At 47.7% G+C, this 142,804-nt stretch overlaps 2 protein-coding genes and 3 non-coding genes across 8 annotated transcripts; 4 read left to right on the top strand and 1 right to left on the bottom strand.

The window, feature by feature from the left end:
• Window positions 1-9,616: 9,616 nt before the first annotated feature.
• On the top strand, window positions 9,617-9,723 carry LOC114901162. The gene has a single exon (XR_003795044.1). It is a non-coding gene; the product is annotated as a U6 spliceosomal RNA (small nuclear RNA).
• A 24,640-nt stretch (window positions 9,724-34,363) lies between these two features.
• Window positions 34,364-110,075, bottom strand: POLR1A (RNA polymerase I subunit A). Its single transcript, XM_029232224.1, has 34 exons — window positions 109,901-110,075; window positions 102,989-103,193; window positions 101,500-101,649; window positions 99,973-100,080; window positions 98,344-98,429; window positions 97,864-97,967; window positions 92,554-92,640; window positions 91,164-91,269; window positions 90,717-90,879; window positions 87,956-88,126; window positions 87,695-87,817; window positions 84,838-85,068; window positions 78,036-78,290; window positions 73,222-73,413; window positions 61,242-61,391; window positions 60,015-60,198; window positions 57,592-57,674; window positions 57,329-57,487; window positions 55,409-55,507; window positions 54,247-54,399; window positions 52,882-52,964; window positions 50,891-51,056; window positions 49,828-50,049; window positions 48,699-48,913; window positions 47,453-47,620; window positions 46,447-46,582; window positions 45,786-45,943; window positions 40,985-41,111; window positions 39,594-39,704; window positions 38,730-39,023; window positions 37,781-37,981; window positions 36,439-36,556; window positions 35,787-35,951; window positions 34,364-35,403 (listed from the first exon to the last, which is right to left on the bottom strand). Exons 1-34 carry the CDS (start codon window positions 109,975-109,977, stop codon window positions 35,303-35,305), a joined length of 5,151 nt encoding a protein of 1,716 aa, XP_029088057.1. The 5' UTR covers window positions 109,978-110,075; the 3' UTR covers window positions 34,364-35,302.
• Window positions 93,918-93,990, top strand: TRNAE-CUC. Its single transcript has one exon. It is a non-coding gene; the product is annotated as a tRNA-Glu (tRNA).
• Window positions 110,076-110,441: 366 nt separating the features above from the next.
• PTCD3 (pentatricopeptide repeat domain 3) lies at window positions 110,442-140,401 on the top strand. 4 transcript variants are annotated; one of them, XM_029231573.1, is made up of 25 exons: window positions 110,450-110,550; window positions 112,358-112,410; window positions 112,520-112,556; window positions 113,845-113,896; window positions 116,325-116,370; window positions 121,499-121,567; window positions 122,049-122,153; window positions 123,692-123,815; window positions 125,646-125,761; window positions 126,277-126,347; window positions 127,456-127,543; window positions 128,151-128,211; window positions 128,453-128,538; window positions 129,568-129,712; window positions 130,382-130,432; window positions 132,533-132,622; window positions 132,877-132,905; window positions 133,837-133,943; window positions 134,856-134,934; window positions 135,033-135,123; window positions 136,672-136,757; window positions 137,232-137,380; window positions 138,874-138,915; window positions 139,323-139,481; window positions 139,774-140,401. In XM_029231573.1, exons 6-25 carry the CDS (start codon window positions 121,559-121,561, stop codon window positions 139,868-139,870), a joined length of 1,785 nt encoding a protein of 594 aa, XP_029087406.1. In that variant the 5' UTR covers window positions 110,450-110,550; window positions 112,358-112,410; window positions 112,520-112,556; window positions 113,845-113,896; window positions 116,325-116,370; window positions 121,499-121,558; the 3' UTR covers window positions 139,871-140,401. The 4 variants fall into 4 exon arrangements, with proteins under 4 accessions (XP_029087404.1, XP_029087406.1, XP_029087405.1 ...); XM_029231571.1 differs by lacking the exon at window positions 113,845-113,896 and having other exon boundaries at window positions 110,442-110,550; XM_029231572.1 differs by lacking the exons at window positions 112,358-112,410; window positions 113,845-113,896 and having other exon boundaries at window positions 110,482-110,550.
• On the top strand, window positions 138,297-138,432 carry LOC114901152. The gene has a single exon (XR_003795034.1). It is a non-coding gene; the product is annotated as a small nucleolar RNA SNORD94 (small nucleolar RNA).
• Window positions 140,402-142,804: the final 2,403 nt, after the last annotated feature.

Raw genomic sequence — 142,804 nt, 5'->3', positions numbered from 1 at the left:
ACACACATCTAGCCTCTTTCCTCTCTGGACTCTCCCCATGCCCCACCCTGCCTTTAGTCTCATTCTCTCCTCACAGAGTTACCTCTTGCTGCAATTCAGCTCCTCACCTCTCAAGGTTTATAAAGAAAAGGGTGACTTGCTACTTGTATAATCACCTCAAGGGGCCCAGTCTCACCCCTTTCCCAGACTTGGATTTCCTTTCCTAGGCCTTTTGCCATCACCACCATCATAGTCTCACAGCTGTTGCTTCCCTGATTAGCAGCTATCAGGGTCATCCTGTCTGCGGTCCCAGACTACAACCAGTTTCCTGCATCAGTTGGCCTGAGTCAACCCACTTTCTGAGTCATTTCCCACAGTTCCTGTTCCCTGACCTGTGCTCCAGCCAGACCTCACCTTTGCAGTCCCCTGGGCAGACCCTGAGTTCCCACCTCTGTTCCTTTTCTCGAAGTGCGCCTTGCCTCAGCCCTGCAGGTCTTAATCCCATCTGACTCCCAAAGCAGGGGCTCCATCTACCGCGGCGCTTCCCTGGAGCCTCCGGCCACCAGGAAACGTCCTCCAGTGCCCCCTGGAAACTACCTGCACAGCCCCAGTGAGACTTCCCAGGTGCTGCTTTGGGTCAGGAGCGGCTACTTCATTTGTGAGCTCAGTACAAAAGGAAAATACAGGGGCCTCTGTTCAAAAAAAAAGAAAAGGTACCATTAAAGGTACTAAAATATAAAGCTTTTTCCTTTCTTCCGAAAGCTCTCTCTTGACCTGTCATGGTGTTTTTGTTTTCTATTTAGTGTTGGTGGTCCCTCAGGCATGGCGATACTGATGGCAGACTCTCACAGGCATCCAGCCACCTCTGCTCTCCGCAACTGGGTGCTCACCCATCACTGGTTGACTGATTCCCCTCCCACCACAGCTGCTGGATCAGCGTGCAGAGCCAGGCATCTCCCTTCCCGTGGGCCTGTGCCCCAACCCATGGCAGACGGGCATTCCCCAAGGGGGATGCACTAGGTACCTGGATCAGGGGAGACCAAGAGGTCTGCCCCTGCTGAGTACCAGCCCAGGGCAGAGACGGCTGCCACCATACCCTGTCCCAAGACACAGCAGGGCCCGTGTGCCCAGGCCCCTCCAGCCAGGGCTAAGAGGGGCAGTGGTTTCTGGGCAGCAGCAAGGAGGGGAGCTGGGAGACCTTGGGACACTGTGGGTCAGGGGAGTGGGCGGCCAAGACCACATCCCAGGGAAGTGAAGGAAGACAGCATGGTGTGTGAAGCAAGGCTCCAAGCCACCAGGACATGCTTCACTGTCCCATCGGACTTCACTTACGAAATACAAACTCAAAGGGATTTCCCTGGCCGTCCAGCGGTTAAGACTCTGTGAGCTTCAAGAGCAGGGGACTGGACTTCCCTGGTGGTGCAGTGGTTGAGAGTCCGCCTGCCGATGCAGGGGACACGGGTTCGTGCCCCGGTCCGGGAAGATCCCACATGCCGCAGAGCAGCTGGGCCCGTGAGCCATGGCCGCCGAGCCTGCGCGTCCGGAGCCTGTGCTCCGCAGCGGGAGAGGCCACGACAGTGAGAGGCCCGCATACCGCAAAATAAAAAAAAAAAAAAAAAAAAAAAAAAAGCAGGGGGCTCAGACCCGACGCCTGGTCAGGGAACTAAGATCCCATTTTTAAAAATTAAAAATTAAAAAAATAAAAGAAAATACAAACTCAAAGATAAGATTATTAAAAGCTTCATGCACCCTCATGTTCATTGCAGCATTATTCACAATAGCCAAGAAATGAAAACAAGCTAAGTGTCCATCAACAGATGAATAGATAAAGAAAATATGGTATCTATCTATCTATCCATCTATCCAACCAGATATATACACAATGGAATATTATTAAGCCATAAAATAGAATGAAATCTTGCCATTTACAACAACATGGATGGACCTTGAGGGCATTTGGCCAAGTGAAATGAGTCGGATGGAGAAAGACAAACACTATATGATCTTACTTACATGTGGCATCTAAACCAAAAAACAAAAACCCGACAAAACTGAGTTCATAGATACAGAGAACAGACTGGAAGTAGCCAGAGGTAGGGTGGTGAAGGGGTGGATTGGGGATGTGGATGGGAGGAATGGGTAAAGGTGGTCAAAAGTTATAAACTTCCAGTTATAAAATAAATATGTCATGGGGAGGTAATATACAGCATAGTGACTATAGTTAATAATACTGTATTGCATATTTGGAAGTTGTTAAGTGAGTAGATCTTAAGATTCTCATCACAAGAAAAAAAACTTTGTAACTATGAATGGTGACTGATGTTAACTAGACTTATTGTGGTGATCATTCTGCAATATATACAAATATAGAATCATTATGAAACTAACGTGAATCACCTGAAACTAATATAATGTTATATGTCAATTATATCTCAATTTAAAAAGTAATCAAAAACTTGATGACAGGGCTTCCCTGGTGGTGCAGTGGTTAAGAATCCACCTGCCAATGCAGGGGACATGGATTCAAGCCCTGTTCCGGGAAGATCCCACATGCCGCGGAGCAACTAAGCCTGCGTGCTACAGCAACTGAGCCTGCGAGCCACAACTACTGAAGCCCATGCACCTAGAGCCCGTGCTCTGCAACAAGAGAAGCCACCACAATGAGAAGCCCACGCACCACAATGAAGACCCAACGCAGCCAAAAATAAATAAATAAAATAAATTTATTTTTAAAAAACTAACAAAACTTCAAGACAATGCCCACAGAGCGTTAAACCCCCAATGCAGGGCCTTTCTGACCATGGGGCCTGTGTGACTGCCCTGGTCTCACACCCATGAATTGGGCCCTGTTTTAGGTTATGATTATTAATGCCTATTGTGTATGTCCAATCTCCTCTACAAAGTCAATGTTTCCCTGACTGCTGCTCACTCTGTGGGTGAAAATCAAGACGTCTTTAGGTGATATGTGAGCAGGTATTTAAAACATTTTAGGGACTTCCCTGGTGGTCTAGTGGCTAAGACTCTGCAGTTCCACTGCAAGGGGTGTAGGTTCAGTCCCTTGTTGAGGAACTAAGATCCCACATGCTGTCCTGCCATTTTAATAGTTTATATTTATTTTAATGTACATTAGAAAAATTATGACTATCACATTCAATCTATATTTCACAGTGGTACTCTCTTAGTTCAGGCTGCTATAACAAAACACCATAAACTGGGTGGCTTACCAACAACAGAAATTTATTACTCACAGTTCTGGAAGCTGGAAGTGTGAGATCAGGGTTCTGGTGAGAGCCCTCTTCCAGGTTGCCAATGGCCACCTTCTCAGTATATCCTCACTTGGTGAGAAACAGAGTTCTCTGGGGTCCCTTTTATGAGGGCACTAATCCCATCCATGAGGGCTCCACCCTCATGACCTAATTATCTCCCAAAAGTCCCACCTCCTAATACCATCACATGGGGGTTAGGTTTTTAACATAAGAATTTTGGAGGGACACAAAGAGTCCATAATAGATACATAGACTCCCTTAGAAACAAATTTACTAAAGGAAAAAGTATCAGTTGCTCTAAAGAAAAATCTTAAGTAAACGATAGTACATGTGGTACTCAGATACAGCAAAAAATGCAACCATGGTGCTCAGAGTTTGGGAAATACCAGACTGTGAGTTCTTTACCATCATATATGGCTTGTCTACATGTTCACTCTACTTGCTGCATCAGCCTCCCTCAGCCCTTCCTTTAGGGGCAGCCAATGCTGAATGAATGAATAAGCAAATCAACCAATGGAAACTTGGACACCCAGAGCTGGAGCCTCTCCTTTGAAATTTTCATTTGCAGGACTTATTCTGATTAGTCAACTTGCACAGTATTCATTTCTACACATTTCAGAAAAAATTGCTAAAGAAATTAATTCCTTTAAAATATACAGAGCTTGTTTTGGGATAACCTGCCTGCCTTCCTTTTTTGGGTCTTCTCCATGACCACCAAGTTCAGAAACTTGGTGACATTCACAGCATGATGCAAAGTGCCATGGGCTCCCAGTTACCCTGGAAGCTGTGTCCTGTGTGTGATCTGAGATGACACTTTGTGACATGTATTTCCCCGGGAGTTTACCTTGTAGGGATATCAGGACAGAAAATGTCAGTTGATACCCTTGGGAGATCCTCGATGAACAAGTGGCGAAAACGTTATCACCAAAAAGTTCTCAGCCCTTAGAGAAATGGTCTCCAGCTTCACCTTGCAACCAAATTTCACCTTATCAAACAGCTACACAATTTTTTAAAGGACAAAGACTGAAATGTCACTCACAGCAAACATTTTGGAAGCAAGTTTTTCAAAAACAGAGAAAAAGGAGAAACACATTCTTAATGGTTATAGGCCAAAGCCACCACCAGCAGCCTCACTGCTGCAGGTGCCCTCTTTGCCAGGTGACCTTTTTTTTTCTTGAATAATCATTAATATATGTTTATTTGGGTAATCTTCTGCCTATGTTTAATGAATGACAAGAAACGACACTCCTGGCATGCTGTTTTCAACCTACTGGAATATATCACTAGTGTTCTTGATTTTTTTATTTTAAAGTTTTGAGGTAAGCATCTTGAGTGAACTGACATATTTCAGGACTTATCACATAAATCAAGAGATGGATTTACATGTTCATTGTGAAAATTCAAACATCACAGATATGGGTGACTTAGAAAGTGAAAGTTCCCCCATAATTATGCTTTCTAGATATAATCAGTTTTTCTAGTCCTTGGTGGTTGGGACGCTGCACTTCCACAGCAGGGGGCGAGGGTTCGATCCCTGGTCAGGGAACTAGGACCCCGCATGCCGCAAGCCTCGGTTATATAAATAAATAAATAATAAATAAAATGATTCATCAGACTCATATTTCTGGTCAGACTCAATAGAACGCCATGATTCCGAGGATCTGCTAAGTCTGACTTTCTCCCCATCACCACAGGACAGAAAAGACGACTTTCACCAACTCTTAGGAAATGGCCGACTCTTCTCTGAGACCATCCCATGCTCACTGCCCACAACCCACAACCTGTCTGCCCACCCCAGCTGTGGGGTCTGCTGTTGATCTCCATGCGCCTGACCAGGCCCACCCAGCTGGCCCAAAAGGTAAGCCCAGGCAGACCCAGTTTATCCACTGACCGCTATCCACACAGGAAAAGTTTGAGTTCCAGGGAAAAAATTAATTTGCTCCAAAATATACAAAGAAAAACTGCATAATCAAAATGAATACATGTTTAATTAAATGTCTACAAAGTGGACCATTATGTCAGCTACATTAATTGGTAAATTTAGTATTTATAATAATTTTGTTACATTTGAAAAATGAATTGAAAGTAACATTTTCTCTGCAAGAGTGCGTGGAGATCGCCTAGAAATAACATGTGTTGTTTGTTCATATCCTATTATTTCAAAAAGCAAAATTATTAAAGCCAGTTAAAAATATTTGGCAATAAAAAAAATATACACACACATATATGTGATTATGTTATATGTATATATACATACATCTATCATAGTGCAGGTTGTGTTTAAAGTGTTTGATATGTTGTTGGAATAGAGTCTTTAAAAGTAAGCAGAGGGCCCAGGGGCCACCCAGTTTTTCAGGAGGCCCAGACCACCCCAAGGAGCCCTGCACTCAGCCAGCATGCCCTTCTGCAGGCATGAGATAGGAGTCGTGCTGAGTCCAGAGGAAGTTTTTCTTGAATCATCTCTAAAAATAGTCACTATCCTGTGGGGCAGGATATTAGTGGCCTGGGAACCAGGAGATTCTGAGGCAGAATTTAGAGAGCTGATGAAAATGGAATCCCACAGCCTAGAAGGTATCTTCAAGGTTCCATTGGCCCTCTAGAAAAATGTAACGTTCTATCATTAGAGCCAATGTCTTTTTTGGCCTAGATCCCCACTGAACTTCAGTGCAAATAACTTCATGAGAAAATTGCTCTTTTATTTATTTTATTTTTATTTTTTAAAATTTTTATTGGAGTATAGTTGCTTTACAATGTTATGTTAGTTTCTACGGTACAGCAAAGTGAATCAGTTATATATATACATATACGTACTCCTTTTTAGATTTCCTTTCCCTTTAGGTCACCACAAATCATTGAGTAGGGTTCCCTGTGCTAAACAGTAGGTTCTCATTAGTTATCCATTTTATGCACAGTAGTTTATACAAGTCAGTCCCAATCACCCAATTCATCCCACCCTCCCTTCCCCCCTTGGTAGCCATAAGTCTGTTCTCTACATCTGTGACTCTATTTCTGCTTTGCCAATAAGTTCATCTGTACCATTTTTCTAGATTCCACATATGTGATATTATACGATATTTTTCTCTTTCTGACTTACTTCACTCTGTATGACAATCTCTAGGTCCATCCACGTCTCTGCAAATGGCACTATTTTGTTTCTTTTTATGGCTGAGTAGAAAATTGCTCTTTTATTGCTTGTTCAAAAAATTCCAATGTAACGTGTGTAATAAAGAGCACACATCTTAAGAGTATGGCCTAATGACTTATTACATAGATAGATGATGTTAGATAGATAGATAGATAGACAGATCTCCCCAGGTTAACACCGTCCAGATCACCACAGACTACTTCTGTCTCCCCAGAAGTCTCCCTCTGTTCCCTCCCAGGTCAAATCCTCCCCTCCAAGGTAAGCACCATTCTGCTTTCTGTCACCATAGATTAGTTTTGCCTGCTTTTGAATTTCATATAAATGGAATCATGCAGGATGTACTCTTTGGGCATCTCTTGCTCAACATAGCATCTGCAAGATTCCTCTCTCTGGTTGAGACTGAGCATAGGGTTTCTGGGTGTTCATAGTCATAGGTTTCCATGTGGCCACGCAAGCCTATTCCAGCTTGTCCCTTCCTAGACCGTGCAGTTATCTCACCTTCCTCCCTCACAGCACACAGCTGCATAAATGCACAAATAAAAGTCCTTTTTTTTTTTTTTTTTGTGGTACACGGGCCTCTCACTGTTGTGGCCTCTCCCGTTGCGGAGCACAGGCTCCGGACGCGCAGGCTCAGCGGGCCCAGCTGCTCCGCGGCATGTGGGATCTTCTCGGACCGGGGCACGAACCCGCGTCCCCCGCATCGGCAGGCGGACTCTCAACCACTGCACCACCAGGGAAGCCCCCCAAAAGTCCATTTTTTACAACGTAAATGTATTTTTTTTTCCTGACTACAAAACTTACACAGACTCATTTCTTTTTAACAGATCTTAATTGGAGTATAATTGCTTCACAATATTGTTAGTTCCTGTTGTACATACTTGTTTTTAAAAAAAGAAAGAAAGGAATTCTAGTTCTGAGAAGCTTGCATGGCTTACCCAAACACAGCCAGTCCATGGGCTGGTCAGTGGCCTTTGACCTGTGTATCCTGGCTCCGAAAAACAAACTGGGTCAGTCACATTCTCTGTCTCAGGAATGTGACCTCTCGAACTCAGAGGGAAGTTGCATTTGCTGGAGACATTGGTCCCACTTGGACTGTGTGTAGTGCTCCTCAGACCCTCCTCCAGGACCGAGGGGGCTATTTCCCCAGCTGCCAGCCTTCTTGTTCCACCTCAGGACAGCTCTCAGAGGCCATCCCAGCTCCAGAGCGCCTTGTGGCTTGGGCTGAGGCCCTTGCTGAGAACTCTTGGCCGCCCAGTTTCTCCTATTGCTTGCTTCTGCTTCTCCCCACCATGCCTCCACCTCCCCATCCCAGGGGCATTAACCCCAGGGAACAGCACAATAAACTTCCTGCCCACTAATCTCCACCTCAGAGTCTGTTTCCTGGGGGACCACTCTGCCACCGGTGGAAAGAAAGGATGATGCAGAAGAATCAAGCGTGCCCCCCAGGTCTTTCCCTTCTGACCCTGCTGAGCCCTGTATCTTCTTCAGTGGGGTTGGGGTGGGGGGAAAAGAAGCTCGCCCACCTCTCATACATGCCCCCCACCGCCATGCTCCTGCACATCTGTCCTCCTGGAGAATTGCTCACCTGACACTCAGGGTCTCCAAAGGAAAAAGACAAGTTTTGCAGAGAGGCAAGGCCAGATCTAGTATTACCTATCTGAGCTTTAGTTTCTTCATTTGTAAAATAGGCCTTTGCCAAGGTCACTGCACCCCCTGTGTCTTTCCTATCACCCTCCATTTCCTTCCAAGGTCCCTGCTTCCACCGTCCCTTATTTGGTCTCCCCTCCCCAATCTGTTACCGAGTCCAAGCTCACTCTGCTCGCCACACGACAGGACAATAAATCAGATGAGGTGTTGAGACAAGGAATAGTGACTTTATTCAGAAAGCCAGCAGACCGATAAGACGGCGGACTAAGGTCCCCAAATAACTGTCTTATGGGGTCTAGATGCCAGATTCTTTTATAGAACCGGGGGAGGGGGAGGTGAGGAAGTAAAGTCTTACAAAGCATCTCGCATGGCCTGCATGGGGGAGGGGATGTGTTAATTTCTTCTTTCCTGCAGCCATTCACACGTGGGCAGGGTCAGAATGCCTTCCTGTGAGCTGAACAAAGGCCCTTTAGTTTAACATTCAGGCAGAGGGGCAGGGTTCTTTGTGGCAGGCCATTATGTATGATTATAATAAGAAAAGCAACGAAAAGCAAATGTTAACCTATAAGAAACAGATCCAATATGGGGTCAGATTTGTCTCTTCCCTGTTACAAATCCACCCTCTACACTTCACCCAACAGCACTCACCAGTGCTGTGGAGGTGGTACAGCAGGGCATGGGTTCATATGGGATGGACATTTTACTGGGGAAAATGGGATTGATGACTGCTTTCACAATTAGCCATTTCATGGCAGTTATGTGAGAGCATTGTTCCTGATCAGAGCTCTTTAGCAGAGTGGGCTTTCAGAAGCCCCATTTAAAAAAATTTTTTTAATTTTATATTGGAGCATAGTTGATTAGAAATGTTGTGTTAGGGGACTTCCCTGACGGTCAGTCCAGTGGTTAAGACTCCATGCTTCCACTGCAGGGGACGTGGTTTCAATCCCTGGTCAGGAAACTAAGATCCTGCATGCCACGTAGCCAAAAAAGATAAAAAAGAAATATGTTAGCTTCAGGTGTACAGAAAACTGATTCAGTTATACATATACAGATATCTGTTCTTTTTCAAACTCTTTTCCCATTTAGGTTATTACAGAGTATTGAGTAGAGTTCCCTGTGCTATACAGTCGGTCCTTGTTGGTTCCCTATTTTAAATATAGCCGTGTGTACATGTCAATGCCAAACTCCCAATCTATCCCTCCCCGCCACACACACCCTTCCCTGCCCTGGTAATCATAAGTTTGTAACCAAGCTGGACCTTATGGGGTCTTCCAGTGACAGGCCTTCCCCCATATCCTCTGCTTTAGCTCCTCTCTGAAGAACATAGATGACAGTATTTGATGCACATTTCCTGAGTTGTTTTACAGATGTGAAAACCCCTTACCAAATGGAAGATGTTAACTACTTGTTGGCCGTGAGCTCGGAGCCCCAGGCCTCCTGGAGCCTATAGGTTGATAATGTTAACCCCTGTGACACCACCCTGTTACCTCACCATCAGCCAATCAGAGAATTGTGCACGAGCTGATCACATACCCTGCAACCTGCCGCCCCAAACCTGGCTTTTAAAAATGCTTTGCCAGTGCTCACTTCAGCAGCACATATACTAAAATCGGAATGATACAGAGAAGGTTAGCATGGCCCCTGCACAAGGATGACACGCAAATTCGTGAAGCGTTCCATATTTTTTGAAAAAAAAAAAAGAATATCAATGCTTATACAATCAGAATAAAAGTAAATATCAAGTACAAAAAAAAAATACTAAATGCTTTGCCAAAACCCTTCAGGGAGCTCGGGGATTTTAGAGCATGAGCTACCCATCTCCTTGCATGGCCCTGCAATAAACCTTTCTCTGTTCCAGACTCCGATGTTTTGGCTTGTTTGGCCTCACTGTGTATCAGGCACGTGAATTTGTGCTAACAAGTTCATTCTCTAAGTTTGTGAGTCTGTTTCTGTTTTGTAAATAAGTTAATTTATATCATTTTTTTAGGTTCCACGTATAAGCAATATCGTATGACATTTGTCATTCTCTGTCTGACTTACTTCACTTAGTATGCTAATCTCCAGGTCCATCCATGTTGCTGCAAATGGCATTATTTCATTCTTTTTAATGGCTGAGTAATATTCCACTGTAAATATGTACGACGTGTTCTTTATCCGTTCATCTGTCAATGGACATTTAGGTTGCTTCTATGTCTTGGCTATTGTAAACAGTGCTGCAATGAACATTGGATTGCACGTATCCTTTCGAACAATGGTTTTCTCCCGATATATGACCAGGAGTGGGATTGCTGGATCATATGATAGCTCTATTTTTAGTTTTTGGTTTTTTTAAATATTTATTTACTTATTATTTATTTTGGCTGAGCCGGGTCTTAGTTGTGGCATGCAGGATCTTCACTGCGGCATGCGGACTTCTGAGCTGCGCATGTGGACTCTTAGTTGTGGCATGCACGTGCGATCTAGTTCCCCGACCAGGGATCGAACCTGGGTCCCGTGAATTGGGAGTGTGAAGTATTACTCACCAACAGGGAAGTCCCTCTGTTTTTAGATTTTAACGAACCTCCATACTGTTCTCCATAGTGGCTGCACCAATTTACATTCCCACCAACAGTGCAAGAGGGTTCCCTTTTCTCCACATCTTCTCCAGCATTTATTGTTTGTAGATTTTTTGATGATGGCCTTTCTGACCAGTGTGAAGTGATACCTCACTGTAGTTTTAATTTGTATTTCTCTAGTAATTAGTTATGTTGAGCATCCTTTCATGTGCCTCTTGGCCATCTGTATGTCTTCTTTGGAGAAATGTCTGTTTAGGTCTTCTGCCCATTTTTTGATTGGGTTGTTTGGGGTTTTTTTGATATTGAGCCGCATGAGCTGTTTGTAAATTTTGGAGACTAATCTCTTGTCAGTCACATCGTTTGCAAATATTTTCTCCCATTTTGTGGGTTGTCTTTTCATTTTGTTGCTGGTTTCCTTTGCTGTGCAAAAGCTTTTGAGTTTAATTAGGTCCCATTTGTTTATTTTTGTTTTTATTTCCATTATGCTAGAAGACAGCTCAAAAAAGATACTGCTGCGATTTATGTCAAAGTGTGCTCTGCCTATGATTTCCTCTAAGAGTTTTATAGTATCTGGTCTTACATTTAGGTCTTTAATCCATTTTGAGTTTATTTTTATGTATGATGTTAAAAATGTTCTAATTTCATTTTTTTACATGTAGCTGTCCAGTTTTCCCAGCACCATTTATTGAAGAGACTGTCTTTCCTCCATTGTATAGTTTTGCCTCCTTTGTCGTAGATTAATTGACCACAGGTGCATGGGTTTATTTCTGTGAAGACTCATTTTAATTAAATAGTGTCTCCCCAACCTGCCCAACAAAGTCTAGATTCGTGAGCCCAATCCAGGGTCATGTGATCTGTGGGAACCTCATCTCCCATTACCTGGTACCACGTGCCTGTCGACTAAAAAAATATATGCACAACCTAAAAGTTGAGAGTTCTGTTTTATTTGGTGGGAATTTTTTAGGACTTCAAGCCCGGGAGGCAGTATCTCAAGTAACCCTGATAGAACTGCTCTGAGGAGACTAGGTGGGGAGCTAGGATATATAGCAGTTCTGCAACAAAGGGCAGGTAGTAGGAAGAAAAGATTACTGTTAAGAAAACTAAATATCTCAGTTAAGGAATTTCCTGCTTTTCTATGTATGGAAAGATGCAAGAATCTGGGCTCACCTAAATCATTCTTTTGATTTGCACCTCAGCTATCTGTGGCCAGTATTCTGTGTTTTTGCACCCTGAGTTTCCTCAGGGCTCGCAGTGGGGAGTGGCTGCAGTCTGATGGCTGCTACACGGCAGGTACTTTTTTCTTTCCTGAGTTCCCTCAGGGCTCACCAGCTCACCAGTGGTGGCTGCAATGGCTGATGACTGCGACATCCCTTGTTTACTGAAACGGCAGGCCATATTCCATTACTCACTCCCATGCCCCGAGATTCCCTAAACATTCCCACCTCTTCACCTTTGCTCCTACTGACTGTACCTGCTGAGGCCCGGCTCCTATACCAGCTCTTCTACAAACCCTTCCTAGAACCCCCAGGCCACTGTCACAGCATTTTGTTTGTACATTAATGATAGCATTTGCCATTAGCTGCCTTGTACTAAGGCTTAACTAGGTTAACTAGCTACAATGCTTCTTTCTTTAAAAAAAAAAAAAAAAGTGAGTGGCATGTCCTCATGGCTTGGTAATTTGTAAAATGCCTCCCGTTTTTCCAAACTTGGCACCAAAATTTATCATTCCTACAGATGAGTCAGTAGAAGGGAGAGTTCATTTATTAGCTTAGGTTTAGGAAAAATGCACAAGAAGGATATGTGTCACCTGGCTGCCCCCCTCCCGGGATGAGCAGGCCTCAATGGAGACCTCACACAGGCCCCTCCCAGGAAAACCCCCAACATCTTCCCCATTTTCCTGGGTGGGAGAGACTGTCCCTCCGCATGGCGCTAGGGGCCATTTGCAGGCCTAGGGCGGGTTCTCCCCACCATTCCCACCCCCCAGAGAGGGGCTGGGCGTCAAGGACTCCCACACAATGTCTCCATTGACACTTGTGTCCAAGTCGGGTCTGGGTGCCATGGAAACCTCTCTTGGGAGCAGAGAGGGAAAGCAACAGCCTAGGCCTCCCACACTAAGCCCATTGTCCCCTGAGCCGGCCGCCCTCAGAAGGCTCTTATCACTGTCCGCCTGTCAGGCCTCAGCTCCAGGCTCCCCAACCCACCAGAGGCACCCGCTTTCCCCCTGCTGGCCTAGCTGCAGGAATGTGTTTGCCTGGCAAACAGAGGCCTGAGACATCTGAGCCCCGTGCCCATCCCCCTCTCCATCCCCAATTACCATTTTACAGAGAGGAAGCTGAGGCTGGAGAGAGGCCGGGCCCTGCCCATGCCCGTTTCACCACGTGGGCCTCTTAGCCCTGCTGGGAGCCAGGGGTTCAACAGATCCCGGAAGCAGCAAAACCCCCAGGGGCTGAAAGGCCCCAAGCCAACCCAATCCAAAGTGAGGGTGTCAAAACCAGAAGGCGGGGCATGTGACTACACACCGCCTCTCACCAGCTGTCACCCAGGTGTCCCCAGGGCACTCCCTTCACAACAATATAACCAACAAGGACACCGCCTTTAAGCCGAGCCCCTGAAGCCCCCCAGGCTGGGGGAGGGGTGGGATGACCAGATGGGCAGTAAGAGGAACCTGGGCTTCGGACCAGCGCTGGGGGGGGCTTCGGACCAGCTGGGTGACCTGGGAGAAGTTAGGTAACCTCCTCGAGCCTCAGCTTTACCATCTGTAAAATGGGAGCAGTAAACACTTTCGACACACCTTCCTGGGATGTGGTTAAGGACTGGACACTTTAGCAGAGCACGGAGAGAGCACTGGATGAACGGACCAGGTGCTACTATTACCCATTTGACGACCTCTCCCCACAGCTCTGGGCACCAAGTCAGGCTCTCGGGGATAAAGGAGCCACAGGGAGCAAAGGGAGAGCCCTCAAGTGACCCCCAAAGAGGCCCGACCCCTCCTGAGGCAGGAGTCCCTGGCCTGAGGGAGAACGAGGCAGCAAATGTTTGAGTTGCAAGGGGCCCCCCTAACATTCCTGTTGGGGTTTTACACGGGGTGGCCAGTTAGTTCCTGGAATGTCCAAGAAAAACAAACTGGTTATTCTGAGTGAAAATGCAGCCTGGCTAAGGCAGGTGGGTCTGCTTTAAATTTAACACAGTGTTTCTGAGATTCTTTTCATCTCCTGGCCACCGCTGGTCTGTGGAGACATTACCTCACTTCACCTTCCGGCTCTGAGGCAGGGCAGCTGACAGGGAGTAGGCCTGGGGGTGGGATGAGATGGGGGGCTGAGAGAGCCCCACCCCAGGCTCCTGGGGGCCGGAGTGAGCAGGCCGCCTTCCTCCAACAACTCGGTCTACCTCTGGGGCTGGGGGGTCTGGAATTGGGGGATGCGGGGATGTTCCCACATGCGGTCAACCCCATCCTTGGTATTTAGCTGAGGAATTACGGCATTTGCAAATACACTGCTTTCCCAGGAGTACTTGAAAAAAAACTCAGCGGCAGTTTTCCAAGTCCAAGGTTGGTCCCTTTCAAACATTTAAGAGCTGGGTGGCCGTGCCTGCTGGCTCCTCCCAGCATTCCAGTTGCTTTAGCTGGCAAACTGACAGGAGAGGCTAGCGTCCCCACGGGGTGCCTTGGGCAAACGTGGAGTTCCCTTCTGGTTTTGGAAATTGCTTTTGGCCCGGCTTGCCAGCTTGCGGAGTCCTTGAAAATTCCAGAGCGTTGGAGGCAGACCCGAGTGTGTGAGTCCCAGACACCTAGACAAAGATTGCCTGATCTGACTCAGACCTTGAATAGCCTCATCTTTAAAATGGGGATAAGGGAGGACTTCCCTGGCGGTCCAGTGGTTAGGACTCCGCGCTTTCACTGCCGGGGGCCTGGGTTCAGTCCCTGGTCTGGGAACTAAGATCCCGCAAGCCGCGTGGCCAAAAAAGTAGTAATAATAAAAATAAAATAAAATAGAATGGAGATAAGGGGACCTACCTCCCATCAGGGCTGTTACGTGGATTAAATGAAGTCGTGTGCTCAAGGTTCCTTTGTTTCAGATGAAGCGGACCTCAAGTTCTTTGGTTGTAACACACAGAAACTTCCTCAAGCTGTTCTTTGTAAAAGGGGAATTTTTTCTACGGAATTAAGGGACTTTCATGAAAACAGGCCACCAGTCCTCTCAGAAAACTGAAACCAGGACCCTGAAAAGGGATTTGCAGTGTCCCTCATTCCGTCCTGTCTCCATGTGCTCTTGGGTGCCTGCTTCTTGGGGCCTCAGCTCATCTCTCCCTGCAGACCAGCTTCCAAAGAGAAAGACCCCTTCACTCACCAAGTAAAGCCTTGGCTTTCCATCATTTCCTCAAGCTGGGTCCATAGTTTGTGCTCCGTAAAAGATAGGCCAGTTTCTACTGTGTTGCTTTGTTTTGTATGTCAGTATTAACTTGCTGAATATTCCGTTCGTCCCTCCGGATCTGCACCCCTTTCTCCTCCACCTTGCTCTGTCCCCAGGCGCCGAACTGTGTGAATTGTTCCTGGAGCTCCCTCCCCTTCTGGGTTCTGGCTGACTTCAGCCCATAGTAGACACCAGCAGGAAATAGGAGGGCAGGAGGAAAGAGCCTGCAGGGCGTTGATTGTTCTAGCGCCTTGCCAGTGGGGTTGGGCTGGCAGCTGTGTGTCTGGTTCCTACACTGAAGGCCACAGCAGCTTTCCAGCGACCCCATCCTTCAGCTACGGGCCTCTCTGGGTTCTCGTAACCACTTCCTCTCCCGGTCCCTTCAAGCTGACCGTGCTGATGGCTCTCCACGTTACTATCCCGGAGGTGCTCTACCATCTTGGTTGGTTTCCTTTCATCTTGTCCACATCTCTGTAAAAGTCTCTACACATCGTGCATTTATTATGTTCTCTCTGGGAACGAGGCTGTAACTTTGTTGCCATCTCTCTCCTGCTGGGACTCTGGTGATTCAATGAGATCAAGGGAGAAGTTTGTCTCCCTGCTCCACTTCCCACTCTGGCTCCCGCAGGAAGTGGATAAAGAGCTAGAAGGCCTTTGAGATAAAAATTATAAATAAGATAACCAGAACCAAGAAGATAGCCGGGATTCTTTTGGCAGGAAAAAATAATACATGTGCACTGGTGGGGGGGAGTTACTTCTTTTGAAAGAAACTCTCCATTTTCCTGGGAGAGTGTGACCCACATAAAAGAGTTGGAAAGCCCTCTCTCTTTCCTAGGGCACAGCTGTCTGTAAACGAGCATAATACAGGTTTTGAACCGAGGGTCTTTTTAAATTGTCAACTTCTCTGTATTTTTCACTCCCAAGTTCATTGGATTGGTCACCAGAATCTCTGTCTTTTCCTTTCCTTTTTCAGCTTGGCCCATGCACATCTCACTTTGGGCTTTGACCATGACCGTAGCCTAGGTCAGACCTCCCTGTCTCCAGTCTCTCTTGCCCAGTCTGTTCCACAGCTCACTGTCAGATTTGTCTTGGCTTCATACAGGCCTGTGCATGTCGAGTCCCACATCAGAAGCATTCCACGGCTTCCTGGTGAAACATCTGAAAGCTTCAGCCCGACGACATTCAAGGCCTCTGCTGTTGGTCCCCAACTCAACTTTCTGGCCTAATTCCCTTTCCAGGAACTTCCCTCTCCTGATGAATCGGGTTCCACACTGACCTGCCAATCCTCGTTCCCTACCCGCTCCATCTTTTCATCAATGTGCAGTCCAGGGACTTCCCTGCTGGTCCGGTGGTAAAGAATCCGCTTTACAGTGCAGGGGACGCCAATTTGATCCCTGGTCAGGGAACTAAGATCCCACATGCCGCGGGGCAACTAAGCCCGTGCGTGCCACCAACTACAGAGCCCACGCACTCTGGAGACTGCGCGCCACAACTAGAGAGAGAATAAAAAAAAAAACCTGCACGCCACAATTAGAGAGACGCCCGTGCTCCACAAAGAAGGGCCCGTGCGCCACAACTAAAGACCCGATGCAGCCAAAGATAATAATAATAAACGTGCAGTCCAAATCCCACTTCCAGGTAAGGCCTGCCCTGCCCTCTCAGCCACAGGTGGCTGCTCACGTTAAACTTTTACTGTTCCGAAGAGGACTGCTGAGAGTCCAGGAGGAAGTGTTGAGGGGAGGATAGCTGAGTTCAGGCCAGTTAAAGAGCCTGTGCTTGCCCCCTTGGATATCACTCGTGGTCACTCAGGGGACCTTGTGTGTGCCTCCCCTTGAGCTAACTCCATCCCAGAGGAGCTGAGGGGATGACCCTTTGGTGTCATCTCCTCTTCAGGCCTCTCCATTCTCTGATTTCACTCTCTGGTTTCATCACGTGGCGGTGCTAGTTGCCTTTCTCTTCACAGACAGTCCTGGGACCCCTGGTTGTCTCATTTAAATGCTTGGGTCAAAGGTTACGTCAGAGTCTTGTGGATTCCTGGACACCGGGCTGCTCTTAGCTCACTGGGAATCTTAAGCAAGTACCAGGAAGGGCTTCCCCGGGAGGTGCATTCATGGCACATTCTACTTATCTTCAGATGGGGTGTCCCAGCCTGGCCTGTCAATGCCAGGGCACGCCATGTCTTCTTAGAAAACCCAAGTCTTCCGTTGCATTTGAGGTTAAGCCTCAGTTGGTTTCAACCATCTTTGGTTACACACACACAGAGCTTCGAGTATCCATAATACTTTTGATCATTCATTCCAGACTTTGTAATTGCCTTGACTATATAAAAAAAGGCCTTTACAACACTGTAACAATGAATAGCATGCAATTACTTTTTCGGCAATTGATTATGCATGACTTAAGAAACCATAGATTTGTAAGTTTCGTTTATCCCTGAGAGAATGCCAGAACAATTAGCTACACATTAGATTGTCATCACTTAGAACAGGGTCTGCAGCCTGTTCCTAACCGGGCCGCACGGCAGGAGGTGAGTGGCAGGAGAGCGAGCGAAGCTTCAGCTGCCGCTCCCCATAGCTCCCGGTCGCTCGCATTACTGCCTGAACCAACTTCCACCACCCCATCCGTGGAAAAATTGTCTTCCACGCAACCGGTCCCTGGTGCCAGAAAAGCTGGGGATGGCTGACTTAGAATGTAGATTGGAAACAAAAAGAATTTAAATATCACCACTACTCACCTATTAGAATGGCCAAAATACAGAACAAGACAATGCCAAATGCTGGTGAGGATGTGTAGCACCAGAAGTTCGCATTCATCGCTGGGGGGAATGCAAAATGTACAACACTTGGAAGACAAGTTGACAGTTTCTGGATTTTCGTTACAGGGAATTGCTCCATGTGTAGCTGTATATTTGGCGTGTCCATGAGAGGAGGGAAATCCAGGAGCCTTCTATGTCCTTATCTTGGTGACATTGTGCATTAGCTTTTTTTAAGAGCATTATGCTCATTCATTAGTGGTCTCGTGTCATCACCAGGCATTACCAATCCTAGATCTGTGATCTTCAAAATAACATATTCAGGATAAAGATAAAAATTAAGCAGGACTAAATAATTTATATCATCCAAAAAAAAAAGAATTTAAATTGGAATATTTTTTAAGTTTAAAAAAAAAGAGAAAATACTGGTCCTTGGAGCCAGTGTGAGCTTTTCTTCTTTTTTATTTTTTGGCCACACACCATGTGGGATCTTTGTTCCCCAACCGGGGCTTGAACCTGCACCCCCTGCATTGGAAGCACAGCATCTTAACTACTGGACCACCAGGGAAGTCCCATAAGCCAGTGTAAATTTACTAGGAATAAGTCGTGCCAAACTAATTTCATATTCTTTCTTTGTAGAGTCACCAGGCTGATAGATGAGAGAACTCCTAAAGAGATGAGTCAAAGAATGCTAGGTGAACTGCATTGGTTTCCACTGGCGAATAATGAAGCCCCTCATAGCAGCTGGGATAGTCATTAGCGCTGTGCACAAAGATTCTATCTATGTCTCCTCCTCTCACTCACATAGTGGAGCCGAATCCGGCCTCTGTATCCCGACACCGAATTAAATCTTGGAGACAGAGTTTTGGGTGAAGTAGAAAAGAATAGCTTTATTGCTTTGCCAGGCAAAGGGGGCCACAGAGGGCTAAGGCCCCATTCTTCTGATTGGCTGGTGGTGAGGTAAGTGGGAGTCAGCATCATCAACCTTCTGGTTCCAACTGGTCTGGTGTCTAGTGCTTGTGGGCGGTGTACCATCATTAACCTTTAACTTCTCCCACCTGGGGAGGTTCAGCATCTGCAAAACAGCTCAAAGATATTGTTGTCTGTATCCCTTGATGGGGAACCAGGATGTTGCCCCAAGGCTGCACTATTGTTCCTCCCCTGTCTCCCGCATCCCCTCCCTTCCCTAATTAGCAACTATTTGAACCTGCTCAAGAAACTCAGGGAAGGTATGGAGGCTGAATGAAGCCTATTTCCTGTAATCAAGAAATGGTGAGGGGGGCAGGGCGGGCTTCCCTGGTGGCGCAGTGGTTGAGAGTCCGCCTGCCAATACAGGGGACACGGGTTCGTGCCCCGGTCCGGGAGGATTCCCACATGCTGCGGAGCAGCTAGGCCTGTGAGCCATGGCCACTGAGCCTGCGCGTCTGGAGCCTGTGCTCCACAGCAGTGAGAGGGAGGCCTGCGTACCACAAAAAAAAAAAAAGAAAAAGAAAATATTTAAATACCTATTACCATACAATGTAAGTATGGTAAGTTAAAACTATACTTTTTTGGTATAGTTTCATCATAAAATTCAGTTTCTGCCTATTCACTTCTTAATAAAAAGGACAAAGAGTTTTCCTGAAATAGTGAAAGTTTGCTATCATAGTTCTAAGAGTCATTGACTTACAAAACCTTGAGACCCGGGACTTCCCTGGTGGTCCAGTGGTTAAGAATCCGCTTTCCAACGCAGGGGACGCAGGTTCAATCCCTGGTAGGGGAACTAAGATCTCACATGCCGCGGGGCAACTATGCCCATGTGCTGCAACTACTGAGCCCACTCGGGCCACAAGTTGAGAGCCCATGCTCCGCAACAAAAGCTCCCGTGTGCTGCAACTAAGACCCGACCAGGCAAATTAATTAATTAAAATTAAAAAACAAAAAAACCTTGAGACCACAATATGTCTGTTCCAGTAACATTTACCAGGATGTTTGTTGTAGAAAACTGAGTTTGTTCACATATAGTTGCAAATTCTATTTGAATAGGCCTTTGATCTTATCCACTGGTCCAGGTGACAGTGAGCTTCCCTTGACCTCATTGATCTCATTCTCATTTATTCAACTTACATAGGAAGACTGTTCAGATTTTCTTAAAATTAGGAAAACAGTGAAAGGCATGGTCCTTTTTGTAAAATGTAAGACTGATGACAATAGATGAAATTTAAAATACAATGCAGAACTGAAATTGGTCACAGTGTTACTGAACCAAACTTGGGTCCACTCGCCCTCATGTAGTAAAGTCAATCTACTGACACCAGGTTGTGGTGAAGGAAAGTGTAGCGTTTATTGTAAGGTGTCAAGCAAGGAGAATGGGTGGCTCATGCTCAAACCCCCTAAACTCCCTGAAGGGTTTCAGCAAAGCATTTTTAAAGGCCAGGTGAGGGAGGGGTCTCCCAGGGTCTGTGATCAGCTTGTGCACAATTGTCTGATTGGCTGATGGTGAGGTAACAGGGTGGTATCACAGGGGTTAACATTATCAACCCTTAGGCACCAGTAGGTCCAGGCCTAAGTGCTCATGGTCATCAATTAGTTAATTTCTTCCATCTGATTGGGGTTTTAGCATCTGTAAAGCAACTCTGAAAATGTGCATCAGATACTATTATCTAGGAACTTCAGAGAGGAGCTACAGTAGAGGATATGGGGGAGGGGTCTGTCCCAGGAAGGCCCAATAGGGTCCTGCTTGGTTACAACAACAGGCTCTGCCATGTCAGACGGAAGTGGCCCTCTGGCCACTTCCCAGGGGTTCCCTGGTCTTCCCAGTGGCAGCAGGACGTCTGCCTCAGCTCTGCACCCTCGCAGGACCATGCACAGCAGGAAGGGAAGGACGAGGACAGCCCTCCTCCGTATATGGAAAACATGGATCTTCCCAGAAGCCACTTACTTATCATTGTCCGCCAGGGTCAAGAGCAAAGGGAGTGGGGTTACTCTTGGCTTAGACTAATCAGAGGCTGGGTGTACTGCAGCCTGGTTGAAAGTGGGGCTCTCTTAGTAAGGGAAGCAGGGGCCGAGGGTACACAGCCCTGGCCCCCTTCTGGGGGCCCACAGTAGAAGACACAAAATGCGCAGAAAGTGGCTGTGAAAAGATTCCATTTTTACAATGCAATAAATATCAAACAACTTTGCTGGGGAGTAAGGAGCCTCGTAGAGATGGAGCCACCCAGGATTCTTATCATGGGACTTGGGTTTGTCCACAGGCGGGCTTCGAACAGAGACCTTCTCAAAGCGCTTCTGAGGGCGCCTAGCAGGGAGGTAGCTCCCCCAGAGCACAGATGCCTCACCTTCTCCCTGTGACTCCACCCCCAGGGACTCGACTGCCTTCTTGGCTGGACTCATGGGACCTCCAGGAAGATGCTGAGGAAGTGGAAAGGCCAGCGCCCTCTGGGTGGGTCTCCTGGGAAGGCCTGTGAGGGGCCTGGGAAATGATCACAGGCTTTATCCAGCCTTGGGAAACTCACTGGAGGCCAGGTCCTGGTTGAGAGCTGGGTCCTGGGCCCCCCTTGGGCCCTAAGAAGAGCTGGGCTCAGCTTCCTTCTCTCCCAGCAGTAACTACATGAGACAGTGGCCACAGTGAGGAGACAGAACCCGGAGTGAACCAGCTGCAGGAAGTCCTGGCTTTGTTCTCGAGGCTGTGAGGCCCAGAGAGCAGGCACTGGTGCTAGCTCTTTGCTGTCCAGTGTGGCTCCAGCAGTCCCTCCTGATATGATCTCCTCTCCTCAGCCCTGTGCTCCCCACTTCGACTGCAGGCAAACAGGGGGATGCACTGGCCTAAACACGCCCACCCAGCCCTGCACCTGCTCACCTGCCTTCCCCAGCCAACGAGATGGGGGCACAGCCTCTGGCCTTCCCAACACACGGTCCAGGGTGGTCCTGCTGCTGACACACGCCACGAGCTCCTCACGGGCTGGAGCACGTTTCACAAGGCTAAGCACGGTGCTAGCTGAGAACTAATGCTCAGTGGGGAGAGGCCACAGCAGACAGAGCAGGAGCAGGGCCAGGGCAGCGGGTCCATCTGCAGCCCTCAAGGGGCTCAAGCACAGAGCACATGGCAGGGGCAGCACAGCTGAGCCTGGGAACAGGGGTGACAGGCAGGGGAGAGGCAGCCCTCCAACACACACACACTGACACATGCTCACAATTACATGAGCTGCGTTCTAACAGGTATACTGGAGACTTGAATCCATTTCCCCTTTAACCATGGCACCCTCTCCCCATCACATACACCCTTACCTGCTCTCGATTTCCTGTGACACAGCAATGGCTAACACATGCCCCTTGTCTCCCATCAGAAGACAAATCAATCCCTCCCTTGCTCTACCGGGCTTGGAGACCACAGAATGTATTTGCCTCTCATTCAAAGTGACGTCAGCCAGAGGATGGGGTTGGCAGGGCTGGGATAAGTAGAGGTGCAGGGGTGGTGGGGCAGCAGGAAGGGCAAAGACCTCAGCAGCTCTAGGAGCCACCTTGGCAGCAAGAGCCACCTTGTGATCTGGACAGACCCTGGTCCAGGCATCCATGTAGCCTCTAGGAAAAATGTAGCATCTCCAGTAGAGATCTAGCATCTCCAGTATGGGGTAAGAGAGAGAGGGGTGAACACTTTCAAGGAGATTTCCAAGCATCTTTGATCGTTCCGACCTACCTCACAGTTGGCTGTGAAACTTCAATGAGATCATGGATGTGAAATGCGCTTTGAGACAACTACTCGTTGACTCATTCATCGAAAATGTGTTGAGAGCCTAGAATGTGTCAGGCATTGTGCTTGAGCCAAGAGAGAGGGTAGAAAAGATAAACACATAAAACAGAGAAAGAAAATAAACAGTACATGAGCCACCACAATCCCTCCTTTCTAAGCCACAGGCAGACATGACTAATCAAGCATAGCTCTCTTTATCACAGAACCTGGGAAGGACCTCAGAATTCTTCTCAACACAGTTCTCTAGGCAGCTACTCCTAATTGAATGTTATGGATTGAATATTTGTTTCCCTCCCAAATTCATATGTTGAAGCCCTAACCTCCAGGGTGGCTATATTTATAGATCAAGCCCCTACGGAACAATTATGATTAAATGCAGTCTTAAGGGTGGGGTCCTGATCTTATAAGATTAGTGTCCTTATAAGAAGAGATGCCAGAGAGCTCACTCCCTCTCTCCCTGTCCTCACACATCATATGAGCACATAGCAAGATGGCAGCTGCCTACAAGCCAAGAAAAGAAGCCTCAGGATGAAACCTACCTTGTAGGCACCTTGATCTTGGACTTCCAACCTCCAGAACTGTGAAAATAAATGTTTGTTGTTCAAACTACCCAGTCTGTGGTATTCTGTTATAGCAGCCTGAGCAGACCAAGACACTGAGTCGACATGAAGGATGATGTTTGTCATTCCTGGGGCAAAGACATGGAGGTATTGATAGGCGAAGTTGGTATCAGAAACAGGGAGCAGCATGGTATGTCCAGGGCCCATGATGTTTAGAGAGGGGAGTGGACAGAGATGGGACTGGAGAGTGAGGCAGCCACCATAGCACATGTGGATGTGTAGGCCGTGCCAGGGCCTTGGGACTTACTCTAAAAGCATTGGGGAATGATCTTCAGGTCCACATTTAGAAAGATCAATCTGGGACTTCCCTGGTGGTGTAGTGGTTGGGAATCTGCCTGCCAATGCAGGGGACACGGGTTCGTTCCCTGGCCTTGGGGGGTCCCACATGCCATGGAGTAGCTAAGCCTGCGAGCCACAACTACTGAGCCTGCATGCTGCAACTACTGAAACCCGTGTGCCTAGAGCCCGTGTTCTGCAACAAGAGAAGCGACCGCAATGAGAAGCCTGTGCACCGCAACAAAGAGTAGCCCCCACTCGCTGCAACTAGAGAAAGCCCGCACATAACAACGAAGACCCAACGCAGCCAAAAATTAATTAATTAATTAATTAAAAAAAAAAGAAATCAATCTGACGACAATCCATCTATGTGCAGGCTTGATAGCAGGCAGGCAGGGATAGAGGCGGGAGGTCAGTAGGTAGCTGCCCCATGGATCAAGCCTGGGATGGACCTGAGCCATGTGAGAGGACAGGCTTGGTGACCAATTGGCTGCAGTTTAAGAGGAAGAGGTGAGGTGAGTCCTGGGTTTCAGGTTTGGACAATGGGTTGGATGGATGTCCCTCCCTTTGACAGGAATGTGATCTCCTATGGGGAGATCTCCTGTAGGCAGGCCCCAGGTTGAGAGCAGAAGTCACTGCAGCCACGTGCTATTGGTCAGAGTTAGGCTCAGGCCAGCCCAGATTCAATGTGGGTGGGGATTGCCCAAGAGTGTGAATACAGGGAGGTGTGATTCCTTGGAGCCACTGGGTAACAATCTTCCACCACATCCAAGTAACAGGCAGGAAGGAAGGGGAAGGACAAGGCCCAAAACCAGAGGCACCTGCCACCTGGGCCTGTGGCCTTTTGACGAGCTCTCCCTGAAGCCCTGCTCTGACTTCCTCTGGGCCAGAAAAGAACCAGGTCACGTGAACACCCTTAGCTGCAAGGGAGTCTGGGAAACTGAATGTTTTCACCTGCGCACATTGTCATCCCCTCAAAAACCTGAATTCTCAGGTAGGGAGAAGGGCAGCACGGCTTTGAGTAGGCCACTAGCAGAGTCTTCTGTGGAAGTCTCAGGGGGGTGGGGGTGGGGGGACTAACAATCACTGAACACCTTTATGGGAGAAAAGCCATGCTTAGTGCTTTACACAGAATTTGGTTCAGTAGGTCAAGGGTGGGGCCCAAGAATTTGCATCTCTAACCAGCGCCCAGGGGATGCCAAGGCTGCGGAAGTGAAACCATGCTTTGAGTGGCCCTGAGCTGGGTCACACTGAGGAAGCAACAACTCCCAAATCTCAGAAGCTTAAGTGACAAAGTCTTATTTCTTACTCACGTGACCTGTCCACTGTGAGTTGCTGGGGCTTTGCTCCCAGGAACCAGGTGGCCAGACCAGAGGGAGAGAAGTCACCGCAAAGCATCTTCTGGTTCCTTCGAGTTGCATGGCTGTGCCCAATATCAGACGTCAGACAGGCAGGAAGAGCTGCTTTGGTGAATGATCCTGTGGGCTACCCCAGGCTTCATAGAAGCAGTGGGATTTGAGCTGGCTGGGCTTTGAAGGATGAACAGGAGCTTACCCTGCAGAGAAGGGGGAGAACATTCCAGGCTGAGGAAACACCATAAATTAACTACCATTGATGGAGCACTGATTATGTGCTAGAAGCTTTCAGATCGCTTCCTTCTGAGCCCTCACAAGAACACCGAGATAGTATTGGTCCCTTTCATGAAAGAGGAGACTGCGAGTTTGAGATCAGGTCACAGCGCCAGAACATGGGAGTCCAGGAACTTGAACCCAACGTCCAGGGCTTTCTTACCCTTGTCACTGTGGTGTCAGGGAGGTTGTATGGCTGTGCAGAATGATCTGTGTGCTGCTGTTTCCTGGAAATTGTTTCCAACACCCAGAGGATTTGGGGGGTGGGGGCAGTGGGACTCATTAACGGACAGCAATTTTTATTGTGGTTAAATATACATGACATGAAATTTACCATTTTTAAGTGTACAGTTCAGTGGCATTAAGTACGTTCACATTGTTGGGCACCATCACCACCATCCATCTCCAGAGATTTCTCATCTTACAAAACCGAAACTCTGTACCCATTAAACAGAAACTCCCCAATACCCCTCCCACCAGCCTCTGGCAACCACCGTTCTACTTTCTGTCTCTGTGACGCTGACGACTCTATTCCATATAAGTGGAATCATACGGTATTTGTCCTTGTGTGTCTGGCTTATTTCACTTAGCATAATGCCTTCACTGTTCATCCATGTCGTACCATGTATTGAAACATCATTCCTTTTTATAGCTCAATAATATTCCATTGCATGCACGGACCCCATTTTGTTTATTCATTCATCCATTGATGGATATTTGGGTTGTCTCCACCTTTTGGCTATTGTGACTAATGCTGCTATGAACACGGGTATGCAAATATCTCTTGGAGTCCCTGCTCTGAATTCTTTTGTGTATATACCCAGAAGTGGGACTGCTGTGTCCAGAGGAATTTTTAACATGAAGGACTTTATGTGGGTCAGAGGTGCTGGTGGGCTTCTTTGGGGTCCAGGGGAAAATGCTGCCCACCAGCACTGTAGGAGGAGGCCCAAGACCCCCCAGGTTCCTCACTGCTCCCCGCTCCCCACCCCCAGGATGTCCTGGTTAGGCACCCCTCACCTGCTGCGGGGGGAGGTGGGGCTGCAGGAGCCCCGACCCACCACCCAGGTGCAGAAAGTCTCTCTGCCCAGTTATTTAACTGTTTATCAGGCATAGATCTTGCCCCCCTGGAGTTGGGAATTTCTCCAGGGAGAACAGCCCTTCCCCTCTCTAAGCCTCTCTTTTCCTGGCTATAAAACTGAGGTGCTGGTACTGGCCCGCCTACCTCACAGATTGTCAGGAGGTTCAAATAAACTAATGGACGTGAGGGACACGGAGATGCTGCTTCCTGCTGGAGACCCACCCCCCGCTCCCAGGCTGCCCTCCACGCACCCCTCTTGGTGGGTCAAACAGGGGCACTGCTGGGGTGACGGTCTGCAAAGGCTGAGGCTGCTTCCAAAGGCCGGAAGAGCCCCCGGGGCTGAAATAGCTAAAAAGAGGACAGCTCAGTAAGATCACTTCCTCAAGACAGTTCTGGGGCAGCAGTTTGCAAATTAGAACATGACTGAGAATCCCCCAGAGGGCTTGTTAACACAGAGAACGGACCCACCCCAGAGCTTCTGATTCCGGAAGGCTAGGGTGGGCCCCAGGAATCTGCTCTCCTACAAGTTCTGAGGCTGAAGAGGTGACGCTGAGGCTGCTGATCTGGGGACCGCATTCCGAGAACCACGGCTCTAGAAAATGGAGGAAAAAAGATGCTTATTTTGAAGACCACGGACACATGAGTTCCCTCCATCCCTCCTTTCCTCTCCCCTCCCTTTCTTGTTTCTTTCCTTCCGCCTTTGTCCAACATTTATTATTAGAGCACAGAGTCTGGCCTGGGTTGACCAGATGGTCCTTGGCTGCCCAGGGCCCGAGGCCTGTGCTTGTGACCAGATGCAGAGGAGTCTGTGTGAGTCAGGCTGCTGGGGGGAGGGAAAATACCATGTTCTGGGCGAGGGGCCAGGCAGCCTTCCAGGCCCTGCGAGAGCCCAGGGCACTGGGCAAGGCCGGGGCAGCCTTCCTCCGGGGTCAGTTGGTGCCCACACAGCAGGACGCTGGGTGAGGAGCTGGTCTTGGGAGAGGCACCTGATATGGTGCCGTGCCAGGCCCCGCAGCCCAGCCCTAAGGCGCTTGCCAGGCTAGGCCTTCCGAGGCAGGGCTGGAGGAATACCCTGGCGGTCCAGTGGTTAGGACTCCACGCTTCCACTGCAGGGGCACAGGTTCAATCCCTGGTTGGGGAACTAAGATCTCGTAGATTGAGGGCTGGCAGGCAGGCTGAGAGGTTCAGTGAGTAGGGGCAGAGGTCCACGGGCACTGGGGCAGACAGCCCTTGGCCCTTAGATGGCCAGGTTGTGACATTTTTCTTTGAAGGCTCCAGCGTCCTTGTGTCCCACCCCATGATGCATGGTGGACCCTGAAGTCCACCTTCCCAGAGACTCATCCATCAGGCTTCCCTGGACCTTCCCTCTCCTCCCTAATGGACCAGGGTCTCATTCCTCAGGGCCTCCTTTTCTATTTTCAAAGGAGATCACAAACCAATCCGATCAATGGAACCTAATATGGTCCCCTGTGTCCATCATCAGAACCCAACAAAAGCGCCAGGAGATGAACCGCAGAGGCTCAGCTCCAAAAGGGACACCAAACCTGGGCGTCTTCCCTGGAATTTGATCTGACCCCATGGCATTGCTTTCACCTTCTCCAGACCTATTTCTTCAATCAAGAAATGGGGCCAATAGGATGAGTGCCGAAGGGCTGTGGGGATCGTACCAGCTAGTATCACGGGAATCCTGGGTAACTGGTACCTCTCTCCTCTGCAGCCAAGGGCTGGCCCCCAGGTTCTGAGATTCTTTCTGGTAACACACATGACATATTTCTCAAACTCTTCAAAATTTACCTCCGCTTTGATTGGGGCCATAGGTTGGGGTTCTTAGTTCCTTAAGGTGTCTGCTTGCTGTTTATTTGTTCCAGTTTCATCTCGTGAGCTGCCAGCTCCCCAGCCAGGCAAAGCACAGGACCCCCTCCCCGCACCTGGCTGTCCCGTCTGTACCTCTGCGAGGCGCACTCAGACGGGGTGCTCTCCGGCCGGGGGAGGCATCTGATACCCTCCCGTCTGCCAGCCACACTCCATGTAGGCAGCTTCTGACGCGAAAACCCCTTCCTTGGGGTCTGAGCGGAGGGGGTGGGCACAGTGCGGAGACTGGGAGCCCAGGCTCTGGAGCCCGCAGTCGGGCTGCAGATCCTCAGTGGCCCCACATGTTGACTGTGTCCATGTGTTCCCAGGGAAGGAGGAGCGTAACCGTATCCCTCACTGCCCTGGGTGAGCGGCAGGGGAGGGTGGGTGTCCGCACGTGGGACCCAGCTAAGAACAGCCATGCAGGAGCGGAGGGCTCCTCTCCGTGCTCTGCTCCTGACTTCGGGAACTTTCTGCTGTTAGCACGGTCCCTCCAGCGCTACGGAGATGCCGTGTGCAGACCTCCTGTTGGTCCCTCACAGGGGGGAGCTTGCTTTGTCAGTCAATCTCCGTACTTCAGAAGATGCCCAGTGTGGGTTCTGCACTGAATTTTTGGCCTGTATTATCTCATTTAATTTGGGAAAGGGTGGAAGTATTTAATGCAGATGACAAAAGGCTATCTATATCAGTAAGAAATAAGAGTTCTTCAAAATTGACAGTAAAGGTCAATAGAAACCAACCAATAGAAAATGGGCAAAGGATACAAGTAGACAATTCTCGTTTAAGTGCAAATCAGACTAGCCAATACATGTCTGAAAAGAGGCTCAGAATTATGAATAGGGAATTGCAAGTTAAAGTAACAATGAGAGGCGCTGTTTACCTCTCAGAGTGGCTAAAATTTCAATGATTCCATTTTGTAAAAGAGACAATGTTCCTCCCCCCTCCCACCCCCATCCCCCCGGCCCCCATAGATGTGTATGTGGCAGGGTTTTCTCAACTCTGGCACAACTGACATTTCGGGCCAGATAATTCTTTTTTTTTTTTTTCTTAATGAATAAGGCAGCTTATTAACCCAGCATCATTTGTTGTAATGCTTCTTGTTGGCAGCTGCCACCTGTCCAGCGATTCTGTCCAGATCTCTCTGTCCCGAACATGTCAGTTTGCAGCCCCCATCTTGGTCCTTTCCCACCACCTTCAGCCCCTCTGGGGCTCAGGGGACCCGGCGGGCCCCACTTTTTGAGCCTGTGCTGAAATGGCTGGGCAGGACACTTTCTCTGCCGTCCCCCCCAGAGATCTCGGTCATGGAGCTGTCCCAGCGCCATGCCGGAGGTACAGGTGCAGTGCTGTGGGAGCAGCTCGCGTGTAGAACCACGGGGCGTGAGCTCTTTGTGTTTGGCCAGCTTGACAGTGTCCACCCATTCAGGGCCTTTCAAGCTTCCCGGACTTGCTGAGGAAGGCTGCCAGGGCTCTGACGAACTCCCGCTGGTTCACGTCTTTTACAGTAACTCCAGGCATCGTGGGGCCTCTGAACTGCCAGCCGGGGAAAGGAGGGGACAATTCTTGATTGCAGGGGCTGTCCTTGTATTGTAGGGTATGTAGCAGCATCTCTGGCCTCTACCCACTAGATGACAATAGCAACCCCCCCCCGCTCCCCAGTTGTGATGACCAAGGATGACACTGCCAAATGTTCAGGGGGCAAAACTGTCCCCCACCTCTGCTTGAAAACCACTCGGTATATAGCTAAACATTGACAGCTGCGTATGCTTTAATGAACACTTATTTAATTTTAATCACTATTTTATAGATAAGGAAACTGAGGCACGCAGAGGCCAAGTAACTGTCAGCTGAGGACCCGAGATTCCAAGAGGAGTCTGATTTCATAGCTCAGTTTCTTGCCTGAAATGCAGCCGCGCTGCTCAATTACATTTTTGAGGTTCGACTGGTTGAATGTACCGGGACTTCAGATTCACGTTTCCAGGCAAGAACCACGGGCCAGGGAAGGGGAGCCCAGGCCTGTGGTGTCTGAAACTGTCACGTATGAGGCCATAGCCCCAGGGCTGGCTTGGCTCCCTGAGATGACAGTGCTGGGTGGCCAGTCCAAAAAGCATCAGCCAGCAGGGCCGCCTGACCTCTGAGCAGGGCTGACCACCATTTGCAAAGAAAGGCCTAGAGGCTGAACCACGGGGTGGGGGTGGGGGGGGCAGGTGCATGAGGAGGGTGGTGATGACTGGACTCCTGATTCTTTCTCATTTCCCTCCCTTCTGGCATCTGGGCACCCAAGTGCCTCCCTCCCCCCTCACTGTCGCACTCACTGTCCCCACACTGCCCTCTCCCCAAAGCCCCGCTACAGCCAGCTGGGTGGGCAACAGCCCTACCTGGAACGGCAGGGGAGGTGGGCGGGCGCATGTTCACGTGATGCCTGGTGGCTTCCTCAACCTTTGGCCGGGTCACAATGGGCTGAATTTCCTGTTGGCTCGTCTGTTTGGGGCCCTAGACCATGAGCTCTGTGAAGGCAGAGCCTGGTGGGCATCAAGATTGGGTGGGTGCAGGATGAGGGAAGGAGGTGGGAGAGGGGTAGTTGCTCAAGGGCTGAGCAGCTCCAGTGACACCCAAGCCCAGCCCCTGGTGAGCTGAGGTGCTCAGCTCTGTCCCCTGGGACTAGGTTCTGGCCTTTCGCTGGATCTGTGAACAAAGCATGGCTGTGAGTTTTCAACTGAACAGAGCTCCTGATTACCTCTCCTGGGAGGAGAGAAGAGCTGCTTAAAGAACTTGAGGCATGATCCTCATTCAATAATTCAAGCTTAGCTTTTTAAACGGAAACTTCTCTTGGAGCTGCTTCTAGAAACACTTGCTGGTTGTGTCCCCTCCTCCTGTCCCTGCAGGTCCCCTGCTGGTAGGAATGTGTAAGTTGAAAAAGCAGTTGCCCTGATGTGCTGGGCTGGGAAGCAGCATCACCACCTCTTTCTTTGCTGAACCCCCAGGAAGAGCTGATCAAGGCGTCCTTTGAACCCCACTGTATTCTTGGCACCATGAGAACTTTACCACACACATGCACTCCCGCTTTCTGAAGACAGGGATCAGACCTTAAGATCTTTGTGGAGAAACCTGGCGTCCATGACTCACTTGTCGAGAGGTCAACACACTAATAGGAGGGGATGGTGGGTGGCTGTGACTCGGCACAACATAGGGCTTATTCTAAGTCGGTGATTTTCAACCCTGCTCACGTTAGACTCATGCCCCAGGCTCATTAAATCAGAATCTCTGGGAAAGTGGTCCTGTAATCACAGGTTTTATAAGCTCTCCAGGCGTTTCCAATGCGCAGAGTCGAGGACCTCTGTTCTAAGTGGACTTTGGCAAAAGGGGGGCTTGACGGTGTAGAAATACTGAAATTTTAGACTGTAGCTATTTCGGCGCTTGTGACCGAACTAAGAGCCCTATGTAAGTGAGGCAGGAGAAAGAAAATCACACCAGGTTTGGCATACCTGCAGAGTCCAGCAAATCCATCACCTGAACTGCATGGCCCCAAACACGAGCGGCAACTGGTTCGCTCATGCTGCGGTCCAGTGCCACCCGCTCATGAGTGGGTGAAGTCACAGAGAAGTCGCTGATGGATGACTTGTCACCTAGCCAGCTTTTGAGGACCGGTCTTTCCTATTTCAAGAGCATTCTCTGGACTCCTACAGACCCCCTAAGGGCCCCAGCATTGGATTGGGTCCCGCAACCCAAATCAAATCCACGATGAAATGCCACCTCACACCCATCGGGATGGCATATATACGGTATTTCATCATGGATTTTATTATGTATATAAAACATATAAAACAAAACAGGAAATAAGTATTGGCAAGGGTGTGGAGGACCCTTGTGCACTGTTGGTAGGAATGTGAAACGGTTCAGTCACTGTGGAAAATAGTATGGCAGCTCTCAAAACATTAAAATAGAATTGCTGTGTGATTCAACAATTCTACTGCTGGGTCTAAACCCAAAATAACTGAAAGCAGGTACTTTAACAGATATTTGTACACCTATGTTCATAGCAGCATCATTCATAAGAGCCAAAAGGTGGAGGCAACCCCAAAGTCCACTGACAGGTAAATGGATAAACAAAATATGGTACATACATACAATGGAGTATTAGTCAGCCTTAAAAAGAGGGAAATTCTGATACATGCTACAACATAGATGAACATTGTGGCTGTTATGTTAAGTAAGCCAATCACAGAAGGACAAATACTCTTATCATGCCACCTATAGCAGGCAGTGGTCAAATTCAGAGACAGAAAGTAGGATGGCGGTTATCAAGGGCTGGTGGGAGGGAGGAATGGGGAGTTATCACTGAATGGGTACAGTTTTAGTTTTGCAATGAAGGTAACTGTGATGATTACGCAACAATGAAACTACTTAATGTCACTGCACTGCACACTTAAAAATGGTTAAGATGGTAAATTTTATGTTATTTTTACCAAAGTTAAAACACAAAAACAAAACCCCACAGCCTAGTTCTGGGGTGGGCACACATGAAGGAACCCACATTTTCACCAGAAGTGGTTTATCAGAGTAACGGCCTGTAACAGCCCTGAAAGGACCAGGGAGGCCCAGGGGAACCTACGTATATTGTGGCTCCTGTATTTTGGGGGAAGGGGACAGACTGGGAATGGGACAGGGGGCTTTATCCATTCCTTGGTTTTCTTCTCGATTCAGGTAGAAAATGTCTCAAAAGACTCACTGGGGTACCTGTGGGAATGCTGGTAGTGTTTTTGATGAGAACCTAGAGAGGGGAGATTTTTTAAAAATTTAAGTGTTGTTAGAAGCAAGCAAGTAGGTAGGAATTGATACGCGAAGGGACAGGGTGGTGGGAGTGTACATCCAGGAGCAGTGTCTGGTCCAGCACCTTGGGGTTCTGCGAGAACTCGTAGCTTCTGTGAAGTTTGGGAACCCCACCAATCACAATCCATTCCACTTTGATTAAAAAAAAAAAAAAAGATCATTCAGGGGAATTCCTTGGCAGGCCAGTGGTTAGGACTCTGTGCTTTCACTGCTGAAGGTGTGGGTGCAATCCCTGGGTGTGAAACTAAGATCCCATAAGACGTGTGGCACAGTCAAAATAATAAAAAAATTTAAAAAAATAATAAAGAAATGAAGTTGGTAAATATTAAAAAAAAAAAAATCATGCAGCTTGACCTATTCTCTTCATCAGGTTTGACTTGGACCTACTTGTGGCTCTCTCCAAAAATCAACTTTGCCCTCAGAGAGGAGCCTTTACAATACTGAGAATATTCCAAAGGACATGCCATCTTAAATGGCAAAGGAGGCCACCCCCCCCACCCCCCCAGAGGCTGCTGAACAAAGAGTGGCACTGAAGTGAGCGTGTAAATCCTATAGGGGAGAAAGGGAGTCCTGGTCTGCCAAGATGTGCAAGCCTGGAACGTCTGCTTACAAACCAGGAGTAGGTCTCCAGGAGAGAAACACGCATAGAATGGAGCTGCCCAGGACACGCATGGATGGTCGGGCAGGAAGGGCAGGGGGCCATCACCCCACTCCCAACGCAGGTCAGGGGTCTGATTTCAGCAAGCATGTCGGCCCTGCCCACGTCTGGGGCTCGCTTCTTCACCTCCGCACCCTCAGTTCCCAGGTGGGGCTGAGCCATGACACTCAAGTGCTTACGCCGAGCCCTAGGGCCAGGTAACCACATGCTTATTTGTCCAACGGGCACCTTGTGACCTCCTCTGAAGACCCTCTCCCACAGTCCAGTAGGAGTGGAAATTATCAGGTTATAAATTGGTCCTTTAACACCCAGAGAGCACATCTTCACCTGTGGTGTGGATTCCATCCTGACCCTTCTTCCTGCGCCCCTCAGAAGCTGTCCATAATCCTCTGTACGCAAGCCCTGGTTGAACCCTATTTCTTCTTTTTGTTTTTTGGCTGCGCTGTGCAGCACGCGGGATCTTAGTTCCCCAACCAGGGAGCGAACCTGCGCCCCCTGCAGTGGAAGAGCGGAGTCCTAACCACTGGACCACCAGGGAAGTCCCAGGTGAACCCTGTTTCTGCCAGGTTTTCTCTAGTGTGGGCACAGGACACACAGGCTGGGTTCTGTCATCACGTACCTTGGAGGGAGCAGCATGGTGACTCTCCCCAGGCGAGGCCTCCCTTCCCAGCCCAGACACACATAGCTACCTCCTTCCCACTGGCTTCTGCTCTCCTGGCCTCAGGGCCAGAAGCTGGCTGTGGAAGGGGGACACCACAGGGCCAGGCTGGGGTCAGAGTGGGAGGCTGCCAGGGCTGAGCTCTCCCTCCACGTCCTCTGCCAAAAAAACAGGAAGAGGAATCCGAGATGTGACTGCGCTGAGTAATTCCAGTCCCAGGCTCTCAAGTCACAGATGTAGAAACCACAAACCAAAGAGCAAAGAACAAAACCAAAAAGCCCGCAGTCTTTTAGACTTTTCTCCTCCCAACAGCTAGTTCCAGTGATGTTTATTACTCAGCCTGAGTTGGAATAACATTAGACAAAAATAGAAACAGCGTCTGGTTTTACAAAGCCTCGGCACAAGTCCTCTGATTTTTCTGTCCATGCCAAGGCCGCTTGCTGCTGGTACCAGAGGTCAAGGGAGCCCGGATGACCCCGGATGGAGCAGAGCCTGCACAGGGACGCAGGTCTCAGTGCTGGCTTGAGAGCAGAGCCAGGGAAAGACAGCCGGGCAACTTGCTCAAGCGGTACAGCCCGGCTGGGGATCCAGGGTTTTATGTCTGGGGGTGAGCCGCTGGGGCCCCGAAGAGACCAGCCCTGGACTCAGGGCTGATCTGGTTCAGAAGGACACGTAGCCACATGCCAACAGGGCCAGGGCTCTGCCCCAGGCACGGAAGCTGGGTGGGTAGAGGTCTCCACCAACCTGTGCTTGTTCCAGAGAAAGAGCCTTAGCAGGGGCCTCTCTGGGAACTCTGTCCCCAGGGGCTGGTGCGGCCAGAAGGGGCAGGCCACGCAGCAGCAGGGCCCCCGCTCGTCGTGAGCCTGCAGGAAGCCTGCCTGCAGTCACTGGCTGCTCACAGCACTGAGACCTCGCGCCCCTACCCTGGGGGCGGCCAGGGGTTCCACCTCCAAGGCCTCCTGCAGCACAGGGGGAGGTCCGGCCGCCTCGGAGGGGCTCGGGGGACTTGGTGGACCTCGTGCGCATCGTGAGATGGGGAGGGGCAGGGATGAGCAATGTAGCCACTTTCCAGGTGAAGCCAGTCCAGCCCAGAGGCCGGCTGCCTTTTGGACCCCCCCCGAAGTCACTGCCGGGCTCTGCACCGTCACCATGAACTGCCCGGGACTCCGGTCTCCCGGTCCTCTCCTGTGACGGGCAGGCCAGGTGGCCAGTGCGCAGGGGCTGCTATCTCAGGGGCTGCTTGAGCTCGAAGAGGCCTGTCCCGCCCTTGACGACCTTCCCAACCACGAGGCAGGCTGACGGCGACCTCAGCTCATCGTGGGATCCTGGGAGAGACACAAGAGTGCTCGTTAGTTGGCTGAGGGAGAAGTCGGGGGTGGTGGAAGGCGATGGGGGGCGGCACTCAACACTGAGGCTGGGCGGGTGGGGCACCTCCGAGGCCACGAGGGATGGTGCTGAGGCTCAGGGTCTGATGGGAACGAGGCCGCGCTGCTCCTGCGTTTCAAGGAGAGGAAGACCCTCTCCCTCTTCTCCAAAAGGCAGAGGCAGCTCTCCCATCTGCTGCCCGCCCCTGCCAGCTGCTTCCCGCAGTGAGATGCCAAGATCTCCCCTGCATGCGCGGCGTGTGGAGAGGTGCCTGAGGGACGAGCCCATCTGCCCAGAGCAGACTCAGGAGAGGGGAGGCCAAGGGCACCTGCCCACGACTGACCCATCATGGTGGCCTGCTTCAGAAACTGGAAGCTGGTCTCAAACGTCATCTGCTGCAGTGGGGAGGAGTTCGACCGGATCCCAAAGCGGTTCAGTGGCTTGTAAACACCCTCGAAGCACATGTAGTCAGCGACCAGGGAGAGATGGCGGGGGTCAACGGCGATGCCTGTCACACGGGCGGCAACCGAAGGGAGGGTTAAGCAGTGATGAGGGGACGATGGCAGCCGCATCACCTGACACAAGGGCGCCCCCCTCCAGCTCCGTCACCTACTCACTCAGCTCCCTAACCCCCGACCTCGGCGGGCAGCCCTCCCTCCCCGGTCACCATTACTACATCTCTCTCCACTTCCATCCAGCAGCACGGGAAGCAGCCTTGCAGGACACAAGACCCTAAATCACTGTTTGCACTTGGGAACTGAAACCCTGAAGGCAGGATGAGGAAGCAGACTCTCCCTCAGAGGCCAGCAGACGAGAAACAGGCTAGGAGGCCTTGGGGACGGGACTGACAAGACTGACCCACAAGGGACTCCCTCTCCACGGTGGTTCTGAGGATCCCCTACGGGCTCCATGCTCACCGTGCCCCTATTTCAGTTTCCTGCGGAGCTGGATTGACACCCCGGGACCTCCCGAGCGCCACCCGCAGCCCCTCTTACCGTACACGGCGAACACATCCTTGATCTCCTTCTCGATCACCCGCAGCGCGGCCTCGATGCCGTACGTGCTGGCCATGGCGTGGATGTCATTGGAATAGAGGCGACGCAAATCCAGGACCTGGGGGAGGAGGGGGGGGGTTGGTTTGGAGGGCCTGGCCTTCTGCGCCTTCCTGCGGACACACCCCGCCCAGGCCGACCCCCCCGCTTGGCTGGCACTCAAGCACAGCTGATGACGAAGTGGTTGCGAGGTGGCCCAGGACTAGCGAAAGGAAACAGTGTAGGCAGAGCTGCCAACAGCACGCTGGCTGGGCCCCAAGGTCTGTCTCATCATCACCAGGGCTAGAGGATGACTTGGTACCTGCTTTACAGTCAATAGGAAGAAAGGTGTTTGTCTATTTAATGGAGAGACCTGTTTCCTAGGATAGAGGCTTCCCCTGGTAGGCGAGGCAAGTTCCTCAGCAGAGACCCAAACGCCTCCCCCAGGCATGGGGAGCAGGGCTGGGCCTGCTGCATGGGGGTCAGCCGGGCCCTATCAGGGGCCTGGGGCTCCAGGTCGGCTGCCCCGGGGGGCCCACGGTGGCTCTGCACTGTGGCAGGTCACCCCCAGAGGCAACAGCAGAGACCCTGGTGGCCTGCCTGGCCTCGTCTGGACAAATCCCACGAGCACGACGCGGAGCTTGGCCTGTCAGTGGCTGGCTCTCGGGAGGCATGAGCCCTGCCTGCTGCGTCCTCCGGGAAAGCAGCCTGTGAGAGGCTCTGGGGCAGAAGGGGCCTTAGTGGGGCAGTGCTGTGTGGGGTGGGGGGTGCGTGTGAGGCCGGAGAGCCTCGCCAGCTTGGTGCGCGCGGACTAGGGAAGAGTGAACTGGTCCCGGCAACTCAGAATTCTGTGGGGAAAACTCGCGCCCACGGGTCGAGAGCACCTCGGAAGGTTCTGGGAGGCTCAGTGAAGCTGGGGGGAAGCAGGAGAGAGCCCAGAGGAAAGGGTGGGGGAGCAGGCGGAACAGGGCGCACAGGCCTCTGCCAGGCGTGGGGGTGGGGCGGGGCCCCTCTGCACCCAGGGCCTCCTTCACCCGGTAAAGTGAGCAGCCCCCAGGCCAGCGACTCAGAAAACTACTTCTTACGAGTCTACTTCGGGAAGGTTTTAATTTCAAGGAGAAGAAACTGTACTCAAAGTGATTTGGGAAACTCTGGGTTCCGTAAAGTTAAGCCGGTTCCGTACTGCAAGCCTTACCAGGCTCACGTGCATTGGGGACCCCCGGGAGGTGTGCCGGGAGGCGCAGACTCGGTTCGGGGACCCTGGGCTGGGACTGCGAACAGCCCAGGAGGGAGTGGGGCCACGCACCTCGGCGTACTTGAACAGCTCCGGGAGGTTGATGCCTTCTGTGTTTAAGACGAGCTCCTTCTCGTTCTTACTGTTGGTGGTTTCGTTCAGGAGGCACCTCGTGATGCCCTTGGTCGCGTAGACGACGGCACCTTGGGCCAGGGACACTACCAGGGAGCTCATGTCAAAGTTGACCTTGATGAGAGGGAGTTTCACCATCACCTGCAAGAGGAGGGAGAGCTGGGGCTGGGGAGAGGGCCGCCCCAGACCCACCGCCCGGGTTCCCCGGGAGACGCCTCCGGAGCCCCACTAGGGAACACCGGGGCCCTGCTGGGGCGAGCGGGTGGCAGGCCGGGCCTGTGAATGCTGGGTGCCTTCGCGGCCACACGGCAGTCACCTCCAGTCTGCTGAGGAGAAAACAGCAGAGCAACGTTTTCACAGATGTCGGTGAGAACGGTGAAAATCACATCCACTCACACCACCCTTGATATCCTTTCAATCACCACAAAGCACAACACGTGTCCTTTCACGGGTGCAATCCCGGTCAAGGCTCCGTACCCACACTACCACTTAGGAACCAATGAATCGGACCGAAGGAAAGGACTAAAACGCCAGTCTGCGTGTAGAGACGTCCAGGCATCCAAGCCACCGAGTCTCTCAGGCAACACTGCAGTGCTGAAGCTGGGGGCCAGGAACAAAGGCGGTGTGAGGAGTGAAGTGTCTCTGCCGGTCTCTATGACAACCGATACACATCAACACACGTGTTGTGCCGAGACCTGAAGTACAACGTGAAAGCACCCGTAGGGTCTGGTGACTCAGATCCCCGCGCAGAGAGAGGACTGGCCCACGAGGGTGTGAAAGTCGAACGTGCGAGGCCATGACCGGGGGTAGCAGGTGCACAGCTGTCACCAGCCTCTTTAAGGGACCCAGGGTGGAGACGAGAGCAGCCGGTGGCCGCCCCGGCACTGACCTGGCACCACAGGCCGCCCTGGGTGTCGTACTGGTAGTCCTCGATGAACGGGTGGCACTCGCGCACGGCCCGCACCCGGCGTTCCACCGCCTCGGCGTCCTGGGGCTCCCGGCTGCGGGTGGGCTTCCACGGCTGTGCCAGTGGGGCGGCGGGGAGCGAGTCCTCCTCGGGGCCTGAGCCCCCCTCCTCCTCCTGCGCCTGGGCCCGGGGAGTGCCTTCCCCGAGGACAGTCCCTTCCTCCTGCAGGTCCTCGCTGTCCTCGCCGTCTTCACCGTCCTCACTCTCGTAGTCGACCTGGCGGGGGGTGGAGCGCAGGCCGCGTCACTCGGGCTCCACCAGCCGTTTGGACTTGGCCTGCCCAACAGGCGCCCCTGCAGCGGCCTCAGCTGCTGGCTGACCCCGGCCTCGCCTGCTCCGTCAGCCCGGCCGCCGTCCTCCTCGCTTCCCCCGAGGATGCCAGCCCCTCAGCCCCTAGGCCCCCTCCTCTGAGCTGAGCCCCGCCCCGTGCCTCTAGCTCTGGCACCCGTGGAGCCGCTCAGCCCTGCCACACCGCCCTCTGTCCTGGCAGCAACCATGGCAGTGGAGGACCAGTAACGGGCAGGAGGAGGTATTTTCATGGCAAAGACAGGAGGCGGCCCGACTTCCTCCCCCTGCCAAAGGCCTCTGGGTCCTCGAATCTGATTCAGACGCAGGGACGGCCAGCCCGTGCCCATCCGCCACCCCGTGAGCACCGCCTTCTCAGCCCACTGGTGCGCTGGGCAGCCCGCCTTGCTTCAAGGCTCCTGATGGTTCCAGCATGACGCACAGGCACGGCCTCATGCACCAGGGGGCAAGCCCTCATCTGTGACAAAGGGGTCCCCTCACCTCCTCCTCTTGTTTCTCCTTGCGTTTGGCGTCTGAGGCATCAGCATCTCCCTCCTCAGCTTCGGCATCCACGATGTGCCCCTCCTCTTCCTCGTCGCCTTCCTGCTCTCCCTGGGGTGTGGGGACAAGAGAAAGATGAGCTCTAATACCCTGGTGAATCCATCTCTCCACCCACCACACTCACCCAGCCACCCACCTGCCCACCCACTCATCCGCTCATCATCGTTCAGCCACCTATCACCTTGCCAACTATCCATCTACCTACCTCCCACCCCACTACCCACCCCTGGATTCCACGCTTCCTTCTCTGCACCCTACATCTTTACACGTACCACTCGCAAAATCTTGCATTTAAAAAAAAGAAACAAAAGAAAGGAAGTGCCAAGGCTTTTCAAGTCATGAAAAGAAGGTGTTATTCCAAGTAATTTTGTTATGGGTGGAGATGAAGAGAAAGAGTTGTCTTGGTATTTTAAAAGCCAAATATTTATACCTTTCTCCTGGCCTTGGTTCCTAGTTCCCTGTAGTCTCCTTCTGGGTGATCTGAGAATTAAGACTGGGCAGCCTTTCAAAGACATCCCGTGCCCATCTGTGCTTGAGTTAGCCAACTAGTAGACCCCGGGACAGGAGACCTGGCACTCTCTCTCTCTAGGTAGGCCAGGCCCTCATTTTAGGGATGAGGAGACAGGCCCAGTGAGAGGAGATGACATAGCTGAGGTCACCGAGCCGGGAAGGGACAGGACCAGTCTTCGTTGTGGCCCTGTCCAAGCACAGCACAGCCCTACCAACTGCCGGCTCAGATGACACCCAGGGACCTGCCCCACACCGCTCCTGGGCCTCTTGGCAGATGAGGTGCCATCATTCCTGGACTGTTTTGCCTCCACTGGTTTTTCCCTGGCTCTATCCTTTTTCGTCACTGTAGCCCAACTTCCCGGCTTCAAAATGCCTCTCTGGTCCTTGCCTAGTACTCCGTGGGCCTCAATTCATCTGGCCTAGGTAAGTCAAAGGCAGAGTGAACGAAACCAGAAAAAGAACTTCCAAGACCTCAGTGGGTACCATTACTTTGAGACTAACCTCAGGAGAAAAAAAACCACCAACAGAGGGGTCCCTGAGAGCAGAGAGATGCATGACCTGGGGCCCTCACCCAGGGCCAGGCAGACCATGCTGCCCGACGTGGCCCGCCACACTCAAGAAGGAAGTGTTGCTTTCCGGCTCTCTCAGAACAGTGGATAAACGCTAAGGTAAGTGGAGAGATGGGCCAACAGCAGGAAGGGGCTCAAGGGGCACCGAGGATGGTCACAGAGCCGTCCTAGGAGAACTGACTCAGTGAGCCGCCATCCGATGTGCTTCCCAGCCCTGGACCCTCCCAAGGGGCCCTCAGGGGACTCGCTCACCCGACTCCTCTCCGACTCGCCTTCGTCGTCTAGATCCCGCTGGGTAGCTCTCCGCGTGTTCACGCTTCTGAAAGCTGATGCTTTACTATTCTTCTTTCTGATGGATTCCATCAGAATTTTAAAGAATCTGAAACGAGAAGAAAGCCACGCAGCCCCGTTCAGTACCAGCACCTCCATTCTCCCCTCACTGTGGGGACAGGATGCTCTAAGGATCTCACACCCGCCTAAGGTGATGTTGGGGACTTCTACAGGAGACGGAGACCCTGCCTCTCCCTTCAGCTCACTTTTCCCCCTCCTGCTGTTTCTGGGTGGTATATGGCGCATCGGAAGGAACACTGCTCCACACCCAATAGGCCTGGACTGAATACGTGCCTTGCCATTCCCAGGGTGCATGGCCTCGATCGCCACAGATGCTCTCCTGAGCTTTACCTCTCTCGTCCGGAAAACGCGGATATTAATAGATACCATGCAGTCTTGCTTTAGGGATTAGAAACAACCCCACATCCGATACCTGTCATGGGGCCTGGCAGGCTGGCTGCCCAGCAAGTGACAGTTCTTGGTGCTGTGTGGTGGCCGTCTAACTAGGGTGGCAGGGCCTGCAGCGGGAGAGGGGAGTCCAGGCCGGCCGGGACGAAGACCGCCCCCAGCCCGCCGCCTACCGCATCTCCAGGAAGTGGCACTGCTCGGGGCTGGCAACTCCTGTCTCCTTGGTGTGGGACCCCCGACAATTTGATGAGAGAACTAAGATGTGGAAGAGCTTATCGGGATCTCCAAGGCGGCGATAACTTACTTTGTGGCAGTAAATCATGTCGACAGGTTAGAACGAAACCAATTTAAAAGGACCAACTTGAGGCAGAGCCCAGAGGACCTTTCCTGGCCCCTGGGTCCTTCCCTCCTGAGTTATCTATTTCTTGCTTCCTCTGGGCCTCACCCTGTCTCCCGCCCCCTGCTCCTTTCTTCATATAACCTCTTGCCCGTCTTCTGCATCAGGCCATAGCAGCACATCAAACAGCCTTCTTTTAATTATATAAAGTATCAGCTCCCCATCTGCCCAGCCAGCCTTCCTGTGTTCTCCGAGCGCCTATGATGGGCCCACCATGTACCAGCCCTGAGGGCAAAGCAAGGATGAAAAGACAGGCACTTAGAGCTTTAACTGGAGAAGCAGGCAGGTCAGATGTTTACTATTTTGTTCATTAAAAACAAAAGACTGCTACTCTCCCTCCCCACTATTTTTTTTTTCCCCCAACGTTTTAAAGTTGTACAGGGTTTTGGCTGAGCTTCTACCCTTGGCAGAAAAAAGCCTCCTCACCACCGATCCAAGGAAGAGCCTGGTCACCAGGTGCTGTGGACAGAGACCAGAGGGCCAGACAGGGGAGAAGCCCGGCTTGACTTTAGAAAGATACGGTCCACCCGGGAGGAGTGGGGGGAAGAGATGTTTCCGAAAGGACAGGCTCTGGTTCAAGCCTCTGTTCTGCCAGAGTCTGGAGACAGAGACAGACGAGGGCCTTGACCCCGCCTGTAAGTGCTGGGACCGCCCCTGCCCCACGCCTGAGCCTGCAGTGCAGACTGCAAGGCGCGAAATGACACGGACGGGCTGTGAAGCTGGGCTGCCTCCGCACACAGAAGCTGCTTGTCGCCTCCCTCTGCTGTGGGGCTGCCGCCCTGGCCTGTCCCTTCAGGTGACATCACCCCTCTGAGGCTCCCTTGCCAGCACTTCAATTCCCGCAACTGGCCTCAACCCCAATCCCCCACCTGCTCCCACCCCCTGCACGTGCATCGTTGGGCTTCTGTTCGGGCCATGTGCGCCGCCATCAATTTCTCCAGCCTCCCATCGACCTGCTGGAGCCGCGCCCAGGCCCACAGTGGGGTCTAAACACAGATGGAACCCCCCAAGAGACCTTCCCTAACCACCCCCGGTGCAAATCCTTTCTACCCTGCCTGCCTCTTCTGGTGAACAGGACCAGTGCAGAACGTGACAGAAGGTGAGAAAGGAGAATAACCCCCTGAACGGTAAGTGGCCGGCATGTCACCTGTGTGCCAGAAGTTCTCCCGGGGGTACAAAGAGTCTGTCCTTCTGTGATTTTGCCCAGAGCCAGGAAACCGGAGGCCCACAGTGACTGTTCTGTGAAGGTGGTGCTGTTTGTCGGAATGTGGCAACTGAGGGGGAACCGGAGGGGGGCAGCTGCACAGAAACCTCCGTCCCACATAAATAATTACCGAGGGAACACGACCCTCGGCTGTTTCCGAAAGTGCCTGCCAACAGCTCCACCACCTGCTGTTTGCAGAGTCAGACTCACAGAAGCTCTCGCCGCAGACTGCTGGCTTGGTGTTACACGGCTGGGGACCGGAGGCCGTGGAACTCACACACCCCTGCCACCTAGCTCGGTACTCCTGCCACCTCACCACCCCGGCCCACCTTCCAGACCATTTCCACACACACCCAAAGGGGTGGGCGCCAGGACAGATGTTGAGCGGAGCTTCACGGCTTATACGCCTCCATCTAGGGAAGCGCCTCTGTGTCTCTATTTTTTTTTTCTCCAATCTGTGTCAAAAGAGTCTCAAGATCCCGCAGCTGGGACAGAAGCAGGGAAGAAAGGGAGGGAAAAGGGTGGGGAAGAGAGAGAAAAGGAAGGGAGAAAGGAAAAAGAAAATGCTCCCGGCGGAGGGGGGGGGCCCTTTTCTGAAGGCACACCCCCATCCCCGTGTGGTCTCCAGGGGGCCTGCGTGAGGCTGCTTCGCTGCCCAGGCCTGGCAAAGGTAGCCCAACCACAGCCCCTTCCACGTGCTGCTCCCTCTGGCCCCCCTGCCCAAGTCACAGGGCAGCTCCACCAGGCGCGACTGCACATGGCTTTGTTCATCACAGCCTTTCAAGTGCACGAGCCAAATACAAAGAAGGAGCTGACCAAGTCTGTCACCACTGGGAAGAAGCTGGGGCTCTTCCTTACCAAGAAGAACTTTTAAAAAAGTGATGAATTTTCAATTCCCCAAGGCAACGTAAAGAGAAAGAACTCTGAGCACAGCCTGGGGCACGCCTCATGTGACCTACCTGCTTGGCAGGCCCACACCTGAGATGCAGACAAATGGGGCAGAGCGCAGACTCCGCCTGCTCCTGGTAATTCTCAGGAGGCCACGTGACCCGAATTCCGATTTCTCAGGGAAGGGCCGCCTGGCCGGCACAGACAGCGGCACGCCTGGGAGTGGTGTTCCTCCCGGTTAATTAATGAGCTGGCAGCTGGGGCACAGACAGGTCTCCTGCGCCGTGACCCAGCACCCCGAGAGCACTGGGCCTGCCTGATAAGACGAGCCTCCTCCACCCAGGCGAAGAGCGACATAGGTGCTTCCGAGGCCCAGCAAGCTCCCCCGTCCAAAGGGCTGAGCTCACATCCAAGCTCATCTACCACAACACCCGCCATCCTACATGCCACCTGCTTCGGGGGCCAGGCTGCAGCCAGTCCACATCTTCAGGTGAGGGCAGAACAGGGCCCATGGCAGGACAGTCACTCCCTCCCAGCCACAACTGCCCTGGGGCCTAGCCTGTGAGTGGGCATCACTCAGTAAATATTTGTGGGATGACTGAGTGCACGGACATCCTGCCTCGACTCTGCCTTCAGTTCTCTACTTCCAAGCAGCTCCGGAAAACCTGAGGGCTGTTCTAGACTCAAGACAGTGGTTAGTGGTTAGTGGTCCGTGGCCAAATCCTGCTGACATATGGGATCTATTTCAGCCTTACCAGCCTTTTTTTTTTTTTAATTAATTAATTTAGTTAGTTAGTTAGTTTTTTGGCTGTGCTGCGTGGCATGTGGGATCTTAGTTCCCTGACCAGGGATCGAACCTGTTCCCCCTGCATTGGAAGCGCAGAGTCTTAACCACTGGACCACCAGGAAGTCCCCTCACCAGGCTTTTAAAAAGATATTAATTAGTTGCCAATGCTTACAAATTAGAGAAGATTTATCTATAAAAAGTAAAAGCAAGCCAACAGCCAAAGAAAGAAAAAGGAGAGGCGGTTTTCTTCTTATTTTTCTGCATCAGAAGGTCTGGCCACCCTGGCCCACATCCCTGCCCGCTTGAGGCCGGTGACGCGCTCTCCAGCCGGACGGGGACCCCCAACCTGCCTCACCGGCCTTCTCACCTGCCGGCCCCGCAGCCATCTGAGTCTGCGCACCGCGATCCAGGGTCAGGTGGCCAGCCAGAAGTGCTTCGCTGGCTCTTCCTGGCTCCCCCAGCCCCAATACGACCACCATCCTACTCCTGCTCACTCAGCACTGTGGCCCGTGCTTTCCAATGGCCAACAGTGACTTGAACTGGAGAGAAAATGGATGTTCCTTCTCCCCACCAGAAGGGAACCAGAATTTCTCTACGAAGCTGAAGGTAACCCCAGTTATAGACCTGTGTTCAAGAGCAGCATGCCGTCAGCACACTGCTCCTTCTTAGCAGAATATAAATGTATCAGAAACCGCATCATGACAGAAATTAACACCACGTGCTGGTCTGGCATCACAGCAGCACCACTGCGACGGGGCTCTGCTCTCTTTACGGTACATGAACTCCTCCATCTTAAAGCCTACAAAACCTGAGTACACGAGACTCAGGGGCCAGAGAGAAAAACAGGGGGCAGAGACGGGAATGCGGTTAATGCAGTCATACCCACAAGCCACATGAGGCTGCAGGACCTGTTCCTTTTCTAAACACCTCCTTTGAAGGAATCATTTGCGCAAAAGCACCCGGTCTCTGGGAGTCCTGTGGCCAGAAGCCCTCAAGGTCCATGACAAAGTCAAGCAATAAGCACGGCCTGAGTCCTGACCTTGTTTCCATGAAATGCAGGATGTCCCCGGGTCTCAGGCACTTTTCCTGCTGGTAGTACGCGTGTGGCAGGAACTGAAACCGCAGCTCGTACACCCGGAACTTGTTCTGTTTCTCCCCCATAGAGAAGGACTCCTGGACATCAATTTTCTCCAACACCTAGAACCAGATTGACAGACAGAAACCAATTTGCCCAAAGCCTGGGACTGAGCATTACAAGTGGGTTATGGGAAAACTGAGAGTTTGCAGGGAGGGGGACTGGGACCACAGGCCAAAATCCCAAAGAAACTCCAACAAGCTCTGCTGGTGTAGATCCCTCGGGGGGTGGGGAGAGAGACCCCCCCCAACCCTGTAGGCACACCTCCAGAGAACGGCCTGAGGCTGGAGGGGGCAGGCTCCAGCGGGGCTGGTAAGCTGACCCAGAAAGTGTCCCGATTCTTAAGGCACGAAGAATGCTGCAGACCAGTGATTACCTTTAAGGCTTCCTGATCCATCCCTGCTTAGCACCTGGCAGAGAAAGCCTCCCTCTCACTGGGTGGAGTCTGAGCCAGGGTCTGAACAGCTGGCAAAGGCTGTTCTGCCCGGATGGGAGAAGAGTTGGGAGGACGGATGGGAGGATGCAGGAAAACGCCTGCAGCCCTGGGTCCCAGGGAGACAATTACCTCCCCGAGGCACACCCTGGTGAGCTGCTTCTTCAGGCTTTTCACTTTCTTCAGCGCTTTCTTGGTGTTGAACACGGGCACGCTCATCGTGGGCGTCTTGATGTTGGCGCTGGCCACCATGAGAATCTCCCTCAACCTGTCACAGAACAAGGGCACATCTGACCGTAAGAGGTACCCGGATTCTTTACTTTTGCGAGGCCTTTCTCATAAAGATGTCACAGTTCTTTGAGGATCTGCGAGACCACAGGATCTCGTGGGGGAGATATGCTGATCAGGGAGTCCCAGCTCTGGCCCTGCGTGTGACAGCAAGGGACTCTTCTGTCAGCTTTCTCCACTGGAGCACGAGCTCCTCAAGGACAGGGCTGTGTCTTCTTCCTGTTTCCTATCACCTGTGTCTCGCATTACAGTGTGGGTGCTTACCGAACGAATAAGAGATGCAGGGAAGGGAAGCAGCGTCTGCAGCGCTCTCACTGGGCACAGGGACCATGGCTAGACCTCGGCCATGGCTCAGTCAGCCTGCACAGCCCGGCTGCACGGTGCACCCTGCCCTCCTCCCTCCCACAGGAAGCTGGGGAGCCTGAGTCACTCTGCTAAAAAGTAGCCGGGCCAGGCAGGCGAGCCTGATCTCTTTTCTTTCCTCTCACCCAGCGGCCACCATCCTGCAAGGTGCGTACTTTTACCTGAAGGGCCAGGGCCCCTTTGGGTCATGTTCTAGGTGAGTGGTGCCCCCGAAGTTGGGCAACCAGACGGCCTGACCCCGGGAGTATGTAGTTTCACAAGCATCTCAGGTAACTTGGATACAGGAGTTGGTGGAGAGATAAATGGAGATGCTAAGACGCCTGGGCATGGATCCAACCACAGAAGCCCATTGGGCTCTGGAAATTCCAACCCTGATCCCTGCTTTGATGACACACTCTCTCTCTCTCTCTCTCTCTCTAATGAAATGACTTCCTCCCCAGGAGTGGGCTAGGGCAGACCCAGCCCCTGCACCCTCGCAGTCCCCCACCTGGGAATGCCCAGGGTGACATTCATCTCGCCTCTGCCGGCAAAGTGGAAGGTGTTCAGGGTCATCTGTGTGGAGGGCTCCCCGATGCTCTGTGCGGCCAACAGGCCCACGGCCTCTCCCGGGTCACACAGCGAGCGCTGCCACTTCAGCTGCAGAAGAGTCCTCAACCTGGAGATGGGGCAGGGGACAGCAGGAGTCAGGGGCGCAGACACTACCTGCCTGTCAGGAGCTGTCAATGCCACCCGCAAGCAGGGTACATGGACCTGTTACCTCTCCCTCTTTCTGGGCTTGTTTCTTCCTAAACAAATGGTCCTTCTAAGCCTTAAATTCCGGCCAGTGACCCTGAAATGTCCTAAATGACACAGCACAGAGCCCAGCTGGGTAGCTGAAGCTCTAGATGTCCATGCTCGGACTGTTCACGTTCACCCTGAGAATGTCACGGAACTAGTGAGCTCACTATTCACGTTTCCCTTTGTTAATTCTTTTTTTGCCCAGTAGTTGTGACGGCTTGGAGAGGGCTTAAACCTCCCTCTGTACAAAGTAGGAAGAGGTTCACTGAGCAATTATGGGGATATGGGGGGGGGAGGCGGGAAGGGGGTGCTTACTTTCTTAATTAGTGCAAATGGCTACAGGCTACATCGGAAATGTGCACACTCCACAATTTTGTAATTCACTAACCCTTCTTCCTACGAATGTCGGCCCTTTTAGAACAGCCAAGGAACACTGTATTACCCCGGAACATAGGACAAGGAAGCGGCTCAACAAACAGCGACTAAACGGGACATTACGTTTGAACACAGAGGAAGGTAATAGAACTACGTTTCTATGCAAGTTCTTTTCAAAAGTCAGACTTTCTGCTGACCTGATGTGTCTTCTCTCCCTACTACTTCAAACCAGTGAAGGGTTGGCAGCTTCTGACCAGCTTCACAGGGTTGGCAGCTGCTGACCAGATTCCCTGATTCTCACATAACCGTGCCCACCACACCACACTCAAGAGAGGGGCCACCTGTGCAGGGCTCTGTCCCCAAAGAGCGCTCTTCTCCGTCGTGGCCCAGATGGGGGGCGCACTCCTGCCTACCTGCTCTCATCCGTCCCACAGGCCTCAGGGCCTGCAAGGCGCCCTCTGTTTCACTTCCCTCCTTCTTGCTGGGGTCTTGAACCCAGGAGGCTGCCAGAGTGGGCGGGGAAGGGCCTGAGGAGCAGATTCTCCCTCTGTGTGTGCTGTGCAATAAATCAGTGTCATTACCGGTCCAGAGAGAGCTCCGATTTCTCGTAACTCCTCTCTGCTTGAGCTGCCCACTCGCGACTGTAGTCATCCACCTTCTTTTCAAATGTTTCTGACACTGATGCAAAGTAGATGTCTGGGCGCCAGACAGACAGACTGGGGTCAGGACAAGGAGACGCCTTCTTCTGGTATTTCCTCCGGCTCTGCTCATCTAACTCAGCCCACATCCTCAACATCTGAAACGAAGGACGGGCCTCAGCTATGCTGGAGGACACCAGGAATAGGCTTCTCTTCCTGGGATGCCCCGTAAGATAAGGCATATCAGAGGCACTGGCTTCAAATGAGAAAAGGGGAAAGAGACAGAAACCTGACGGCAACGAGAAGGCCATCTTGACATCTGAAACACGGAGAAACCGAATCCATCCCAGGGCGCACTGCTTTACCATGACTCTACAAGCGATTCGTCCTGGCCCTTCAAGCACAGGCAGGGTGACCACGTTAAGTTACTGTCCAAACTGAGTGTCTTGTAGTGTAAAATGGGGCACTATTAATAATACTACTGGGATGAGAGGCAAAGCCAGGGCTGTCTCAGGTCAACAAGGACACAGTCACCACAAGCCAGGTGACTGTGCTGGATCCCTGTTTGTCTCCCACCCAGGCTTTCACACGCTCGATGCCCCAAAGCTGTCCCACAGCAACTGCTTCAAAGCGCTCCCCTGCCTCCTGGCTCCCAGCTGTGCTTGGCTGATGGGAGGTCCCAGAAGCAGAAGGGGATGTGGGAGGAGAGTGAGGCTGGGCATTCATCCCCCGCCCTCTCTAATGGATCTCGGAGCCCAGAACTCTTTACTGAGGGCTCCTGTCAGGTGGCCTCTGCCCACGGCCACCCTCTCCACTCCTGGTGACTGTTCATGCCTGTGGGGGGCAGGTGGGAACCCAACTTACCAGCCCTAGTTAGTTTCCTGGAACCCTGTCCACACCTCTGTAAAGATTCCCTTCCTTAAATCCCTATTTGAGTGCCATGTTTCCTGACCAGCACTGAATGAAGCCAGATTTCATGACTGTACCTTCCACCGGGAAAACAACTCCTTCCTCATCCCCTCAACCCCTGACTGATCGCCCACTCCCGCCCCCCACCGAACCCCAGCATTACCTGGTGAGTCTCAGGGCTGCGGCCGTTCTGGTTTGCGCCCTCGAGGTTCAAGGCTTTCACAGCTGCTTGAATTTTCTGGGAATAATTCAAGAAGGCGCCTTTTCTCAGCAGGGTGTTGGAATGCTTGCTTTGCCATTTTTTGATGGCTTTGAAGTGGCGGAGAGCTTTCTGGGGATCTGCTCTGGATAAAACTTCATGGAGGTGCTTCGATTTCATTATCACCTAAACAAACAGACCACACAGACAAAACCAAAGAGATGAGGGCGTAACGCAAGGGCCACGTCACACAACTTCACAGGATGGAGGTGGCCCGTGTGGAGCCCTCACGATGCCCCTGGGGGGTCTGAGCGCCCACTGCTAACCAGGGCCCTCACCCTGTGCCAATCAGACTTGGGAGCTGGCAGTCTCAGGAGCTGAGGTCACGGGGGAGAGACCGTGACACTCAGAGTCCCTCCAGAACACGGCGCCAGCATGGAAAGGAGCCAACCCCGGAGTACAACCTTCAATTCGACCACCTGCTTCATGACCTTGGACAGGCCATCTCAGTTTCAGTTTCCCAATCTGTAAAACAGGGTGACTGCTGAGCTAACGGTGACGATCGCTCTTGGGGCAGTAAGGTGTGGCATGAAAACCGCGGGCTTGTGTGTCAGAGGGCCTGGGTGCAGACACAAGCCCTACCACTCACCAGCTCGTCACTGAAACCCTGACACTCAGCTACCTTGGCTGTAAAATGGGCAGAGGGCCACCTGCGTCCCCAGGCTGCAGGGAGGAGGAAAGGAGACAGCAGCCATGGTGCGCTCTAGTTTAGGGCCCGGCACAAGGCAAATGCCCCACATGGTGCAGTTTTTCTAGATGTATGCGTGCCTCTCTGCCATCTCACGGGATGAAGCACACAGAGGGAGGGGCTCTGACAAGGTCAGGCGTTCCAAGGCATCGCCTGGTGCTTTTGAACTCTTCCCACTCTAGTTTTCAGCGGCCACTCTGAGTGGCAAGGCTCAGGGCGGAAGGCCCACCACACGGCCCCCGCCCCACGACCCACAGGCGCGGGGGACCGGCACACTACCTCACAGTTGCTGGCGAGGAAGGGGAACTGCTTGGGCTGCAGGAACTGTGTCTTGGGGATGTCCAGGCCGTCCTCCCCATACAGGAACTGCACCACGCTGCCGTCGCTGTCGCGGACTGTCAGGTCGTACTGGACGACCAGCCCCTCCAGGTGCTTGATGATGCACCTGTACAGGGACCACTGGCTCAGCGCCCACCAGGCTCGCCACCTCCCAGGGCAGCCTCTGATGGAGCGGATGGAAGGCAGAAAAGGGGACTGCTGTCCTGCAGCCAGGCAAGCCCCCAGGACAGGCTGGCTCCCGTGCCCCAGGCTCTGAGCTACAGCACCTCGCGGCCAGGGGCTGCAGCCACGTGTCCTGAGGAGGTTGGCTGCCCCGCTCGACCCCGACTCCCAGCTCCAGCCCCAGCTGCTGGGACCACTGCCTGCTCCGTCGCTCCCTGGCATGGCAGGGCTCCCCAGGGACCAGTGTCCTTAGACCCAGGAGGCAGGCAAAGCAGCGGGGCTGTCTCCCCATCCAATGCTTCTCTCACGCCATTAGTCCAGAGACTGTCAGGGACAAAGGGGACCTTAGGAACTAAATGCTGACGTGACAGCCCTAACCCGGTGCCTTTTTTCCTCAGTGCTCCCAGCGGTCAGCTGCCGCCCTCAAGCTGCCCGCCTCTGTTGCCCTGGTGCTGGCCTTAGCTTACTTCTCTGGCCACCCTGCCTTGGTTTCTCCTCCTGCCACCTTCAGAGGGGGTCTCCTAGGAGCCACTGGTCCCCCGAGCTCCAAGGACAGAGCTCGGCACTATCTTCTCGGCACCCAGCCCAGGGCCTGGCAAGGCTGGAGCTGAGCATCCAGGTCCCCTTTGCCGAAGATGCTGAGGTACCAGGCACCTCACAGGGCTGCAGCTCTCAGCACCAGCCATGGCCCCGGAGGATGCATCTCCAGGCCTCTCCCGAGCTTCAGGCCCCCTCCCTGGAACGTGTCCCCTTGCTTATCCTGCCGCTGCCCCCTCACGCCAGCCACAACTTTCTCTCTCCCCTCTGCAGCGTCTTGCTTTCTGTCCACCGTGCCACTGTGTTGCCACTCAGGCCTGACGCCTCCTGCCTCTTGTTCATTTCAGCCGGTTGCCCCACGTCTTCACCGCGTCGGATTCTCCCTTTCCACCGCCACCCACAAGAGGCAGCCTTCCAACCTACGGCCCCTCCTGTCTGAAGGAAGGCACTCGCCCTTTCTGCCGTGACCCTCCACCGGCAGAGGGGTCCTGCGGACAGCTGTGCCCTTTGCCCCAGTGGCTACTGCTCTTCATGCCAGCCCGGATCCCCAACACCCTCCTCTTCCCTGCCCTGCATTCAGATGGCCCCCGACACAGATCCCCCACCCCCAGACTCACGTGATCACTCGATTCCTAGCTTTTTCTACACTCTACAGGTATCCTTGAATGATTTAAGAGGATGGAGGTGGGGCGTAACCCCTGCTCACAGGTGGATCTGGCCCTGTAATCCACGCCGGATGCAGGAACTCAGGGCGCACCAGTCCAGACCTGCTTGTTTAACCTCCTCTCTGGGAGGAAAGGGAACACGTAGCTCCTCTGACTGGCCTGTTCGGGCAGGTGGGAGGTTGAAGCTTAAAACTGAGACCGGCCTGGCTCCGAGTGCCGGACCCAAGGGGCCTGGAATCCTCTCTGGCCCAACCACAGAGCCCTCCTGGGGCGGGGGGGGGGGACCAGATCATCACCACCCAGGACCTTTCCCCCAGGGAAAGGCACACACGCTGACTCACGGGCCCTTCCTATAAACCTCTGAGCTCACACTTTACCGATCCTCTAGGAGGGGAAGGATATCGGCTATTTTCTGTCTTGGGCCACCCATGGACATTTTTTTCTAGAAGTTTTTTCATCCAAAGGGATCTTAAGTGAATTGTCAATGAAAATGTGAAAAAAATGACAGAGGTGAATGGACCTGCGACGCTGATGCCACCTAAAGGTGGCAGAGCAGGTGCTCTTTACCTTTGGAGGTAGCCGGAGCGGCTGGTCTTCACAGCCGTGTCCACCAGACCCTCTCGCCCGGCCATGCAGTGGAAGAAGAACTCCTGTGGGAGAAGCGGGGACCCAGGTCCCAGGGGTGGCAGTGAGGACGGTGTGCTTCCTAAAGGGTGGCTCAAGCCAGTGCCCCTGGCAGCTCTGACGTCTCCCACGGCCCCAGGGACTCCTGCCCTCCCCTGGGGTTGCCTCTGTCTTATTCTGCCCGAGCGCAGAGAGACAAATGGAACAGAAGTGCCAGCTCCCATGCCCAGGAGTCCGTCCTCAGTGCCATGTCCCACACCCCACATGCACCCCATCTTCCACACAGAAATGGCACTGCCGCCTCATCATGCAGTGTTTTCCAAAATTCCACGAGAAATGGGTTTATAACAGTAAGCAGCAAACACGCACCTACACACACACACACACGAGCCGATAAAAGATAACACGACTCGAGCTAAAACTCTATGAAACGACCCCATCCCTCACTCTGATGCTTTACCACCCGACTCTGTTTCATTCCATGAAGTCAATCATTTCACGATGCACTAAGGGGTCGCAACCAGAGTTCAGAACTCTCTGGTCTACGACAGCTCTCCACCACCCTTCGCCAGGGGCCACGGATGACCACTGGAGAGTCCGTGTGGGACTGAGGGAGGAGCCCTGGGAGCAGCTGGTGGCCCTGACACAAAGGGTTGGTCCCGTTCACAACCTGGACTTAGCTGTCTGACCACAAGAGGCGTCCTTGCAGAGACGCACTAGACCAGGGAACAGAAGGTACTAACAGTCGAAAAGCCATTTCTGCCAAGTGTGAGGAGAAAACCTTTCTCTTAAGGGAGAGTTTTGTTGCTGACTGAGGAAAAACTAGACATTTGCTACCGCTGGTCAATTTTCCCAAGGTCAAGGAGGAGCCAGGGGAGGTTCTCTTAGGGAAGCTTTGTGAAATAAGTCTCTGTGATGCTCCTTTTGGCCACAGAGAGCACCCTGGTGAGGGGCCTCGCCGTCCCCAGCTGCCCTCAGATGCAGGGAAGAACCGGTGGAGAAAGGGCGCAGAGCAGGAAGAGGCAGAGCTGGGATTGGTCTTATTCATCTTCCCATCCACCAGCAATCCCTCCCGAGCACCCACGATGCGCTAGGCACCGTGCTGGCTCTGGCATTATGATGGTAAACACGACATGGCTGCGTCCTCTTGGTCCTTGCAGGCCCCAGGGTCTAGTGGGTAAGCAGGGATAGCATGGCACTTATTACTTGGCTGTCTTTGCTTAAAGCTGCTGGTGAAGGTCACAGGCCTCTTACTGTTGAGCTTAAGAGATGAGGAGGACGGCCCAAAGGAAAAACCAAACTACATACAGGAGGCTTGATGCCGGTGAGGAATCTGCCAGTGACGAAGCCGCCAGCCCTGGGGGTGAACTCATACGGCTCGAAGCAGGGCAGTGACTTGCCAGATGCCATCAGCGGGGGTCTCCGGCCTTCCAGTTCGATCTGGCCCAGCAGGCACGAGATCTGGGAGAAAGGAAACCCAAAGGCAACTGAAGACCCACATGCTCGTTAAATGATGCTCTGTCCCAGCAGGGGATGGGGGGGCCTGCTCTTCCAGAAAAACTGCATGGGATCCAAGTTCCTGAAGGCCAACCTAGATTGCTAAACGAGCCCAGAAAGCTGACCTTTCAGGAAGATAACTATGTCTTCCTTTCCATGACGGCAATTTTCGCATTTGGACTCAGTTGAAATGGACGGTGTTTGTAAAAGCAGCCATGTTTCAGAAGCATCACGTGTTATACTTGGACAGGACCCTCAGGTCCTCACAGGGAAACTGAGACTATAGCAGAAAAAATAGTTTACTGTGATCTTTAACAGCCTCAGGTCAAAAGAGAATAAAACTGCCTATTAATGTTCTTGGGGGGAGAAGAGCAGCAGGTCTGGATTTTATTTAGTCGAAAGGGCTTCCCGATGGCCTCCAGCCTTTTAAGCCCATTCCTATTGCTCTCTACTCACCAGATAATGAGATGGTCCTTGAGACCCTCTCAAGGTCATCAAGATATTTTTTAAAAGTTGCTAAAATTTGTGAAAATGCTGTGATAGCACTGCAGTAATTGGTCCTCCATAATGAGCCAAAAATTAAAGGTTAAGAAACCTCTAGGACAATGCCTATAATGTAACACTAAATGAAAAAAGCAGACCGTGCAACATTTCAGGATCTCAGCTAAGATTATAAATACACACACACCGTGTTTATATATAATGTGACTATGTATAATCATACAGTATGTAAGTTTACAACAGGTATCTGTTTGGTACACATCAGTATCTGGATACTTGTGTCAGTATCTGTCTACAACACTTAACAGTGGTTAGCACCTGCACTGATTTCCACATACTTTTGTATTTTTCAGTACTTGCCCCATTTTGTACGGAACGTGGATCCTTTTAAAAATAGAAACAAATCTGAAAAGTGCCTCCTGCAACTACCCCACCCTTCTGCAAACCAGCCAGCACCCGCCGTGGCTCATACCTGCATGGTATTCACAGTTGAACCTTTGGCTCCAGACTGCACCATCATATGCAAATTGTTCTCTGGGAACGGTCTGTGCAGGCCGAAAGGCATGCATGCCTGCAGATGGAACACACGCGCTGGTCATGACTCACCCTCTTGGGAATCCCAGGTTCAGAAGGTAAATCCAGGATGCAGGAGCCAACACAGACTATTTATCTAGAGAGAGGCGCCAGAGCTCACGCGAGGTAAGAAGTCTCATCCCGCAGCAACCCTTTGGCTAGAAGCCCTAGAGAGAAGTCTAAAGGATGGCCCAGTACAGCAGAAACTTACACAACATTTTAAATCAACTATACTCCAATAACAACTAAAAAAAAGAAAAAAAAAAAAAAAAGAGGATGGCCCAGGGTGCTGCGTTCTCTTGACACCTCTGCCAAGAAGCCGGAAAGGAGATGCAGAGGGGCCAGCATCTCCAGTTCATGATTCTGAAAAGCAGCTGGTAAAAAATAAAACCTAAGGTGGTGCCCTTGGGAACCTGTCCAGCAGAGCATGGCCTGGCCCTGGACAGTACCAATGATGACCAATGTCTGTGTCACATTCACGTTTCCCAACATGCTGCCCAAGTACCAAGCAGGAGGCTCACCTTGGCTCCTGGGCCAGCGGAAGCTGGCGAAGCCCCCAGGGGGACCAGGGAGATGCTGAGGTGGGGGGAGCTCTGAGTCTATCTAAGCTTCTGCCTAGGGTTGCAGAGATCCAGCCCCACACAGGAGAGGCAGAGTGGACGGGAAGAGATGGAGGAGCAAGAAATAATCCCAAGATGCTTCTGAGACAACGCCCCACCTGCAGCATCCCTAGTCAGCCCTAGAAGCTGAGCCTGGTTTTCACACGGTACTGGAGGGCTCCTCTGAACCACGCCTCTCAAGGACGGAACTGTACCAACAAGGTCTGCATTCTTGGCAGCTGAGGGGATGCTGACAGCCAGTCAGAGGACTCTGCGAGCAAACACTGACTTCTGTTGGGCACTGGCCACGCCTCCCTCCCTCCTCCTCAGGTGGGGCCTCAAGGCCCAGGAGGTAGGGTGAGGGCCAGGTCGGCTCCTTCAAGCCGCAGGATTGGGAGCCCCAGCTCTGGGCTGAGAAGGTGAGAGAACGGGGTCTGCCATCCTGGCTTGTGCGGGGACATCCCTCTCCTTTCTCAGCTGCGCAGGAAGGGGCTCTGGAGGACTGGCAGGGCGCTCACCTAACCCAGGGCACTGTGCAGATTAGCTCCTGAATCCTCCCTGCAAGCCCACGAGGCAGGTGCTCTTCCCATCCCCATCCCCCTGGGGGAGGACACCTGGCTCAGACCGCTCACATCACACAAGGCCCGAGATCTCACAGCAAGTCTGCGGCAGAGCCAGGATTCGAACCCAGGCCTTCACCCCTGGGTCCCCCATACAAGCAGCACTGGTGGTTTTGATCCTTCATTCTGCCCCTCCACCTTGCAGTGGCCCCTGGGAAAGATATCCTTCCATCCCCTTTAATGCAGTTACCCCAAAATACAAACATTTAAAATGAAAAATAGTGGGGAATTCCCTGGTGGTCCAGTAGTTAGGACTCGGTGTTTTCACTGCCAAGGACCTGGGTTCAATCCCTGGTCGGGGAACTAAGATCCTACAAGCTGTGCGTGGTCAAAAAAAAAAAAAAAAAAAGAAAGAAAAATAGAGCAATGCCTTCTTCCTCAGCATTCATCAAAGACCTTTCCAGACCCCAACGGGGTGAGGGAATGAAGCCCTTGGCTTTTCAAAACGATCAATTCTACTCGTCCCACCTCACGTCTCACCTAGTCAGCTATTAAACAGCCAAATTGCTCCAAAGAGCCCAGAGTGAGAATCAAAATGTAATTTTTTAAAAAACCAGCATTCAAAATGGTGGTGGTAAGTGCACACACTGCTGGACTAACCTTGTTAATTTCATTGCTGTAATGATTCACTTCCTCCTTGAACTTCAGATCAATCATGTTAAAATCCCTCTGGTCTTTGCCCAGATGGGCATCCTGCCACTTCCCTCGGACCTCATCACACGATGCCACTTCTGGAAGGTTTAACGCAGCCCTGACAGCCTAGAATGAGAAAAGGAAAACGTCGAAGGCTGCAGCCAAGTGAGGAGGGTGTGGAGCCCAGCCAACCCTCTGCGGCAGGCAGTAGCCACCCAGGCCCTCCTCACCCGAGGCCCACAGTGGGTGGACTCTTCAATGATCCTGTGTCTTCTGACATCTGCCTTCGGCTTGACCAAAATGTCTTCCACGCCTGTGAAGTGAAATAGACAAGCCTGGATGCGACCGGGCCTGACTTCTCACCAGGCTGTGAACTTGGTGAGGTCAGGGCACGGAGCATGGTGCCACGCATGCAGGGAGCACTTGGACAATGATGGTGACATTCATATCACCATTAAGAGACTGCTACCATCCCTTACGGGCTTACCGTTTTACAAATGACAAAACTTAAGGCTCGAACTTGAGCCCAGAGTTCCAGTAGCAGAGAGTAAATCCAAGCCCACGTCCCAAACTTGTGCTCTTAGCCACCAGCTATACTCCCTCCATTCAATAAAAACATGTTGGATGGATGGGCTAGAGGTGAAGATGACGTTTCGGGTGAAAAACTGAGTTTGAGGGAAGAAGAGAGGGAGGGGGAGGACATCCTAGTTTTGACTGCCAGGAGTCACACTGCGTAGGGCCCAGCCTATATGGTTGTGAGAACGCGTGTGCAGGCACACACACAGACATGCTCGAGCCTGGGGGACAGGGACCACCACCGCAGGTCCCCGTCACTGCACTGGAAGGAGGAAAGCCTGGGTCACTTCAGTTAAGCCTGTCCTTCTGGCTTCAAAGGGCTGAGGAATTCCTCACCTTGGGCAAGAAGTCTTCCCACTTTCTCTTTCAATGAACTATTTTCTGTCTACATCTGAGAGCTACTGGACTCCAAAGTCCCTCGGCCAAGGTCTGAGTGGGAAGGGAGACAAAGGCTGCACTGTTCCAAAGCGGGGCTAAGGTGGCTGGGACTCCCACATGCAAAGTCCTGGAAGCTTGAGAGCCTCTAAAGAACTTGTGTGAGCAGGAGGGGAAAGAAACTGTCCCTCTGCGAGGAAGCCACAACCATGAAAGTGGGCCCTTCCACGGGGTCAGCTCCAGACTGCCTTGCTGTCCCTCCAGCAGCCTCCGGCTGCGAGGGCTAGAAGGCAGCATGGCTAGCCCAGCCTGCCCTCCGAGCTCGACGCCCAGCTTGGCCCTGCGCCCTCCCAGTCTCTCGGCACCTGATGGTCTTTGCACTTTGGCCAGTTTCTCCTCGTACCGTGTGCTGAGCAGAGCTGCTTGTTAGGTTTGATCCTCATCACTGTCTGGGTGTGGGATCTTCCTCTACTTTTCGCTTTGAAAGATATTTGCTCAAGGGTGTTCATCCCAGCAATATCGTGACAACCAGGAAAGAGCTTAAATGTCTCATAACAGGAACTGGTTAAATAAGCTACGGTACATCTACACAAGTAGAAGAGTCTGTAGCCACAGACCTGAGGATGTCAGTTTATATTTGCTCACCCAAGAGGACATTTATAAAACACGTCTGCAACTGGAGGGAGGGGGGCAGATTACAAAACACTAGGTCGTGTAGGATCCCCTTTTTTCTGAATGTGTCTGCACTTGGCAAGTCTAGAAAGACACACATCAAATCGACATTGGTGGTTACCCCTGGCAGCTGAATGCTGGGTGATTTTAAATTATTTTCACACCTGTACTACATTATTTTGACTTGTCCACAATTAATATAAATTATACAATTACACAGGCCCCGCTGCAGGCCGACGAGCCAACTCCAGCTGAGGCAGGCCCACCGGGCCCACGTCTACACGGACACGGGGTCTCAGTCCCACCGCTGCTGGTCTTGTCAGCTGGACGATTCCCACGCTCACTGGGGCTCCCGTTCAGCACGCAGCCGTCACCCACTCCTCACAGGAAACTGCCGGAGGGCTCGGACTCCGCTCTGCGCACCTGGAGACACGCTGCCCTGAATGAGCTCGGGGCACAGAAGGCATCTGCACACGTGTTTTCTTTACAAAGCCAACTTCCTGAACAGCGGGCTCTCATTTCCAGGGAGGAAACCAGAGAGTTCCTCTTCCTGTCTTAGGATCACCTGACAGGTCTGCCCCAACATGGTGTTTCCAACCTCACCTGCTGCATCGGGAGGTGTAGGCAGCTCTGACAACAGGGAGGGCCCTAGATGGAGTGTGGAGGATTCTGCACTGGAGGATTCTGGGAGGGCACTTGCAAGAGAGAATGGAGGTGAGTGTGAGTGTGAAAACATCGGTCTCAGGGACCGAAAACCAGAAAGGGTGGGGTGGAGAAAGGGACAGAATGGAAATGGAGATGAGGGTGCAGGGGGGTGTCATTCTGTGCTACGTGAAGAAACATGGGGTTGGGGGGCGGGGGAAGCACTGAGAAGGAGCAAGGCTGTGAAGTGTGGCTGGTGGCTGAGTGAGGATGCCTTTGTCGAAGGAGCCCGGCTGTTCCCCTGGAGGCTGCCAGGAGAGCCGGGGAGACATGCTGGTGTGCGTGCTGGCCAGGGGAGGGGGCCCCAGGGCCACCTGCCCACACTCACCCAAAGTGAAGCCTCTGTAGAGCTGCAGGTAGGCGGTGAAGAGGCGGGCCAGGCAGGTGAGAACCTTGCCGCTGGTCTCCCCGCCGTAGATCTCGTAGCAGCAGTGGACCAGGCCATAGGCGGAGCTCCCGTAATGCGCCTTGTCCAGCACCCCGCAGAGCAGCTCCCCTTCCCTGATGATCACCTGCAGAGGGACGGCCACCAACGCTGGGTTGGAGGCAACGCCTCCTGTGTGAGGCCCCCAACCCCACCCCATCTCCTGTCTTGTTAACCTTATTGTAACCTGCCTCAAGCCCTTGATGCAAAGAAGACTACACACACACACACACACACACACACACACACACACACACACACACAGAGATATTTCAGTGTGTTCTTATGCCCCGTGCTCCCTCCACCCATCCGTACTGACTTAAAGTCAAGGATCCTTGACAAAAACCTTGTGACTGGAAATAAGAACACCTAGCGTCTAAACTTCATAACCGTGACCTTGGCCTAGGTACTCCCTTCCTTGTACCCTGGGAATAAGAAAAACACAACCTTTTTGATATCATTTAAGGCCTGAATTTGTACTTCCATAAAGTTGGGTTCAAGCATTAGAAGCTAATTCAAGGAAGGACTTCCAGCTGCACGGTGCCACACACATTAAGTATATAATCTAGGAAGGGAAAGAAGAGGGGCAGCTTGGGTTCCAAATGCGATGTGTGTTAGACCCTGTGACAAAGCACTTGTGAGCTGGGGCCTTGGGGATACTCCCCCACCAAGAGCACACAGAGGCCTTGGCAATCTTTAGTGTGTCGCTCTCCTGCAGCAGCACCGTGCCCCCCGGGTTTGGCTGCCCTGGGGCTGCCCCAAGGCCTGGTTCCTAAGCATAGAGCTGGGAGGCGTGAAACCTCACAGCAGCGTGGTGATCTTCAGCCTCTCAGGGGTCTCAGGGGAAAACACAGGGTCTGCATTTCCAAGCTTTGCTGAGTCAAGTTCAGAGGCCTTCTGCCAGAGAAGCTTTTCCGTGCTGGTTATGAGTTTTATACTGAGAGTCAAATGCTAATGGTCAACTCTTACTCTTTCCAAAACCGAAGTCGACACAGTTTGGGTACAACTTCTTCCCTTCAGGCACGACTCCTCTTTCTGTGCACATGTCTCCATTTCTCTGTCTTGATTTCAAATCAAGCTGCCTAAACCCAGGACCGGAAGTCTCCAACCCATACAGCTGGGCAGCCATACCTGGGACTCGCACATGGAGTCGGGGTTAAAGCCGGGAACGGGCCGAGGAGACTCCTTCACCCAGGCCTTCCCGCCAATCTTCGCCTTTCCTGACAAGTTCAGTGGGACGTGATCCTCTGGGATTATGTTGATGAGCAGCGTGGACACAACCTGGAAAGAAAAAGAAGACAAAGCTGATGGAGGGAAGAAAAGCTGAGACGTTCCCTTTTAGGACCCCCTGTCCCTCTTCATCCTGAAAGGCAGACAGCTCCATTCTGATGAGCTGCAGGTGAAGCAGAAAACAACAAACAAAAAAACACCAACAAAAAAGGGACAGTTTCTTGTCTGTGGGACAAGATCTCAGTTTTTACTTTTCTGCTTACATGACTTAGGAGGGAGTTTAGGATGGGAAACAAACACATACCACTAAGAACTTCACTTCTTCTTAGAGTGAAGAATCCCCTAGACGTGAAATCAAGTTCTTGAATAGACCAAAGGAAGAAAAGGAAAATAAACTGCTGTGGGATCACAGCAGAGAAAGATTTAAATTTGTATGTGGTTAAAAACAAAAACAAAAAAGGGAAAACAAAGACAGCAGGGTTGAGAGAGATGGCGGGGCTCGTAACACCGCCCTCTGCCAGGGAAAGGCAGCTCTGACACGTGAGCCCCAGGACTGAGGCAAAGGTCCAAGAACACCCGTCAGAGGCATCCTTCTCTCATTTTCAGGCCACATCAAAAGAGATGACAATTATCACATACAGTTAGTAATGTCCTCCCACAGAACAGTGCTGACTTTCTGGGGGGCACCAAGGAGGAAAGGATATACAGACTAAGAATCCAGAGTCTTCCCTCTGAAGAGCTTCACAGAGGAGGCCCGAGGTATGTGACTGAGAAGCAGGCTGCGGTGGAGCTTTGGGGATAACGGGGTGTCCCAGGGTCCACTCCATCACTGACTGGTCGTGGGCTGGGGGGCAAAGGGTTACGCTCTCTTAGCCTTAGCATTGCTCATGTGTAGCACAGAGATGAGATCAGTTCATTCATTCAGCAATTATACATCGAGGGCTTACTTTGAGCCAGGCGCTGGGGGAGTCATGAATAAAACAGTCTCTGCCCTCAGTGGAGCCTCCAATCCCGAGGCGATCCACGGTTTGGAGGAAAATAAAGAGGGGAAGGAGGACCCAGAGTAGAGCAGGGGGAGAGAGTACCTGGGATTTTACACAAGACAGGCAGGGAAAGCCTTACCACGAAGGAGAAGGGAGCCCTGCAGAGGTCAGATCATGCGTTTTGGGCAGAAGGCTTTTCGTTTCAGTGAGAAGGAAAGGTAACTGGAAAGTTTTGATCAAAGGAGCGGCGTGCTCGGATTTAACTTTTAGCAGGATCACCTGTTCCAAATATATTCCTGGTCTGGACTTTGAAGCTAAATAAATATTGCAAAGAATAAGCCTCCCAACTGACACTGACAAGAAGGATTGACACTTTGGAAGCAGTTATTAAGGCGTCCTGAGTGGGGAGCACATGGGACGCTGTCTCTGTGTGAGGTCTATCACAGGGCGTGCTGGTGATGTGACTGCTCGGCCACCCAATGGCTCCCACACAATTCACTTCTACGTAGCTAATACCAGAAATAAATTTATTTGACTGGGATTAATTATGGCTACTGAAAGGCCGGGGAGTCCTTCCCCTGCCCAGTTGGGCCCATCAGTATGGCCATCCACTCAATACACGACTGCCAGCAGGAGGCCAAGAGAGGTGATTTCACAAACAGCTGCTCCACAGAGAAGCCACATGGGGGCAGCCGTACCTGGGGGTGACCACGGGTCAGCTCCACAGAGGCCAAGAGCATGCATTCCCAAAGACACAGCAGGCTGGGGGCAGGCAGACCGGTCAGACAGGCCCAGGGCTGAGGAGGGGCTGGGAGCCATCGGCTGGCACCAACGGCTCTTTGTGTGCCTGTGCCCTACAAAGAAGTATCTATATGTGCACAATGGGGTCGGGGCAGCTACGGGAGCAGCTGTCTTTTCATGCATGTGCTCCGGGAACCAGGGACAGCTGGCAACAGCATCGTTAAAGAAAGCAGACAACAGTCCTTGTTATCCCTCAGAAAATGACCAGGAAGGTCATGGCCCCCGTGCTTCACAAGGCTGGCACCGCCAGGAGAGGGGGTGAGGAGTAAAGGCAGGAGGGTGACTTCCCTGGGATGCTGACCACAAGATGCACTTCAACCACAGTGTCACATGCCCAGTTGGGAGCGCCAGCTGGGCGCAGTCAGGATGGAAAGTCTGAGAGAAAGGTAACATATGTATCCAACCATCTAAGGACAAGGAGATGTGACCTGCCACCTCATTTGTAAAATCAAGGGGGCAGTAAAAGCGTTTGACAATCTCAATACCCTTTCATGATAAAAAACACTCAACAAACTAGGAATAGGAAGGAACATCATCAACCTAATAAAGGGGAGGCATCAATGAAAACCCTACATCTACCATTCTCGGTGAGCAAAGACGACGCTTTCTGCCTAAGATCAGGAACAAGAAAAGAATGTGCGCTCTTGCCACTCTATTCAACAGAGGTTCTAGCCAGGGCAATCAGGCATGGAAAGAATAAAGCTGCTTTCAGGTTGGAGAGTAAGACTGAAAACTACCTCTAATTGCAGATGACATAAACTTACGTAGAGAGAACCCGAAGGAATCCACAAAAAATTATTAGAGCTACTAAATGACTTCAGCAAAGCTAAAGGATTTAAGATCAACATTCAAAAATCAACCGTAGGGCTTCTCTGGTGGTGCAGTGGTTAAGAATCTGCCTGCCAATGCAGGGGACGTGGCTTCGAGCCCTGGTCTGGGAAGATCCCACATGCCGCAGAGCAACTAAGCCCGTGTACCACAACTACTGAGCCTGCGCTCTAGAACCCGCGAGCCACAACTACTGAGCCTGCGTGCCGCAACTACTGAAGCCTGCATGCCTAGAGCCCATGCTCTGCAACAAGAGAAGCCACTGCAATGTGAAGCCCGCGCACCGCAATGAAGAGTAGCCCCTGCTCGCTGCAACTAGAGGAAGCCCGTGCGCAGCAACAAAGACCCAACTCAGCCATAAATAAATAAACAAATAAATGTGTTTTTTAAAAAATCAACCATATTTCTACACATTAACAATGAACAATCTGAAAATGAAATTAGGAAAACAATTCCATGTACAATAACATCACGAAGAATAAAATACTCAGGAATAAATTTAACCAAAGAAGTCCAAAATTTGTAAGTGGAAAACAATAACATACTATTTAAAGAAATTAAAGAAGATCTAAGTGAACGGAGAGACATCATGGATTGGAAGACTTCATATTGTTAAGATGGCAACACTCCCCAAATTGATCTACAGATTCAATGCAATCCCTGTTAAAATTCCAACTGCCAGTTTTACACAAGTGACAAGCTGGCCCTACAATTCATATGGAAATGCAAGGCACCCCAAATAGCCAAAACAATCTTGAAAAAGAACAAAGCTGGAGGACTCACATTTCCAGATTTTAAAACTTATATCAAAGCTACAGTAATTAGGACATGATATTGGCATAAAAATAGACATATTGATTAACAGACTAGAAATGAGAGTCTAAAAATAAACCCAAACACCTGTGGTTAACTGATTTTTAACAAGGGTGCTAAGAATATTCAATGGAGAAAGAATAGTTTTGTCAACAAATGGTGCCGAGACAACTGTGTTATCTACTGGCAAAAGAATGAAGCTGGACCCCTACCTCACACCACATAGAAAAATTAACTCAAAATGGATCAAAGACCTACATGTAAGGGCTAAAACCATAAAACTCTTAGATGGAAACACAGCTGTAAATCTGTGTACCCTTGGATTAGGCAACAGCTTCTCAGATGTGACAACAAAAGAAAAAGTCAATAAATAGGACTTCATCAAAATTAATATTTGTGTGTTAAAGGGCACTATCAAGAAAGTGAAAAAACAACCCATATAATGGTACAAAATATTTGTGTGTCATATATGTGATACAGATCTAAGAGCCACAATATATAAAGAACTGTTAGAACTCAACAATTAAAAAGACGAACAACCCAATTAATAAATGGGCAGAGGGCTTGAATAGACATGTCTCCAAAGAAGATATTATAAATGGCCAGTAAGCATATGAAAAGATGCTCAATATTTTTAATCATTAGGGAAAGGTAAATGAAAACCACAACGAAACACCACTTTGCACCCACTAAGATGGTCATTTAAAAAATGAAACACAAATAAGTGCTAGTGTGGATGTGGAGAAACTGGAACCCTCATACATTGCTGGTGGAAATGTAAAATTGTATAGCTGCTTTGGAAAAACGTTTGGTAGTTCCTCAAAAATGTTAAACATAGAATTACCATATAACCCAGAAATTTCACTCATAGCTATATATTCAAGAGAACTGAAAGTACACATTCATATAAAAACTGGTGCACGAATATTCAATGCAGCCTTATTTATAACAGCCAAAAAGTGGAAACGAGCCAAATATTCCATTTATCAACTGACAAATGAATAAACAAAATGTGGTATAACCATAAAATGGAATATTATTCAGCCATGAAAAGGAATGAGGTACTGTTCATGCTACGACATGGCTGAATCTTGAAGACATTATGTTAAGTAAAAGTAACAAGCCACAAAAGCATACCTAACTTGTATGATACCATGTATATGAAATGTCCAAAACAGGCAAATCAACAGAGACAGAAAGTGACTGCCAGGGAATGGGGGAAGGAGGAATCAGGGCTGACTGCCAATAGGTACTGAGTTTCTTTTGGGGGTTATGGAATTGTTCTGGAATTAGTGGTGATGATTGTACAACATAAAGAGTACACCGAAAAAAAAAATCACTGAATTATATACTTACCAAAAATGGTAACTTTTCTGGTAAGTATGAATTACATTTCAATAAAAAAAACAAGGACTCCAGACAAGATGATTTGAGGTCCTTACCTACACTAATATTCTAGAAGTGCATAATTTACTTTCTGGTCATAAACTATGCTAGGGAGGAAAGATCATACCTGCAACATTCTTTTAAACTGTGAGGGGAGGCAAAATCTACAAGAATTATAATTATTTATTATTTAAATTATTTATATGAAGCCTGTATTGAACTTTAAAAAATGTTCTAAAAATTAAATGGACTTCTTTTTAAAAAATGTTTTGAAATGTGTATACCCTTTAAGCCAACAATCACAATTCTAGGAATTCATTTAAAATATATACCAACGAAAAGTACACTAGTATAGATATAAGTGGGTGTCCACCACAGCACTGTTCAGAATAGTAAAAAACCAGGTAACAATCTACATGTCTGCCAACAGGAAATTCCCTGGCGGTCCAGAGGTTAGGACTCAGCGCTCTCACTGCCAGGGCCCTGGATTCGATCCCTGGTCAGGGAACTAAGATCCCACAAGCCACTCAGCGTGGCCAAAACCAAAACAAAACAAAAAAACCACCACAACAAAAAAACTGGACACTCATTAAATGTCTGCCAATAGAGAGACAGTTAAATCAATTATATATACCCATATTATTGGGTACAACACAGAATGGGTTAAGAAGAATGAAGTCAATCTACACGTACAGACACAGAATGAACCCCATGATACAGCATTAAGTGAACTAAATATGTCACAAAGCAATTACAAGAAAGGTTCTGTCAACCTAGCACATGAAAACAGTTAAATAAACTTCATGCTATATTTGGAGTGTGTTAGGGTGGTTCAAATTAAAAATACAAACTGCCTGAAATAATGAGATTCCCTTTGGAGGACCTGGTGGCTCAATTAAAGTAAGCTCTCTTACAGACCAGTTAAAATTGAGGTCGACGTGCCTGAGGATGAGGTAAGTGCATGCCTCAGGCACCAGAATATCATGGATAAAGAAGTGGTCTTAAATACAAGCTCAAAATTGAATGTCAAATTTAATCATGGTTCATGGTTCTCCTGAGTAGGTATAATATGATTCCATTTTTATTTCTTTTCTATGAGAGTATGCACATACATGAAGAATGGGATTGGACAGAGAGGAAATTTTTCCTTTTTCCTTTCATATTACTGTCTCTTTATTTATTTTTATAAATTTATTTATTTTATTTATTTATTATTTTTGGTTGCATTGGGTCTTCGTTGCTGCCGCAGGCTTTCTCTGATTGTGGAGAGCAGGGGCTACCCTTTGTTGTGTGTGCGGGCTTCTCATTGCAGTGGCTTCTCTTGTTGCGGAGCACGTGGGCTTCAGTAGCTGTGGCTCGCCGGCTCTAGAGCACAGGCTCAGTAGTTGTGGCAAACGGGCTTAGCTGCTCCGCGGCGTGTGGGATCTTCCCGGACCAGGGCTCGAAGCCATGTCCCCTGCATTGGCAGGTGGATTCTTAACCACTGTGCCACCAAGGAAGCCCTACTGTCTCTTTATTTAACGAAAAACTTACGTTACTTCTATAGTTAAAAAGAATTTAAAGGGCAGAGATCTAATAAATGAAATCAGCAAGGTTGCTGAATCAAGGACAATATACAAAAATTAATTGTATTTCTATATACCAACCATAAACAATTAGGAAATTTAAAACATAATATTGGGCTTCCCTGGTGGCGTAGTGGTTGAGAGTCCACCTGCCGATGCAGGGAACACGGGTTCGTGCCCCGGTCTGGGAAGATCCCGCATGCCGCGGAGCGGCCTAGGCCCATGGCCACTGAGCCTGCGCGGCCAGAGCCTGTGCTTCGCAACGGGAGAGGCCACAACAGTAAGAGGCCCGCGTACCGCAAAAAAACCCAAAAAAAACAAAAAACCCATAATGTCATCTATAATAGCAAAACCTAGGAATGAATCTAATGAAAGATGAACAAGACTTTTGTCACTGAAAGACATACTGTGTTCATAATTTGGAAGATTCAACACTGGAATGTAATCTCAAAAGAACTCCTGGCAGGTACTTTTTTGCAGAAATATACAATATGACTTTGAAATTTATATGGAAGTTCACAGGGCCAAGAATATTCAAGATAGTCATGAAGAAGAACAAAGCTGGAAACTTTTACTATTGAAAATCAAAACTTACTATAAAGCTACAATAATTAAGACAGTGTGGTATTGGTGCAATGGGATCAAACTAATCGATGGAACTGAAGTGAGTCCAGGAGTAGACCTACACATATACAATTAGTTGATTTACAACACAGGAGATAACTAAAGAGCAGAGGAAAAACAATGGTCTTTTCATCAACGATGTTGTATCACCTGGATAGTCCTATGGGAAGGAAATGAATCCTGACCCCTTCCTCACATCAACAACATCCACAAAATTCAACTCCAGGCAGACAGTAGACCTAAGCATGAATGGGCAAACAATAAAGCTGCTTACCAATGATACAAGGAAATACCTTAATGACCTTGGGGCAGCCAAGTAGTTTTTATACAGGACTAGCCATAAAAGGCAAAGCCTGGTGAATTATATTACACAAAGAACTTCTGATCATTAGAAAACAGCATTAAGTGAAAGGGCAAAAAGGCCAGCCATCAAGCAGAAGGTGTTTGTAATACACATATCTGGCAATGGACTTACACTAGAACATATTTCTAAAACTCTTACCTAGTAATAAGAGAATGGCATAGACTAAAAAAAAGGCAAAAGACTTGAACAGGCACTTCACAAAAGATGAGATCCCAGTGGCCATGAGCATATGAAGAGGTGCTCAACCTCACTTGTCATTAAGGAAATGTAAATTAAAACCACAATAAGACACCACTACACACCCATTTCAATGGCCAAACTTACACAGATGGGGGAAAAAACAAAAAATAAAAGACACCCAAACGAAATGGGACAATAATATGAAGTTCTGCTGAGAATAAGGACTAACTGGAGCTCTCATGCCCTGCTGGTAGAGGTGTAAATTGCTACAAGCACTTTGGAAACCTGTTTATTAAACTATTTATTAAAGTTGAAGGTAGATCTTATGACTCAGCAATTTGATTCCTTGGCATTTAGTCATCAGAATGCATATATATTCTCAGCAAAAGGCATGTACAAGAATGTCATAGTAGCCCTATTTGTAATAGCCAAATGAAGATGATCGAAGACAACCCAAGTTGTCTATAATATAATATAATACCACACGTCAACAAAAGTGAATAAACTATCACCATATGTGATGACATTGAGTGACTCACACAAAGATATGATTTACTCTATGATCCCATTTTTGTAAAGTTCAAGAAAAGACAAAACTTACCTATAGTGTTAGAAGTCAGGTGAGTGGCTACCTTTGGGGAGGGGCAGAAATTGAGAGGGGCCTGGAAGGGTCTTCTGGGGGTGTTGGTGATATTCTACTTTCTGATCTAGGTGACGACTTATGTATTCACTTTGTGAACACTCATTGAGCTATATATATATGCTCGAGATCTGCAGTGACGGGCAAATCTTCCTTTACATGCTCTCTCATTTTCAACAAATGGTGAGAGACCTCCGATTCTTAGGTGGAAAGAAAACCACTCGAGAGCCTGTATAAAATGCCCTGGAGAAATAGCCTAACACTTAATTTTCTAGTGTAGTACAAATAAATTTCCCAAGCTAAGTTCCTTAACTCCTGATTCAAAACATGGCTTTTCTCTGTAGAATCAGACTGAGTCACTAACAAATTCTTGCGCAGTGCAGTCACTCTTCCCCTTTTCATCTATTTGCAAAGAAATAACAGCCTGTACCAACCTCTCAAAAAACACTGAAAAATCTCAACTGCAACAGAAATAAAACCTGGGCCTATTTTCCAATTCGATTTCATTATAAAATAAGCATAGGCCAGGAATGTTAAACAGTGAAAAAGAAATTATTCCTAACACAAACCAAATTACTCTATCACTTTGATCTTTTTCATGTCAAAGTTTTTGCTCATATACATTTTTAACACGTTCCAACTGTGATTACACATAGAATTGTGTAGTCTATTTCTTCTTTCAACATTATGTCAGAGAATTTTCCAGACGGTTACATAACTTTTTAAAACCACTATTTTAAACAACTACATAATATCTTAACAAATGGATGTCCCACAATTTACTTAGCCCCAGTGCTGGGTATCTAGGTTTTTCTAATTTCTACCACTATAAACCACAATGTCATGGACTGCTTTTTTCAAGTTATCTTTTACTATACTTCAGATGATTTCCTTAGGCTGGATTCTCAGACTGAAGGGAATGAACATATTCGTAGCTCTAGATATACAGTCTTTGTCAACTGTTTGGTTCTATTTTGAACTCACTGCTTATGTTTAAACAAAATCCTAATAAATTCTGGACACTTACTTAAGAATTAAAATCTCTTTATGTCCAAGATAACTTGAGATGACTTACAAAATAAAGACACATAAAAAAGAAATAATAAAAAGAATATAAGTGGACAAATACACATAACCAGCTGAACTGGGGGCTAGCAAACTACAGCCTATAGGCCAAATCTGGCCCACCACTTTATTTTTGTAAATAAAGTTAAATTGAATCGCAGCCAGGCTCATTCATTTAAGCCTTGTCTATGTCTGCTTTCACGTGACAATGGCAGAGCTGAGTAGTTGTAACTCAGAGACTGGATGACCAACAAAGCCTAAAATATTTTCTCTCTGGATTTTACAGAAAAAGCTCACCAATCCCTGAACTAAACTTAACTGCAAAATTCCCCATCTATTCTGTTAAATCAACTTCTGTTTCTGGCCAGGATAGAACAATGGTGACCTGATTTCACATCCACTAGAAACAAAAATAATAACAACAAAAGCAGACATGAACATGAAACGTGAATATAAAACAAAGGTTTTCAATACAGTGACCTTAGGAAATGGACAGGGATCAGCAAGGATATAGTACACTTGAACTATCTATCACCTGAACCTGGCTGACATTTACAGAGCATGCCACCCAACAACAGCGGAATACATATTATTTTTAAGGACACACAGATCATTTACCAAGACAGACTGTATTTGAAGACATAAAACAAATCTCAATAAATTGAAAAGGATTCAAGTTATCCAAGGTATGTTCTCTGGCCACAGTGGAATTAAATTTGCAATCAGTAATACAGACATCTGGAAAACCCCTAAATATTTGGAAACGAAATCATATACTTCTAAATAACTCAGGGGTCAAAAAAAGAGAAATTAGCAAGTATTCCGAAGTGAATGGAAATGAAAATACAACATGCTTAGGGGAAATTTTATATATAAAATGCCAGTATTAAAAAAAGGAAAAAAGTTTCAAATCAGTGACTTCTGTTTCAACCTTAAGTAACTAAAAAAGAAAAGCAAATCAAACCCAAAGTAAACAGAAGAAAGGAAATAAAGATCAAAGTGAAATCAATGAAACAGAAAACAGAAAAATAGAGAAAGTCAATAATAGCTGGTTCTCTGTGAACAATAAAACTGACAGACCTCTAAGCAAACTGAGCAGGAAAAAGAGAGAAGACACAAATTACCACTAACAGAAATGAGACAGGGGACCCACCTTCAGATTCTACAAATAGAAAAGGAAACTAAAGGAATATGATGAATAACTTTACATCTATAAATTCAATAACTTAGATGAAATTCCTTGAAAAAACAAAGCAGTAAAGTTCCTCTAAGAAGAAAGAGATAACCTATTTAGGTTATCTATTTAGCCCTATATGTATTAGAGAAATAGAAATTTTAGTTAAACAAACCTTCCTAAAGAGAAAACTCCAGGTCCAGATGGCTCCACTGGTGAATTCCACCAAACATTTAACGAAAAAATAATATCAATACTACACAAACTCTGGGGACTTCCCTGGTGGCGCCGTGGTTAAGAATCCGCCTGCCAATGTAGGGTACACGGGTTCGAGTCCTGGTCCGGGAAGGTCCCACGTGCCGTGAAGCAACTAAGCCCGCAAGCCACAACTACTGAGCCTGCACTCTAGAGCCCGTGAGCCACAACTACTGAGCCTACGTGCCACAACTACCGAAGCCCGCGTGCCTAGAGCCTGTGCTCCGTAGCAAGAGAAGCCACTGCAATGAGAAGCCCGTGCACCGCAACGAAGAGTAGCCCTCGATCGCCGCAACTAGAGAAAGCCCGTGCGCAGCAGTGAAGACCCAACGCAGGCAAAAATAAATTTATTAAAAAAAAAAATACTATACAAACTCTTACAGAAAACGGAAGAAGAGTAAATACTTCCCAACTCATCCTATGAAGCCAATGCTACCCTGATACCAAAACCAGGCAAACATATGACAAGAAAACCACCTATCAAAATCCCTCATGTACACAGAGGCAAAAAATTCTACACAAAAGTTTAGCAAGTACTACCTCCTAACCAAGTAAGGTTTATCTCAGGAATACAAGTTGGCTCAGTAACTGAAAAGCAGTCAAGTCCCAGGTCCACAGATTTAAAGAACTGCAGAGCTGGGAGAGACCTCAGGGCTCACCAACCTGAACCCTTTTGTTTTATAAATGAAGAGCTGAGGCTGACAGAGCCAAGGTCACATCACTGATTAAGTACAGTATGATGGTCTGGGTGTTAGAAAGTCCTGGGTTTGAATCCCAACTCTGGCTCCTATGGACTTGGGCATGTAACAGCTTCTCCAAACTTCATTCTCCTCGTCTGCTAAATGGTGATAATGATGGCTTCTGCACCGCAGGTCGGTTGTGAGGGTTAAGATAACATATTTGAAGCACTCCCAACAAACCTTAACTACTGCTACCATCAGCACCACTGCCTATTACCACCATATCTGGATTCTGAGGACACGGAGTTTAAGTTATGAGCGAAGGACAGAAACTATGCAGCTTACGCTTAGCAGACACTCCCTTGAAACCATCTACACCCAAAAACCCCATCAAAGAGAGACTCAGACTATTGTTTGATTTGCCATTTCTGTTTCTGGCCTGGGCTCTCCTGGGAACCAAAACCTCTTTACTGAGTGGCCTGTTTCCTTGTTTTATAGCCACCATTTGTTTTCCCCCAATTACCTGCTTTCCTGTCCACAGCGGACAGGGCTTCAGGATGGCAGGAGGAAAGAGCTTCACACGTCCCACTCTGTCTGTGAGTCCTCGGTATACCAGCTCCATATACTGCTCCCGGCTGAAAAAGCAGCCTCGAATGGTCATGTTTGCACCCGAAACCATGTGATCTTGGATCAGCCCTGCCAATGGCTGGCCATCCTACAAACCAAAACAGATAAGAGGAGAACAAAGCAAAAACTGAAGTCGCATTCTAATTCCTAATCCTGTGCTTGGGAGCTGCCCGCTAGCAACAGCCCTGCTCCACATCCCCGTACTGTCCTGTCTCTGAGCCGCGCCAGGCCGGTGCTTGGGCTTCCCATCTTGAGAGCAAACTGCCTACCAGAGCACGTGACCAGGGCTTCCTGACCAGCTCCCACCTTTGCCTTTTGCCCACTGTTCTGTATCAAAACTGCTGCAAATTCATCCAGCCCCCCTAGCCTTCTCTCCATAATCCTATCTGTTTCTAGTTACTCCAGCATATTTCTGGCACTTATGCATAAATTTGGTCTGGCTGCTGTTAGCTGTGTCCTTGTTTTTATATTTTGGTTTTACGCTTTGGTATTTTTCACACATTTCTGGCCTGGTTCTCCTCTAAATCAGTCATCCATTCAACAAATATTTATTGAGAGCCTACTGTATGCCTAGGCACTGGGTTAGACCTTTCATCTACTCCAGTGGCCCAAGCAGACACGATCCTTCATGATGAGAAAGAGCTAGACAGTAAACAAATGACTGGACAGATACATTATCACAAAGAGTTTTAAATACGGGAGGAAAATAACAGGATGGATCATCACATAGATTTGGGGTGAGGAGGTTGGCCAGGAATGGTCTCTCTGAGGGGCAGTATTGCAGCTTGGCCTGAGGAGTGACTTGGAGTGGGCCAGCGCAGGGAGGGTGGGGTTTGGGCAGAGGTTCCTCAAGAGGGTTGTGGAGGGCTTTGACGTGTGTGACTGCAGAAGGAAAGAATGCCTGCTGTCAGCGTCTCTTCATAATGCAGCACATATTCATGGTAGGCTGTTATTTACCAGATGTCAAAACAAGGGCCTTTATAAAAGCCCCGGTTGGGTGGGTACATTCATCTTTCCACAGCCTTTCTGATCCCCAGTCTCCTGCACCCTATCTGCAGGTCTGCATTCATGGGAACATAAGGCACACTAAAGTAAAAATAGCTGCGCCCACTGACATTCTCTAAGAAGCAGTTTTTGCAACCTTTTCAATGTTTATGGGAACTTGAGAAATATCTGTGCCTCGGATCTACAGATTGTTATCATTTGCTTATTTGTTAAATACTGTCCAATATTATGTCCATGTTTCATAACTAAGGAACTCACAAATGCAGCCATGGAGAAGCGCCAAGAATTTAACCACATGCACTAATTCAAAGGATAAAAAGGATGCTTGTTAAACAGTCTCAATACTGTGGCAACGGGCTTTACGTAAACTCAAAGATAATTATTACAGATGAGCTGAATAGGTGGTGCAGACGGAAGGCAAGATCAGATGGGGCACGCGGCCCTTCTTACGAAGGCTCTGAGTTATGAACATGAATAAAAAATTACACTCTGTGTCTTGTTCCAAAGACAAGGTCTTAGTTTGTTTAGAGGAAAAACCCAAAACAGTATTAGGCATTTGACTCATCCCACAGTCTTTGGGGGCAGATATAGATTTTCCCTTTTGCTTTTTTCCTTTAAAGAACATAATTATAAGTTATGGGATCTAGTCAGTGCCTTCTCTCTCCATCCAGACTTTTTCATGACTAAAAAATTACCTTAATGGCTAAATTGCTTTCAATGCAATAATCATGAATTCTAGGGAGGAATACTGATTAAAGCAATTTACTAAGGGTCTACTTATAATTCTGAATTTCCTAAACCTGCTTAGGATCAGAAAGACCATCTCTGAATCAAAAACCCAGGTAATTGTCAGCTATCCTATTCCACCTAATATCACAGCAAAATGACATTACAATTGATGTCTTTGGTCAGGATGCTTTGAGAATTGGGGTATTCTGTGACTTGAATTTCGTAGCTAAGTCAAAGTCTGGAAACTATGTCTCAAGCCTTGTTAAAAAAACTTCATGAAGCATTGGCCCTCAATAGATACAACAAACAGAAGAAAAAAAAAGAATCCACAGAGAAACATGTAAATGAAAAGTGTAACTGTTTTCTTGGAAAAGAAACAGCTAAAGTTCCATTCCTCTCCTATTTTAAGTAAGAAGACAACCTCCAACCCTGTTAAACACATATAACCAACAATAAAATGAACTTAAATCGGGTACTATGGTTAGTCAAGGAAGAGAACCTAGAAATAGAGAAGAAACAGAATAATGAACAAAGGGAAACAGAAGCAAAGGGAAATAAAGACACGCCAAGAAAAATTACCCAAAAATGGCTTAGGAAAACCGGCTCTTGTCCTTTTAGGACTTTGCCAACAAAGTACGTGTTTCATTTTTATAACCATTAGCAAAAAAATAACGATTCCACCTCGGCATTCACACTGAGGACTAAACAAAATTTATCAAGAATTGAAAGCTCTCTACCTCTGACAAAAGAAATTGTCTGAGGGAATTCCCTGGCGGTCCAGTGGTTAGGACTCTGCATTTTCACTGCTGAGGACGCGGGTTCAAACCCTGGTTGGGGAACTAAGATCCCAACAAACCGCACAGAATGGCCAAAAAAAAAAAAATTGTCTGAAAGTAAAGTGAACCCTCAGGTCATCCCCTAGAAGTGTCGTTTTTTGTTTTTACTCTTTAAGAATTTAGTTTACTGATGTAAGCTTATTGACCTGTGTTCTCCCTGTCTCCTGACCTAAACCTCGTAGGCAGGTGAGCATGTGATGAGGCACATCTGGATTTTACATAGCCCAGCCCTGCGCAGGACATGCCGTAAGCAATGAGGTCGCCTGTTCTACCTTATCCAATCAAAATCAAGTATAGCACATTCAAATTCATTGGCCTGAGAACTTCGGAGCACCCCGACTCCCCATGCGGCTGAAGTCCAGAGGTCACTCTGCCGGCAAAAAATGAACCATCTGCTGCTCGCTGGTAGTATCCCCTGTGGTGAAATGTGACACTCCCTTTAGAGAGCCAGACGGCCGGTTCAGTCCTGGGAGCCACTCACTGCCACGTGCCCTCAGCCAGGCCCAGCCTTGCCTGTCAGCGGGGCTAATCACACACGAGGCTGAGCACACAGGCTTGGGGGGTCAGCGGTGCTGGGTTCAAGTCCCAGCTTCGTCACTGGCTGGCAAGTCACTCACCGGTGTTTCCTCATCTGAAAATTGCACCCACCGCCTAAGGCTGTCGTGAGGACTAAGTGAGAATGTTTGCCAACTGCTCAGAGCAGTGCCTGAGGCACAGGGAGCGCTCAGCAGACGGTGGCAAAGCCACCACCGTCATAGCTACCACGGATATGACTTACCTAAAAAGACAAAAAGCCAATTTTCAAGTTAATCAAATTATTTCCTTCTAATTATTTCTTCTTTTTCTTCTAATTATTAGTAAAATCATTAGTAAAAATTAATCAAATTATTTCTTCTAATTTCTGGGGGACCTGAGTGGGCCCCTAAACCCCTCCTGCCTATTGTCAGCCCCTTCACTCGTCAACAGCCAGCTAAGGTGGGTGGAGAAGGGAAAGAGAGTTATATTCAAATAACTGAGTCCAGGATGAAGCCACAGTCGTGTGTCTGGTAGGCAACAAGGCTGGGACGCTCGGACCCTGGCCACCTGCCTGATTCCCCGGGTGGGACTTGACGGGGGAAGAGAAGTTCCCAGGAGGAGAGGTTACTAATCGATGAGGGACATCTCCGAGCAGCCTCTGGTGCTTCCTGGGTGCAGAGGTCTCCCTCTCTTCTGTTGGAAGGGCAGCAGGACCCGCACAGCGGAGAAGAACAAGCCACAAGGATCTGGGAGTTCCTGGCCCTTCCTCCTCCTCAGCTCTGTGCCCTTCGGTAAGTTACACCATTTTTTTTTTTTTTTTTTGCTGCGCCGCGCTGCATGTGGGATCTTAGTTCCCCGACCAGGGATGCAAGCTGCGCCTGTTGCGATGCAAGCAAGGAGTCTTAACCACTGGACCGACAGGGAATTCCCTACACCGTTTCTTCATGTGTAAATGTGGACGTTAGTAGTACCTACCCCAAGGAGTGTGGGGAGGAAGAAAGGAGAGGCCTCCAACGTGCTTTGTAGTGTCTGACGCTGACAAAGTGTTTGGCAAACGGTAGCCATAGTTCTTTATCATTATTACTACTCCACACTGCGGCCCAAATGAACGATGTATCATTGTGAATCACTGTGACGCAAACGGCTCATAAAGGAAGGGATTCACAGAGGAGATTCCTCATGGGCTGGAGGGGAATTTCATCTGGACCCTTGGGGTTACGTTGTCTCTTAAAACTCCTGCTTGTCCAGACTCAAAGGATCAGAGTCATCTGTGGACCTCGGGGACCCTCACAGCTGGGATGCTAATGCTTGCCAGAGGCTAATGAGTTGTAGAATCCAAACAAACTGGAAGACAAGACCTATTATGCAGCTACTAGCCTCAGCGTTCTGGGATGACTGTTACAACTTCTTTCCTGCCACCTTTAAGGGGCAGCAAGAGAGAAGCCTTTCCCTGCCTCTAGCCACTAGAGAGCTGAAGATCCCACCCGGAAGAAGCCAAGACCTTCTGTTCCACATGCCCCTGCCCTAGAGCCACCCACTGACTCCAGGAGCTGGCAAGGGCCCGGACCTGGACTGCCAAGTTGTGCTGGCGATGACCATGGAACCGCCTCAAGGTCAGACCTACCTTGGGAACAAGGTACTGCTGATCCGTGCAGGCCAGGACGTAGGCCTCGGCCCGGCCCAGTTCACTCTGAGGGAAGTGGGCGTTCATCTCGTCTCCATCAAAGTCGGCGTTGTAGGCCTTGCAGTTGGCATAGTGGAGCCGCAGGACTTTCTCCTCGGGCAGGATGCGGGCGCGATGCGCCTGGATGGAGGGCCTGTGCAGGGTGGGCTGTCGGTTCAGGAGGAGAATGTCCCCATTCTTCACGTGCCGGCATACCTGGGGGCACAGGAGAGAACAGGGTGAGCAGCAGCGACTTCGGCAACATCGCTACTATTCCAAGGGCTCACCTCGGCCTGGGCTGAGTGTGCCTTCTGTCTGTCTCAGGTTTTACTCAACTAAATAAAAGGAGAACTTTTAGTCTGGATTGAAACCCTAGAAATCTTTGAGAAATAGCTACTAAGCCCCTCTGGTACTCTGAGAAACAGCTGCTAGCCCAGCAGAGTCCTGTCCTGGCTCTGGGCACAGAGGCATATGCCAATGAGGCTACAGGCTCCTGTCCAGTAATCTCTGTCTTCTTCAGAGATGCATAACCTTTCCGGAGTTTGAATTCCTCTGCGAATTAATCTGAAGAAAGAAAGAGACACATCTGAAGACAGCATATCTACATATAACCATAAAACTCCTGGTCTGCCAGATCTAGAAGGATCTGGCAGACCTCTAGAATCCCCGCCAGGGCCACATCTGAGTACGTTATTCGAAATGTGAATTCCACGTTTTAGAAATACTTGCCCAACCTCATCCAGCAGAGCCAGGACTGAAACACAGGGTTCCTGATTCCCAGTTCAATGCTCTCTGCAAATGTTTTATTGCACTTAAAAATTAATAATAAGTTTAAATTGCATGGTCTTCTGGGAAAGCAATTTCACAATAGATTTTAAAACATTTAAAACTTATATCCTTTTGTCAACGCAAGGTTCTAAGAATGTGTGTGTTTATGCAGCAGTGTTAACAGTGGCAAGAACTGGGAAAAACCTGGCTGCCCCACAGAATGGGCATTGGTGGCTAAATCATGGTATGTACTATGGAGTATCATGTAATGATGAAAAAGGATGGCTTAACCCTATAATAGTCCTAAAGCGATAGCAATAATGTATTCCAGTAAAAGAAAAACAATCCAGGTGCCATCTAAGGTGATAGGAGGAGGCAATTTAAAACCCAACCCAGGGGCCTCCCCTGGCAGTCCAGTGGTTAAAAGACTCCAGGCTTTCAGTGCAGGGTGCGTGGGTTCTTAGCGAACTAAGATCCCACATGCCACGCAGCACAGCCAAAAAATAAATAAATAAAACCCAACCCAACTCTACGGGTTTATATACACGAGGGAAAAGGGCACTTAGATCCTCAGTGAGCTGTTTCTATGCTCTCCTTGAGGCAGGGACACACGGGAGGAAGGGTAAGGCACAGATCATCACCTTTACCTTTATACGTCTTAGTGATGTTCGTGTTACAACGAGCGTGTACTACTTCTATGAAATTTCTTTAAAAGATCTTCAACTATTTCTAAAGAAACCAAGAAAAACTGCACAAGTGATGCTTACTGTGGGGGAAAGCACAGAAAATACAGACAAACTTAAAGAAGAGAATGAAAACCACAAGTAACTTTACTCCTTAAAGACAACCAACGCTCACGCTTTTTTGTTCCTTACCAATATCAATATGCCACTGGTCACATCCTCCTGACAGAACACCTCCTCCCACAAAGCTGACTTTAGTATAAGGCCCTTAATCTTACGCTATATTAATTACTGGGCTTCCCAAATGATGAACAGAGACGCCACTTTAAAAAACTAATGCAGGGTTCCCTGGTGGCACAGTGGCTGAGAGTCCGCCTGCCGATGCAGGAGACACGGGTTCGTGCCCCGGTCTGGGAAGATCCCACATGCCACAGAGCGGCTGGGCCCGTGAGCCATGGCCGCTGAGCCTGCGTGTCCGGAGCCTGTGCTCCGCAACCGGAGAGGCCACAACAGTGAGAGGCCCGCATACCGCAAAAAAACCCCCAAAAAACAAAAAAAAACACAAATGCATTGGAATTCCCTGGCGGTCCAGTGGTTAGGACTCCACGCTCTCACTGCAGGGGTCTGGGTTCAAGCCCTGGTCGGGGAACTAAGACCCCACAAGCCTTGCGCCACGGCCAAAATTTTTTTTAAAATAATAAAATAAAAATAAAAAAACAAATGCATGAGGCAACTGCTACCCCAATCATTTTGCAGGCTGCCCTTAGCAGCCCAGAGGAATTGTGGAGACTCAGTGAGGCCTCCCCCCATCCCAAGTCTCCCCTAAATTATCCAGCAGATAACCGGTTGGGGGGAAACAAATTACTCCAAGTCTGGTTTCTTCTTATGTCGTCCACATTATGAAGTTGTATCAGAAAGCTGGCTACAGAAAGAGGCTAGAGGTCAACAAGAGATGCTCCCCACCCACCTCCCCGCATCCCTGTTCGGCTGGGCTGACAGTGTCCCCCAACTCAGGGAAGCAGGGAGCACACCCCTCAAATTCTAAAAGGCAGTCCTAAAAGCAGCTAGCGGAGAGGCAGTCTCTCTGCTCCCAAGGAATTCAAACCCGTCCTCCCCCCACCCCCACGTCCGTGTTTCCAAGGAGACCTGGATTCTGAGGATTCCCAGGAGTGGCTGCCTAGGGCACGTCACGGAGCCTGAACTGACTTTCAAGGTCTATTTCTTTAGCTTCTCAAGGAAGAAACTGCCGGGACCTGTGGCTTGGGTCCCGAACCCCGGGCTCGCCTCGGATCTGAGTCTCGAAAATTCGAGACATCCTCCAGCGTAAGCAAACCCCACAGCTGGGAAGGCTCGCAGGCCTGGCCAGCAGGCACCAGCCAATCCAAACAGAAGCCCTGGAGCACAGGGTGCTCCCCTCGCCAACCCAAACCTGAGGCCCTTCCTTTCTCTTGTCTCTAAATAAATACCGCAGCGAAAATTAGTGTGCCCCAGTGCCCGGGTGAGAGTTCCCAGGGGCAGAGCCGGAGCCAAAGAGCTGCTCCTGGCTGACTGCTGGGCCGGGAAATGAGGCTTGGCCATCCTGGCCACTTTCTACTCCATTTACCAGGCCCAGGAGAAGGGGCAGAGACTTCACCCCTCCCAGGGGAAATGGCTTCTTCCACTCCCCCCTTCCCCTTCTCATCTAACCTGCAGTTTGTCCTTTCCTGGACCTGGGTCTGTCCCTCCCAGTCACGTCACCCGGCCCTTTGGCCCAGGTCCTGATCTAATGTGTTCCATAGGAACACATTAACCAAAAAATTACTTTCCAAATTACAAACGAATTGTAAATGCACACATATCTGACTACATATATAAACATTACATATGACATCATTGAGATTTTTGGAAACTAAAGATAATCACCTTTAGACCCCAGGTCCCAATATAAGGTCCACTTTTGTTTCATAAGTTCCCTTCCTGTCTTTGCCCCAGGGCCACATCCTCAGGTCAAATGTGGCCCTCACACCTCAGAGCCTCCTGCATCTCATCCTGGACCCGTCCAGTCCACAGGGGTTTCCCAAGTGCCTCCTACATGCTGGGTGCTGGGGAGAGTAGAGGGCCGAACACCCTGCCCTGTCCTCACGGGGTTTAGGAACTCGAGGTCAGTCAGATGGGGGTACCTGGAGTGACAACATAACGCAATGAGGGTTGGGGGGGGTGAGGTGGGACACACCGTGGGGGGGGACCCCATTCATGTTGTAAAAGTGGCAAACTGCAGGCCACCTGCTTTTGCAACTAGTTTTTTGCAACACAGCCGTACCCATTCACTTTGTACTGCCGTGGTGGCTTTCACTCTACATAGGCGGGGCTGAGCAGCTCCAACAGAGACCGTGTGGCCCGCAAGGCCTAAGATATTTACTATCTGGCCCTTGATTGAAAAAGGCTGTGGACCCCTGCCCTAGAGGAACGAAGGCTTTGCAGAAGGATGAGTGGGCCACGGCTGGGGAGTGTCGGGGAGGACAGAGTATTCCCGGCAGGGACGGCAAGTTCAAGGCCTGAAGGGGAGAAAGAGGCCCACATCGATGGGACGCCGAGACGCGGGGCTGGGAGACAAGGCAGGGACAGTGTGCTTGGGATGTGAACTTAGGCTGGGGGACAGGCCACTGGGCCAACCTCACTCAATCTCCCGGCTGCTGAGAACTCATTTCCGTCGCTTCCCACGAGCTGACCTGAGTGTGCAGTGAGGCCAACCTGCCCTCTCCTAAGCCCACCCCCAGCCTCACAGACGTAACAAGGCCACGGGAAGGAAGCTCCCCTGCGCGTCTGCCCATCCTCACTCCCCACTAATGTCAGAAACCCCCGTATCATTTTGCTTTTGCTCCAGTCATAGATGAAGCTACTGCTTCGCTGCCTCATCACAAAGGCCCTGAAGCCCAGCTCCCCCCACTTTGTTCAAACGGCTCTCCTGGGTCACACGTGACCTTCACGTGGACAAATCTGCATCTTCCTTCCGCTTCCTCACTCTTCTTAAACTTCATATTTAACTCCACAAACACCTACTAAGTGCCTCTGGGAGATGCAAACATACTCTGGGGCTGGTCTTGACCGGGAAGAACCCCCCCAGCGCAGGTGGGAGACAGATGCAGATACCGAGGGCGAGCCCTCTCTCCCTCGGCGTCCTCCCCTACCTGCCTCCTGCTTCCACAGGTGCCCCCACTGCATTTTCCCTCTGTTGTACTTTGTGCTCAAAGAGTTTAACTCTGATAATTTCATTTCTTCTTTTTTTTTTTTGACTGCACCACGTGACTTGCGGGATCTTAGTTTCCCGACTAGGGATGGAACCCGTGCCCCCCTACAGTAGAAGCTCGGAGTCCCAACCCCTGGACTGGCAGGGAATTCCTGATGATTTCATTTCTTAACTCTATGCCCCCCTAACCTAAGTGCCACATTTCTACCTTTTACGGGAGACTAGCTAGCCCTTAGATTCTCCACCATGACCTCAGTTCAGAAGGACCCAGACACACCTCCTTCCAGGGCACTGGAAACCACGCTTCCTTCTCACCTTCTCTCTTTTACAGCCCTGACACCCAGCCTACAGCCAAGCCCCCCTACTTCAAGGTCCCCTTGAAACACACCCTGCTTTCACCCTCGGTTCCCCTGCAGCCCCCGGGCTGGCCCTCAACTGCCTCCTGGTGACTCCAACCTCGCCCTGCACGCCCACCCTGCCCACAGCCCTCTTTGCTTCTCCAGATTCATGTGGGTAAAGTCACCGTCCCCCGTCGCTGTTCCCTTGTGTCCACCACGCCACTCAGCAGCGGTGACACATTTATGGTCTCATTCCCTGGGGGTGCTCCTACCAGGCCATCCACCCCGAGACAGCAGGATCTCATCCACGGTGCCTGGCAGACTACCTGACCCCACTCTGCTCTCTTCTCTCAATTTTTTTCTCAAAATGTCCTACTGTGAGACTGTTTCACATGCTCGACTTGAGTTAGTAGGAAGATTACCAGTGTTTGCCTTGCTTCACCATAAATTATGAAAAACACCCCTTGATTTCTCCTGCATCTTTCTCACAGCTCCTAGCAAAACACTAGGCACTTAAAAATGGCAGAATAATCCCGTGAGCCTGAACACAAACCTCACTTAATGCACGAGAAAAAAAACAAAACAGGTGATTAGATTTGCGTCTGCATGTGCCCCCTGCCACCAAACCAGAAAACGCATGGCCTGTTCCTGCTTGACCTCGGGACAGCGGTGAGATGGAGAGGAAGCAAGAGGACAGGACGCGGTGAAGAGCAGCGGGGACCAATGGTCACCGTGACGAGGCTTCCTCTCCCCCTCTGTCCTCCAACCAAAGTTCCTTCAAGGACCAGTGGTCCTCTGTAGAGCTCAAACCCACTAAAGAGAAGACCTAGTCGGCCACTGGGTCTGGATGTGTCAGAGGGCAAAAGGAGGTCTAACAAGCGTGCAAGTGGGTGCGGGAGACACACTCAGTCATCCTCTGACTCTGGGCAGTCACCATAAATTAATCCCAAATCCAGTCCATTTCACTCTAGCAACTTCCGCCACTGTTGCCTGGTTAGCCGTTATTTGCTATACCCCTCCCAGCAGGAATGGTTATTATTTGACACAGACACAAGTGATGTCACCCACCCATCTGTCCTCAGCAGACATTGCTAATCCATCATATACTCTTTTCAGTGAAGCCCAGATAAAGCCTCAGGATCCCTTAACTGAAAACTGACAGGTTTCATCTGATACTTCACTTCCGGGGGACTGCTAGTTCTTGCCTGTAGTACTGTGTTATCAGACACAGAATGTTCCCTTCCTTTAGGGCAGTTCTCAAGCTTCAGCATGCAGAGGAACCCTCTGCAGAGCTTCTTACTATACAGATTCCTAGGTTCCATTCCCAGAGAGACTAATTCAGGGGTGGGGGGGAGGGAGAGGGGAAGGAACGAATGTGCATTTCCTACCAGCCCCAGGGATGCTGCTGCTCGGAGGACCACCCTTTGAGCAGCCCTGTTCAAGGGCAGCAAATCACAACAGAGTTATAATTAAAGAGCGTTTTCAAGCCCCGACATGTACCCAGAATTGCGCTGCATGCATGGATGGCCAAATGGAGTTTTATTCATGGTGTTCAGGCCCTAGGGAACACCCACATCTGGGGGCAGCTTCCTCTGGGGGTGGGGGGGCGGGGAGAGGGAAGGCGAGGCAGGAACTGCTCTCACAGCACTCCTGCATCTGCGCTCACTGAGGCCACAGCTGACAGCCGGCAGTCATGGGGAGCCAACAGCAGGTGGCCGAGCCCCTGACCAAATCTGCCCATTACTCACAATTTTTGTCCCCTGGGGCTTAGGTGCCCCCATGGCTGGTGTCAGGAGCTGTTTGGCCACGGCCTCCCGCTGGGTTAGGTTCGAGGCGCTCAGGGCCGTGCGGCTACCATCCTCGTTGATGACCATGGAGGCTCCTGGGTGCACACTGGGGCCGTTGATGACCGCCTGCCTCAGTTCCTGAACGTTCCAGGGGGTGACTGGCTGAGGGTAGGTCAGCTTTGTGGCAAACACCTGGAAACAAGGAGTGGATGTGAAAATTCAGGGTGGGCAGAAAGGATACATGGACCCCCAGATCCAACTCAACAGGCTGTGTTACTTTTTCCCTAAGATGCAAAGGTACTCTCTGAGCCAAGAAGGTCGTCCTTCAGCAAGTAAAGCAGCATCCTCCCTGTGTTTTCCACATTTTTGCAGACCCACTCCCTTAAGGAAAGAGATTGGGTCTCCTTTTCTAGCAGAGTCTGCTCGAAGAGAGTAATCTGAGTGTTGCAGTTTATGCAGAATTTTTTTTAACCCATTTAAAAATTTCACCATTTCCTGGTCTGCCAATAACACTCATTTAGTCCCAAAAGACAGAAAATAGCATGGAACGCTAGCTTGAGAGAGACAGCAGATACCCACCCTCAAGTACCATTTTCTCCCGCCAACACTTCCCCCACGCCCCCCCAGCAGCCATCTCTAATTGAAGGTGGCCCATGCCCTGAGCCCAGCCATGCCATTCAAATCTCTTTACTTGCCCTGAGATGAAACTGATTTGGTCTCCTGATACATGAGAAAACTCAGTGCTCCATTTGATACACCGGACCTGCACCACACTCCAAGAAAAATGAATTCCCTGGTTAAGCGAGTTCTGAGCTACTGAATATTAAAACCCTTTGATGCTTCAAAAGGCACATATAAGTACATGAGCAACTCTGAGAAGTCCCAGGTAAAGGAACTTGCTAAATGCTGGCCAGGTCTCAACGTGAGTGGCTCTGTGTGAGAGGCCCTCCCCGCCCCGTGGCCCATTCCACTTCTGCCAATGCACTGACCACTGCCTGACAGAGTGTACATGTACAGACTGTGCCCGACTTAGGATCTTGGGGGCTTTACGATGGTGCAAAAGCAACACGTGTTCAGTAGAAATTGTACTCCCCATTTTGAACTTAGGTCTCTTCCTGGGCTACTGAAACGTTGTATGATACTCTCCTGAAGCAGGGCGGGGCAGCAAGCTGCAGCTGGCAGTCAGCCCCGTGATCACGCGGGTAAATAACCCATACACTCAGAGCCGTCCTGTTGTTCACTTTCGGGACAGTATTCAATAACTTAACAAGGGATATTCAACACTTTATTGAACATTATAAAACAGGCTTTGCATTAGATGATTTTGCCCAACTGTGGGCTAACATAAGTGTTCTGAGCGCATTTAAGGTAGGTTAGACCTAAGCTATGCTGTTCAGTAGGTTAGGTCCGTTAAATGCATTTTCGACCCATGGCATTTTCAGCTTACGATGGGGTTTACAGGGATATAACCCCATCATAAGTTGAGGAAGATCTATACTTGTGTACCTGTTGATGCGTCTCCACTGCTGTAATGTAAGCCTCACAGGGGACATGCTAAGTCTGTCTGGTTCCCTGCTGGGTCTCTAGCTTACTTCCCAGACTTTGCCTCCTCTGCTTCTGTTAACACCTGTCCACAATGCTAGATGAGAAGGGCGTGCCACAAGGAACCAAGAGGCAGTTCACACACTCTGCTCCTCACGGCTATTCTGCGAGGAATACCCCAGGCCACCATGGCCCTGAGGCTTGGGGCAGGCTGGAGATAGGCAGAGGGGGAAATTCAGAGTCCCTCCATTACCAAATGAACCCAGATCCAAGAAAGAGAGGACCTTTGAAGGTGGAAAAAGGAGCAACACTAAAGGTCCCTCCCACAGCCGGGGACCCTGGAGGCACCATGAAGCCAAAGCCAAAAGGGGCAGCCCCTGCCCTCTGTCCAAAGAGAGCAACGAACAGGTCTCCTCCCAGGGCCTCGGACTCAGGAACTTCCCAATGCCTTTCCCTGCCACCTGACCCAGCTTCCAGATGCAAAGACCCCTGGGTTCCCAGGAGGCCATGGGCACCGGACTGGGCGTTCTCTGACTCTTGTCCCCTCCCACAAGAGCCCTTGCCCAGGAAGCCCATGTGTGCCCGAGGGAGGAGGCGGCAGCAGGTGGGAGTCCATCGGAACACCAGTCCTCCCAGGAGAGCGGCAGGGGGACCGTGCGCAAGGAAGTGAGCCTCTCCGCGGAGGGAATTAAACCATCTTCTATTACTGACATCAAGGCCCATTAAGGAGGAAGCCGATTAAGGGGCCGCTGCTAACGAGCACCACAGCTTGACGTGGTGGGGGAGTGAGAAAAGGAGGCTGGCTCCTTGAGGAAACACTAATGGGTGGATGGGGCAAACCGCCTACCCCTGCGGATCTGGGAGGATGGGCGATGCCTGCTCTCTGGGGCTCCTCCGCGGCCTGACTCCTGATGCCGGCAAGTACACGGGACGGAGACACCCCCACCTTCCCTCCCCCTCATCTCTATCATGTATTCAATCTCACTAGGAAGGCTTAAAGATTAGGCCAAGACAGGCAGGAAGAAGCTAGGCAGGAGGGATGTGCACCCTGCCGTCTGCTTCCTGGTGGCCCGGGAGGTGGGTCTTCCTTGTGGGTAGAGGGTATTTGGAGACCAGGCAGGGATTGAGAGCAACGCTACCCCATGGCCTCAGGGTCCCCTCCGAACAGCTCGTCCGGGAAGAGGAAGAGGCTGTCCCCACCCAAGCCACTGCAGTCGGCCACGTGCCTTCTCCCCAGCCCTCCTCGCCACTCCCATCGCCACCTAACAGCACATACCATGGGAATTCCAATTTCATTGGTGTTGATGTACATGTCTGGGCAGATGACTGAGCGGGCTGCATAGTCTACTCGCTTTCCCATCATGTGCTTCCGGAATAAACCATCCTTCTTCTCCAGGATCTTTATGGGGGAAAAAAGTCCACAGAAAGCATTAAAAAAAAAAAAAAAAAATATGTTTATCATTTTCTTCCTTCAAGACAAACATGTTTACTATTTTAACCCCTTTGGCTAGCAATGGGGATCCAACTCACTGCTCACCTGTCTAATGCCAGGGTACTTCTCCATCATTAATTTGTCCATCTCACTATCAAACACAATATTGACGTGGCTCTGAAGGCGAATCCAAATGTTGTAAAGTTTGTCTGTGAGGGACTGGCCTGGAAGTAGACTCAGAAAGGACCGGTCCATAGCGATCGAAGGGTCTTTTTCCTGGCCAAGACACAACCAAGAAAACAGGCGTGATGGAAGAACCTCAAAAAGGCCAGGCCTGGTTCCATTTTTCTTTCTTACTAGAGCTCTGACAAATGATGAGCTCTGGAGTTTGCCTTTATGTCTTTTGAACTTGACAGGTCAGTGGCAAAAGTAGTCCTAAATCTCTCTTGTCCACATGCATCAACAAAACATCAGCCCCACTACCTATTTACCAGCCCGTCTCTTTCTGGGAGTAAAATGAACTCAAATTTCTAAGAAGTCTCCTTCTTTTCCTTTTAAATTGACACACAATTATTATCTCACAGTTTCTGAGAGTCAGAAATCTGGGCACAGCTTAACTGGGTTCTCTGCTTCAGAGTCTCCCCCAGGCCACAATAAAGGAGTCAGCCAGGGCTAGGGTCTCATCTGAAGGTTCAACTTGGGGAGGACCCACTTCTAAGCTGACACGGCTGTTGGCAGGATTCAGTTCCTTGAGGACTACTGGACCAAGGGCGTCAGTTTCTAGTTGGTTGTTGGCCAGAAGCCACCTTCAATTATTTGCTGCATGGGCTTCTCCAACATGGTAGCTTATTCCCTCAAAGTGTGCAGGCCAAGAAGGTAATGGATGTATCTGCTAGCAGCAGCTGAAGTCCCCTGGTATCTAATTCTTAAGGCAACGCTAGAAATTCTTCCCATATCAATACTCTTCTTATGTAGCTCTGTTATCCTGTGAGATAACTGATTCTCATATGGAGTTTCAGCTTTATTTATGGTTTTGAAAAACTTAATCCAAAGCACTCATAAAAATGCAGGTGAAGTAATTTCTTAAAAGGAAAAATGCTTGCCTTATGATTTCCTGTGCCATCAATTAAGATAAAGGCTATGTCAAGTTACTGGCTGATCTCCAGGCCTCAGTGAAATATTTAACCAATCCTTTCAATATTTCTGTCCCTGGCTCTGCCTCTTCCTCTTCTCCCACACCTGCCCAGGTGACAGGCCTTAAGGCAGTAAGCTGCCCTAGAGCACCACCTACTGACACTGTCTGGTCTCAAGGGGCTGGGTACGGCACAGGAGAGAGGCACATGGTCCTTTGTCCCAGGGTGGGTCAGATGAGAGAAGAAAGCTGCCAGCACCGAGAGGAGGGAAAGCGGAGGGTGGGGGAAGACCCAGTAAATGAGGATGTCTTGGAACCCATTAGTGATAAAGTGGGCTTGTCCTCAATCCTGAGGAATAGCAGGGTCTTCACAGTTACAGAGAGGACAGGTCTATTTTCTGTTCTGGCAGAAGGAGCCTCACAGGGAGAGATGGTCACCTACATGATGACAGAGGCCCTGTCAGACTAACTCACTTCTTATGGCGTCACCTGACTCAGGGCCATGTGACTACTTGTGAAATGAGTGAGACCCTGTCTCACCTTGTATATTCTCGGTGCCTGGAGCGGCGCTAGCCCACCCACACAAGGCATTCACAATTCGTGAGAGGGCCGCCATGGGAATGGGATGTTGGGTGCAAGTGTGGGAAGAAACAACACACCCTGTTAATCAGATGGCAGGAGGGCACTGGGACTTCAGGTAGCAAAAGGACCTCAGGAATCAGAGAGGACACTGTTCATTTCTGCAGAGATTTAGCTTTTTCTCTTGGACAAAAGGCTGCCCTACTTTCAAGGGACATCAACGCAAAATCCTTAGCCCTGGTCACTGGAGCCGGCTATCCTAAGGCCTTCCCTCTGAAACTGAACTAGGACCTGCAGATGGCACCTTTCTCTAATACTGAGGATTTTTAAAAGCACATTTGCCCCAGCAGATCAGAAAACTTAAGCAAAACCAAAGAAACCCCAAGCAGAAGGGCCGAGTAATAACCCAGAGCATGGGCGTCCGGGACAGACAGTGGCGCCACCTGGCGACAGGCCTGTCCCAGCAGGGGAAGGGAGCCTGGAAGCCCTGACTACTCAAGGCTGAGACGGTCCTTCCCATTTGCATCCAGAGAGCATCTTAGAGATGGGAAGGATGTCAGTGATCTCAGCAAACTTCCTGAGTGCCTGACTCATCTTTATACCCACCGAGGACCTGGCCCACTGAAGGGGCTCGGGAAATGTCTGCTGAAACAGGAATTCAGCTCCACCGTTTACTGGAGAGGAAGCTGAGGCCCCAAATCTGACAGTCCTATTCTGGGAAATTCCTACAAATGACAACACTGCCTTCCTGACCCCAATGCTGGAGACCTTCCTGAGCCAAAACCAGAGCTGCGTGGCATGGGCTCTGGTACCATAACCCAGGAGGGACATTCTTAGAGCTGAGGGCAGCAGACTGGTCTTTCTAGAGCTGCCAGGGAGAGCAGGTGGCCCAGAACACACCACATATAAAATCCCACCCCAGACCACATGCATTTTATAGTGGAGACAAGACCAAGAAGTTAAAGCAACTCAACCAAGGTCACCCCGGGCGTGATCGCTGGGGCCACGCTCAGACCCATGCTTTCCCCCAGACCTCGCCTGGTCCTCCCAAACCCATGGCTCACACACAGCTGTATAGAACTGCTAACAGGCATCTGCCAGGACCCAGAGCGTAGGGAGTCAGAACTACGACATCAGCTCCAAGGCGGCCCTGACCTCATCTGTGGCGGGTGCTGCCACCTCTCTTGGCAGCTCCTGTTCTTGGGCCATCAAGGCCAGAAGCTTTCGGATCAGAACCACATCCTTCATGACAGCCTGCAGGTTCACAGTCTGGCCGTTGGTGAACATCTGGTCCCCGAGGCGGCTGACAGGGCGATACCTGTAGGAGGACGCATAGCATCAGTGGGTGCTCAGCATGAAGGGCGTGTTCCTCAGCCTCTCACCCACCCCTACTTCACCACCACACTCAGAAAGAAACCCACATTCTTCCTGCGCTCAGGAAGAATGGAAAGGAAAATGTTCCTACCACCTGCCACCTGGGAGTGGAACAGATGCACGACTTCTCAGTGCCCGTGACCCTTCCATCATCCTCTCCCAGAGGTCATTATTCAATTGTTCCAGAAGGCTTTGTCAAGTGAAATAAAGCCAATGAAAGGGCATTACCTTGAGGGTGGCACCACCAAGAAATCCAGAAAGAACATACTGGGATTGAATCTGGACTCCATGCCAACATCTTCCAGTCCCAGAAAAAGGTAATTCAGAAAGAATCCTGTGTTTGAAATAAACCAAAAGGATCATTTAAGTCTATATGTAAGAGCATGGAAGGATGACCACGGAAATTTTACTGAGTGGAAAAAAAAAAATCCCAGAATGTAGGACAATATGTAGAGTAAGATCACATTTGTCTTTATAAAAACTAACGAGCAAAAAAACAGTCTCTGGGTGCTGTGAGCCTACACACAGGGGAGATGATGGGTTTAAAGACGGGTGCTACAGGGATGACAGTGCTTAGCCCAGGGGCTGCGATGGACAAGGATGGGAAACAAAAACTTTCACGTGCTTCTGGTTACGTTCCTGGATCATTAGACTCACGCGCATGCGTGCACACGACACACTTATTACTTTGGTATTTATAAGAAAATGTATTTGAAATAAACAAACAAAAATCAAATCAAAAAATAGTTAGTCTTCTTAAGATGGGTGGGATGGGAGGGTAGGTCCAAGGGGGAGGGGATATATGTACACATATAGCTGTTTCAATTCATTGTACAGCAGAAACTAACACAACATTGTAAAGCAACTATACCCCAACTAAAAAAATAATAAAAACAAAAGGAAACAAAATAAAAAACCCTCCACATAGATGCTACCAAGATCGTCTATGGATCAAAGCTGTGTTCCAAGTGTCTGGTAACCCAAACAAAAGCTACAGAGAGAATGAATCGAACATGTCAGGGCCAACAACACTCATACTAACTTGAGTGCTATCTTTTTTCTGACATCACTTATCCCCTTAGCAAGATTTTCATTTTTAAGTGCTTGTCATTACACAGCAGTTACATTCAGTGTTCCAGAACACACTCTCAGAGGGTGGGTGATATGTGGGCTTTTCTTATAAATTCAAAGACTAATGGAAGACTGTCCTATTTGTAGGGAATTAAAATGTATGAGAATCCTAATGTAATAAAAACAGAGTTCATTTTTTGATTCACAGAAGGAATTCCCATAGAAACCTTAAAAAAAAAACAACTTTATGGGCAGTTAAAATAAAGTGAGTTACACTGAACCTTCGAGACATATGTCAAACTATATTAGGCGATGCCCACCTGCAGCTGTCATTTAATGACCAGGCTCAGTTACAGTAACTGTCAAGTTCATGCCTTCCCCACACTATAAGGCATCAACAACAATGTACCCTGAAGCCTGCCCCAAATCTACTGTTCGATTTCAGGAGAGATCTACAAGAATCACAATTGTGAAAGCATAAAAATAAAAAGGCAGGGTAAATGAGTCCAGGAAAGCAAAGGGCTATTTCTTTAGGCTGGTACAGCACCTTCATTCTTCCAAAGAGCCGTGAGATGTTCTTGAGCGCTGGTGGGTGTCAAGTATCCTCGTTTTCCCATCTGAGCTTCCTCAATTCCTGGAGCCGAAGAGGGGAATCAGAGCACAGTAAGTTAATTACAGGCACTCCCTCCTTAATGGGATTTATCAATTCTCTTCCCCACCCTGCCAAGCCCGCAATCTAACCACAAAAATCAATCTCTAGGACAGCATACTCTCTGCTCTGAATTTTTTCCCCTTTAATCTCATTTCTAAAGTAATGAAAACCATATAACTAGTGTATGAAATCTAAAAAAGTAGAGCCAAAGGGGGAAAAAAAATCACCCACGATTTTATCATGTTAACACGATCACCACCTTTATATATTCTTTTCTGGTCCTTTGGTTTATACAGTTTTAGATCATTATAATCTCAGGTGTGGATTTATTTTGTACTACTTTGTTCATTTAGTGTCATCTTGTGAGCATTTCTGCATGTTGCCCTATAGCTTTTGCCCTCTAGTCTCACCATCATTTTTTTTTTTTTAACCCAGACTGAAACCTAGTCCTTTATCTCTATTTTGTCTATTTTCCCAAGAGATGTCACTGTTCCAGAAAATAACTTAAATATTCTTGGAGTGGAGGTAGTCTCTCTCTTCCTACTGGGATGTCTTCTTGGCTCCTTTCCCAAACTTGGCATTGAGACCGAGACCCAAGAACACAAGCACAGTGCCCACCCACTGCATGGGGCTGATGGGGTTGGCGAAGAGGATAACAGAGGCCAAAATGGTGAAGAACTTTCGAGTTGTGGTGATCATGGAGCAGGTCAGGGGACCAAAATACACAACTGTCATGAAGATGAAGCTCTGGCCCAGGGCACTAGTCAGGCCAATCACCATCATCTTTAATGGCTGCATGATATCCCTCGGAGAGGATGTTTCCCGAGTGACTGAACCACACTGCGATAGTTGGATATCTGAGTTGATCCCAATCTTTTTACTACTATAAGTTACACTGTGATAAATAGCTTTATGCACATGGCTTTTACCAGAAAGCTTCACAGCAGAATTATGGATAAATGAGGATGAATATTTTTATGGGTAAACGTATATTCAATTTCTTCTTACAAATACCTTGCTGGTGCGTAAGAAGTAGTTTCATTTTGGTCTCTCAGATTAAGCAAGATCACTCTGGGATAATGTTTATCAGCTATACCCAGAGTAAGACAGAAAAATCACACTTGGGGCTGCCATTCAGGAGGTGTGGCCCCAAGCACTGAGATGATTAACAAAGATAAGTAAGTAATGTGACAGTCTAGGTTCAAAACTATCAACTTCTTTTGGAATACATTCACTGAAATTAAATATTGCTTGGGAATTCCCTGGAGGTCCAGTGGTTAGGACTCCGCACCCTCACTGCTGAGGGCCCAGGTTCGATCCCTGGTCAGGGAACTAAGATCCCACAACCTGCACAGGGTGGCCAAAAAAATTTTTTTTAATTGCTCAGTATTCTTTTTTTATGTACTTATCAGGGCAGGAACTGTGACTTGTCTGTGTTCCTAACACCTAACAGTATCTAGGACCCAGCAGATACTAAATCTTCACTGGCTTGAATACACATGTTCGAAATATCGTAAGATAATCTATATTTTAAAAACCCTACTCTTCTGCTTTTTTCCACGTTTGTAAAATCCAGCTTCATTCCACCTCCAATTCTCTACTTGGTTTATTTACCAACTGCAGAAGACACGTCACTGAAAGTTTTTAGAGAAATCTGTAACTTGGAGAACAATTAACAGATGTACCATAATTTAATTACTCTCTATTAACAGGCACTGAAGTTATTTCCAATTTTAAACGACTTAATACTGTGGGCATGCCTAATTCTTAGGATAAAATCATTAAAGTGGAATTGCTAGGTCAAGAGTTTACACGTCTAAAATTTTGATTCCTATAAAAGCAAAACATTTCAACCAATTAATGCAACTGAAGGAAATGTGGGGAATGCAATGAAGAGAGGCTCTGACCTTCAGGGATAAACCACATAGAAAGCTATGTGCGTTCAGTGGAGAGAAAAGACCCCATTAACCTAAAGAACCATTTTGCAGGCACTTTTTTTTTTTTTTTTTTAAAGATTATGAATGTTTATTTTTTTATTTTATTTTTTTGCTGTACGCGGGCCTCTCACTGTTGTGGCCCCTCCCGTTGCGGAGCACAGGCTCCGGACGCGCAGGCTCAGCGGCCATGGCTCACGGGCCCAGCCGCTCCGCGGCATGTGGGATTTTCCCAGACCGGGGCATGAACCTGCATCCCCTGCATCGGCAGGCGGACTCTCAACCACTGCGCCACCAGGGAAGCCCTTGCGGGCACTTCTGGAAAGAACCCCGCTCTTACTAAACCGGCTTGATGAGCTGAGGAAGATGAGCTGCATCTGGCAGTGCTCTCCAGCTCCTAACCCAGAGCTGCCAGCGCAGGAAGTGACCCCACCAGTTTAGGCACAGACTAAAGCAGACTGGGGCTGTTCACTCACTGGGTTGGAGTCAGAAGAGACCTGTGGGATGCCACCTCCTCACATGGACCGCACCCTTCCTAACGGGACACTTTTGCAGCCTGCAAAAAATGAAATCTGCCTCGATGGGACCTCAGAACGGCCCTAATGTGTGTTTCGTTTAGCTCTAAGAGCTGCCATGTCAAAAACAAATGTCGGGAAGTCAAATAACTTGGGGAAGACAAGATCACAGCGGGTGGAGTACCCGGCTTTAAGAATTCTCATTTGAAAATGCTATCATCTTGGGGCTTGAGGAACACTCTGGAGTGAACGTGAATTTCACAAGCTTATGGCGCCCCTCATGGGATCACCAGTGCGTGGGGATCACTGAGGCACAGGCCTTGCTGCTTGGCCCCCTTCGATACCAGGAACGTGGCCAGACCCCTGTCCTAATGCTCACCTGCCTCCACATCACCTCCCCCTGGAGTTACTGACCTGCATCACCCACAGCCTCCCCCAAGAGCAGAGGCCACAAGGTCAGGTCTCCACTTTGGCACTGGACTCGGCCAGAGGCCGGGTCCTGGACACGAGGCTGAGTGCCCAACAGGTAAATGTCTGCTAAATACTAAAAACCCAATCCAAAAACTATCGAAGACTATGGCTGACTTGTTTCTAATGCACAGAATTTTGGGTGGCACCATCATATTCTCATAGCTGCAGTGAAGATTACTTCAAAGAATGGATTTGACAAAGGCTACCTAACTTTTAGATATTTGCCCCAAAGAAACAGGTATCCTCTAGATTTCTGACCATCTTTGTTCTCAATCTATGAACATTTTCTAAGGTGCCCTAAGGGCTAGAGCAGCAGTTTCCAACCTTAAAAATTATTTTAAGGGCTATATATAGTGTAGAAAAATCCACCCTCGTGGTTGTTTACGGTTAACCATTAAACAGGCTTTCTAAATGCATTGTGGTATATTGGATTGGATCCTGGAACATAAAAAGGGCATTACTGGATAAACTGGTGAAATTCAAATAAAGTCTGTAGTTCAGTTAATAGTGTACCAATGTTAATTTCTTAGTTTTGACAAATGCACCATGGTCATCTAAGATGTTACGTTAGGGCAAACTGAGTAAAGAGTACACAGTAACTCTCTGTACCATGTCTGCAACCCTTCTATACGTCTAAAATTAGTCTAAAGTAGAAGGTTTATTTAAAAAGTAATAATAGGGCTTCCCTGGTGGCGCAGTGGTTGAGAGTCCACCTGCCGATGCAGGGGACACGGATTCGTGCCCCGGTCCGGGAAGATCCCACATGCTGCGGAGCAGCTGGGCCCGTGAGCCATGGCCGCTGGGCCTGCGCGTCCGGAGCCTGTGCTTCGCAACGGGAGAGGCCACAACAGTGAGAGGCCCGCGTACCGCAAAAAAAAAAAAAAAAAAAAAAAAAAAAAAAAAAAAAGTAATAATAAACACATTTGCTATTGCTATGGTCTCAATGTTTGTATTCCCTCAAGTTTCATGTGTTGAAATCCTAACCCCCCAGATGGTGGTGTGTTAGGAGGTCGGACCTTTGGGAGGTGATTAGGTCATGAAGGTGGAACTCTCGTGACTGGGACTGGTGCCCTTATGAAAAGACCCCAACAGAGCTCCCTTGCCTCTTTCCACCATGTGAGGTTACAGGAAGTAGCTGGCTGTCATTGAGGAAGTGGGCCCTCACCAGACACCGAATGTGCCAGCACCACAACTCTGGACTTCCCAGCCTCCAGAACTGTGAGAAATACATGTCTGTTGTTTATAAACACCACTTGGTTTATGGTACTTTTGTTACAGCGGCCCAAAAGGGTAAGGCAGTTACCTACTCCAGGCCTTGCCATAGTCCTCAATGCAAAAGACAGATTATGCAACTCCAGGAAGAGAACTTACTTCCTTGCCTATTCTGTGTTCTTGAACTCTGGAATAAGGTTTAGAAACAATGTGCTACAGACTTTTGCACAGGAAATTTCCTCAACTCTGGGCAAGAAGTGCTGTCGCTGCCACTACATAGAGTTGGAAACCCAAGGTCCAAGAAGCGACCTTCTCTAAGCCCCTCAGAATAAGCAGCAGAGTGAGGTGTCCATCACAGGTGATGCTTTTCCCGCCCTGGCACATTGACTGTATAACAAAAAACAAATGGTCAATATCTACAGAGCACGTAAGACATAGCAGGCACTGGTCTCAGTACTTCAAATGGAACACCTTATTTAACCTTCACTTCAAAAGAAAAAACAAAAAGCATCTTTAAACAAACTTACAACTACAAAAATGAAAAAGCAGGAGTACCAAGTCTCTCAAGTTTCTTCCCAGGTACCCCCAAGGGCAGAGCAGAGCTACTCCAGGGATCTGACAGGACAGTCAGAAGCAGCCTGTAGGAGGCGTTAACATTCTTTGGCTGCTCACAGCTTTTCTTTAAAATTCACCTACATTTTACTTCAAAATAAATCCACACTTGTTTGACAACAAAATGGTGTGAAATATTTGCCAGGTAAATTTCTTAACTTCTTCCTCAAAAATCTTTCAGAAAACCAACCACCTGTGGCAAGAGGTACGTCATTCAGCCTGTGAGGAGCTGCCTCGCCCTGCAGCCCAGCCGTCAGTTCTGCGCGAGAGGCCAGGGCTGGGAGCTCGCCAGGATGCCCACTGGCCCTAGAGCCTGGACACCTACCATCTGCTGGTCCACCACAAACGCGCAGCTGAGAAACACGTGGTGTGGAGGACCAGGGATCCCCAAGGCTCGGGACACGTCTGATGGTCACACGTGAAAGACATGCCGAGGGCCTCCTGGGGCCCGGCCTGCTTACCCTGGGGCTCAGTGTCCTTCTGGTCAGCTTTCCTGTGCACCATGGCCGGATACGTGATTGTCAGTTTGCTGTTGTGCTCCTTTCGGACAACTGACCGCCCGGTTCTAGACATGAGGACAGTTTTGAGGAGAGAAAAAAAACCAAACAATGTGAAATCTAAAATACGACACAAATGAACGTATCTGTGAAACAGAAGCAGACTCACAGATATAGAGAACAGGCTTGTGGTTGCCAAGGGGAATGGCAGGCGGGGGAGGGAAGGATGGGAAGTTTGGGATTAGCAGATGCAAACTATTATGTATAGGATGGGTAAACAGCACAGGGAACTATATTCAATAACCTGTGATAAACCGTAATGGAAAAAATATGGAAAGGAATATATATAACTTAATCACTTTGCTATACAGCAGAAGTTTATAACACATTGTAAATCAACTATACTTTAATAAAATTTAAAACAACAGAGGGGAAGGTACTCACTTGCAGTGGGGACATCGCTTAGCAGTCATATGTGCCTTCCAGAAGAAAGCAATAAGTTTGCTTCTGCTCTCACAGACATTTTTTACCTTTTAAAAAAAAGCAAGGAAACTCAGAGTGCCATTCTGAAGACAATCCAGTAGGTATTCATTTTGTGGTTTTCACCTTTTTTTGAAAAACCAGAGGAAGCCACCCCTTTCTTAAAATTTCCCACAGAACCCTAATATAGCCAAACGCTACCAATCACTGAGCGACTTCTTTCCTTAAGTTTCCTCATTCATAATATGGGAATGAGAATAATAACAACCTTACCAAGCTGTTACTAAGATAAAGACATCATGAATGCAGTGGTGGGGGGGCTTGGAATACAGCAAGGATCAATAAATGCTACTTTAATTTAAAACAAACCTGGACTTCCCTGGTGACACAGTGGTTGGGAATCTGCCTGCCAGTGCAGGGGACACAGGTTTGAGCCCTGGTCCGGGAGGATCCCACATGCTGCGGAGCAACTAAGCCCGTGCGCCACAACTGCTGAGCCTGCGCTCTAGAGCCCGCGTGCCTGGAGCCCATGCTCCGCAGCAGGAGAAGCCACCGCAATGAGAAGCCCACGCACCGCAACGAAGAGTGGCCCTCACTCGCCGCAACTGGAGGGGGCCCACGTGCAGCGACGAAGACCCAACACAGCCAAAAGTAAAAAATAAATAAATTAAAAATAAATAAATAAAACAAACCTCTCTGGGGACTTCCCTGGTGGTCCAGTGGCTAAGGTTCCGCGCTCCCAATGCAGGGGGCCCGGGTTCGATTCCTGGCCAGGGATCTAGATCCCACATGCTGCGACTACGAGTTTGCATGCCACAACTAAGACTCTGTATGCCGCAACTAAAGATCCTCATGCCACAACTAAAGATCCCACATGCCACTACGATGATCCCGCATGCCTCAACTAAGACCCGGCACAGCCAAATAAATACATAAATGTTAAAAAGAAAAAAAGAAACCCCTCTGGATGCAGCTGCTGCCTCCCCTGAATGGACCTCAAAGTTCCGAGGGAAGGCACATCCACAGTTAAGCTACACTAGTGGTTCTGAACTGGCTGCAAATGAGACCCACCCGGGGGGCTTTTGTACCCTCCCCTGGGGCCCTACCCTAGACCAATTAAATCAGAATCTCTGGTGTGAAACTTGGGCATGAGGTGAATCAGATCTCAAGATGAGCCCTGCAGGTTGATTACCTAGACAACTCATTCCCTGAAACAAATTAACACTTACACAGGTGTGATGGGGGGACAGGGAGGCAGCAGTCATTTAGCAGTGTTGGAAGGAGAAAGCAGCACAGGGCGTGGGCCTTATTCTCCAGGTGAGACCGTAAGCCAGAGCATAAGCCTCACTGGATGCTGTACCCAAGCCACTAATTCCACCTAACCTTCTCCTGCAGGCAGGCATCAAAGATGAGGACCCAGTGGCTCAGGGATGGTTATGTAACTTACAAGGTCAGAGGCCTCATGAGAGGCAGAGCTCGGATTCAAACTTTGGGAAGCTACAGGATACGCAAAAGACAGTGCAGTGCGGAGGCAACTGGGATAGTTATGCTAAAAACCGAGTGTTTGGGAAACAGAGAGATAGGATAACTCACACGTGCGCCGTGGGCTCCCAGGAGGTTGTTCTGTAGGATTTTGGTTGTATATCGTTCTAACTCTTCCTGAATTTCGAAGGCAGTAGGATCAGCATTTTCTTCCAGAAACTGGAAAACAAAGAAAAAAACTGTATGATCAAAGTAAAGCAAGTGTATGATGAGCAGCAGCAGGGGGCAGCCTCTCCAAGGACGGGAGAGTTTCGTTTGAGGGGAGAGAAAGAAACCTCATGGCTGCTGTGGTGCATTTTCAAAAGTTTGGCCACACTGCTGTTAAAAAAATAAAATAACAATTTAGACTATTCTGCTTCCAGTAGTGGTCGGCTAGATTATTCAGACCAAACCGAAAAGAACCAAGACAGGATAAAATATTTAAAAAAATGTAAAGCTCCGAAGAACTGACAGGACAGTGAGGGATAACAAAGGCCAAACTGAAGGGAAAATGGGAATCCAGGTCAAAGAGCACAGGGGCCGTGGCTGCTCTGAGGCGAGGATGCCGCACCGCACAGCTCTGGGGCAACCCTCAGGGTAGTTGTGTCCCTCCGGGGAAGATGCTGACAGACTGGTGATGCTCCCTGGAGCTGCACAACACGTTAGCCTGGCCTTGGAAACATTCTACAACCCACAGATTTTGAACTTTTCATTTTGAAGGTCTTAAATGACACAGCGGAGAGAAATGAAAGCTTATAGTTAGTGCAAGGGCAGGGCTCTAACGGGGTGTCTTCCTGCCATATCGCACCCCACAAACACAGGAGGCTGGGGACCCTAAGCGCTATGTCCTTGGGAACTAGACCAGCCCTGGAACAGAACCACCTGGCTTCCCATAGCCTGCAGTGCAGTCCAGCCTTGAACATGGACGACGATTGTCCCAGGCCACCAAGCATATGGCAAAAGCAATAAGAACCCTCTCTGGAGGAAGGCAGCCAGCATCCCAGACCTCAAATTATTCCTACAAAGAATTTGCTAAGTACAATGACAAACTGTCAGAAATAAGCACACAAGGAGGATAAAGAGAGGGAGTTCCTGGAGACTAGGACAATATCTTCTTTAAAAAATTTATTTATTTATGGCTGTGTTGGGTCTTCACTGCTGCGCACAGGTTTTCTCTAGTTGCGGCCAGTGGGGGCTACTCTTCACTGCGGTGTGTGGGCTTCTCATTGCGGTGGCTTCTCTTGTTGCAGAGCACAGGCTCTAGGCATGAGGGCTTCAGTACTGGTGGCACATGGGCTCTAGAGCGCAGACTCAGTAGTTGTGGCACACGGGCTTAGTTGCTCCGCGGCATGTGGGATCTTCCCGGACCAAGGCTCGAACCCGTGTCTCCTGCATTGGCAGGCAGATTCTTAACCACTCTGCCACCAGGGAAGTCCTTTAATTATTCTTATGGCTTCATGTTTTCACACCTAGCTATTTGTACCCAGTCACAAGACTTAAAGCTCAAGCATTCTGCTATTCTTAGGGGCCACACACAAATAGCTCTTGTACCCACCACTCTGGCTTGTCTGATTGCCACGACAGCCACTACCCACTTACCCTGTACTGAATTCTCTCCAGCTCGTACACTGCTTGTAGGGCCCCGACTTCCAGAACTCTCAGCTGGCAGAGCAGCAGGTGAATCACAGCCCGGGGGCAAGTCAGCATGTGACAGTTTAAACAGGAACCCCGGAGCAGCAGGTAGAGTTTCTGAAGAGAGGGAATAAGAGAGACAGGATATTAGAACGTGACAAAGCAGTCAAAGTGATTTTCAACGTAATAAATACTTACGATTTTTGTTTCTATGTTGTCAGTTTACTCCTTTAAGAATTCTACTTCACCCTTTGTACCTGGAAAGCCCTTTTTCACCATAAGAACTCAATAAATATTCCTCTATGTGTTCTCTTACGGCTTCATTTTAATCCATTAACACTAGAAATTTACTTTGGGTCTGAGGTTGGGAACTACCTTTATTTTATTTAAATACTAAATTTAGTACTCACTTAAATACTGAAAACTTTTTAAAAATATTTATTTATTTAGGCTACACCAGGTCTTAGTGGCAGGTGGGATCTTCACTGCTTCATGTTTAGTTACAGCATGTGTGATCTAGTTCCTCGACCAGGGTTCAAACCGGGGCCCCCTGCATTGGGAATGTGGAGTCTTACCCACTGGACCACCGGGGAAGTCCTAACTATTGAAAACGTTTAATTAAAATGTTTCATTTAGGGCTTCCCTGGTGGCGCAGTGGTTGAGAGTCCGCCTGCCGATGCAGGGGACACGGGTTCGTGCCCCGGTCCGGGAAGGTCCCACATGCCACAGAGTGGCTAGGCCCGTGAGCCATGGCCGCTGAGTCTGCGCTCCTCAACGGGAGAGGCCACAACAGTGAGAGGCCCGCGTACCGCCAAAAAAAAAAAAAAAAAAAAAAAGTTTCATTTAAAATAATGTTTCAAATGTTTAGTATTTAACTAAAACAATTCTCTTCCCCTAATACGATTAACAGACAAAAATCATGTCCACGTACAAATCCCGGAGGCTGGGTTAACTGACGTAAGAAGCCAAAAGTGTTCAAAGTAGGACTGAACAGTAACTTCATTCTCAGCTCAGTGCTGGGCCTTCTGGAGCTCTGCTCTTCCTGCCACTAAGCAAGAGCCAACAAATCCACCTGAAGGGCTCAGGGAGGCCTGGAGAATTCCAAAGTCCTCTACTGCCAGGGAAGCCCCACCCACATTTCTGAAAGACATAAAGCCCTTAGAACAAAAGGTCTAGGGACGGATCTGAACACTTTCCCCTCTGTGTAAACAGAATCCAGCTGTGGCTCTTCTCAATGGGAATCAAACTGAAGTTCCTTTAGGTAGGGCTCGAGGCCAAGCTGAATGTACCGAATTTCGCTCCTCAAGGTTTTAAATTGCCAAGTAAAGGGCACTTTCACTCAAAGTGTCAGGAGCTGACCTCCTGAGACACCTGCCCCAGGCAGAGGGGTGGCACTCACAAATCCCACCCGCACCCTGAGACCCACGCGGCCAGGGTAGCCCAGGCCAGAACGTACCTCAAAGAGGAGAGGGTTGTACACAGTGAGCGGGAGCTCGATGTGGCCCAGGTGCCCGGAGCAGTTGCTGAAGTCCTGCACGCAGGTGGAGCACACCTCTTTGGAGTCTGCGGGGCCCAGAGCTAGATCGTACAGGCCGTTCACCGACGGGTTCCCCAGGCTATCTAGGTACCGAGGGTTTGTAATGGACTTAACGCTTAATTTCCTAGGGAGATAAAAAAATACCAGGTGAGACAAAGTTACCCAACTTCTAGGACATTTCCTCTTCGGCACTTACAAAGGGATGGTTTAATGTCTGTGTCTTCAGACGTGCAGACGGCTCCAGAGGGCAGACTCGGTGTCTGCCTTGCTCCCCACTGCAGCCCAGCACTTAGCCCAGAGCCTGCGCTCAACAGGTGCTCAATGATTATGTGCTGAACGAAGAGCAGTGACTGGTAACATCTTTAAAACACAGATTTAGTGCAAATCTTGCGCTAACCAAACACACTGGCCAACTTTATACAAAGAAGTACCAACTTACACGCCAAACGCGTCATAAGCAGCATTTAGTCTCACTTGAACCCTCTGATATGGGCATCACTATATGCGTTTTTCAGAAGAGGAAACAGGCTCAGAGTGGTTAGTGATTTAATTCAGGTGACAAAGCCCAGAATGGTGGGGGTGTGGTGAGATATGGACCAGACCTAACCCCAAACCCACAGAGTTCAAGAAAGGGAATAATCCCAGTATGTAGGAATAGTGAATTGAGAAAAGTTAAACATAAATATGCAAACCTCTGAGAACTATAACCTGCTTTACTAAAGGTTTCATTGCAGTATTTTATGTTTGGTTGAAAGCAGGCTCCCATAGGACACCTAACTACTTTTACCAAAATTACGTTCATGCCAAGTTTGCTTTTAAACTTTTTTTTTTTGTATATTAGAAAAAAAAGATAATGAAATCCAAATCTCACAGTGTAGAGAAAACCGCTAACAGACTTCTTTCTATGGATACATTTTTAAAAACTGTAACTGGGATCATTTGCCATTTCTAGCATTGCCTTTGTCATTTTCATTGAGCATTTAAGTGTCTTCAGGTCACTAAAAATTCTTTGGAAAGATTCTGTAATTAAGAACTACCAGGGACTTCCCTGGTGGCGGAGTGGTTAAGAATCCACCTGCTAATGCAGGGGACACGGGTTTGAGCCCTGGTCCGGGAAGATCCCATATGCCGCAGGGCAACTAAGCCCATGTGCTACAACTACTGAGCCTGTACTCTAGAGCCCGTGAGCCACAACTACTGAAGCCCGCGTGCCTACAGCCCGAGCTCCGTAGCAAGAGAAGCCAACGCAATGAGAAGCTTGCGCGCCACAACGAAGACCCAACGCAGCCAAAAATAAAGAATCACCAAATCTTTCATTATATGTCAATTAATGTAATTCATTTAGCCAAACTCCACTATAAGTAAGCTCATGCCACCTATCTGCATAAAGATTTTTGCGTAGCATCATTCAAACTTTTAACTATTTCCTAAAAATATAATTAGTTCCTTGGTGAAGGGAAATCCTTGAATCAAAGGGGACAAACTGTTTTGTTTTGTTTTCTGGCCTCCTGCATGACTTGCAGGATCTTAGTTCCCCGACCAGGAATTGACCAGGGCCCCTACAGTGGAAGCTTGGAGTCCTAACCACTGGGCTGCCAGGGAAGTCCCAGGGCGAACTGTTTTGAAGCTCTTGATATATTCTGCCATATTGCATTCCAGAAAAGATGGGCTAACAATAAGTAGATTGTCTGTCTGTCCTAACCAGCACTGAGTCTTAGCACTTAAAAACTTTCCAAATTTAAGGTGAAAAAATGCTACCCACTGTGATGTTAAATTTTTTTTAACAGAAATTAGGATATATCTTTTAAAAAAATTTTTTAAAAATTTTTATTGGAGTATAGTTGCTTTACAATGTTGCATTACTTTCTACTGTACAGCAAAGTGAATCAGCATCCCACCCACCCCCTTCCGTCACGTTAATTAATCTTTTTATTATGTTTGGTTTTAAAGGCCATTTTGGTCCTTTACTTAATTAAAAAAATAAGATTTAACTCATTTTTAAGTTAAAAATCTTAATTTTTTTATTATTGTCTACATGAGCTACTTACATATGAAGACATTAACCTTTTTTGGTGGCAAATACTTTCCTAGCTTGTGATGTCTTTTGTCATTTTTCACAGGCGAAAGTTTATAAATTCTTCGAACAGCTTTGTTGAGCTGTAACTCATGTACCATACGATTCGTCCATTTGAAGTATACGTTCGGTGTTTTTTAGTATATCCACAGAGCTGTGCAACCATCACCACAATATCATTTTCCTCCCCAGTAAAGGAAACCCTAGCAGTCACTCTCCATCTGTCTCTACCTCCCTCACAGTCCTATGCAATGACGAATCTACTTTTTGCCTCCAGAGACTTGTCCATCTGGACATGCTATGTGGTCTCTTATAGCAGGCTTCTTTTACCTCGCATGTTTTCAAGGTTCATCCATGTTGCAGCCTGTATCTGTATTTCATTTTTTTATAGCCAAAAAATATTCCATTGCATGGATACACCATATTTTATTGGGTTAGTTTTACACTTTGGCTACTATAAATATGCTGACAGGAACATTTGCATCCAAGTTTTTTTTTTTTTTAAATTACAAATGCATTGGAAATTTCCTGGGTACTCTTTTTTTAAAATTAATTAATTAATTAATTTTTATTTTTGTCTGCGTTGGGTCTTCGTTTCTGCGTGCAGGTTTCCTCTAGTTGCGGTGAGCAGGGGCTACTCTTCGTTGCAGTGTGCGGGCTTACTGCGGTGGCTTCTCTTGTTGCAGAGCACGGGCTCTAGGCACGCAGGCTTCAGTAGATGTGGCATGTAGGCTCAGCAGTTGCGGCACGCCAGCTCTAGAACACAGGCTCAGTAGTTGTGGCGCACGGGCTCTAGAGCGCAGGCTCAGTAGTTGTGGCACATGGGCTTAGTTGCTCCGTGGCGTGTGGGATCTTCCCAGACCAGGGCTTGAACCCGTGTCCCCTGCGTTGGAAGGCGGATTCTTAACCACTGCGCCACCAGGGAAGTCCTGTACACAAGGTTCTGTGTGAATATATTTTTTTCATTTCTCATGGATATATACCTAGGAATAAAAGTGCTGAGTCATATGGTAACTCTACGTTTACCTTTTTGAGGAACTGCCAGACTGTTTTCCAAAGCGGCTGCACCATTTTACAGTCCCACCAGCAATATACCAAGGCTCTAACTTCTCCACATTCTTGCCAACACATTTTATGATCTGACTTTTTGATTCTAGCCATCCTAGTGCGTGTGACATAGTATCTCACTGTGGTTTTGATAACTAATGAGGTTGAGCACATCTTTGTGTACCTATTGGCCATCTATATATCCTCTTTGGAGAAATGTCTATTCAAATCCTTTACCTGTTTTGTAATTGGGTTGTTTGCTGTTTTATTATTGAGTTGTAAGAGTGCTTTGTATATTCAGTATACAAGTCCTTTGTCAGATGCATGATTTGCAGATATTTCTTCCGACTCATCTTTTCACTTTCTTCATGATTTTGTTTGCATAATTTAAATTTTTTTAATGAGTTAAACTCACTGCTGCTTTCTTCCACTACCTTTGGGCTAAGTGTTTCTCCTTCGAAGTTGGATAAATATTCATCTACATTTCCTTCTCATTCATTTTACACTAAGCTCTAAAACTTAATTGGGGGCTTCCCTGGTGGCGCAGTGGTTGAGTCCACCTGCCGACGCAGGGGACACGGGTTCGTGCCCCGGTCCGGGAGGATCCCACAGCCCGTGAGCCATGGCCGCTGAGCCTGCGCGTCCGGAGCCTGTGCTCCGCAACGGGAGAGGCCACAGCAGTGAGAGGCCCGAGTACCGCAAAAAAAAAAAACAAAAAAAAAAACTTAACTGGAATTAAAAACAAGGAAAACATTTATTGCATAAGGCAAACACAAATTAATTAGGTCTGGGTGCAAAGACTTGTACCACTAGATCCTCTTTCTATCATGTTCTGTAAGTTGGTACTTCACTTCCCTTGCCTGGAGCCTACAGTGATGGAAAAAGAGTAGGCAGGTGGGGCCGGCACACACCTGTGTCAACTGGCAGAAGAACTGTGTCCTGTGCTTGTCAAGGTAACACAAATAGCTCACATCCAAAACTGAATACATATTTTTTTTTTATCTTCATCCTAAGTCTTTCTATGTGGTAAGGAGCAAAGTTCCTCTCTCTAGCTGGGGAGGAGAAAACTCCTCTGATCATTGCAGGAATGGGATGCAATGGGAAGAGCAATCAGCAAGGATTCCACTGGAGAGAAAAGAGTTTAAGACTAGCAAACTTGGGTTTGAGGATGACCTTTGCTGCCTCCTAGAGAGTCATTTTATCTGCTGGACAGGAATTTCCTCTCCTGTAACTGCAGACACCAACACGAATGGTTGCAGTAAGGACTGGTAGTACCAAGCGCTGAATAGATAGCTCCCCCATCCACCCATGAGTGCACTTAACAAATATCTACTGAGTGCTTATTATGTGCCAGACACACCTTTAGATGCTGGAAAAACAGATCAGAATCCCTGTGCTCATGGGCCTTACATCCTATTGAAGGCAGGCAGACAAAAGCCAAGATAAATAAGCACCCAGTCTATTGGATGGCAGAACATTCTATGAAAAAAGTAAAGCAGAAAAGGGGAAGGACAATAGAGTGGGCCAGTGGCTGGGGGAAGGTTATACTGAACAAAAGCCTGAAGGAGATGGGGGAGTGAGCCATGTGGTCACCTTTACAGGAGGAAGAAGCAGGGAGTGCAAAGGCTCTGAGGTGGATGTGTGACTATGGTGCTTCAGGAACAGCAAGGAGGCCAGGGTGAGTACAGAGGTAAGTTCAGAGAAGTAGCAAGGGCCAGAATGACCTTTCCAAGGCATTTTAAGGACTTGGCTTTTACTCCAAGTGACCTAGGAAGCTACTAGAACTTAACACAATAAAACGTAGCATAATGATTGATTGCCAACCCCAGACTCAAATAGGTCTACAATGCTAGTAATGGGTATAAACTTGCTTATGCACTTCCCTGTCTAAAAACTCCACAATTAACCTGTAAAAATTCAATTCTTTTGCTTTTGGATGAAATACTATGTATGGCTAGTGATGGTATAATTGACATTTCTGGGCCAGCATACCGTTGTAGCTCAGTTTATTCATCCAGTCATTCGACCAGAGTTGAGGATAAAAGAAAGGAATGAGGAAGCTCAAGGCTAGTGGAAAGAGGCAGAAATATAAACAAGCAAAAATAGGAACTGAGGCACCATAACAGACAGCTGTACTAGGTGTGGAAAGACCTCAGAAAATGAGGGAGGTTGAGCTGAGCCTTAAGAGGCGGAGAGATGCTCTCCAGGTGTCTGCTGGGGGTTGGGGGCAAGAGCAGAGAAGTAGATCCCTCTGGCAGAGAGGACAATGCATGCAGAGGAAATAGCTTGAGGTAAGGCCCAGACGTTGAAACCTGATGGCACTTTATGGAATGTGCAAGTGGTTTAGTAGGGCTGGCGAAGGGATGATGCTTTAGCAAAAATCAGCATTGGCCTGATCATGGGTAAACTTTTAGGCTAAGCTAAGAAACTATCATTTACCTGAGGGAAATGGAAAGCCTCTGGAGGGTTTTAAGGGTGAGAGTAGCATGATCACGTCTGCACTTTGGAAGAATAATTTTAACAGCAATGTAGAGCATGCACTGGACTGGTGTAAGGGCGGGGGAGGCGGAAGAAAAAGACAATTCAAACAAGGGATAAGGGTATGATCTAAGATAGTAACAGTAGCGTTGAAAGGAGGTTATAGAACGAATAGACACGTAGGTGACACACAGTAAGAGCCCAATAAGTAAATGAGATGTCAGGAGAAATAGATCTAGAATATTTGTCCTGTCACAAAATATTGACCATTTTGCACTAGACTAGGTACACCACTTTGGAGGGGCAAGTTCCCTCTCCCTTTAGGGGAAGTAGTTGTTGAGTTTTTGGTATAGGAGTTTAAGAACTCGGTGTGAAATTCAAATAGAGATGTCCAAAAAACAGCTGAAAAAAATGAGTCTGAAGAATCAGGAAACGAAAATTGGTCTGGAGATTTAAATTTGAGAGTATCACTCAGGAAAGTGGTGAAATTGTCTAGGGAGGACATGTAGGACAAGAAAAGCAGCATGTATGACCAGAATAGAATCTCAAGGAGCAGCAAGATTTAAGTAAAAGAGGAATCAGCTACGTAGCCTGAGACGAATTCGAATATAAACCACGAATGCAAGGACCTTGTTCACCAATGTGTCCTGAATGCTTAGCTTAGTGCCTGGCAAAAACTGGATGATGGATAAATGTTTGTGGGTTGATAAAGGGAAGAAAGAAGTAGTACTTGTTACATAAATAAAACAACCTGAAAACAATAAATAAGGTGCTGGAAAAGACAAAGACTGTCAAATGCTACGGTGATCAAAATGAGGACTGAAGAGGGCCGCTTTGATTTAGTAATTAGGCAGAGAATATAAGCGGTCCTAGCAAGGAGAAGTTGTCGCATGAATTGAGTCTCGAACGATCATCATTTTATAGACAAGAAGAGACTAACCATGAGCTTAATAAACCACGTCAGAGACATTATAGTAACTATACAAACGCAGGCTAGTTAACGAGGAGACTGGCGGATGATAACGCTGCAACCTGGGTCCCCCACCTTCCCAAGGGCAAACTCTTCCCCAGCCCCACTGGGTTCTAGGCGGTGCTCGGAACTACGGGTCCCAGCAGGCCATGCGCCAGACAGCCATGGACTCTGAGGAGAAATTGGGCGCCAGACCTTCTGGGAACGGTAGTTTGTGGCCCCGACCCCAAGAAGCTCTGCACGCTTCCCACCAACTCCTTACTTGAGCTCTTCGGCCGAATACATCCCGAAAGAAATGCCCTGCAGCCGCCGCCAGGGCATGTTCTTTGATCCCAACATCCTCCAGGTCAGTTCTGAGCTCTGACAGCCAGAGAGAAATTCCAGTCACCACGGGTATATTTTCAACGCTGCCTCCGGCCCGCAGCCACCATGTGATTTAAACTGCGCTTGCGCGCGCGAGAAAGGCTCGCGGGAAGATTTACGTGGACGATAACATTTCCGATCTAGGGGGGGAAGGAAATAATTTCACGACTCTCACTCGCCCTTTTATTTTGAAAATAATCGAATACATATAAGACATTAAAATAATATTTTAGGAAATATCTTTGAGGCAAATGAGGTGTACTGAGCCTTTAACTTCCGAAGCAAAATCTTTCAAACCATGGGACTGTAACCTCCTATGTTATGATTGCTTTCGTCTTGTTCCGTCTCAGCCAATAGCCGAGCTATTCCACGCCCCCCTCCCCCCTCCCCCACAGCCTTAGGTGGAGGGCATTTTTTCCCCGCATGCTTTGCGAAGACGTCAAAGATGGCGGTCGTACATTCGGCTCAGTGGCTGAGGGTACGCCGCGGGCTTTGCCTACTGTTGACGGGTCGACGGGCAGGTCTTTGCGGACGGGCCCCCAGTAGCAGGTAAGAGAAGCTTGGAGAATCCATGAGAAAGACCCCAGGATCACCTGGGCCATATGTATCCCCTTTACCCCCGGAGAGCTGGGGAACTAGGTAAGGTGGAGTGGAAGGCGCGTGCGTGCGCTCGCGGCTGCATGCCACGAGAAGCTGGCACGCGGAGTCCGCGTACTTGAAGAAGGGCTCCAAACGCGCTGGTTGGGGGGATATTTATTGCTGGGGCTCGCCTACCCCGGGGTTAGAACTCTTGGCAAAATTCAAGATCCTGCTGTTGTGGATCTTGCGTTCTAGTAAGTGTGGGTATTGGCAACGTCTCCCCAAGTTTTAAAAGAAAGAAAAATTGTATCCGCTCTTACCCGTTTTCACCGACCGGGAGGAAGGGGGGAAAATCAGGTTTTCCCAAGTTAAAGGCAGTTTACGAGTTCCACTGTGTGCTGGGTGTTGTGGGGATGTTTGGCCAAAGAAATTATACAGGTGTTTATAAAAACAAAGTCTAAAAGATCTGAACACAATCTGAATAGGATTGCTGTGATTGTTAAAACTTGGCGCATGTATCATTTGTGTAGTTTTTTTCACTAGGTACAGTCTGGCGTTATGGAAGTATGAGAGGCGGGAATTTGTGAAAATTTGGGAATAACCTAATTTTGGATTTGATGTTTGCCATTTCCTTTGTGAAGTGATAGTAGACAAATTCCCTTATGTGTAAACTGGAGCTAGTAGTAGCCATTAGAAAATTGTGAGTAATAAGTGAGGTGTGTAATTTACAGTATACATTTTATATGTAACATCTTCCCTCCTCAATCCTCACAAAAGAGAAGACGCTCCACCTGGTACTGCAGAAGCCTTAATGCTGCTGTTCAATCCCAGTCCTTTTCCCGGTGGTGCCCAGTGTTGTTGTTTTTCTACCCATTTCCTTTGATTTGGCAGCAGCATCTCTCCCTCAGTCTTCACCCACAAGACAAGAGTGGTGTATGTGACATACATGTCACGAGAAACAGCATGATTTGAAAGAATTGATCCCTTTCTGAAGTTGATCCCTAGCAGAGAGGTATTGTTTTAAGATGATGCCTGAGACCAGATACTAGTAGAGGAAGTAATTCTTCATTTAATCACATCTTGACAATTTTCTGAATGGTACCAATGCTATTTAGGAAGGAAATACTTACAAGGTAGTGTACGTTATCTGTGTGGTATATTGACTTTATTTTTTAGCATGATCAGAACGTTTTAAAACTCATTCATGGGTCAGTGATTCTATATTTTGCGTTAAAAAAATAATATAAATTGTTCCAAGTTTAAATTAGGACACGTACATTTGGTACATTCCTGATTGTTGAAGGAAGTGCAATGAAAGGATGTGGTGATCTTAGTTTCATAATTTGTCAAAATTGCTTTAAGTGGGATAATCTTTTATTGTCATCAGGGCATCATCCATGTAAAATCAGGAGCTCATTACATCATCCCTTTTAGCCTCAGTGTTTTGGGTTCTCAGAGGTGAAAGTTCCTTATATTTCAGATAAGCTGCTCAAATGTTCAAGTGCTACTAAATTTTTCCTTTTTTTCCCTGATTTTATTTAATGAGATGGCCTGATTTAAAAATTTTTTGGCAATATGATGTCTATATCTTGTACATATTTTGTAATCATTTTGAACTTGCCATTGAGACCATGTCTTCTCAGCATACGTTGACATGAATTATCCAGTTGGTTTGATCCGTGATAATTGGAAAATTTTGGCTGAGTTGCATATAAGTGGAGGTGAGCTGGGAAGTTCATTAATGAGTATTAGCTTTAGGGCTTTTATTTTTTTGTAGATTTTATTCTGGAAGTGCAGCCGTCCCAGAGGTTGAAGGAGCTGGTGCAACAGGTATATAAAAATATATTGAAGTAACTCAATTTTTATATTAATGCATTATACTTCTTTATAGTAGTAGTATTAGGAAACTGATTCACTTTGTTTTATTTTTCACATTAAGGGACTGAAGAAGTGGTCATTCCAAAAAAGAAAACTTGGTGAGTATTCCATCAGTGTTCATTCAGCAAGTGGTTAAGTGCTTATTATGAGCGAAACATTGTTAGGTAAGAAACTAGTGACGGGAATAGCAATGAGAGAGCATTCTTGGGGAGGGAACCATTGAGGAGAGAAAAGCTTAGGGGTCTGAAAGAACATAGAAGAGGAAGGTAGAGAGTAGTGTGTGAATGGGGAATGAGATTTACTTAAGAGTTAAAAGACCTTCTGAACTAAATTTGGGTTAGTGTTTATGTAGTGATGGTCAATTATGAGCATCATTATTAGAGTAATTTTTTTTTAAAGGAAGTTTTCACGTTATTGGGAGATTAAAAAAAATATTATCTTTATGGGGGTCTTCCCTGGTGGCGCAGTGGTTGAGAGTCCACCTGCCAATGTAGAGGACACGGGTTCGTGCCCCGGTCCGGGAAGATCCCACACGCCGCGGAGCGGCCGGGCCCGTGAGCCACGGCCGCTGAGCCTGTGTGTCCGGAGCCTGTGCTCCGCAACGGGAGAGGCCACAACAGTGAGAGGCCCGCGTACTGCAAAAAAAAAAGATCCTTCAAAAAGCCAGGTGTTTTTTGAGTATGACCTGAAGATTCAGGCTCATTTAAAAAAAACTTTCTTAAATTACTAAAGTAATTCATGGTTATTGCCATTAATTAGCAAGGTAACTAATGGCTATTGTTCAGTGGGATAAATTGAACATGCAGAAAGGAAATAAAATTACCAACAATCACTGTGCTCAGAGGCAAGTTACCTAATCTGTCTGTGCCATAGTAGAATGTGGGTAATACAGTACCTGCCTCAGGATTAAATGAGCATTTGAACAGTTCTGCCACAGAATCAGATCTCAATAGGTGATATCTATTATTTTAAAGTTCTGGGATATAACATTTGAAGTTGTACGTATACATTTAGTTTAGCAGAATTGATTTGTTAGATGTACCGTTCTATACTCTGTTTTAAATTTTGAATGATTGTGTAGTATTTTATTATATGGTTATATTCAGGGTCATTTTTGTCTTCCCTGGACTGAGAATCAGAACCAAGATAAGAGTAGGAATATACATATCGTGAATGAGGCATTTCTTGAATGACATTCCAGTCCAGTGTACTTTACCAACTCATTGTGCCTCTATCCCTGACAAAGGTACCACAGGGAATACAAGAGAGGGAATGTATTGAGGATGTGTTCAGATGGACTAAAGTCTAGTTGAGTTGTGTGCATATTTTATACTTTATGTCTTACACCCACTTTACATGTGTACATAACTGTTTACACATGACTAGGGGCTACACAGGATATGATGGAACGAAGAGTGGTTGTATTGCAGTAATCAAGGTGAGTTTTATTGAAAACATAGTTTAGCTGTACCTTAAAATGGGTCAGATGATTTTGTTGGCATCAGAATCACCAGGGAATTTTGTTTAAAATACATATTCCTGCAGGTAATTCTTATAAACCCTAAACTATAAGCCCCACAGATATAGAAGCAGTAAGATAGGGTGGGACGTGATCATGATCTGTCTGGTGGTAGTAGGAGACCATGCAGGCAGGCCTGTGAAAAATGCTCTATTAGAATAGGAGAAATAAGGTAGTTGGTAGAGAGCAAACTGAGGCCTATTTATTTACAGCCCATGAGGTAAGAATGGTTTTTACATTTTTTATAGTTGAAAGAAGAAGACTATTTGATGACACGTGAAAATTATGTGAAATTCAGATTTCAGTGTCACTTAAATTTTTTTTTGCAACACAGCCTCACTCATTTGTTAACTTACTATCTGTGCCTACTTTTATGCTCCAAAGGCAGAGCTGGGTAGTTGCAACAGTCCTCACGGCCCATAAAGCCGAAAATACTTACTGTCTGTCCCTTTACAGACAAAGCGATTGATAGAGGCTCTCTGATAGCCTCTGCTTTCCAGGCTCAGGAATTTGTGCTTTTAGACCTAGAAGAAGCCATAAAGACTACAAATTCCTCTTGCCTTATTTGAGAGATGAAGCATCTTTTAAGGCTGTTAAGATGCTTTTAAGGTATCTTTCCCAGATCACAGATGCCGTAGAAGACTAACAAAGAGAGTCACTGTGAGTTTTCCTATAGGAATGTGACAGGATAGAGTATTCTGAGCACGCTAATCTGGATGGTGTAGTTACTGTGAGAGGGCAGGGAGCCCAATTATGATCAGTGCATAGGTAACTGGGCTCATTAAAGGAATGGATGTTAAAACTTACCAGATTGGCCAGAAGAGGATGTGGAGAAATGGATGCTCAGATACAGTTGTTGCTTGGGCAGTCAGTTGGAACAACACTTTGAAGGGAAAGTGGGCAGAACCACGACCTAAAATGTGCACACCTTATCGGTTAGCCATTCTGGAGGAGCCCCTGCAAATACGCCCAGAGAGACATGGATGACAGTGTTCTTTACAACTTGGGAATAATAAGAAATTGAAATAGCCCAAATGCCCATATGTAAGGGGATAATAAAAAGCAGTTATCATACAATATAACATTTAAGGAATTAATTAGATTTACACATCGTAGCATGGATAATACAGTCAAACTTATGGAAGCACGTATCCAGAATGACAGTATATGTTTTCGATTTAGTTTTATGATGGTATGTCTGTAAAAGTACCCTTTAAAGTTCTGGAAGTATAAACACCAAACTTACAGTAGAGGAGGAGGGGGTCACAAAATGACACCAGATATAATAGTCTAGTTGTTTTTTTTTTTTTTTTAAGTATAATGTATTCATTGAGGTTATTTTTAGTGAGTGATCTGAATGTTCATAATTTTTTCACTTACATTTGTTCAATATGTTGTAAAGATGTACTCACTTGATACGACTTAAATATGCTAACATAGGATTTAGTTAGGGAATACTGAGAGATGAAAGAATATCTTTCACTGAAATTACTAAGTGTGATTTTAGAAAATCCAGTAGATGTTGTGTATGTCAGGGAATTAGTCTTGACATAGTATAAAATTTCCTACGTGTTTTCTTTTTTTTCAAATAACTGAAATTATGAGTGTATGTTTAAACTTTATTTAAAAAATACGTTTGGTTTATTAAGTTTATTCTTATTTCCCTTTTTGAAATGAAACACAAAATCTAACACAAGTAAAAATACATTTGAAACCAAATTATTTTGTTTGTCAATTATTCCAGTGAAACCTCCTCTTTTCAGTAGTTAGTGAATGTCTCTACCCATAGTCATAGTAGGTGGCTGGCCTGAACTTCTTATAAAGGTTATATAGTTGAGAGGTTCTAAACTCGAATCATCTGGGAATTCAGTAAGAATGAATGTGACAGTTCTCCATAGAACCTGGGGGTCCTGATTCAACAGTCCAGAGTGCGGCTTGTGATTTATTCTCATATATAGCTGAATTAAGAGCCACCAGTTTGGATAATAAAGGGAAGAATATTACAGAAAACTACAGTAAGAATGCATAGGAAAATGGGTAGGAGGAGGAAAGATTCAGGTTAGACAGTTTGATGAGATGAGGGTGAAAATTGCTAGCCCTGGGTGATGGTTATAGGGACCAGGCCAGAGAGTGTAGCATGGAACGTGTACTAACCACCTTTGGGCAAGAGAACTAAACAGTTTTCTCATTTTCTAACTTATTATTCTAGTGATCTTGAGAGACCAGAACTGGCTCTACTTGAGACCTGAGCTTTGTTGTTGGCCAGTCCATTCTGAGAGTAGGACCACTTGTCCGCTTTGTGAGTGAAAAGCCCTCACGACGGTTAACTTGTGATTCTCATTCTTAGGGATAAAGTGGCTGTTCTTCAGGCACTTGCATCCACGGTACACAGGGTAAGTAGGAATTTTAGGTTTTTGTATCTAACTCAGCTAATAATAACTTATGTTCATATCTCTGCATGATTCACAATTAAACTGTTGTAGATCTAGAGAGTTTCTTATTAGAAATATCTAGTTCAGTCCCTTCATGTGACAAATGAGAAAACTAAAGCTTTTAAAGTGATTGGCCCAGGGCTACTTAGGATATTAAAACCCTGACTTAGTACCATGTCTTTTTTCTCCAAATTCAGTGTTTTTATACTATGCCAGTGATTTTTAAACTTAACCTCCTGAAGAGCTTGTTGAAATGCATGTTCCTGGGGAATGGTTTGGGTGTGATACTCTAATGCAAGTGATCTGTAGACCAACTTTGAGAACAGTGTACCCACCATGCTGGAAGTAATTCAGTGATTAAGAATCTGGGTCCTGGAGCCAAATGTTTTGTTTCATCTTTATCACAAAGTGACCTTTTCTCTTGATGCTTCTGTTTCCTTATCTATAAAATGGGGATTTAATTATAGCACCAAACCTTGAGGTTTGGGTGAGAATTAAATAAGTTAGTACACGTGAAAGGGTTTAGGACTGTGCCTAACACAAAGGACATGCTCGGTAAGTGCTAGCTATTTCATTATTGCTCCAGCTATCTTGGTGATTTATTTGTGAATAATTTGCTCTCTTGACAGTTCAAGAATAGAGTCTGTAGTCTTGATAGATAAACTGAAACCCTGGTAAATGTCTTAGAAATGGAACTTTCTGATTGATTGTATTTTTCATTAGCTGCAAACTGTACTTTCAGTTTCAGCTGTGGGGGAAATGTCTAAAGTAATTAAGTCCTTTCTTTTTGCTGCAATGTCTGTGTGGATTCTGACCCTCCCTGAGACCGTTACCACAGATTTCCAGAATTTTTCTTCTATTGTAGATGCTAAACTTATAGGCTGTCAGGCCAAATATGCACTGATATACCCTAGCAGTATCTGAGGACGTGTTTTTAAATACTGCATCTCCACACTAGCAAGACATTGAGATTTTCAGCTCACTTATCCATAAATAGGCACCTGAAATGTAAACTCGTGAAATAGGCCTCTGAGACTGTTCTCAGTTTTTTAATGAGAATGGCCCAGGGCCCTTTCAAGTCAAAGAAGTTACAGAATTATGTGTGGAGTTGTCTGACTTGTATGTGTTTGGGCACTTAAAATCCAAGGGATAGTCGTTCATTCAGTAACCACACATTCTGCCCTTAACTGTGCTTACCAGGCACTGTGCTGGTTGTAGAATTAAGACAGCGTCCTTGCATAGTTTCTAGAGAGGGAGGCTGAAGGAGCACTGAGGAGAGGGTGCATAACCCAGACTGGGAAAGGACTTCCAGAAGAGCTGGTATCGGATCGATGCTTGGAAGATGAGAAGCCAGGATAGTGGGAAAGAGCATACCTAGCAGAGGCAGCACCAGGAGCAGAGGCACAAAGGCATAGAATGAGTAGGTTGTATGGGGGAAGCAAGAATTTGTGGGGTAGAGCAATGAGAGGTGAGGCAAGAGCATGAATGCTATGCTAGGGTCTTCTGATTTTTATTCAAGTCCACTGAAAGACTTTAAGCAGTGGTGTGACATAATCATTCAAATTTTAGGGGGCTTCCCTGGTGGCTCAGTGGTTGAGAGTCCGCCTGCTGATGCAGGGGACATGGGTTCGTGCCCCGGTCCAGGAAGATACCACATGCCGCGGAGCGGCTGGGCCCGTGAGCCATGGCCGCTGAGCCTGCGCGTCCGGAGCCTGTGCTCCGCAACGGGAGAGGCCACAACATTGAGAGGCCCGCGTACCGCAAAAAAAAAAAAATTTTAGGAAAGACAGCAATGTGGATACGAGAAACCTTTCCTATCAAATGTATAATAATGATCTTAACATGTCCAAAGCCCAGCCCCTTTCTCTCTAAAACTCACACATTCTTTGCCATCTCATTAATGGCAGCTCCATGCTTTTAGTTGCTCCTCTTTTTCATGTGCTGCACTTCAGTAAATCCTGTTTCTTCCATCAAAATATTTGTGTACGGAGTCCCAAAGACCACGCCAAGGTTCAGTGGTTTGCTAGGAGGATTCACAGGACTGAGCATGTGGTCCTACAGCTATGTTTTATTACAACGAAAGGACACAAAGCAAAAGCAGTAAAAGAAGAAGGCACGTGGGGTAAAGTCCAAAGGAGACCAGGAGAAAGCTTCCAAGAGTGTTTTCCCAGTGGAGTCACAAAGGACTCACTTAATTCCTCCAGCAGAGTTGTGACAACACGTGGAAAAGTTTATCAGGAAAGCTCTTTAGAGACTCAGTGCCCAGAGTCTATGTCTGGCACATACCAGAATTCCACACTCCCAGAAGGAAAGCAGGAGTTTAGCATAAACCACATAGTACAGTTAGGTCAGTACTGGGAATGGTGGGAACCCTCCAAAATCCAAGTTCCCAGATGCCCACCAGGCCTTGCAAGCAGGCCTTTCTAAGAATAGCAATTTCAAGCCTGGTAACTTTTCTTCCTGCACAGCATCCAAATCCTGAGCACTTGTCATCACCATGATCCCCTTGGTCATCCAGGCCACCATCATCTCTTACCATCTTGGATTAATTACAGCCCCCTCTGTCCTCTTCACCTCCTCTGCCCCTGCAGACTGTTCTCAGTTAAGCAGCCGCAGTGACCTGCTACACTGTTGAATCACAGCCCTCTTCTACCCAGAATTCCTTGTCTTCTCATTTGTCATAATTCAGATAAAAGCTGAAGTCCATCCGAGGGCGTCTGAGGCCTTATGTGCTCAGCCCCACCCCCACTGCCACATCTCCTACCGTCTTCCTTGAGGGCTCTGCTCTACGTGGCCTCCTGGCTAATTCTCAGTTTCTTAGTAGGCCTGGGTCTGCCTCAGGGCTTTAATGTTTGCTGTTTATTCTGCCTGGAGTATTTTTCCCTGAGATATCCACATAATTTCCTCCTTCATTTCTTCAAGCCTTTTCATTGAGGCCTTCCTCAACCACACCATTTAAAATTGTGTGTTTCGGGGACTTCCCTGGTGGCACAGTGGTTAAGAATCCACCTGACAATGCAGGGGACATGGGTTCGAGCCCTGGTCCGGGAAGATCCCACATGCTGTAGAGCAGCTAAGCCCGTGTGCCACAACTACTGAGCCTGCGCTCTAGAGCCTGCAAGCCACAACTACTGAGCCCATGTGCCACAACTACTGAAGCCCATGCGCCTAGAGTCTGTGCTCCGCAGCAAGAGAAGCCACAGCAATGAGAGGCCCGTGCACCACAACTAAGAGTAGCCCCTGCTCTCCACAACTAGAGAAAGCCTGTGCGCAGCAACGAAGACCCAGCACAGCCAAAAATAAATTAATTAATTAAAAAAAAGAATTAGGGCTTCCCTGGTGGCGCAGTGGTTGAGAGTCTGCCTGCCGATGCAGGGGATGCGGGTTCATGCCCTGGTCCGGGAAGATCCCACATGCCACGGAGCGGCTGGGCCCGTGAGCCATGGCCGCTGAGCCTGCGCGTCCGGAGCCTGTGCTCCGCAACGGGAGAGGCCACAGCAGTGAGAGGCCCGCGTACCACACACACACACACACACACAAAAATTAATAAATGTATGGTTCTCTTCTCTGATAGTTCGTTTTCCCTGCCTCCCTCCCTCCCTCCCTTCCTTTCTTTCTTTCTCATAGCAGTTATTGCCTTTAAAATTACTATATGTTTTATTTATTTTTGTTGTCTGGAGATTTTTTTCCCTACTAAATTGTGAGCTCTATGGGGGATAAGATTTTATTGTCTCCTTGGTAGCTAGAATAATGCCTGGCACATTCGAGGTGCTCAGTAAATATGGAATGAATGAATAAGGAAGGTACTGAACTAAGGCAGTGGCAGTGGGGATAAGGGACAGTGGAGTAGGTAGGGGATGTTAAGGAGCTCGAGTTGACCACAGCTGGTGACAGGTTAGTTGAGTGGAAGTAGTAGGAGAGGGTCTTTGGCTTGGCTTGCAGAGTGCTTGGTACCATTCACTGAGATAGAGAAGATAGGAGGGAGAAGGAGCTCTGTCAGGGAAGTTCAGTTGGGGATAAATTAGAGTGAGGCATCTGAGCTACAGGGCCAAAGTAGAGAAGTTGTTTCTCAGAAGCCATGAAGGGCTTGGAAATCATTGAGGGAGGAAAACGTAGGAAACAAATAGGAAGAGTAAGTCTAGTAAGGGAAGTCCAGCATGTCACAGAGCTAGGGGCCCCAAACAGGTATTCGATGAGGATGGTGGACAGGACAGAGCCAAGTAATCGGGGAGTAATAGTCCAGGGCAACTGCCCTAGAACTGCTTCCTCTGCGTTGCCATTACATACCCACCACATGTTGGTAGAGAGTGGTATAACCAGATGAAAGGAGCCTCAAATGAGTATAAAGGGAATACAGCATCAGGCATCAGGAAGCGAGGACCCCAAAGAGTACTGCCTCCGCGCCCTAGGTATGAGCGTCCTTCCTGTGAGAGCCGCAGGGAGGCTCTCCCCTGGAGAATCCAGGTCAGTAAGACAAGGCATCAAGGGGACAGAAGAGATTCAGGATGCAAGTTGAGTTTTTCCTGTGGAACAAAGTTGCCAGAAGGCCCAGGGAAGGGGGCTCCAAGGGATAGGAGAAGGCCAGAAGAAGTAATTTGAGGGCCGTTCTAAGTGAGCCTCTAGTGGTGCCGGAGAGTTAATTTTGCTCAGGGTTCTACCTGGAAGTATAGAACCTTGGGCAACAGGACGCGGGAGAAGCTGCTGTTCCTGCCTCCAGAGAGGGCCCAGTAACTACTCTCCTCCATTTGCAGGAAACCTTAGTGCAGGAAGCTGGTGCCCAGGCTAGTTAATTCAGAAGCTCTTGACCTTCAGTTTAAAACAGCAATTGTCCCTGGTGATAGCAGCCTTCAATTAAAAAGCAGTCATGGGGGTTTGAGCCATTGTTTGCTTTAAGTTGTGCATAATTACAACCAGCTCTACAGAGCCATGGGTGCAGTGTAGGCATTAGTGTCTGCAGACATACATATTTCTGCTTCTGTGATACATGTATAGTTAAAACTTACTTTACAGAGTTTTTAGTCATCACCAAAACCCGCAAGGTCCTCTTAATAAAAATCTAGCTAAAGAGACTTCTGTGTCTTCTCCACAGGATGCTACAGCTGCCCCTTACGCATTTCAAGATGATCCGTATCTCATACCAACATCCTCTATGGAATCTGTGAGTATTTTTATGAAACTTCTCTAGTAATATGTTTTATTTTGTTGGTTTGGGTACAAGAGTACATGTATAACTTAGCTTAGTTGTAAAAACTTTTGAAAAGTTTACAGATGCTGATAGATAAATTGGTAGATTTTCTGAATCTTTTACTACTTTTACCAAAAAGTTTTAGAGATTGCCTGTGGAGAGGGTATTTGGTTTGGGTTTTTAGTACTTAGGGCTCTTTCCCACTATAGAGCCATCCACTTGCTTTTATATACCTCAAGCTGTATGTAAGATGTGACCTGAAATTATGTCACACTCAGCAGAGGTAGATAAGTAATAATTATGTAGTTTAACTTCTAATTGGGATTCTGTGTATCACTGTATTCTCTGTTTTTTTTAAGGGGGCAGAAAATTTTTGCTGAGGGTGTGACTTTGATCTCTTGAGTTTAAATTACAGGTTATATCAACTTATATCTAAATGTTTTTCTTTATATAGCATTCATTTTTGTTGGCAAAGAAGTCCGGGGAGAATGCAGCAAAGTTTATTATTAATTCATATCCCAAATATTTTCAGAAAGACATAGCTGAACCTCATATACCGGTAAGGAGAGGTAATTGGAATTTTCAGATAATACTATGTAATTGTAACTTAAACTAAGTTTTCATGGCTAATATTTAAGTAGCCATTTGAATGCCTACAGTATTTGGGTGAAAAGTCTTTTAATGTTTATGGTTATCTTTGCTTACAATACTAACCTTTATTAAACTATATGTATTTGCTCTCCATTTTATGTGACACCAGACTCTTAGATCTTTACCTCTGTGACTGTTCCTTTTTCGTTTCCCTCATTAGCTTTTCTATCTACTCTAAGCCCTGGTGTCTTTTTCTTAGGGTTCCATGCTCAGTCACTTTCTCTTTTTTCTGTCCAGAATCTTCCTGCTTCAGTGACCCTTATACTCCATTTGGCATTCTTGTATATCTGGCCTAGGTATCTCTACTTTGAACTCCAGATTGCATTTCCAGCTACCTCTGTTCTGTAGCCATGAGGAGTGTGCAGGGCCTGCTGTGTGTTAGGCATTGTGCTTAGCGTGTCATACAGTGGTGAGCGAAACATGGGCTCTGCCCTCCTGAGTTTATTAGTGGAAATGGTAACTCAGACTCATTACGTCTAAAACTGCTCCCTCTCACATCTCCCTACTTTCCAAAGCACGCACACACACACACCCAGACACACCCTCTTGTGCTTCTCAAGCAGCGACTCTTGGGGACAAATTAGGTAGTCAGTGTGATTGTGTCCATAAAAATATTAGAATCCTGAACTAAGACAGTGGCAGCAGTGGAATGATCATTTGTTGGCTATCCTTTCCCCGTTAAGTTTCTGACTTAACAGTTACTCTTCTGTGTTTAGCTCACTTCTGCTTAAAGCCGTCCGTGGATCCCCTGCCCCCATGGCGGGCAGCATTCGCATACCTCTGAGACCTCTTACATCATTTATCATTCACGCTGTATCATAATTATTCCCTATTTGCTTTCTGTTAGATTGTGAGCATCTTGAGGGTAGAGAATGACTTCCGTCTGTTTATCCCCAGTGTCTAGCTTAGTGCCTGGCATCAAGTAGTAGGCAGGCCTTCAGTAAATATTTGGGTAAATTGGTGAGTGAGGTAAAATCAACATACCTTGGTAGTACTAAACGTTTAGAGTAAAAGAAGTATCAAGGATGAAAGGTTTCTGTCTTTGCAAACTGGGTGTACTGTGGCACTTTTAACCAAGATTGGGAGGAAAGCAGGAAGGATGGTTTTAGCAAGGGAAAAATAAGTTCACCTTGAAATTGGGAAGTTTGGTTGGAAATTAGATTCTTCAGATATGGATTAAATATTTATGTTTGGGTGCTTTTAAATTCTCCACCCCAAGCTAGGAGATCGCTAAGTAATCTTGTTTTGGAGACTGGAGAGGTTTTTTGAAATAAGTTATATTCCCTACAGAGGTATTCTTGTTAAAAAAAATAGTATCTGGTGCATGAAGCATGAATCGGAGCAGTGAAGTTTTATTTTGGTGTGTTGGTGATCAAAATTTTGTCCTCCCCAGTTACGTTTGACGTTGCCCTGTTTGCAATAACTTTAGCCATCTTGTTTTCCTAGTGTTTTATGCCTGAGTACTTTGAACCTCAGCTTGAAGATATAAGTGAGGCTGCTCTGCAGGAACGAATCAAGCTCAGAAAAGTCAAAGCTTCTGTGGACATGTTCGATCAGCTCTTGCAAGCAGGTGACTTAAGTTCATTTGAAGCCTCTCTGGGAACATGGGCTTGGAAGTGGGCCACAGTTACGTATGTGATCCAGATAAGTTATGAGTATAAGTTACAAGTGCTATGCTACTTCCTCTGCTCAGTGGCTATGTTTGTGTTTTTTATAGTTTAATAAGTCATATGTCATGTTCTGCTTGAGCATCATTTTAAAACTGTGGGTGGGGTAGAGTTGCAACTTTGTTAGTATCTTGTCCTCTTGTGCTGTATCAGAGGTAGACAAATTATATAGCCGTTCTTCCTTAGCTTCTGTTTTTAACATCAGGTGTGTACATACTCTATTCACATTTCCTATATTCTTTAAGTATGTTTGGAAGGCATAAAGCAGACAAAAAAGAAATATTTAAGAAGGAAAGAGCGCTAAGCTGCGGGATCAGAGGTTTGGATAGGTTCTGACACCAGTTAGCACTGTGGCCTTGAAAAAGTCACTTCTGTCAAATTCTGCAGCTCTCTGAATTTGATCTGGGTGAACCTCCAGGGGTGTAGATCTAGGTGCCAGGGCTTGTAAGCTGTCATGAGAATGTACCTATAGTAACATGGAAGGCAGCAGCATTAAGTTTTAGAATCCCGAGTGCTGTTCAGTGATTTAGGAGAAAAATCAGCCAAACGTGCAAGAGATAGAAACTGGACTGAGTCACTCAATACAGCCTTAAACACAACAAGAAACATTTGCAGAAAGCTGTGTTTGATCTGAGAATTTTGGTGTGTAGCCTGTTAAAGCTTCGGGTGTACAAATGGATTGCTGATGCAGGTTATCATTTAGGGAGGCTTTTCCCTCTGCTGGCTGAGTACGACAAACATCTTAGTACTAAGACTTGTCTTCCTTTGTTTTACACACTGTGTGGTGTAGGCACATGCACATGTTCACTAAAGACAGTGTGTCGAACCCGTAACGCTCGACTCATTCAGAGTAATGGAATGAGGCAGCATACTGGGAGAGGAAACAAAATTTTATTATCAGGGCCCTAATTGCCATACGCTTTGCTAGGCATTTAATTATACAACACCTTATGAGTTGGTGTGCTTCTCGCCATTTTATAACGGAAACTGATTACAAGTAATCTTTAGGGTTACACAGCTTTGAGATGGTAAGACCCAGTCAAGTTACACTCCATCACCAGTGTCCCGTCCACTCTGCCGTGCTGTCTTTTCTGGGCTTTTAAGTTTCCTGATGGGCATTTGTATTATCAGTATATTTTCTTTAGAAAAATGCAGTTAGTTTTCTTTTAAAGCACTAAATTATGTTTCATACTTCTTCCTGTTCCCTTTTCTCCCCCTTCATAAGAGTCAAGATGGGAACATAATGTTTTGAGCAATAATTTTTTAAAGGCTACTATAATTAGGCATTCATGCAAGTATTTCTAGGCAGGTATTTCAGTGAGGGCCTGGACCCGAGAGGAATAGTTCTGCTTGCATTTGTAAAAATGGAACTGGCCCCGGGGGACAACGTGGCGATCATTTGCAGAGGGTTCAGTCTGAAGGTGATAGTTAGAACTGTGAGATAATTTCTCTGGGGATATGAGTCCATAAAATAAATGAGCACAGGGTCAAACTTGATCTTGTGTTTTATCTTTTCTGTCACACAGCACTGTTAGGGATTGTGTCCTGTCTGTATCACTCCAAGTGTTTAAGCTGATGTGGAGTGCACACTCATCCATCAAGAAGGTGATGGATGAGACTGAATATGTAGCCAGGAAGCCACAGCTCATGGAAAAAGTGAAGAATTTTAATCTAATAGGCTTTAGTTCTTTGATGCTTCAAGGTTTCTTTCCCTTTTTTTCTCCTACCCACAGGAACCACCGTATCTCTGGAAACAACTAACAGTCTCTTGGATTTATTATGTTACTACGGTAACCAAGAGCCCTCAACTAATTATAATTTTCAACAACGTGAACAAGCAGAAGAGTTGGTAATGGCTTTGGCAGTGATTTTTAAAGTTTCTTTTGGTAGTGGTACCTCCTCAGAGTAAGGCAGGTTCTTGTGCCATGTGTTAGGGTCGAAGAGATTTGTTCTGAGGTGTGGTGTGGCATACTACATAGCCTGGACAGAAATGTGGAGAAGGAGACGGATTTTAACAATTGTTTTGCCCTGGTTCCCTCCTTAAAAATATTTTGACCTTGCCTGCCACATGCAGCAAACCTTTGACCAGAAATGTTTGGACAGGCCCCTTTGTTGTTGTTCCTTAAAGTGATAGGGACAGGGGGAAAAACCCCTGGTTCCAACCCCCTCAAAAATTCATACGTAGGTGGGCAGAGAGGAGTGAGCATACTCTACACTTTAGAAATTAATATTTCTTAATAAACACTGGGTTTCCTTTTTGCCTTCTATTGGATCTGTATTTCCTTTGCTTTTCTGAAGTTTCCTCAGAGAATGCATTCCATTGTCATATTTTGTTTTATATCTGTTGGTGATGGTTCATTTCAGGAAGAGGCCACAGAGGGAAGTAACGAGAAACCTAAGAAGAAGGCTGGTCATCAGCTTGGAGTTACTTGGAGGTATGTTACAGCATGATTAGAACTTCGTGTTATGGCTCCGTACAGTGCGTGGAATGTTCCCCATCAGCCCCTGAAGAAGATACGATCCTGGAATATTCTAAAATGCATTTTGTTTTCAGTGTGCAGTATAAATGTCTCAGTTGGTTTTCATATGTTTTTGGACCATTTTTCTTTAGATCTTTGCCTCCAACCAGCAGCACAAGGTTGACACCTGACTTCTTTTTTCCATCTAACTCCATGCAACCTTCATGGTATGGTTCTTTTGGTAGTTTCATCAGTAGTCCTACCTTGCAATATATACCTCTAATTCTAGAAGATTCACAGTTTTTTATTATGTTAGAATACACATGCTAGAGCATAGTTCTAAGTTCAGACTAGTGGCCAGCAAACAGGAGTATTCACTTCCGAACAAAAGGTGAATATCATTTAACATTTCAGAATTAAATTAACTGAGTAGAAGCATCTAAATAAAAGAAAGGTATTTCATACAGATGTCTGAAAAAGGGAAGCTACCATTAATAACTAAAGTCTTTTTTGAAGTGATAAAATGGATAGAATCAAAAATTTTTTCAGTAGATATTAATAATTTCTCATAGTGGTTAAGAGCATTGACTGTGGAGCACCATTTTGGCCCAAATCCTGGTTCTGTCTGATTTCCAAGACATGTTGGTAACAGGGAGAATCAAGGTACAGCATGATTTGTATAACACAGCACATGGATAGGCTAGAATAGGACAAAGGATTCTAGAGACACCGCTTGTCTGTGGTTGCCTCTGGGGAACTGTATCCAATTGAAAGAGGGTGGGGAAACGTCACTATGTACCCTGCTGTGCAGTTTGCTTTTTGTTTAATACCTTGAGTATATATTACACCTTTTCAGTCCTGGTTCTGCCACTTAGCCTGTAAAGCCTTGAACAACTTGAGGTCTTGGAGCCTCAGTTTTTCCTGTTTTCAAAATGATGATAACCATGTCTTCCACTCTGGGTGGCAAGAATTACTTGGAATTATACACATAAAATGCTTAGCACGGTGCCTGGAACATGGTAAGTTGTTGGTATTACTGGTTTTTCCTGTTTCCTCTGGTTCACATTTACTTTTTTGTGTCTAGAGCAAAAAACAATGCTGAGAGAATCTTTGCTCTAATGCCAGAGAAAAACGCACATTCCTACTGCACAATGATCCGAGGAATGGTGAAGGTAACGTTTGTTTTAGATATCTTTTTTTTTTTTTTTGCGGTACGCGGGCCCCTCACTGCTGCGGCCTCTCCTGTTGCGGAGCACGGGCTCCGGACGCGCAGGCTCAGCGGTCATGGCTCACAGGCCCAGCTGTTCCGCGGCATGTGGGATCTTCCCGGACCGGGGCACGAACCTGCATCCCCTGCCTCAGCAGGTGGACTCTCAACCACTGCGCCACCAGGGAAACTCTGTTTTATGTATCTTTATCTTCCCCTAAATCAGCACTTCTCAACCTCAGAACTGTTCACCGTTGGGCCAGATAATCTGCTCTTGTGGAGCTGTCCAGCGCCTTGAAGGGCTTTGAGGAGCCGCTCCTGTCCACTGCATGCCGGTGGTGCATCCTTCCCGCCCCAGCTGTGACAGCCAAAATGTCTCCAAGCATTATTCAGTGTCTCCTGTGAAGCAGCGTTGCCCCATTAGAGAACCACTGCACGGAGGATACGTTTCTTGAGAATGAGACCATATCTGTTTACTACTGTGTTCCCAAACCCTAGAGCAGTCGATACACACATATTTCTTAAATGAACAAATTTGGTGATCCTTAATTTTCATACTTTCCCTTTTCCAGCACCGAGCTCCTATGCAGGCATTAAACTTGTACACTGAATTATTAAACAACAGACTTCGTGGTAAGTGTGTTTGGAGAATTTCCCTCTGTCCTTCCTCTTCTTCTCTCAGGCATCTATAAAATCTCGGGATTTTACCTCAGTCATTTGTTCATTCTTAATCTTTTCCTGTGGTATTGGTGATTGAAGCAGGAGTCCAGAGCCAGAGAAGAGAATAGTTTTCTAGTTTTGTAGACATGTGTGCATGTCTTTGCCTTTAATCTTCAACCCCAAATTTTGTTAAAGTAGTTTTCTTCCTTTATAGCTGATGTACACACCTTCAATTCATTGATTGAAGCAACAGCATTCGTGGCGAATGAGAAATTAGAAGAAAAATGGAATAATATATTGGTAAGGAGGAACTCTCACTTTGTCTTCTAATAGGCCTAAAATATTCTTCGCTAGGAGTACGTGGGTTGGAGACAGCATTCACTGAGCATCTTCATGGCAGTCACTGTGCTGGGCGTTCAGCTCATGGTGACCTGTTCACACCCTTCCAGCAACCCTGTAGTTTATGTAGGTGTATCTGACATGTGACCCAAGCATACAGCTCGAATCCAGGAAGACCTGGGTTGCTCTATTCACTTATTTCTCATAATGGTTTTTTCATTAAAATGAGACACATTTATTGAAAAAATTTATTAGCTAAGATTTCAAAAATTGAGGGGCTTCCCTGGTGGCACAATGGTTAAGAATCCGCCTGCCAATGCAGGGGACACAGGTTCGAGCCCTGGTCCAGGAAGATCCCACATGCCGCAGAGCAACTAAGCCCGTGCGCCACAACTACTGAGCCTGTGCTCTAGAACCCTTGAGCCACAACTACTGAGTCCACGTGCCACAACTACTGAAGCCTGCGTGCCTAGAGCCTGTGCTGCACAACAAGAGAAGCCACTGCAATGAGAAGCCCGTGCACCGCAACGAAGAGTAGCCCCCGCTTTCCAAAACTAAAGAAAGCCCACAGCAGCAACAAAGACCCAATACAGCGAAAAATAAAATAAATTAATTTTTTAAAAAGATTGAAATCACTGGATTGAAGTGACAGGAATAGAAACCGTGTTATACCATACTGCGCATGTAAAAAAGGAAAAAACGCAATCCATTCTAGTCTGCTCTCTTGCTTCAGTCTCAAACTCACTGGGCCGCTAAAGACAGTTGGACACCTTGATCACATGCTGTCAGGGTAACTGATGGAGGGGCTTCTCTAAGGGGCAGAGTTACTGGTCCTGCTAGTTACTAGATAATTCTGAAATTGGGGATGTATTTATTAATCTACTTTAAACATAGGCAGAGAGCCCAAGTCTTTTTTAGTATGTTACATTAGTTTATTGGATAAATTACCTACCAGGCATAAAAAATACTTCCTGCTTTTGATTCAACTAGGACCTGTTGAAACAAATGGTTGCACAGAACGTGAAACCCAACCTACAGACTTTTAATACTATTCTGAAATGTCTCCGACGATTTCATGCAATTGGAAAACTGCCAGCCTTACAGACCTTACGGGAAATGAAAGCCATTGGAATAGGTGAGGATGTGTCCTAGTGTCCCTCACTGAAGACAGTGCTGACCAGAGGTTTCAGGTCCAGACAAGCAAAAGAGAGACTGTAAACTCTTGCTGTTTACATAGTATGTTGGGAATTTCCTTTCCACCATTTGGCACATTTTAATTACGTGTATTTACTATGATGGGAACTCTTTTATCATCTTTGTGTTGTTTATAGGAAGGTACATTCTTTTAGTATTTTAGGTACTTTTTTATGGATTTCTTAATTCTAGGGAGAATTGTTCTCCTACAGTTGGCTGGTTTTAAACTCATGACATTTTCTAGCATAATTAAGTATTTGAACCCAATTGTGTGCTAGTGTGTTGTATATTTTTCAGTAATTACTTTATTGAAGGATGTTTTGGGAATCAATTCACTTTGGTATGCCTTAGTTTTCTTAAATGAAACTCATTGTGCATTGGCTGTAATAGGTGTCTGGACTTTCTAAGAGGGATTCAATCTCTGACACCTTTCCATCTTTACATTGATCATATGAGTTAGCAAATGTCTTTGTTCAGAGGAACAGAAATGTATCTTTTACTTAAATGCCAACATTAATACATTTTTAGTTCAGTGTGCATCAGTGAGCTGTATTTTGTATAGCTGTGTTTTGACTTATTTTATTTTTTTCCTCTATGTACCTGGTAATAGAACCCTCGCTTGCAACGTATCACTATATTATTCAGCTGTTTTACCAACATGGTATGTATGTCATTACGCTACTCATTTATGCAGAAATTAGGCTAACTTCACTGCTTATGAATTCAGACTAGACAGTTCACAAAATAACGTCGTCTACAGCCTGAGCAAACCGTTATTCTTGAGGGGAGTAACATCTTGTTTGTGCTGTAAAACTTGAGCTGGAGGGCAGGGAGGTCATTAAATGTACTAACAAGGATGGGGGGGCTTCCCTGGTGGCACAGTGGTTAACAACCCGCCTGCCAATGCAGGGGACACGGGTTCAAGCCCTGGTCCGGGAAGATCCCACATGCCACGGGGCAACTAGGCCCATGCGCCACAACTACTGAGCCTGCGCTCTAGAGCCCGTGAGCTACAACTACTGAACCCATGCGCCTAGAGCCCATGCTCCGCAACAAGAAAAGCCACCGCAATGAGAAGCCCGCGCACCGCAACGAAGAGTAGCACCCGCACGCCGCAAGTAGAGAAAGCCTGTGTGTAGCAACGAAGACCCAATGCAGCCAGAAATAATTAAATAATAATTTTTTTTAAGAAAAGAAAGGATGGTGTACAGTTTTTGTCAGGAGAAACTAGTCTGGAGTTCCTTTTGCTCTCCAGAGCTGTGCTGTCCAATACAGTAGCCACTTAGCCACACATGGCTATTTAATTAAAATGAAATAAAATTAAAAATTCCTTCATGGCATTAGTGCCCAGTAGCCGCTTGTAGCTGCTGGCTACATGTTCAGCGATGCAGGTGCAGAGCATTCCCATCCTTGCAGAAAGCTGCTGGACGGTGCTGCCCCACAGTAACCTTAACTTTCTTTTGCAACCTCATGGGAGAACCTTGAGGCTCTGTTTGTCACCTAGTTTTAGGTCAGCTGTGCTCTATTGAATGGACTTTGGAGCAAGGCACACCTGAGTTGAAATTTCACCTCTACCATTTACCACCTGTGTCAGAAGGAACTGGATACCTTACCTGAGTGATGCCATCACGGTGTAATGATGAAATGAATTATGCACAGTGTCCTGTCCTGTGCTTGGAAGGCAGGTAGTAGGCACTCCCTATCCATTTGCCCCAACCTGAGAAAGAACCTCTGGGTTCAGAAATGACAATTCTAGTCCTTCTGTCCTGTGGTAGACTTTATGTGTGAAAACAACAGAAAACCTTGATTATCTGTTTTGGAGGGCTAGTTTTACAAAATTCACATTCTCACCTGTCGGGAAGTAAGGGCAGTTAACTTTTATCTTGAAGACAGGTAAACGGTTTCCATGGTAATTCTGTCTTCCAAAATTTTATTCAACTTTGGTGTCATTTTGCTGCAACTATTATTTCTGACCCCAAAGCCTATTCCATTTCTCCTCAACATCACATATCACTTTGGTTCCGTTGCTAACTAAAGTCATTGGTACTTGTGCTTCCTAAGTAATACCCAGGACTGTGAGGGGAGGAGTGTTGGTGTGTCTGAGGGATATAAATTGGTTGCCTGTAATAATAATTTCTAGGAATTTACCCAAAGGAGAAAGCCTAAAATAATGAAGAAATGATACATATAAAATAGGTTATTATAAAACTAACAGAATAATTAGGATTGCTAACAAATGAAAACATGCTTGAGGAACTTCAAAAGTACATCTGTGCTGTCATGGAAAGTATATTATCACTTGCATATGGATAAGGGAAGGGATGTGGATTAATAATGTGAAATGTTTAACTGGAAATGTCATAGGTGCATTTTAATTCTACAGTTTTCTTTTTCTTGGCTCTCATCCTGGTTATATTTAAAAGGAGCGCAAATGTTTATTAGCAAAAACGTGTTTGCTTTCTAAGTATGCAGGCTTAGTGAGGGTCTGTCTGTCTCCCGTTTCAATGCAAGTCGACTTTGTGAGGAGCCTATGAAGGACGGGTGGAGTCTCTGTTGGGAGCACCTGTAACTGTCCCAGGTCTTGGGGAGAGCTGCACTCTGTGCAGAGGGTGCGCTCGTTGCTCGAGCAGGGATGTGCCCGGCCAGCTCCATGCCTTGGGTGGAGGAAGGAGAAATGCGGCCTTAGGACTAGTTCTGCACACCCGGTGGTTGTACAGGAAGTGGACTCATGAGAAAACCCAGTTGCCTTCTTGTTCTGCAGAAAACCCTTCAAAAGGATCGTCCCTCATCATCTATGACATCATGAATGAATTAATGGGAAAGAAATTTTCTCCAAAGGACCCGGATGACGGTATGTACAGAAATTGCCAGAGAGCCCTGTTTTCCTGACTGCCGGGTATTAGAGCCTTGTGATGAGGACAGGGTTTAATTTAGCTTAGTAATTCTTGGAAGCTGTACGCTTCCTGTGCTTTCCCTCCTGAGTTTTTACGCCGTTAGGTTTGTCTTACACGTTACGAGTTTTGTTGCCAGGATTTTTATTAATGTTACTGACTTGAAAACGTTTTATCCATAGTAACCAAGACTCTTGTGAACTTTGATTTTCAGATATGTTTTTTCAGTCAGCCATGAGGGTTGTAAGTACAATTTCTTGCTTAACTTTTGTTTTCCTTTTTTCTTCTATCCATCTCCTAAATTCATCATTGGGGAGGTGGGGGGATTCTCCCTGATTCTTTCACTTCCTGACACTTATATTCATGTCTTTAGTTCTAATTTTTCATTCCTCTTAAATCTCTACAAAATCACAACATTCCTGCCGTGTGTTTATTGTATACATTTTCTGTTTTCATATCTTTCTTCAGAAAGTAAGGTTTGAAAGTAGGGTTTCAGAGTATTTCATATTTGCCTATTGGTAACTTTTTAAATTGATGGTTTTTAAGTTTGGTTTTTCATCTTATCATGCTAATCATAGGAAAATTTTCAAGCAGTTTCAGAATGAATTAGCATATCCTATTATTCCCTAAGGATATATATTATTATATATATATTATTCCCTAAGGACAATTGCTTTACATTTTAGTGAGTGTCCTTCCAGGTTTTCTCCTTTGGTTATTCAGACATGCACATCCAGACTCATTTCCATGTTATCTTGTTTGTTGACAGCAGTACAGTTATTTCACAGGAGGGAAGGACTTCTCCTGTGGGTGGGTTTTGGAGTTATTTCATGGGTTTTTTGCCAGTATAGTGCTGCTGGAGTGAGCACTCCAGCTGTTTTGTGCATGGCAACCAGGTGTTTTCATATAGTTACTAAATATAGGTATAATTACTAGATTAAGGTTATTTTGTTGTAAATTTCACAGAACTTGGTGATTTGTTTTGATTCCTCCCTCCCCCCCATTTTCTTGTAATTCATTTGCTGTCAACCAATAATAATGTTAAATCAGCATAGATGTTTCCGCAGGTAACTGTACTTATTTTCTTGATATAATGAGCTCTTTATGTAATGAGCCACTGTTTGGCTGATAAGGATCGCAGAATGATGCTTATTTACTACTTGTAAATTTTCAGTGCTCATCTCTCAGAGACCTAGAACTTGCTTACCAGGTCCATGACCTTTTAAACACTGGAGACAACCGGAAATTCATTGGACCGGATCATCGGCGTAATTTCTACTAGTAAGTGTATTGGAAATGTATCCTTCTGCATTAACGGAGCACCTGTATGCAACCAGTTGTCAGTTCTGCCAGTGGGAGGCTGTTGGCGGCCTAATTTTAGGCAGCTTGACCCTGACTTAACAGTGTAAGTTAATTGAACACTTGAAGAGTCAAGCAGTGGTAAAACTGATTCGTCAGACTGAGATGTCTGCTGTGTATCTTTTAAGCTGTTTTTATTTGTGACACTTTGGGGGGTTTTGTTGTTGTTTGTTTTTTGCTTTTTCACCACACAGCGTGCAGGGTGTTAGTTCCATGACCAGGGATCTATCCCGCAACCCCTGCAGTGGAAGCGTGGAGTCTTAACCACTAGACTGCCAGGGACATCCCTGTAACACTTTAAATCCATATATCTTTTCCCTGTAAACCCTCCTATTTTATGTTTTTGAATTCATAGGAGGGTGGGTCCCTAAAGATTTCATCGCAGCCTTATTTGTTTTTGAAGATGAACATGTTGGAGCCCAAAGAGACTCCTTAAATGGGTTTGCTTTTAAGCAGAGAAAAACCAGAACTTAAGGAGGCAGACTGTTTATAGGTGTGTGATGGTCCTCTTCTATGTGGTCCAAATCCTCGCTTTACGTTGAACGCTTTTACAATGAATAGGAGATCCACTCTCTCCTCACCATGAGCTGAGAGTATAACCAGGAGGTGGCATCAGTGACCGGTTGAGGATTAGAAGGCGTTAACTGGGAAGTCCAGAAAGCACAGTTAGCGGCACCTCCTGGGTCAAGCATTGGCCTGTGTAACTTGAAATTGTGTGTACCGTATTGTCTTTAAATTCTGTGTAACGCGTCATCATATGACTGTGCTGTACTTTAATCACTCCCTAATTAAGCACGGGTTTCAAACTAAACATGCTTGCTTCCTCCATTACAGTTCCAAGTTCTTTGGTTTGCTTTGTCTAATGGAACAGATTGATGTCACCTTGAAGTGGTATAAGGACCTGATACCTTCAGTAAGATGATTCATTACTTACCATTTATCATTGTAGATGTTTGTGGTTGTCTTTGCTGAGTAATACTTAAAAAATGTATTTGTATTTTTCTGAATCAGGTATTCTTTCCACATTCCCAAACACTGATAGATCTTCTCCAAGCATTAGATGTGGCCAATCGGCTAGAATTGATTCCTCAGATCTGGAAAGGTCAGTTTCAGCTTATGTGTCCCGACCCATCTCATTTTGTCTTATGTTTTGATTAACAAGCATGTTAACACTGTTAGGGAAGAAAACTTCCTTTTTTTTTAAAAATGTATTACTACTCTTTATTTATGTTTTGGCTTTGTTTGGGTCTTCCTTGCTGTGCGCGGGCTTTCTGTAGTTGCAGCGAGAGGGGCCTGCTCTTCGTTGCGGTGTGCGGTCTTCTCATTGCAGTGGCTTCTCTTGTTGCGGAGCATGGGCTCTAGGCATGCGGGCTTCAGTAGTTGTGGCTCGCGGGCTCTAGAGCACAGGCTCAGTAGTTGTGGCGCACGGGCTTAGTTGCTCCGCGGCATGTGAGATTTTCCCGGACCAGGGCTCAAACCCGTGTCGCCTACGTTGGCCGGCAGATTCTTAACCACTGTGCCACCAGGGAAGTCCCAAAAACTTCCATTTTTGACTAAATTGAATGCAGTAGTTGAGGTCTACTTCAGGGTCATTTTCTCATGTTACATATTGGATTGCATGAGTGACAGTGTAGTGGAAAAGACCTAAATTGGTTCCTTTGTGACAAGAAAAGGCTGGGTTTTGTGCAGTTGTGTGACATCAGTGTTAATTACCTGGGACACCCAAAATATCAACCCCCGAAGCCTGTGCTGTTCGTTCCTCTATATCATGTTGCATCACTGTGCTTCAGTAGCTAACCAGGGGCTTCTCTGGTGGCACAGTGGTTAAGAATCCGCCTGCCAGTACAGGGGACATGGGTTCAATCCCTGGTCCGGGAAGAGCCCACATGCCACAGAGCAAGTAAGCCTGTGCGCCACAACTGTTGAGCCTGCGCTCTAGAGCCCGCGTACCACAACTGCTGACACCCGAGCACCTAGAGCCCATGCTCCGCGACAAGAGAAGCCACCGCAATGAGAAGCCCACGCACCGCAAGGAAGAGTAGACCCCGCTCGCCACAGCTAGAGAAAGCCCGCACGCAGCAACGAAGACCCAGCGCAGCCAAAAATTTTAAAATAAGTTAAATAAATAAATTTAAAAAAAAAAAGCTAACCAGTCAGTGATACTCAGGTTTCTAAGAAACAGCCGTGACTGTGGGTGTGTGTAAACTGGCTGCAGAAAATGCTGTGTCTCATCCACTAGGTGACTGGTCATAGAATCAGCTTCTGTCTGCCTCAAGTTGCCTTGAGACAGAGACTATAGCCCTGCCCTCCTACCTTACAAGGCTGCTCTAATGATGGTGTACAAGGACTACTGACGATTCCCGCGTGCTGTAGAACCGCGTGGAGCTGGTGGCTGCTGGAGTGTGGTGCACGTGCCGTGTTAACGCTTGCCTGGGAGCACGTTACTGGTGCTGGCTTTCACTGCTCATTTGTCCTTTCCTACCATGAATCATCCTGCTAGTTTTCTGGAATCCTGGAATACATGTCAGCAGTGTATGTTCACCCCTCCAAAAAAATATGGGTGACTGCTGACGGTGGACAAAGGCCAGCCAGAGAGTCTTGATTTTACATGCCAGTGATCACTTCTCACTCTTTTCTTTTTTGTTTCAAGATAGTAAAGAATATGGTCATACTTTTCGCCGTGACCTAAAAGAAGAGATTCTGATGCTCATGGCAAGGGATCGGCACCCACCAGAGGTAGGCTTGTGTTGACACTCAGGTTTTGCTGTCGTTATCAGATGTATACTAACCAGTGTATCCTCTAATACTGACAGCCGGTGAGGGTCATTTCCATGGTTTTACCTATCATTGTGGAGAATTCTGCCATCTAAAGTCACTCTTATTCCTCTAGCCCGAAGCAAGCAGCATGAAAATGGATCCTCTCGATCCTGACAATTAATAGCAGCTTGCTTCTTGTAAATTTCTCTCTAAAAAGAAAACCCATAGTTGGATTTGAAATATGTGGCTGATCCCATTATTACCCCAGGGCAGAGTGCTTTGCTTTTTTTTTTTTTTTTTTTCTTAAATACTGTATTACTGTGTGCTGTACATGTGATGTGTTCCAACGGTAAAATGCATTGCTTAAAAATTTTAATGGTCCTATGGAGTCTCCCGAACTTAAATTCTCATAAAACCAGTTGGGCATTTCTGCTGACTCTCAGAGCGTCTCAGCTGCAGGTGGCGTTTGCTGACTGTGCTGCAGATATCAAATCGACTTATGAAAGCCAGGATGCCAGACAGACGGCTCCCAGTTGGCTGGCCAGCTCTCTGAACCACATAGCCGTCCTCTTCTTAAGGGCCGGGAGAACCCAGGAAGCCTGGTGAGTACAGTACATGCCACACATGTCACTGGAAGCATCTGTACTTGGATCTCAGAGAACTTTTACCCGGTCATTAGAGTTCCTCTAATTTGGCTGCACACTCTGGAGTTTATCAGGAGACAAACGAGTTTTCTACGTACTGTGTTTTCTATAGGAATTTCCAAATACCAACTAAAAAAGCAAACTTGGGGAAGAGGAACCAGTATACATGATGTGTTTAAGAGAAGGTGTGGTTCAGTGGGCTCATTCTCTTTCCGTTTTTGTTTTCTGTATTTGTGGGCGAGTCACTTCTCCGTTCACTTAAGTAGAACAAAGTGATTAGAGAATCTTAATTTTGAAAATGTTTTGGTCATTTGGTTTATTCAAGTCATCTCATGGATGCTTCTCCCCCCCACCCCACCCCCCAGCTTAAAATGTGGGCTGTGTACTGGGACTTCCGGAACCTGGCATTTTACCAGTTTACTAAACCTGGCCTTGACTAGAACCTGTCTTTGGTTTGTGCCACTGTATTCTAGTTCTGTGTGTTCATCCGCACTTCACTCACATACTAATTTCTGGTGTTTAACTGTGAATAGAGACGTTATGCATAGTCGTTTTTCCAAAAGTGGAGAAGTCAGTGAGAGTCCTTGCTAGGGGCGGTTCCGATGTGTATTGTTTTGGATATAACCGTGTGTTGGTGTTAAGAGCCAGTGACAGGGCTTGTTGTGCCTGGCTGTTCACTAGAGAGGACCTTAATTTGAACATGATGGTCAGTCCACGGTGTGGGTGTTTGCTCTCTCCACGAAAGGCTGCTGAAGGCTTTGCTGCCTCTGATCGTAACTGGTGGCGAATCACACAGCCGGCTACACAGCTGCTGACAAACGTTTGATGCTTGGACTTGTCGACTAGGGCAGGTTAACACACGCTTGTTATGAATCAGGCTGTGATGATTGGCGCAGGGGTACGGACCTCAGCTGATCATGGGAGCTGAGTGTATGTGTTTGTCCTTTGTTCTGCGTGTGGCAGGATGACGGCAAGCACTTACATGAGACTGATGCCTTAATCTGAGCCTGCTCTTCATAACGTCGTTTTAGGACACACTGAGCTCACACTGGATTGTAAGAGGAAAGAGATCAAATTGTATTTGCGTCCCTCTCTTCCCACTGCCCACATAATATCATACATTCTCTCCCTGGGGGGACTGAAGTGATCCTCTGGAGGAGGATATGCCCCAGCAATTCTCAACGCTGGCAACAAAGCAGATTTGCCTTTGAAATTTGTAATGCAATGTGCATATATGAAGTTTGGGAAGAGGGGGCTGAGGCACCTGGGGTGATTCTGATGGGAAGATAGGGCTGGGAGCTGGTGGAGCTCACAGACGTGTCTCCAGGAGCTTCCCCTCTGCTTGTCAGGGAGGACACTTGGTCTCTGAGTCCAGGAGAAAAGCTATGGTCATTCGGTTGCCTTCTGTTCTATTAGTATTCATAATCTTTTTCCTATCTCATCTTGAACAGGAAAATGCTGGGGCTTTTCAGGAAACATAATAAGATCCCTGGGTAAGTTCAAGTTAACAGGGCTGCCTGGGGACATCCTGGATTAGCCACATGCGTTTAACTCTTATTGGGGGAAGGGGGTTGGAATTTCCTCACATACCTCAGCCATGGCGATTGGGTACTTTTCTGTTAGGCAGGTGGGTGATCGGTCACTCCTACCATCTAAGGCATCCTGAGGCAACACTGTTTTTTTCTACCTGTGCTCAGTGATGACAGCACGCTGGATCCTCAGTGAAGGCGTAATGAACCAGTGTTCATTATTTATTTGGCCTTTTAAAGTTAGACTCCATGTAACTGTCTGCAAAGCTACTGTTGAGGATTTTACGACTGATCTTTGTAAGATACTAGATTTTGTACGTAAATCTTTGAGGGGTTTAGTTGGGGAATGTTGACATTTTTGCCTTTCACAGGAATGAGTTGCTGAATGAGTTTATGGACAGTGCAAAAGCATCCGGCAGCCCTGCCCAGGCCATTGAGATAGTGAAGCTGGCAGGTGCCTTCAGCTTACCTATTTGTGAGAGCCTCACCCAGAGACTAATGGCTGACTTCACCCTCAGCCAGGAGCAGAAGTAAGTGGGTCCTGTATCATCACCATCAAGGAAAGTTATGAAAATGGAGCAGACCATTTGTCTGTCTGCCCATTCAGATGTTTGTAGCTTTCTACCCCCTGAACTTCCTTTCCTTGCAGAAAGTCAGGATGTATTGGTTTAACGAAATTTTTCGTTTGTCATAAAGGTCAGGGAGGCCTATAGGTTTATTTGCTGGTTGGAACCTTTTCCTTTGTTGCTTTAGTGCAGCTGCAGAGTCCCCCAGCCCCGAGCCTGAGTTGCAGTGTAACCCTCCCATTTATTTTTCTTACAGGGAAGCCCTGGGAGATCTAACTGCATTGACCAGTGACAGCGACAGTGACAGCAGCAGTGACAGTGACAGCGAAAGCGACGTCGGTGAAGGCAAATAAAAGTCGAATCAGGAGCTACTGTGGCCTAGCATGGCTGTTGTGATTACACTTGAGAACTGAGATGTTAGTATTTAATTGTAATGTGAAGAAAACAAGAGAATACAGATTTGGTGAATCTTGATAACAACGCTTACTTGTTTACGTTTAATTCCTGAACTAAACCATCCATGCCAGGGTTACCACGTGAACAGAAGGGGCACTACCATTTTCATTTCTTTGGACACACGTTGTGATGTTAAGCTCCGCACAACTGCAGTGTTTGTCAGCTGATGTCGGTGTGGTTTGCCCCTCCCCCATTGGGGACTGTAGCCTTTGTTGGCTGATGCTATGACCTGACACTTCCTCCAACTCAGAAAGCGTCTAAAGGAAGTTTTTGTTCAATTACATCACAGTTGATACTGGGTCAGTAGTAGCCACGTTCAGGGATATTTATATGTGGGAAATTATTAACCTTAGAACTGATTAAACGACGTCAGGAGTTCAGGCTGCACAGCTGGGACGATGAAGACTGGAAATAAATACTGTAACTGAGGTATGTATGTATGCATTTCCATTATTTTTATAAAACAGCCCATAGCCTCCCACTAGGCTTGGGGCTTGCACGAGAGAGTTTCATCTCCCCCTTTCTCTCTGTGTGAGTGCTGGCACCTTCAGTTGTGCTGTACTTAAAGTGGCCTAAATGTATGTGACGACAAGAGGATTGAAGTATCTTCTTGACATAATTGTGTATTGCTGGTAATCGAGTAGGTCAAGAACCTCTACTCCAGCCTCTCCCATGACTTGCAAGTGGTATGGGAAGCAAACAGGAACTTGTGAGGCTTGCAGGAGCTTCACAAGGGTTTCTAGCGCAGGCTGCTTAGCTCATAATCTGATTGCCAGATTTACCCAGGCATCCCAGGAGTTCTCCTCGGATGAGCAACTTCATCCTTACCCTGCCGGGGTTGCCATTTATGGGCTACTGTATTGTACATGTGTCTGTGACATGTGCCTGTCCCCATCTCCATTTGGCTATCCTCTGGCCAGGACCCAGTCATACATCCTCAGAAACCTAAGTATTGACTCATGTTTTCTCCTAGATCACCAGAATTTAAGACATCTAAGTGAGAGACAGAGGGCAGGGGAAATGACAGCAACTAGCTACTTAAGTATTCATGTGCATCGCCCCAGTAGCCCCTTGACATAGCAAATGAGCAAAAGGGATAGGTAGGGCAGATTAGCCTCTGATCTTGCCTTAAAACCTGCAAAGAGAACTTGGCTGCCTGGAAGCTTCTGTAAACTTGACCCCTCCCTTTCCCTCTGGTTCATCAGCACCTGGAAATGGCTGATTCTTCTGGGCCGAGTATGCATTCAGTGCAATCCTTACAGATGCAGAACACTTGCATTGCCGGGGAATCCAGCCAGAGAACAGTCCTCAGCATCGTGCTTTGCAGCTATGGCGTTGATGGGGGAAAGGTCCATCTGGGCTGATGGCACATGAATTTGTAGTGGACTTTCCAAGTGGGTGATGTTGTGGCCATGTGGTCTTAACTCTGTGCTACAGACACTGCAGATTCCTATTCTGGGCAAAATAACTGCTTCCAGCTTTTCAGAAAAAAATTAAGGAAGGCCTGTAGGACTGGTCTCCATTCTCTCTTTAGCCTCTAATAGTATAAGGTGTTCTGTTTTTCTATGCCAAAGTTAATGACCTATCATCATCAATTTGGTTTGGTCCAACGGAGCATGAGCGCCCTTAATAAAATGGACCGTCTTCCGTCTTTCAAACTGCAGGTTGGAAGCGGTTTTGGCAGATGATGGCTAGAATATTCGAATGAGATGGATTAGAAGATGAAGTGCGTTGCATACGCTCACGTTGTGTGACATTCTTACAGCACCACAGACATATGCATATTGATAAACACGTATGAGTGTACCTGATGGCGATGTAAGTTATTTTACTGCTGGTAAAAGGACGTGCTGTAAGATGGCAGTCACCAGGAGTGTGGATGGGCAGGGCAAGGTTTACAGAATCATTTAATTAGATCTCAGTGGTAGAGTGGCAGTTTACCCGAGAAATGGGCATACTTTATTCGGTTGATTAAGGCAGTGTGCTAGGACATGGAGTGAGCAAATGTAAGGTACACAAAGTGGAGGTGAAGGAGTCTCCAGCCTGGCCCAGGAAGGAGCCTAACCTCTAAAGGAATGTTGTCTAGGGCCTTTCCTGGACAAAGTAACCATCACCCATATGATCACCTTCAACATCAAGATATTGTCCTTGGACTTCCCTCGTGGCACAGTGGTTAAGAATCTGCCTGCCAATACAGGGGACATGGGTTCGAGCCCTGGTCCGGGAAGATCCTACATGCTTCGGAGCAACTCAGCCCGTGTGCCACAAGTACTGAGCCCCGTGAGCCACAACTACTGAAGCCCATGCGCCTTGAGCCCACGTTCCACAACAAGAAGACACCGCAATGAGAAGCCCGTGCGCCACAAGGAGAGTAGCCCCCGCTCGCCGCAACTAGAGAAAGCCCGCGCGCAACAACAAAGACCCAACGCAGCCAAAAATCAATAAGTAAAATAAATTTATTAAAAAAAAAAGTTGTCTAGCCGACCTGCATAGCTGTGGACTTTATAGAAGATTTTAGAAGGAACACTGGAGATCAAACCCAAGTTTACAGAGCTCAGCAAGACTTTACTCTTGAAAACTGAGAACGTCCAAGAGAAGTGAAGGTCACAATAGAACTCATCCCCAGGAAAACCTAAGCTTTGCCGATACCAGCGCCATCTTTTCCCACAACAGCAGCGCCTTTGCTGGCTGGTGCCCCACAGTCCCTGCAGAGCCCCTCCTCTTTCTTCCTGAGACCCCAGGGCAGCGTCTGTACAGCTAACCTGGACCAACCAGTGAAACCGTGGCACCACCCCCTGTGGAAAAGGGTGGCGTGCCCAGGCAAAGCCCCT

The sequence above is a fragment of the Monodon monoceros genome, unplaced genomic scaffold (genome assembly GCF_005190385.1).
Source record: "Monodon monoceros isolate NGI ecotype Baffin Bay Population unplaced genomic scaffold, NGI_Narwhal_1 Super_Scaffold_19, whole genome shotgun sequence".
Lineage (NCBI taxonomy): Eukaryota > Metazoa > Chordata > Mammalia > Artiodactyla > Monodontidae > Monodon > Monodon monoceros.
Note: the sequence above shows the minus strand (reverse complement) of the source record. Positions and strands in the feature narration are given on the sequence as shown.

Coding starts and splice junctions, on each gene's coding strand:
- PTCD3 (XM_029231571.1), top strand. CDS start 110,447: ATGGCGGTCGTACATTCGGCTCAGTGGCTGAGGGTACGCCGCGGGCTT. Junction 126,348..127,455: donor CAGCTTGGAGTTACTTGGAG/GTATGTTACAGC, acceptor TTTTGTGTCTAG/AGCAAAAAACAATGCTGAGA. Junction 138,916..139,322: donor AAACATAATAAGATCCCTGG/GTAAGTTCAAGT, acceptor TGCCTTTCACAG/GAATGAGTTGCTGAATGAGT.
- POLR1A (XM_029232224.1), bottom strand. CDS start 109,977: ATGTTGGGATCAAAGAACATGCCCTGGCGGCGGCTGCAGGGCATTTCT. Junction 100,081..101,499: donor TGGAGAGAATTCAGTACAGG/GTAAGTGGGTAG, acceptor TTTGTTTTCCAG/TTTCTGGAAGAAAATGCTGA. Junction 73,414..78,035: donor AGCAGTACCTTGTTCCCAAG/GTAGGTCTGACC, acceptor TTTGGTTTGTAG/GATGGCCAGCCATTGGCAGG.